The 143,745-nt window shown below is 45.5% G+C and overlaps 6 protein-coding genes, 2 long non-coding RNA genes and 3 pseudogenes across 8 annotated transcripts in view; 8 read left to right on the top strand and 3 right to left on the bottom strand.

Moving 5' to 3' along the window:
- LOC125109395 (uncharacterized) overlaps window positions 1-1,036 on the bottom strand; it is a 3,175-nt gene extending 2,139 nt beyond the window's left edge. The window contains exon 1 of the long non-coding RNA XR_007130216.1: window positions 975-1,036. This is a non-coding gene — a long non-coding RNA (uncharacterized LOC125109395). The remainder of the gene's footprint in view (window positions 1-974) is intronic.
- A 33,645-nt stretch (window positions 1,037-34,681) lies between these two features.
- Window positions 34,682-52,947, top strand: LOC125109392 (glucokinase regulatory protein-like; annotated as a pseudogene).
- Window positions 52,948-77,224: 24,277 nt separating this feature from the next.
- Window positions 77,225-78,760, top strand: LOC125109393 (uncharacterized). The gene is made up of 3 exons (XR_007130213.1): window positions 77,225-77,320; window positions 77,981-78,035; window positions 78,248-78,760. It is a non-coding gene; the product is annotated as an uncharacterized LOC125109393 (long non-coding RNA).
- A 1,152-nt stretch (window positions 78,761-79,912) lies between these two features.
- On the top strand, window positions 79,913-81,421 carry LOC125109777 (uncharacterized). Its single transcript, XM_047746931.1, is given in 4 exon segments — window positions 79,913-80,233; window positions 80,235-80,651; window positions 80,653-80,805; window positions 81,401-81,421. Coding segments are annotated over 4 exon segments (912 nt in total).
- Window positions 81,422-81,495: 74 nt separating this feature from the next.
- LOC125109776 (uncharacterized protein C2orf16-like) lies at window positions 81,496-83,388 on the top strand. Its single transcript, XM_047746930.1, is given in 5 exon segments — window positions 81,496-81,549; window positions 81,792-81,851; window positions 81,853-82,066; window positions 82,069-83,334; window positions 83,369-83,388. Coding segments are annotated over 4 exon segments (1,296 nt in total). The 3' UTR covers window positions 83,037-83,334; window positions 83,369-83,388.
- A 583-nt stretch (window positions 83,389-83,971) lies between these two features.
- LOC125109388 (uncharacterized protein C2orf16-like) lies at window positions 83,972-85,753 on the top strand. The gene is given in 2 exon segments (XM_047746302.1): window positions 83,972-84,940; window positions 84,943-85,753. Coding segments are annotated over 2 exon segments (1,005 nt in total). The 5' UTR covers window positions 83,972-84,000; the 3' UTR covers window positions 85,008-85,753.
- On the top strand, window positions 85,299-90,294 carry LOC125109775 (uncharacterized protein C2orf16-like). Its single transcript, XM_047746928.1, is given in 3 exon segments — window positions 85,299-85,412; window positions 87,071-90,148; window positions 90,150-90,294. Coding segments are annotated over 3 exon segments (3,258 nt in total). The 3' UTR covers window positions 90,216-90,294.
- A 2,274-nt stretch (window positions 90,295-92,568) lies between these two features.
- On the top strand, window positions 92,569-95,883 carry LOC125109387 (uncharacterized protein C2orf16-like). The gene is given in 5 exon segments (XM_047746301.1): window positions 92,569-93,504; window positions 93,507-93,754; window positions 93,756-94,094; window positions 94,097-94,769; window positions 94,772-95,883. Coding segments are annotated over 5 exon segments (2,391 nt in total). The 5' UTR covers window positions 92,569-92,711; the 3' UTR covers window positions 95,110-95,883.
- A 504-nt stretch (window positions 95,884-96,387) lies between these two features.
- Window positions 96,388-127,454, bottom strand: LOC125109390 (intraflagellar transport protein 172 homolog; annotated as a pseudogene).
- Window positions 127,455-130,031: 2,577 nt separating this feature from the next.
- On the bottom strand, window positions 130,032-138,654 carry LOC125109774 (fibronectin type III domain-containing protein 4-like; annotated as a pseudogene).
- A 1,583-nt stretch (window positions 138,655-140,237) lies between these two features.
- LOC125109773 (glucokinase regulatory protein-like) lies at window positions 140,238-142,791 on the top strand. Its single transcript, XM_047746927.1, is given in 8 exon segments — window positions 140,238-140,297; window positions 140,597-140,634; window positions 140,636-140,750; window positions 140,918-140,986; window positions 141,593-141,661; window positions 142,030-142,103; window positions 142,458-142,524; window positions 142,708-142,791. Coding segments are annotated over 8 exon segments (576 nt in total).
- The last annotated feature ends 954 nt before the right edge of the window (window positions 142,792-143,745 follow it).

Below are 143,745 nucleotides of genomic sequence, written 5' to 3'. Positions count from 1 at the left end.
GTAATCTCCCTTCAGAACTCAGACCCAAGGGCTAGAGGTTCTTAGGTACACCGTGATGTGTCCCTGATGAGAGTGGCACCTTGTTACACTTGACCCTTCACACTTACAAGAGCACTTGAACATCTCTTTTGCTGCTCTATACACCCTTACAAGCTGGACAAGGCAATGTCATCATCCCCACATTATAAAAGAGAAAACCGAGGTTCAAAGAGAAGGACAACTTGCCATACATCTCATAGCTGGACAGGAAAAAGTCAGGCCAGCTTCACCTTGGGATCCCTACCACTGCCAGAACAGAGCTTGAAGCCAGAACCAGTTTGGATACAGCAGTCACTATCTCAGAGCATGGCTGGGCCAGGCTGGCTGTCCCAGGTGCTTATTCCCACAGGGTTGGATCTGCTAAAGGGGCTGCCCCCCCTCCAGAGATCGTGCCTCCTGGTGTGGGCACACAGTATTGTCATGAAGCTTGGTTGCTACCCTGACCTGATAGCACATCATGCTCTGAATGTATGGTCTCTCCACTCCTCCATTCTCTTCATTCACTCATTCATTCATTTGCCACACAGTGGGCACTGATGAACTAGAAATACAAAAATCGGACTCTGTCATTGCCTTTCACAGTATGGGGGAGGGAGGCAGAACCTGAATAGACAAGGGCAACAGAATGTTGACTCTTTTCAGAGAGGGAGGATACTGCAGTGATTAGGATCACAGACTTTGGAGCTAGAATGGGAAAATAAATTATGGCGAGCGGATATACTTGAAGACATAATGACAGAGACTTTCTTAGAAATAAAGAAAATATAAAACTTCAGACTGAAATGATATAGTGTTAAACAAGATAAATGAAAAACGAGCTCATGCCTGGACATGTTGTAGTGAAATTTAAGAACATTAATGACAGAGAGAAAATTCTCAAAACATCTATAAAGAAAAAAAGTAGATCAGCTAAAAAGGAAAAAGAATTGGATTACCTGGATGGTTCAGGTGGTTGAGCATCTGACTCTTGCCTTTGGCTCAGGTTGCAATCTTGGGGTGGTGGGATCGAGCCCCAAGTGAGGCTCTCCGCTCAGTGTGGAGTCTGCTTGGGACTCTCTCTCCCTCTCCCTCTGCTCCCCCCCCACCAAAGTGAACAAATAAATCTGTAAATAATAATAATAATAATAATAATAATAATAATAATAAATAAATAAAAAGGAAAAAGAATCAGCATGACATGAAACCCCAATAACAGAACTGAACACAAGACAATGAAATAATATTTTAAAGTGTTGATGGAAAAAGATTTCAAATCTAGAATTTTATATCCAGCTAAAATACCACTTAAATGTAAGTAAAATAAAAATAGTATTAGCTACATAAACCCTTTTTATTAGTTATATAAACCCCCTTTTCAAAAATTCTTGGAGCTAATTTTTTAGTGCAGGAAGGGAGCTAGAAAAAAACTCCAGAATAAACCTGAAGAAGGAGAAGGAGAGAAGAAGTAGAGGAGGAGGAGAGGAAGAAGAACAAGAAAAAGAAGAAGATGGAGGAGGAGGAGGAGAATAGGAAGGAAGAGAGAAGGGCGAAAGAGAGGGGGGAGGGAGGGCGGGAAGAAAACATATAGGTAAGGTCAAAAATCAGAGAAATGGACTGTAGCAACAAGAAGACATTAAACCGGTTAGCTAGTGTTTTGAAAAGATTATAAAATATACAAATACATGAAAAAATTAATGAGGGAAAGAAAGAGAAAATGTAAACACGGGTGGGGCGACTGGGTGGCTCAGTGGGTTAAAGCCTCTGCCTTCGGCTCAGGTCATGATCCCAGGGTCTTGGGATCAAGTCCCACATCTGGCTCTCTGATTAGCAGGGAGCCTGCTTCCTCCTCTCTCTCTGTCTGCCTGCCTCTCTGCCTACTTGTGATCTCTGTCTGTCAAATAATAAATAAAATCTTAAAAAAAAAAAAAAGAATTGCTTTAAAAAAAAAGAAAATGTAAACACGGAATAAACACTGAAAAAAACCACAAACACAACAGAAAACTTTAGACTAACAGTATTATGAGAAATTGTAATTAGGAGACAATAAAATTGAGTAATTTTGGCAAAATGTGATTTCCAAAATTAGAAAAAGAATAAATAGCACACAGAGTTGAAAGGACTCAGTTAAGAATTACAACACAAAGACCTCCCTCTTCCTGAAAGGCCCTAGGCATAGATGGTTTTACAGAAAAGTTCCACCCACTTCTAAGGAAGAGATAATCACATGAGATATATAAATTGTTCTAGAAACTAGAAATTGGTTTCTCCTTTGTTATAAGACTGGTGTAACCTTTATTACAAAGTCAGATAAGGATTATAAAAACATGCAAAAAAACTACCAGACTATTTCATACTTGAATCTAGATATGAAAACTCTAAATAAAATATTAGTTAACTGTATCCCACAATGTATTTAAAGAGTTATGACCAATTAAGTTTTATTCAAGAATACAGGAGACTTTAATATGAGGCAAAAAACTATTAAGGTAGTTTTTATCATTAATGAACTAAAGAAGAAAAATTTCATGCATTTTATGCATTTAAAGTATTTGATGAACACCCTTGAATTAAAAAAAAAAATCTCACAGAGCTAGAGTAAATGTATATTTTCTCAACTTGACGAAGGCTCTTTATTGAGTATCTACAGCAAATACGGTATATGGAGAAAGTTTAGACGCACCCCTGCCAGACCAGGTGCCTGCTCTCACTGGTATGGACCAGCCCAGTACTGGAGGCTTAGCCACAGCCACATAATCAGAACAAAGAAGAACCAGAGGAAGGAAAGAGAATGATGACCACACTGAAAACAGAATATAATCAACAAATTATTAGTACTAATACAAAAGCTCAGTCTTTTGCTGAATAGTTTGCCGAATAAAGACAATATTATAAAGATGAATATCTTCCCTCTACATCAGCAATGGAAAGTAAGTAAAAGTAGAAAATATTTTTAAAGTGTACAATTTTGGGGCATGTGGATAAAGAAGATGTCACACACACACACACACACACACACACACACACACACACACACTGGAATATTACTCAGCCATGAGAAGGAAGGACATTCTGCCGTTTGTGACAACATGGATGGAACTTGGGCTCCTTATGCTAAGTGAAACAAGTCAGAGAGGGAAGGACAAACACTGTATGATACCACTTATATGCGAACTCTACCAAAGCTGACTCATGGAAATAGACTAATGGTGTTTACCAGGGGCTGGAGGATGGGAGGAAATGGGTAAATGCTGGTCAAAGAGTATAAACTTCCAGTTACAAGATGAGTAAGCCCTGGCGGATCTGCAGCGTGGTGATTATAGTTAGTAATACTGTATCGTACACTTAAAAGTTAAATGTTTTCCCCACAAAAAAAGAGATGGCAATTATGCGATCCGAGGGAGCTTTTAGCTAGCACTATGGTGATAATCTTTTGGCAATGTACAAGTGTATCAAATCAATACTCCTGTACCCCTTAAACTTATACAATGTTAATATGTCTATTATATCTCAATAAATCTGGGTGGGGGGGAACTTGAGTGTGCATAGAAATCACCTGGAGATCTTCTTAAAATGAAGATTTAATTCAGTAGACCTAGATGCACCTGAAATTCTGCACGTGCTTCCGACATGCTCCTGAATGATGGCGCTGCTGCTGGTCCGGGGGCCATGTCATGGGGAGAAATACTGTAGAGCTGCACTGTCCAGCTGGCAGCCACTAGCCACATATTTCAATTTTTTTTAATCTTTTTTTTTTTTTTTAGATTTTATTTATTTATTTGACAGAGAGAAAGTGAAAGATCACAAGCAGGCAGGCAGAGAGAGGGGGGAAGCAGGCTCCCTGCTGAGCAGAGAGCTCGATGCAGGGCTCGATCCCAGGACCCTGAGATCATGACCTAAGCCGAAGGCAAGGCTTAATCCACTGAGCCACCCAGGTGCCCCCACATATTTCAATTTTATTAATTAATTAAACTTAAAATTTAACTCCTCTGTCACACAGGCCACATTGCAACTTCTTAATAGCCACATGTCACTAGTGGTTACCATACTGAACAGAATATTTCCATTATTATGGAACGTTCCTTTGGGCACCACTGGTCTATCATTCAACTATCAGAATACATAAAACTTGTACAGAGGATCAAGCAAGAGTGTCAGTGATTTACTGTTAGCCTTATGAGGAGTTAACTTGGACTTTTAGGTGATGACTGAGGACTGACTTAAGTGACTGATTCTGAACATCACCGTTACTGCGTTGGACACAGGAGTTGAAAGCATGTACGGGGACGCCTGGGTGGCTCAGTGGGTTAAAGCATCTGCCTTCGGCTCAGGTCATGATCCCCAGGGTCCTGGGATCGAGCCCCGCATCGGGCTCTCTGCTCAGCAGGGAGCCTGCTTCCCTCTCTCTCTCTGCCTGTCTCTCTGCTTACTTGTGATCTCTGTCTGTCAAATAAATAAATTAAATATTTTTGAAAAAATGCGCCCAGAAACACCTCTAAGGTGTTTTTGAATTAAAGTCCAGAGTAATATAAAACATATCAGAAGCCAATAAGAATATAAAGCAAATGAAATAGGTACAAGCCGCAAGTTATATATTTCAGGATGGCTGGAGTGGGGAATGAGGAAAGCTTATAAGTCACTAGGAATATAGCAGAAGAAGCACCAGAGATTAGGGTTCATGAGTTGAAAACAACAATACCGAAAACTTTGCATCTGACTTTGCCTCTGAGGCTTTTTCAGTATGATATCATACTAACATTCGTTGAACACACATACTTGTTGAAAGCGTCACAAACACAGTCCTGGCCAGAATCGTATCTGGCTCCAGCTTCCAAATGAATGAATGAATGAATGAATGAACTAATCACCTGATCAACCAAACTGGAGGGTGCACCGAAGACGAAATGGAAAAAACTGAACCAGCCAGGGAAGGTCTTCGCACAGCTTGATGCGTCATAGGTTGAGAACGATGACCTGACGTTTCCACACCAGAAATTTAAAAAGAGATTAAGGTCAGATGGAGAGGGATGGGAGATCTCTGTCGGGGGAAACATTAGGGCGGGGTGGTGTCTTTAGGACCCCAAGACCAGATTCTGAGTTTGTTTTTAACCACCATCGGACTTTAAAAAAATCAGTTAAACTGGCAACATTTCTTCATCTTAAAAAAATGGGGTTAAAGGCAAATCTGTCCTCCCTGCCTCTCAGGGTCATCAGCTGATGAATAAAACCATGAATGGGACCTGAAGTCATGCCCCTGGGCAGAAGCAGGAAGGGCTGTTCCTGGGTTTGGAGCTACATGGCCTGGAAGGGACTCTGCCCTTGGTCCCTGGGGCAGAGGGAACTGGCTCACATCGCTGACCCTCATACTTCTCAGCTGTTGCCCAGAGAGGTTCAGGGCGTTCCTCCGAGGACAAAAGACCCCAAGGGGACAGAGAGTCCGTTAGAGGCACACCACACTGGGCCAGAGGGTCCTAAACTCAGGATGACCCCTACAAAAGACTGGGGGCAGTGGCATCCCCTTCTCCCTCTGCATATCCCCTCAAGGCCAGCTAGAGCCCCCTCCCCCAGCACAGGCGTCATAAGGTCACGTTGTCACCAGCTCACATGCTAGTGGGGACGATGTCAGGGGAGTAGTCCGTGAACTGACCCCAACTAACCTGTGTGCAACTTGTGAGTACACATTACTGTTTGCAAAGTGCTTTTACCCGATCGTTCCGACAGTCCTATGACGGGGTTGTTACGATCTTCGTTTCCTCGCTATGGGAGCAGGCAGACAGGAGAGATGACACCGGAAAGATGACAAGGCAGACAGATGGCCCAAGTTCTAGATCATTTGTATTCAAATCCTGTGCCGCTAAAGGCCTTCTGGGGACATCCTCCTACTTTCTGGGGGCAGCCACAGAGGGGAGAGTTTTTCCTTCCGTGCTCTGGCTCTGATGCACACTGCCTGAAACCGGCTTTTCTAGCGGTCCACACGGCCGTTCCTGCGTTTTCTCTGGGTTCTCTGTGAAAGGGTCTTACTCTACTTACTCCTGGGGCCAACCTGGGTTTTCAAGGATGGAAGCATCGAGAATGGAAGGCTTCTGCCGCCTCCTGGTGACTCATGAGCATTGCCCTGGCAGCGAACCCATTGTTGAATTCCACCAAATCCACTTCTTTGAGATCATTTTCTTTCTGGAAGATAAATACTCTGGGGAGCTTTTCAGTTTTTTACTGTGTCTGAACAGATTACAGATCATCATATCATACTATAAAAGCCTCAGATGCAAAGTCAGGAAACCTGGACTCAAACCACTTGTCTTTTGTGGGATATTGGGCAAATCTTTGAACCTCAGTTTTCCTTGTTTGTAAAGTGGGAGTGCTGTGTCCACGCTGGAGGGTTTGTGAGGGTTGAGCCCTGGGACACACCTGAGGGTCCTAGAGCGGGGGTTGAGGAAAGTCCCAGTACCACTGGCTCATCGTCATTGCTCTGCGGGACCGTGGCCGCCCTCACATGCGCACTGAACTCAATTCAAGTATTTCAGAGACCTGTGGAATTGGAAGGCAGTGAAAGGCAGGCCACAGCGTGGTTTTTCAGAGGATCCTATAAGGCTCGTTAGAAGTAGCCAAAACCCCAAGCATTGCCCAAATACTCCTGTTCCAAAACCTCACCTCACATCCACGGGAAAAGGTTTCTAGTGTAAAGCTCGCCTCCCACGAAGCAGCCCGTTTCCTCTCTGAGCAGCTCGGCCTGGGAGAAGGTGCGTTCTCGAAGGTGCGTTCTCGCTGCTGGGTGAGGACCCCACGTGACCACTTGCTGAGGCCCAGAAGTGAGGTCAAAGCACAATCTTGGGGCTATGTTCTGCTATATTCTGCCAAAAATTCATTTGCTTTATTCTTTGGTGGCTTAAATTGGGGGCTACCTGGTTTTGCCTTTATTAAAATGACTCATTCACGAATTTCCCCACTGGGGAATGGCTTTTGGAGTAATAGACTCCTGCCTTACGAAGCAGGAGTTCTTGAATGGGTCTCTCAGCCGTTCCTAGCTCGGTATGGAATCCAGACCTTGGGGTCTACTGCATAGGAATTGGGACCATTGCTGAGAGGTAAACTAGGGACAGGCAAGCCCAGGTGTGAGGGATGGAGAGCAGTGAGGGGACCAGTTGAGGCCATCTGGGAAGAAGAGCACCCAAAGCTAGAGGTTGGAGAAGCATCCAGAAAAGAAGAGGACAGTGGAGAAGGCGGCGGCAATCGCTCGACCATTTGGCAGAGGAGATGCTGAAAATCATCTCATACTCAGCCTTGGCCACTTACAGAAACCATAAGAAGTCACCCAGTCCGGAAAGCTACATAGTTCCTCAAGTTAATATTGAGGCTGAGTTCATACCTTCTGGGAGGAAGGGGAAGGGACAGGAATGACCATGGAGGGCCAGGTCCCCCATTCCTACCTCTCCTTTTATTGGTGCAGCACAGCACCGTTTCCCTGTTTCACGACTTGTGGGATGCCTGGATGAAGTTAATTCTGCGTGTTTTATCTCCTCTCCTGGATAGTGGATGCCTTCAGGGTGGAACCTGGGGCTGATTTCCTCACGTCTTGGGAGCCTCACAGAGTGCCTGGCATACAGCAGGTGCACAAAAATGTCTGTTGCATTTAAATGTCCGGCAAGTCGTGGGAGTCATTTAAAGTTGAAAACCTAGCATCATTCAGTCTGGTAGTATCCCCGCCCACCTCCTCGCACGTGCATTAGAATTATCTTGGCAACTTTAAAACAAAATATCATTGCCCTGGTCCCTCCTCAGACCAATTAAATCAGAATCTTGATAGCAAGATTCTCATAGTTTAAATGCCCATCAAGAGCTCATTACCTGAAGGCAGGATGCAGTGAATCTTTTTATAAAGCTGACACTCACTTTCTAATGTATGGTAAGAGTCCACTATATTACGTTTGAGTTCTCTTGTAATGCATTTTCTTAAAGTTGAGCCCGTGTACACAAAATCTACAGAACTTGAAATTTTTTTTTATATTTTATTTGTTTATTTGACAGAGAGCTAGAGAGAGCACAAGTAAGCAGAGAGGCAGGGAGAGGGAGAGAGAGAGAAGCAGGCTCTCTGTTGAGCAGGGAGCCCGATGCGGGGCTCGATCCCAGGACCCTGGAATCATGACCCGAGCCGAAGGCAGCCGCTTAACCAACTGAGCCACCCGGGAGCCCCAGAACTTGAAATTTTTAAAAAGGAACTAGGAAATAGAAAAGGGAAAAAGGTCATTTTCACAGGGTATTCAGGAACTTGCCCATTCATGGAATGGCAAAAGATTCAGTATAATATAATGCTTGAGCTGAATATTTTTTTAAAGGGGGACAAATAAGGCTAGGGATGGAATGGAGTGAGAAAAAGAAGACCCCCACCTTCCAGTAAGAGTCTCTGTGTGACCTGTTGGGGAGATCCTGGTCTGCAGACACCTTCCTTGGAAATCTGTGTGTATCTGAATGTCCTTATGTTTACGTGGGGTAGAAGTAACAAAGACCTAAGTGAGGGTTTTAGTTATATTGAAGTATCTGCTAGGAGAAGCTCGTGAGACCCGCATCTTGTCTGCATAGAGCTGGCTGCATGAAGTTGGCAGAGAGGATCTGCTGATCATGGCATTTCAGGACTAGAGCAAGGAGGGACAGGAAGCCCCTTGACACCTGTTTCTCTAAGCATGGTCCTGAACGATTAGTGTGGACCTCATCTGCTCGTCCCTAGAACTACTGATCTCAGTCTCCATCATAACGAGATTCCTGGGTGATTCACAAACATGTGAAAGGTGGGGCAACACTGCCTTGAAGGGTGCCCCCCTCCCCATCTTCTAAAGACAGCCCAGCCTCACATGGAAAGGATTGATCTTTTCTTACTCGCCCCAGTAGCCAGTATGTAACTCTTCCAATATTTGAACCACCTTTCTGAGCCCTCCTGGTTTTTTCTGTCTATAGGGAACAGAAAAAAGAAAGGAAATAGCTGTCATCATGGATCTCAGGCCCAGAGGGAGAGAGGAAGAGATCAAAAGTCAACATCTGTGATTCTGCAAATAGAAAATGAGATGTTTCCCAGGCGGGCCGGGAGGAGCTCTCAGGTGCGTGGCTGGTCCTCTGTGGTCCCATCTGAGGTGGCTGGGCTCTACCCATAACCTTTAGAGGGAACCCCAGGGCTGCCCGTGCTGGGGCAGTGGGAATGCTCAGCTAAGCTGCTGGGGAAACTTGGGGTAGACTTGCCAAGACCCAGGTCCCAGCAGGGCGGGTCCCCGGCAGCTCCCCTGCTCACTGGAGACCTTCGAGAAGGAGTAGGATGACAGAGCCCCTGGATATAGGACACTCTGTACAGGCAACAGGCTGTTTACCTCCTCCTTGCCCACAGCTATGAGCCAGTGCCTGTCCTTCCTCTGTCTGGGGACCAGGTCTATCTAGAAAGTGATGGAGAGTCCCAGGCTTCTTTCTGGTGTTCTTGTCAGACTGTTTCTCTTAGAGAAAAGCCGGAGTGTTCCAGAGTAACAGAGCAGCAGGCATGCCGAGTTGGAGTCAGACACAGGAGTTTGGAGGAGTGAGGGGATTAGCTGCTCTCCCAGAAATCCCTGAGCCGTACCTGGACAGGGTCCCCATGAGGGCTTCCCCACACTCTCCCAGTGTGCTCCCCCTTTTCCTTTGACACTCAGGGTAATTGGTTCTATAGGACGAGATGCCCATGAACCTTTGTTCTCCTTCCCCATTATACTTGGTTCCCGGCTGTGCCTGCCCTTCCTTCCCATAGCCGGGGACCCCCCACCAGACAGGCTCACCTGGGCACAGATGCGGTTTCCCCTTCCTTGTTCTGGATTCTGGCCAAGAGCGAGCCTCAGATGCATGGGCCTTGGGAACATCGATTCCCCCTGGAGGGCTCCTATGGGAAGGCAATTGGGGAGCCAGGGTTAGAACAGTGGTTGTGCTCCGCCATGAGTGGTCCTCCCCCCATCCCCGCCCCCAGCATCTCCCCTCCACAGAGGTAGAGGAGGCTTCAAGCGATTCGGTGCTGAGAGGCCCTGAGCAGGATGCTCATCACTGCCTGGGTTCGTGTCTCAATTACTTAAGAAGCAGAGCTGGGTATTACGGAGCAACTATGCGTTTCTGACCCAGTACCAGCCAAACCAGCAAAATTGGATGCATTCCTCACTTGCAGGTTCGGAGTGGAAAAGAAATACTCCCTTTCTCTGGATCTATTTTTTCTAGATGTTCAAGTCATGGTTTGTTTGGGGATAAAACTTTAAATGTCGGTGCTCTTTAACCAAGAATTCCGTCCTCCTGAGGACATGAACACTGGGCCACACAGACATCCCCGACATTGCCCCTTAAGACTGTGTAATTATCAACAAAGTAGCATAAATGTTTCATGGAAGTAGCATAAATGCTCAAAAGCAAGGACACGGTTAAATAAATTCTGATATAGCTTTATGGGGGATGATGACATCCAATGAAAGTAATGCTGTCCAAGAATTTTAATGACTGGGAATATTCAAGAATTGTGTGAACAGAAAAAAATGGGATTCAGAACCGTATAAGGAATTAACCGCAACTGTGAAACTAGATATAACATGAATGTATGTGTGTGTGTGTGTATGTGTGTGTGTAATGTACAAGGGAAAAAAGACCAAACCCTAACCATGAGTAGTACCTATCTGTGGATTAGTTCACTATGGTTTTATTTGTTTACAAATTTGTTTACAAATAGGAGCCAATGTGAGCTCCATTTTCTCTCCGAGGGTCCCCACCTGTCTTTGTGAGTCCTAGTTTGTCCTTCTCCCCCGCTCCAGATCTATCTTCCCTCCCCACCTGCCAGCCCGAGGTACTTCAGGCCCAACACTTGATGTAGGAATAACCCCTTCTTATAGACGGCTCAACCGGCATCCACAACTGCACAGGATCTAATCCCCCCAAATACCTCTATTTGACACCACTCATAAAGGTTTGGCCTCACTGATCAGACCCATGGGATAGAGTGAGGGGCCCAAAGACACACACAGACGAATCCCAGGTCCCGGTGTTGATACCTAGACATGCTACAAAGGCCGAACTTCTTCTGTAACACATTTATATGACTATAGCAGTGTGTCCCCCCTCTTTTCAGTCTCCAATACCCCGGGTAATCTGTTCTATGGGACAATCAGCCCAGCACCTGCAGCAAGTCAATAACATGGAGAAAACACAGGAGTAAAGAAAAGGGGAGAGTGGATCGCCAGGTTATAAGAGAATGAAGCATCAGAGTATCCCAGGCAAGGTGGGGAGACATCCTGATTAGAATAAACTGCCTTCAAAGAGACACCTCTTAGCTAAATGGGGCAATCTGGTTAGACCTAGATATTAGATCATCAGGGAATCACAGCTCATTCAGGCAGGTGTGACAGTGACACTGGAGTTCTGTACAAAAATTGCTCATTTTTCAGATACATTCCAAAATAACACAGTGCTGGGGATTTCTGTTAAAATATTTTAGCAATGAGGGGAAAGAAAGAAAGGAAAAAGGGATAAATGGATAAATGAAGCAGGGTAGAACATTTTGGTGGTGGAACATATCCATTGGGTGATGGATAATGGAGGGTTTTTTGTTTTTTGTTTAACCTTTCGCTCTCTTTTTCGGGTATGTTTAAATTAGCCTTTCGGGCACCTGGGTGGCTCAGCCGGTTAAGCGTCTGCCTTTGGCTCAGGTCATGATCCCAGGGTCCTGGGATCCAACCCCACATCGGGCTCCCTGCTCAGCGGGAAGTCTGCTTCTCCCTCTGCCCCCCGCCTTCTTATGCTTTCTCTCTCTCTCTCTCTCGCTCAAATAAATTAAAAAATAGTTTTTAAAAACTATATCAGTCATGTGTATTTGGGCACACAGTGGGGTTTGGGCCTCCAACCGACTTCCTGCCTAAGAACCGAGTGGGAAACCATGCTAGACTCTTGAGGCTCAGGATGGCGCTCCCCCAGTGGCACACTGTTCCATGTGTCCTTTCCCAAAGCTCCCGGGTCAGAGGCGTGCAGTTACAGTGTGTCCCTTGTCCTGCGGCCTCAATGGCTGTTGAATGGGCTGCTCCTTGCCAAGCTGGAGGGGACGAGCGTCCAGGACTTTCTGTGGTCCACAGACAGCTGCTGGCTCCCTTTTCTCCATCCAGGCTTGACATAAGAATCCGGCTTTGCTTGGGTTTATGTGGGTAAAGACCCAGGTTTGTGCAAACCAGGGGTCTACCTACCAAGTCTCTTCCTGTTGTGGTAAAGGCCAGTGCAAGCAGGCGGGCGCCCTGTACCAGGACGGGGAGGGGGCTCTTGTGGCACATCTCATGGCAATAAACGAAAGGTTCCATTCCACCCCTGGCCAGCCTCCCCGCACCTCACCAATTAACAAACATGTATTTGGTGCAAGGGCTGGAAGTGAACTTGGGAAATGGCAACTCTCCACCTTGAAGACGTAACACACGAAGGCCCAGAGAAGTGTGCTGAGTGGCCCCAAGCCACTGGGGTGGGAATTTGTCATTCTGGCCAGCCGTCATCTGAACACTTTCCTCTGGGGGCGTTTCCTGAGATAGCCAGGAGGCAGCCCCCGCCCCTACCCCACACCTTGGAGACTGGAGGCTGAGGGAAGTCAGGCTCTCCACAGTTACCACAAACACTGTGACTTCAAACAGCCTAGACTGACAATCTCACAACTCTGGAGGTCAGAAATCTGAAACAAGTCTAAGAGGGACACGCTCGGTGCTGGCCAGACCGGTTCCTTCTGGAGGCTCTGGGGAGAATCCATTTCCTGTCATTCCCAGCTGCCAAACAGGGCCTTCTCCTGCAGTCCTTGACTCATGGCCCCTTCATCTGTCTTTAAAGCCAGCAGCAGAGCACCTTCCAATCTCTTTCTGACCTCTCCAACCAAGGTCACATCTCTTCCTCTGACTCTGACCTGCTTCCCTCATCGAAGGACCCAGAATAATCTCCCCATCACAAGATCCTTGATTTAATCACATCTGCAAAGCCCATTTTTCCCTGCAAGGTGATACATTCACAGGCTGCAGGAAACAGGACCTGGCCATCTTCCAAGTACCATTATGCGGCTGACCATGACCTCCAATAAATCCTCATCCTGTTTCAGAAAACCAAGAACAGTTCCAATTACCCTTGACCCCGGAACGACATGGGGTTGGGGTACTAACTTCCTGCGCTGCTGAAAATCCACAGAGAACTTTTGATTCCCTAAAAAGTGAACTACGGAGAGCCCACTGGTGACCAGAAGCCTTACCGGGAACAGTCGATTCACACTGTTATATTACTTACTGTATGCTATATTCTTGTGTATTATATACTATACTCTTACAGTAAAGTAAGCTAGAGAAAAGAAAATGCTATTAAGAAAATCATAAGGAGGGGCACCTGGGTGGCTCAGTGGGTTAAAGACTCTGCTTTCGACTCAGGTCGTGATCCCAGGGTCCTGGAAGTGTTCCCTGCATTGGGCTCTCTGCTCAACGGGGGGCCTGCTTCCACCTCCCCCTCTGCCTGCTTCTTTGCCTACTTGTGATCGATCTCTCTCTCTGTCAAATAAATAAATAAATAAAATCTTTTTAAGAAAGAGAGAAAAAAAAAGAAGATCATAAGGAAATGAAAATACATTTGCAGTCCATACTGTATTTACCGAAAAAAATCCACGTCAGTGGACCCACGCTGTTCAAACCCATGTTGCTCAGGGGTCAGCTGTGTTGGCAACTGCACGCCCAACTAGCATTGCTACAACACTTGGAATTGTTAGAGCCCTGGCTGGGCTCTGCTTTCTTTGAAGAAAACAGATCCCCCCAGAGCTGGACCCTGAAGAGAGGCATCACCAGTACCTTGCGCACCTGCTTGACTCCCATCCCCTGCAGTCTCATGAGCTGGGAAGGGCCTTCCCTGGCCAGGTGCCTTGCCCCAGAGCAGGCACTCCACTGGGGTTTCGGGAAAGTAGGCCGGCAACATGCAAGAAAGCCTGGAACAAGGCCACACCCTCAGACTCAGTAATTCCCTTTCCAGACAGCTACCTGAGGAAGTGCGGACAGAGAATGCAGCAATGCAGTGGGCCCGGCTCCCCACGGAGGCACCAGGGCCCGCAGGCTGAGGAGGGCAGGTGCTCTCCACCACCACTGCCTGCTGTAGGGGAGTGCTTGCCCTGTGTGCTACAGGCCTCTGCTGGCAAAACAGAGTCACCCCAGGAGCAGAAGGCGCCAGAAACCCGTGGAGATGTGGATGAGGCCTCTGGTCTCAGCAGGGGAAGGGAAGTGGCAGAGCCAGAGGTGGGAAAACATACACACACACTTTCTCTCTTTTTCTCTCCCTCCTTCTCCCTCCCTCTTCCTCTCCCCCCTTTTCCCTCTCATCCCCCACCCTTCCCTCCTCCTTCTCCCCGCTCCCTCCTTTCCCCTTCTCTCACACTCATTCTCAGCATCACTGCCTCTCTTCAGCCATCTGTTCCCTTCTCCCCTCTGTTTATCATCCTAATAGGGCCCAACCCGGATCCCCCAGCCCTGGAGTCCACACGACCTTCTAGCTTCGGGCCTACTCCAACTAGCAAGTTCCTTTTCTTTCTGGTGTTTTGCCTCAGTTACTTGCTCAGGCTTCCCCACTCAGGGGTCTGTGTGTGGGCGGCCCACCGATCGCTGGCCGTGGTCTGGGTGGGGGAGGGGGCTGCCACAGCTGCTGGTTACAAATTCAAACTCCAGGGCCCCGCCCCCCAGCCACCAAGTTGTCCCTGCTGGAGAGTGAGGTTTGGAGAAGCAGATGACAAAGAATCTTCCTAAAAGTTTCCTCTGCACTCTAGAGTTTGAGAAACCCACGGAGGAGAGCGGGTCTTCCTTTCCCCCACGGTATGTGTTCAAACCTGGGCTGTCTCCGACATCCACACTCCTTGGAGGAGGTGTTCATCTCTTGCTGTTTGCCCAGTGTCATGGCCCGGGCTGCTCCCCGTTGAATGACATCTGAAGGCTGGACCTCCGAGCTAACTGCCCTCGAGCTCTCAGACCCCTCAGTGTCTGGCCAGGTGGCTGCCCGTTGGCCTCCTGGGGGCAAAGGGCATCTGAATCAGGCTGCGGAGAAAGATCAAGTGAGAGCCCATGCACTGAGAGTAGGAGGCTCTCAGTGCATGGGGGAGCTCGCACGGGGCCCCCATGTCAGGACAGCAGTGGCCTCCATGGGACACACAGCCAGAAGAGGTCACTTCTGGGTTGAGCCAGGATTCCATAGTGATAGCCTCAGTCCACTGGGAACAGGAGGAAGAACTGGGAGAGGCACGATGGATGTGAAAGCCCGAAGCTGCATGGGGCTACACAGATGTAGAGATCCCCTGCAGGAGTGTGAACGGGCTAAGAAATCGGGTGTTTTGCAGACTCCCACACCCAATTCCATCCACGGGGATCAGATGCCAGCAACGTGCTGGGCACAGATGAGAGGGACTCCAGGCCCCATCCTCTGAGGAGTGACCCCCACATGTGTAACCACAGACTCGCTGACTTGTTCTGCCCCCATTATACAGAGGAAACTGAGGCCCAACAGAGGAATTGGAAGTACAAGCTCAAAAGCCAGAGGCAGTGGGCCAGGAAGGGGCAACCAGTGAGCACTATTGTGGGCCCAGCCCAGAGGGGGCATCTAAATGGCGCTCTGAAGAGACAGGAGGTGGCAAAGGAGGACAGTGGGAGGGGCATCCAGGAGGCAGGGAAAGAATGACAGGCCACCTGGGGACCCTGGTGTTCACTGAAGGACAGTAAGAGAGAAGCCGGCAGAAGGGCCTGCTAAGTCATTTGTGGGCTCCACGCCAAATAAAGTTGCAGGGCCCCTGTTGGGTCACAGAAGTCATGCTCCCCTTCCCATGGTCTGCTGGCTCTCACCTCCTACCAGGGACCCTGTGACCCCCAGGGATTTCGGGCTCTGCACCAGAATGCACTTGTCCCTCCAGCAAGAGTGGGCAGAACATTCTGGCCTAGGTGCCAATGCCAGCCCTGAAGGGGGCAGCTGCTGACCCCACCCCGAGATGTCATGAGATGGGGCCCCCATCCTGACCCTCCCCATGCCTGTATCTAGGCCCTTGAGTCTGTTTCAAGTGACCTAGGAGCCACCCTGGGCAGAGGACAGCAGTGGCTGCAGGACAGGGGTGGGAAGGGTCAGGCCACGTAGGGACTAGAGCCCCAGGGCTCAAAGAAGAGGGTGAGATGAAGCTCCACTGTCCTGTCAGACCTCACTCACAAAAGACAAAACAGCTAAGAATTTCAGGCAGAAACTGCAAGAGCATCGAATCCCAGAGCAGGGCCCTTGGGAGCCATGGAGGCCTGTAGTGCTGGCAGGGCTCACACGTGCACGAAGCTGGCCCTGCCCAGGGGGCCTCACCTGCAGCCGTCTGCTCCATCCTATGGACCTTCATCCACAGCTTCTGGAAGGTACAATTGAACAGCATCAACGTCCCCTGGAGAGGGAACTGAAGAAAGGGAAACCAGACACCATTGCAGACGTGCACAGAAGAGGCAGAGTAGTGGGGGGCAGGGGGTGCGCAGGACAGAGAACACAGGCCACAGGTGACCGCCGCCAGAACAAGAAAAGTGTTCCTTGTATTTTTTATTCAATACCTTCCACGCGGGCGAAATGATGTCCTGTTGCTCTTGTTGTTGTTTTTCCAACAAAACTCTATTTTGATTTTCTGCAGACTGTCCTTTGATATTCAAAATGGCACCAGTCACATAAAAAACAAATTTGAGGATGCTTATAAGTAAATGATTTTGGGGAGCTGCACCAATGCTTTTGTTGGTGAATTTTTTTTTAATCATCCTAGTCTAAACAAGACTACACACGAGAATATAAAACTTGAGATGCTTTCTTACTTCTAAACATCAACTTAAAAAATAAAGGCACTTTTTTTTTTTTTTAAGCTGCCTGCATTGACAAAGTCCTGTTTTCATTTTGTTGTTTAGAAATGCCTGGTCATTGGTTCTTACAGCAGCCCTGTGAGCTTTGGGGCAGGGAACCAAGGGTATGAGAGCCTGTGATACTGTGGTCATTAATCCTAAAAGTGCACCCTCAGGCCTCATTCTGGGACCAACCTCTCTGATCCTCAGTTTCCTTGTCTGTGAAATGGGAAAACTGAGTATCTCATATGTCGTTGGGCGTCTCATTCCATGAGATGATGTGAGCTCTAGTATAATGGCTGGCACAGAGCAGACGTTCAGATAGTGGGTCTTTGTTTCTTAGTTTCAGGGGTAGAATTTAATACTTAATCAGTCGCATGTAACACCCAGTGCTCATTCCATCAGGTGCCCTCCTGAATGCCCATCCCCCAATGACCTCTTCCCCTGCCCCACCTGCAACCCCTCCAGCACCCCTGTTTGTTTCCTAGAGTTGACATTCTCTTAGGGTTTGCCTCCCTCTCTTTTTATCTTATTTTTCCTTCCCTTCCCCTTCATCTGTTTTGTTTTTTAAATTCCACATATGGGTGAAATCATATGGTATTTGTCTTTTATCTGATTGACCTATTTTGCTCAGCATAATACCCCCTATTCCATCCACGTCATTGCAAATGGGAAGATTTCATTCTTTTTGATGGCTCAGTAATATTCCATTGTAGATACTGCACCACATCTTCCTTATCCATTCGTCTGCTGATGGGCATCTGGGCTCTTTCCATAGTTTGGCCCTTGTGGACATTGCTGCTATAAAAACTGGGGGGCAGGTCACCATGTTTGTATCCTTGAGAAATACCTACTAGTGCAATTGCTGGGCCATAGGGAGTGAGCTCTATTTTTTATTTTTTGAGGAAACTCCACACTGTTTTCCAGAGTGGCTGTACCAGTTCACATTCCCACCAACAGTGTTAAGAGAGTTCCCCTTTCTCCACAACCTCACCAATATCTGTTTTTTCCTGAGTTGTTCATTTTAGCCATTCTGACTGGTGTGAGGTGGTATCTCACTGGGCCCAAGACATGAACAGACATTTCCCATAGAAGACATCCAAGTGGCCAACAGACACAGGAAAAAAAAATGCTCAACATCACTTGGCATCAGGGAAATACAAAATGGTGGGTCTTTCAGTTCTCATTAAGTTCTTTAAATTCTCCCCTAAAGACCACACAAGTGGTATGATCATCCCTGCGCAACCACGGGGCGACGGGAGCTGGTGAGTAGAAGTGTCAGGAGTCCCAGATGGCTGCCCCACGAGGAACCAGGCTGCCTGCACTTGGCCATGCCCTCAGTCACTGGCTCCACCGGCCTCAACTTGCCTGTTTAGACCACCAGCTGCCTTAAACATTCACACCACATCGGAATACCTTAGTCCACAGTGTGGTATTTTTTTTCCTGTCACCTCTTTAACACTCTGATGGATTATGTGTCTGCTTCACCTAAACTCTGCCGACTCCACAAAAAGCCCGTGCAGTCTTCTGAGATAGAAGGTGCCATACTGAGAAATAACGTCACTCTCACCTTAAAATCTGTGGATTTGAAGGTGTCTCCCACCTATACCCAACATGGGAATCAACCAAGTACTTAAAAACTGTCACAAGACACTGAGACTCCAGGGGGGTGATCAACCAGAGGATGCGCTCACAGAGGGAACATCTGTCCCCACAGAATTACACCAAAGTAATTTTTCAGGATGAATTTCTTGATCCCTGTCCTCCTTTGGAATAAGTTACTCTTCTGCCTTCTATGGAAAATAAAATTAAAATTAAATTAAATTAAAAAGGAAGGACGGTGGTCTGGGGCAGGTGCTAATGTCCCCATTTCACACGTGGGGACAGAGAGAGGTTTAGGATCCTATGGCTCATAAGAGTGTGTTCATCTTCAGACTCTCAGTTGACGATTAAGAAACCCATGTGAAGTGTTCAGCCCAACAGCTCCATCACTGATAAGGAGGAGGGGAAGATGGGGGGAAGAACGGGACAACCCCCTCTGGCCACAGCTGCCTCCTTCCTTCCATCTGGTTTCACCGCCTTCAAGACAGGGGCCACTGGGACATATCCCCTTCCTCATCTCTGGGTCCCTCTTCGCCGTCCAGCCCACAGCCCTGACCCTCTTACCTCGGTAGGGTGTTCTGCCACCATCTGGGCACTTTCATTTCAGGATGACATTGACAAACAGATCCAAGCTCCTGTTTCTGGGGAAGTATACAGTGGTAAGTGCTTGTGCTACCGAGGGCGCCCCCTGCTGACCCCTACTCAAACAAGATTCCTGAAGTGCACCTTCCTGTTTCCAAGCTAAGGAGCTCCAGATTGTGGCCAGCATTTTTTCTTCCTTTGCTTATGGACATCTCTTTCCCTGCACCTGGCACTCAGGGTAATCCCACCCAACGGCTACTGTTCACAGGAGACAGTTTGGTGAAGAGAAGGGAGAGCTAAGAGAGGCATTCTTTGCTTTACCAAGACATGACCAAGGGCATCTCTCTTCTTTGTTTAAAATAGACTCTAAGTTTGCAGTTTTGACTTTGCAGCAAAACTGAGCCGAAAATACAGAGAGTTCCTGTATATCCGGACCTGCACTCACAAATAAATTCCCCCATATTAACACCCTCTCCAGATGGGACGTTCGTTAAAATCAGTGAGGCTACAGGAGGCATCATAATCACGCAGGTCCATAGTTGACTTTAGGGTTCACTATTGGTGGTGGATATTCTGTGGGTTTGGACAAATGTGTGATTACATATTTCCAGCCTTGTGATATCACATAGAGTATTTCCACTACCCTAAAGATCTTCTGTGCTCTGCCTACTCAGCCTCCCCTCCCCTCCAGTCCCTGACACCGCTGATCTTTTTACCGTCTCTGTAGTTTTGCCTTTTCCAGAATATCATGCAGTCAGAGTCACACAATATACTTTTCAGATTGGCTTCTTTCACTTAGTAATATGCATTTAAATTTCCTTCATGTCCTTTCATGGTTTGATAGCTCATTTCTTTTTTTAAGATTTTATTTGAGAGAGAGAGAGAGAGAGAGAGAGTGAGCACAAGTGTGGAGGGAGGGAAACACAAAGGGAGAGGGAGAAGCAGGCTTCCCACAGAGCAGGCAGCCCCATGTGGAGCTCAATCCCCAGACCCTGGGATCATGACCTGAGCTGAAGGCAGCCACTCAACCATCTAGGCCACCCAGGTGCCTCCACTAGCTCATTTCTTTTGATCAGTGAAAAATATTCCATTGTCCAGATATACCACAGTTCTCTGATCCAGTCATCCACTGAAGGGCATCATTTTGGCAATTATGGACAAAGCTGCAGCACACATCCTGTAATAGGAAAAACCCAGCTTTTCTCTCGCTTCCCTCCCCTCCCCTGCACTATCTTTATATTGTGTCTCCTTTACCTTCAAGGAGGACACTTCACTTCTGATGCTTGTCGTCATGCAGAGTAGGGAAGGTTTTCCCCACGTGAAGCCACCATGCATGACACCAGGCAGGTGTCCTACAATTTAACTCCTTTCTAATACTATCTACCTGCGATAGTGTCCGATCCCACAGGGCTCAGTCCCACAAGACTGTTTCCATCCCACTTTGAATACTGATTAAAAAGAGTAGGTCCCCAGTTACTCACAGCTTCTGTCCAGTTTGCCTACACATCTGAGATTTGCATGACTCCCTCTTCAGGTCTGAGTAATTTGCTAGTGTGGCTACAGAGCCCAAGGAAACACTTGACACTGATCAGTTTCTCAGAAGATGCGTTAAAGGGTACCAATGATCAGCCAGATGAAGAGAGGGGTAGGGCAAAATCAGGGAGCATCCCAAACACAGGAGCTCCTGCCCTGTGGAGCTGGAGTGTGTCATTCCCCCGGTGGATGTGTGTTCACTTATCTTGAAGCTCTTCAACCCTAAAACATATTGGGATTTTACGTAGGCATGATGGATCAGTAACTCCATTCTCAGCCCTCTCCCTTCTCAAGGGCTGCAAATTCCAAGCTTCTAATCATGGCTTGTGACCCACCCTCCCCAGGAGCCATCCAGGAGCCTCAAGAGAACAGAAACACTCCTATCATCCAGGGATCTATCAGGTTTTCAGAAGCCCAGTGTCAAGAACCCGGATCAAAGACCAAATGTTATATTGAACAAAAGATGTTACTCTGTGCTGTTATCAACCAGAGGAGGTCAAGGGTTTCAGGAGTTCTAGGTCAGGAATGCAGGGGGTGGGAGGCAGAGACCAAAATGCATTTCTCTATTATCTTATACATCCCTGTGCGGGTTTTTCTGTGGCCATAAGTTTTCTAGGCACCTCATTTTTAAGAAGGTATAAAACAGAGGGAGATAAGGGGTGTTTCCAATATTGTGGGTGAATTGGAGGTGATTTTATAACTTGTGATACCTCTTCTTCTTCTTTTTTTTAAAGATTTTATTTGTCAGAGAGAGAGAGAGAGCACACATAGGGGAAGTGGCAGGCAGAGAAAGAAGAAGACTTTCTGCTGAGCAAGGAGGCCGGTGCAGGCAGGGCTCCATCCTACTGGGATCGTGACACAAGCTGAAGGCAGACTTAACCGACTGAGCCATCCAGGTGTCCCTGGGATACTTGAGACCAGAATCACCTTTTACAACCAGCAACTGGGAAAGATGACATAGGATTTCCTCCTCTAAAAGGCTTTCCCTGAACTTCCCTCCTGCTACCTTCAACAGAAGCTCTAGAAACCTCCAGCTGTTTTTCAGCAGGATCACAGCTTCTGAAGCTCTCATGAGCTATGAACTTACAACATTCTGTCTTCCACGGCACATGGTGAGGGCTTGGGCACAGAGGACTGTGCCTTATTCATCTCTGTGTCCTTGGATCCTAGCGATTACTCAAAAAACATTTCACAGAAGACATAACAGGAGGGAATTCTGTCTTCCTTCTCCTCTAGAAGCTGAATGAATTCAAATTTTCATTTGTATCTATAGCTGAACCAGTTTGTTTTTTAAAATTTTTTTGAAAAGTTTTATTTATTTGACACAGAGAGAGAGATCACAAGTAGGCAGAGAGACAGGCAGAGAGAGAGAGGGGGAAGCAGGCTCCCTGCTGAGCAGAGAGCCCGATGTGCGGCTCGATCCCAGGACTCTGAGATCATGACCCGAGCCGAAGGCAGAGGCTTAACCCACGGAGCCACCCAAGCGCCCCTATTTTTTAAATTTTTAAAAATATTTTATTTAGTTATTTGAGAGAGAGAGAGAGAGAGTACAAGCAGAGGGAGAGGAAGAAGCAGCCTCCCCACTGAGCAGAGAGCCCCAGATGGGACTCGATCCCCAGACCCTGAGATCACAACTGGAGCAAAGGCAGACACTTAACCAACTGAGCCACACAGGCACCCCTGAACCAGTACGTGTTTTATTAACTCTTTTGCCCCATTATTCAAAGGGCTTGTAAAAACAAAAACAAACAAACAAAAAAACTCATTTTTATTAATGACTTGCTTCATAGAGGGTGGTATTGTTTTTCCATTGGGATGCAAATTCCAAAGTCACAGAGCACATCCCCAACTCAGGAATAGAACCGGGGTCTTGTATCTCAAACCGATCTCCTCTCTTATCAGCTTGAGCCCAGTCTTTCTTGCGCGTCACTCTTTTTAGGGAAAGAGTGAAGTTGTTACTGACGTCAGAGAGGGACAAACCTTAGCCAGCAGCAGCATCATTCTCCAACACGCCAGCCACTACTGTTGGTTCACTGCGGCTGAAAAGATGGAGGATTGGGCAGCCTCACTGCACATGACACTGTGAGGTGAAGAGGGGAGAGGTGCTTCAAGCCTGCTGCCCAGCCTGGTCCATTCCCTTTCTCAGAGTTCAGCCGAGGGATCAGAAAGCTGGGTGCCCTCCCTGAATTACCTGGTTTAATCCTCACAGCAGGTGTATCTAGTTTACAGATAAAAAAATCCAAGGATCCAGGGGCCCCAGGATGGTTCAGTGGGTTGGGCCTCTGCCTCTGGCTCAGATCACCATCCCAGGCCCCAGGCTCCTCGGACAGAGGACCGCATCCGGCTCTCTGTGCCGCATGGGGCCTGCTTCCCCCTCCTCCTCTGCCTTCTTCTCGGCCTACTTATGATCTCTCTCTCTCTCTCCCTCTCTCTCTGTCAAATAAATAAATAAAATCTTAAAAAAAAAATCCAAGGATCCAGTGTGTTGACTTGCCCAAGATCATCCAACTTGTAAGTAACAAAAAGCAGATTTTACCCCAAATTGAACAAACTCCAACCCATGTGTGTTGGGTCCTGTGGGTCTAATAACAACGTAGCACAAACGGGGAGCCTTCAAACCATAGAAATACATCCTTCTGCAGCTCTGGAAGGTGTAAGTCTGAAATTAAGCAGAGCCATCCCGCTCTGAGGCTCTGAGGAAGAATCCTTCCCTGCCTCTTCTAGCTTCTGGTGGTTGCCAGTAAACCTTGGTGCTCCTTGGTTTACTGATACATCACTCCAGTCCCTGCCTCTGTCTTCCCTTGGCCTTCTCCCCTGTGTCTGTATCTCGGTGCCCGAATGACCCTCTTCTTACAAGGACACCAGTCACGCAGGGTTTGGAGACCACCCATCCTGTATGACCTCATCTTGACTTGGTTACATCTGCCAAGACTCTGTTGCTAAATAAGGTCACATTCGCAGTTTCCAGAGGCTGAAATTTGGACCTATCTTAGGAGGGACACAAATCAACCCATAGTGCCACGTATCCTGCATTATATCAGCTGCCTCATACGGAAGATGACTAAAATGGCAAATGCTTTGCTTTCAGGTGTCATTTGTTCTCAGTTCTTCTTGAAGACTTCCTAGGACAGTGGAAACAAACAAACTGGTTCCTGAGCTGGGGGCTGGAATCCCAATTCTGCCCTACCCTGGGCCTCTGCTTCTCCAGATATAGAAGATGGAAGTTAGACTAGCTAAGGAGTAAGGTCTCATTAGAGTCTGCTGGAATGGACTGCAAAGACAATAATGACAAAATCTTATTTTTTTTAAAGATTTTATTTTTTATTTATTTGACAGACAGAAATCACAAGTAGGCAGAGAAGCAGGCAGAGAGAGAGGGGGAAGCAGACTCCCTGCTGAGCAGAGAGCCCGACGCGGGGCTCGATCCCAAGACCCTGGGATCATGACCTGAGCCGAAGGCAGAGGCTTTGACCCACTGAGTCACCCAGGTGCCCCAATAATGACAAAATCTTACATAGCACCTCTTTCTGTCCCAATTATCGCTAGTTTAACCCCATTCAATATTTTCTTACCATCTCTATGTACCCATCTCTAATTCTATGATATTTTCCATAATTAGAAATGTTCCTTTGAGCAGTGATTGTGCCTAGAACCTAGTATGAGCTCAGGAAATGCTTGTTAAATAAACAGTGCGACAGAACGGTAGGAAAGCAGGAGAGAGAGCATGAGAATGTTGGGTGACATGGACAGGCTCACCGAGAGTGTATAGGTTTATGCCTTGTTTTCCCAAAAGGAGATTAAGCCTCTGGTGCAGAGTCTTTGTCTGTTCTTTGTGGTGCTGGGCTCAGGGCTAGTGACTGCAGAGATGAGGTACATAGCTGAATTCCTGCCTCCTTATTCATTTCACATAAACACCCACACGTGATCACATCGTACTTGTTGGCGGTTTGTTGCAATTTCCTTCCTCCTCCACCCTCTTCAGTCCCCGCTACCGCTCCAAATCCTTCCGGGGGGACGATACTAACAACCTGGTATGTTTCTTTCCATACATGTAGACTCACATACAGGCACAAGGACATAAGTACTCATGTACAGAAATGGGGAAGTTGTCTATATGATAGGATTATATTTTAGATACTTGAAGAGCTGAAGCATCTTGCCCGTAGAAATCTGTCCAGGAGCACTGGCGTAACTTCAACTGGTACTTTCCATGGGATGCACCTAGTTTCGTGGTGTAGGTGTATGACAATTTATTTAGCCCTTCCACAGCAGATGGACAGTATTTGACTTCCTGATCCCTTGTTTTTCAGAAAGAGAGTTGCTGAGAATGCTCTGATCTTACTGCCAAATTATACTGTCCTCATTTACCACTTTCCTCCTCCCACCCCGCCAGGAGTCCACAGGAGCCGGCCGGGTACTCGGAGTTCTGCCTTCTCCCATTGAATCTGAATCCACATAGTTCTATTTCATCTTAATGGGATCTGAGGTTTTTAAAAATGGAATCCAGACGTTCTGGGCTGTTTCCAAAAGAGATGACTTCTTGCTTAAAGGCATCAACCCCACTAATCCTGTCTGAAATGTAATCAACACATCAGACCAGAGAAGAAAATGTTGCTTCTTGAAGGGAAATGGAATGATCTGCGTACAATCAAACACACCTCCTGTTGGTCGGGTGCCCTGAAGTAAAGGAGGGGGCAGCAGAACCGGACGGGGAGCGGCCCTTCTGAGCTGCAGCCACTCTGCCTGGGAGTCCTTCCCAGAACCTCCAATCTTCAGCTGCATCAAGAGAGTAACAACTGGGGCACGTGGGTGGCTCAGTGGGTTAAGCGTCTGCCTTGGGCTCAGGTCATGATCCCAGGGCCTGAGATCGAGCCCTACACCAGGCTCCCTGCTCAGCTGGGGGTCTGCTTCTCCCTTTCCCCTTGCCCCTGCTCTTGCTTTCTTTCTTAAATAAATAAAATCTTTAAAAAAAAAAAAAAAAGGAGAGACAATAACAACCAAGTTGCTTGATTGTTGAAAACTTTAAATTGCAAAACATAGCCATATACATAAAAGTGTGTAAAATGGGGATGTCTGAGTGGCTCAGTCGGTTAAGCCGATGCCTTCAGCTCAGGTCATGATCCCAGGGTGCTGGGATCGAGTCCTGCATCGAGCTCCTTGCTCGGCGGGGAGCCTGCTTCTCTCTCTGCCTCTGCCTGCTTATATGTGCTCTCTCTCTCTCTGACAAATAAATTAATTAATTTTTTAAAAAGTGTGTAAGACATAAATGTTATAATGAGCTTAATAAATTATTATGTGGTCACCTGTGTGACTACTTCCAGGACAAGAAACAGAATATTACCTGCATTCCAGGAGCCTCCTCCTGCCCTTCCCTGATTACAACCCCTTACCACCTCCCCAGAATCACCTCCTTGCATTAAAATAATAATAATAACCTTTTGCTCAATAATCTTTTTTTAAATTTGACCCTTTCTTACCAAGTTATAACATACATATAGTAAAATGCACAAATCTTGCTGAATTGTTGCGCATGAATAAAACTGTGTAATCACTACCTAACTCAAGAGCATTTCCAGCATCCCGGCAGACTCCTTTACGCCCATCCTCAGCCAATACTCACCAATGGCTGCCACCATTCTAGCCTCTACCACTCCACGTAAGTTTTACCTGTTCTTTAACTTTGCATAAATGGAAGCTTGTTTTAGAGTCTGTTCTCTCCCCTATAGTCAATAATACCTGAGATTTACCCATGTTGTTGCATGTAACTGTAGTTGGTTTATATTATTGTGATGTAATATTTCATTGTATAAATATGTCCCCTAATATTTCTCCATTCTACTGATAAACAGTGGGTTGTTTCCAGTTTTTAAGGGTAAGTAAACATGAGTAAATCTTCTATGCACATTCCTTTTCCCTTCCTCCCCCTCCTCTTGCTCCCCACCTCCTCCTCCTCCAGTTTAAATAACAGAATTAATATTTTCTCACAGCTCTGTAGGCTGAGTGCAAGATCAAGGTGTCATCAGGATTGATTTCTGATAAACGTTCTCTTCCTGGTTTACAGATGGCTCGTTGTCTCTTCACTAAGTCCTTACATGGCCTTTCCTCTGTGTGTGTGCCGGGTCTCTTCCCCTTCTTGTAAGAACATTAGTCCTATGGAATTAGGTTCTGCCCTTAAGACTTCATGTAACCTTAATTACCCTCCACCCACTTTTGCTTTTTCTTTTTTTTTTTCCTATGCTCATTCTTATGCATGTCTTTTTGGGACTAATGCACTTGTTTCTTTTGGGTCTGGGGTACCCAGTAATGTAACTGCTGGGTGACAGAGTTGGAATATAGCTGGCTCTTGTAGAACTTCCAGATGATGTCCAAGTAATTGTACCAACGTGTACTCCCACTGTTGATTTAGGAGAGTTCCAGTTGTTCCAAATTCTCTCCAGCACTTGGTATTTTCAGTCTTGCTAAGTTTTGCCTTTCTGGTGGGTATGTAGTGATACCTTGTTATAATATAAATTTGCCTTTATAATATATATATATTTATATATATAATATAATTAACATATATTAATATATGATATATCAATATAATATGTATATTATAATGATATATCATATATTAATATATGTATATTATAATCATATAATATGTATATCATAATCATATATTAACATATGATATATAAATATGATATGTATATTATAATATAATGTATATTATAATATATAACATATTATAACAATATATTGTGTATATTATAATATATAATATATAATAATATGTATATAATAATATAATATGTAATAATATATGTATAAACTTGCATTTTCTCTTTGTAGCATTGAATATTACCATGTATAGCTTGAAAGAACCTAAAAAACCATCTATTTCAATCCCTCCCTTTAGAAGAGAAATAAACGAAATGGACCCAAAGAGGTGTGACTTGCCTAGTATCCCATAGTTAGTTGGCACTGGAACTCAGTCTAGAAGCTTAGAAGAGCTCATCTGGCCCAGAGACGACCTCTAGGGAGTGCTACTTTACCCCTCATTGGCCGACCCCTATCTAAGAGTGCCAGCCATCTGGCTGTGTACAGTTTCCTCTCAGCATACTGTGTACGGTTTGCTCTTCTGGCCTTTGACCCTAGAGATATCTAGCATTGTGGCTTATCCATTTATTAGCTGTGAAATTTTGTCCAACTCACTGTAATGGTTAATTTTGTATCAACTTGGAGAGGCTAGGACATCCAGTTGTTTGGTCAACCCCATTCTAGACATTGTTGTGAGACATTTTTAGATGTGATTAACATTTACAATCAGCACACTTTGCATAAAGCAGATAGTCCCTCATAATGTGCACAGGCATCATCCCATCAGTTGATGGCCTTAAGAGCCAAGACTGAGGTTTCCAGAAGAAATTCTTCTCAGTGGGACACCTGGGTGGCTCAGTGGGTTAAGCATCTGCCTTCAGCTCAGGTCATGATCCCAGGATCCTGGGATCGAGTCCCACATCGGGCTCCCTGCTCGGTGGGGAGTCTGCTTTTCCCTCTGCCTCTGCCTGCCACTCTGCCTACTTGTGCTCTCTCTCTCTGTCAAATAAATAAATAAAATCTTTTCAAAAAAATTTCTTCTCAGGACTGCAGTGTAGAAACCTTGACTGAGTTTCTAGCCTACTGCCGTGCTGAATTAGACTGAAGACTGCAACATGAGCTCTTACCCCAATTTTCAACCTGCTGTCCTACCATATGGGTTTCAGATTTACTAGTTTCCACAATCACATAAGCCAATTCCTTAAAATACCTTTTCTCTCTTAAAATCTCTCTATATAGAATTTGCTTATCTATAAAATAGGATGTAATGAAACCAATCTTGAAAAGTTGTCAGAAAGATCAGATACAATGCATCAAAAATTCCCAACACAGGTGCACCTGGATGGTTCAGTCTGTTAAGTATCGGGTTCTTTATCTCAGTTTAAGTCTCTGTCTCAGTGTTTTGAGTTCAAGCCACACTTTGGGCTCCACACTGGACATGGAGCCTACTTCAAAAAAAATTCCTAACATGGATAGTTAATGGCTATTTAATAAATGGCTACTTAAAACATAAACCACCCAATTTATGTTAAATAGGTTGAAAAAGTGGTATATTCCCAGGCTGAAGAAAAATTTAGTAGAACCAAAGGATATAAAATGAAATAAATCTCTCTCTCTCTCAGCCCAGAGAAAACTACTGGCAATGGTTGCTTATATTTCTTCTAGAAATTTTCTATGCAAAAACCTGCACCAATGTAAGAATGCTATACCAACAGCCTTAGTTTTAGTTAAAAATACCTAACGTATATAAAATATGTAACACGTATAAGACTGTCTCCAGATGGTCCAGACACTAAGCAGTGGCCTCACCAAAAAATAAATAAATAAATAAAAATAAAAATCCCCAACCAAAAGTTAAAAATAAACTCAAGCTCATAATTGCATTGTTTAACCAGATGCAAGGTTTGTCTTAGAAAATCTTCCTTTTCTCTCGCATTTACTGCATGTACTGGGCTCGCAGACCTGAGCTATTCTGCATTTAAAAACTCCCTCAGCGTGAGTCCTGGTTTCTCTTCTCTCACTTGAAAAAAGCTGTATCATCTAAGTTAATTCACACGCAAACCCTACCAGATGGGTGTCCTCATTCACATTTTATAGATGAGAAAAATAAAACTTAAACAGGCTAAGAAGCTGTGCGTGTTAAGGCACTTCCAATTTAAATAGGTAGTATATTCCAGAGGCCAGGATCAGATGCTAATAGGTTTTGTTCAGTCCCCCTTCCCCTCCGTGGACTTTAGGGACCTTCTCAAGAAACAGCCAATGTCTAATGAAGTGTCCCCATTTACAGGCTAAAACTTCCCTTCCTCATATCATGATCTTCTTAGGACGATATTCAATTTCTCTATGGGAATTCTGTGGGTACTACAAGCTGGAGCCCTACTGAGTCCCTCTTACCTCCTTCTCACTTACTAGTGTTGCAGGATTTCCTTCCTCCTCCAGTGCCACAGCTCTGGGTCATGCCACTTCAGAGAATGAAGAGGTAGACCAGACGAAGCGTAGTGGGCAACAAAGCAAAGTTTACACAGCTCTAGTACAGAGCTCCCAAAAAGGGAGGGGATGTTGCTGTGGGCATTTCTAAGTTTGGGGTTTTTTATGAGATTGTTGGTGGCTATTTTAATCTGATTAGCCTTCCCTGTGCCTGTCACCCAATCAGGTTTTTATTCACATGCTCTTCTCCCTATCAGGTAGGTGCTCACATGGGAAAGGGTGGAGGGCTCCTTCCAGGTTGGTATCAAATCCTTTTTGGGGGTGGTTTCCTCTTAGGGTGGGAGCGCCCCTTGTCTCTGCCAGCCTGACTCCCAACTATCCTTCATTACCAGGCTGGGGATGGAATGGCACCATGAGAGCCAAACATTAATGACATTTTCAACCCCTACCCCTGTGCATGTCAACATCTTAGTTATGGTGAGGAAAAGGGAATGTGGGGAGAAACAGCTTTTAAATGTTTCTATTTGTCATCACCCATGTAACTGTGAGGCCTACGATAGGTTTTGTTTGGTTTTTCAAGATTCATTCATTTGAGAGAGAGAGAGAGAAAGCATGCAGAGAGGGGAAATGGAAAGAGAGAGAAAGAATCCCAAGCAGACTGTACCAAGCACAGATCCCAGTGCGGGGCCCGATCTCACAACCATGAGACCATGACCCCAGCCAAAACCGGGAGCTGGGAGGCCTAACCAACTGCACCACCCAGGTGCCCTGCCAAGGCCTATGGTAGTTTTAAAATAGGTCCACAGCAAATGGAGCCTAATCCTTCCTTTAAATATGGGTTAGTGACTTGCTTCTAATAAATGCAATATGGCGAATTCTGAAGATAGCGCATATAAAGGATACAGTGTCTGCTTGGCGCTCTCTCTCTCAGGACCCTTGTCCTTGGTACTAGCCGCCATATTGTGAGGAAGCCCAGGCCACGTGGAGAGGCCATGTGTCAGTTTTCTGGCCTTCAGCTACAGTCAGCATCAAGAGTTAGCAGCTACCCACATGAGGGGATGAGCCTCCTGGTACGAGCCATCCCCACACTACCCAGTCTGAACTTTGGAGCCACAGAAACAGTGAGAGATAATAAATTATTATTGTCTGAAGCTCCTAGTTATTGGACTAATCTGTTACTCAGCCATTGATACCTAATACAAAGGCATTGCCAATACCCTGGGTTTGGGGGGTTACCTCATTCACACGAAAACGTCAGAGGGTGATCGGCTAGAATACAACGCCCTCATTTATTGACTCTCCTGCCACATGGGAAGCAAATTAGAGACTCCTACCTGTTGCCGGATAGTCCTGGGCCTGGGAACCTGCTTGTCTACACCCAGGGGACCTGGAAAAGCAGAGATCTGTCCTCAGAGACGGAGGCCTGCCTAGACTTTTCAGATCGGAGCTCCACTCGTCAGTCCTGTGTCTGGGGCTAGCAGCTATAGTTGCATTTCTTTCTTCTCCGCCCACTGGCACTCACATCGGAGGGTACCCCAGGGAAACAGTAAGGGCCAATGCGCTCTGGTTTACTAATTTTTAGCTGCATGTTACTGCAGCAGGAACTCATTGAGAGCGTGGATGGATCCCCATGCCTTGTTCTTTGAGTGCGAGGCAGAAAGCACACTGCAATGATTTCAGGAGACATCCACATTCCCCCAGGCCCTGCTGTAAGGTTATAAATTCAACATATCCATCCCAGCTGCTCTCCGCCCTGCTCTATGCTCATTTCAGAGCACCCAGGGCAAGCTGCCCAGAAATGCCCTCCTGCCAAGTCCCCTTTGGGTGGGGCCTTGAAAAAAAGCTCACACAAGCGCATCTCCCTATGCCCCCTTGGGCTGTTTCTGCAGCCTGCTCCAAGCCCTTCCAGAACCTTTTCCCTGCCCCCCAGCACAGAGCTCGCTGCAGATCTTTCCAGGGGAAAATAGTCTGCTCTGGTGTTTCCCAGATGTTCACGCCCCAAGGCAGCACTTGGGGGGGAGGGGGGCGGCAGCAGCTGGCTGGTCCTGAACCAGCCTTGCTCTCCGAAAGGGAGTCTCAGAGACTTCCTCAATTTAGTGACTCACACGATCGCTCTCCACTCGGAACACGCAGTTCTGAACCGTGCGGTCTCCCAGAAATTGTAACTCCAGCCTCAGCCTCGTCTCTACAGCATCCTCTTGGCTTTGCCGTGGTGTTCCAGGAAACCTGCTCCGGCCGGACGTTTATCCCTCCCCAGGAGAGGTGGGTGGCCGGTACGAAAATGCATTTCGGGCTCCCATCCAGGGGCATGCTTTTAATTCCAGATGCAACTGGGCACTGCCCTCCAGTTCCAAAATCTGGCCTGGCAAGCCCCACCCCGACCTGCACCACTCGCAACCCCCCTCCCCCCACGCAGGGTGCAGGATGAGAGCCACCGACCCATTAAAGACATACAGGTATCCCCGCTAGTTGAAAGTCCGCCCTCCACCGCTTCACGTTTACGAAGGGCCTACACTGGCACCTGTTTTCGCTAACCGAAAGAAATCAGAAGTGAATTTTCACTTTTAAGGAAAAAAAGGCGAAAAGCGAGAGAGCCTCTAGGGTTGGGTGGCGCCCCCAAGCGCCATCTCTGGGAACTGCATCGCGGCCTCAAACCACTACAGCTTTGACTTACTCTGTGCATCCGTGAGCATGAGCGGGATGTGTCCTAAGGTATCAGAAGAGCCTGAAAGAGGTTATTTTGGGGAGTGTGGGAATGATCAAAAATTTTTCTATATAGATTAATGGGGATTGCTTCTTTGCTGAATGTCATTTCAGGTTTCATAGAAACACTACTTTCGGAGAGCGAGAAACAGGTCCAGTGTATTGTTCTGTTTCATTTAATTTAATGGCTGCATCATGTACCAAGGATGTACCATAATTTGTTTAACTAACCCCCTATTAAAGAACATTAAGGTAATTATTATTGTTATTAGACGAGCAGCTGAACCTTGGAAACACACTCTTAAATGCTTTCCCTCAGAGGAAAATGAAGAAGCTGTTTCTTCTCAAGCTGACTGTGCCCTTGGAGATCATTATGGCCCAGCCTGAGACTCCTGCCACCATCAGAGGCTGCTCCTGATGGGAGTGGGCCACTCAAGGGTACCGGGGTAGGCAAAGGTGGACGACCAGCATAGCCTCTGAGGAATGAATTTTTAAATCAAGGAGAGTACAGGACAAACTTCTGAAACATCCACTGATGAGAGAGGAACCAAATGTCCTTGTGTTTTCCTCTGATTATAATCCTCAGAACCCTTCCTTACCCAGCCATGGAATATGTTCTGCTGGAGGTGGGCTTGTGGCTGACATCCCCTCCTCTGCAAGGTTCAGGAGGGACTGCTTGCTATCAAGGAGGAAGCCCAGCAACTCAGGGTCTGCACAGCCACACCCTTCCTCACAGGAAGAGGTCTCCTCACCATAATGTCCCCTGCTTTGGGTCTTGCGAGAGTGCCTCATAGCCAAAGACGGCCACATTTAGGCAGACAAGAGGGAAGCCAGAGGCCCAGGAGAACTGTCCATCCAGGAGGGAAACACTGTGCCAGACAGTGACAAAGAGATGTCATCAGAGCCCAGGCTGGATGGAGAGGTCACAGAGAGATGGCACGGGAGCCGGGCAGCTGTCAGCAATGGCCGCTATGTGCCAGACACTCTCCTGAATGCTTTACATGCTCTCTTTTCATCCTGTAGCAGCCCTCTGAGAAGTACCAGTGGGCCCACTCTACAGATGATGAGAAGGAAGCACAGGAATGTGACCTAGCAGTCTGAAGTAAGCACCTGGTGGCACCGAGGTCTGAACCCTGCAGTCTGACACAGGCTGCTGGCCTGACCCTGGCTGTGTTCAGCATGGAGGGAGCAGAAACCACACGGAGCTGAGAGTTCTGTGACCCCGCCAGGAAGACTGAAACGGGAGAGCTAGTTATTGTCTCACGGAGCTGAAGACTGAATCTCCAGACCAAAGGAGAGTGAGTAAAGCAATGGAGTTTTATTAGATGAGGAGACAGAAAAAGCTCTCAGGAGTGAGAGGGGATGCCCATAGGGTTCCCACTGGGGGCTTTTCAGGTTTGGTCTTTTATTGGAAGCTCACCGGGGAACTTAATCCTTTTAACACCTCTATTGAGATCACCACTGAGCAAGGATTAGTGATAACACCTTTAATGGCTTACTTCCTTTCTGGGATCCATTCTACAGGGAGGAGGGGGGCAGGGGCAGAATAGCACTGAAAATAGATTGACGAAGTGGATACTAGAAAACAGAAAGGGTTCACACGAGGAATTTTGATTTTACTCTCACTAATTGAGACCCAGCTGCATGAATGTGGAATGACAGGGAAAGGATCCTATTCCAGAATACCTGTGTATCAGTCCATTCAACAACCAAGGTAGATGGACTAGTCCTAGGGTCAGCAAACCACACTGGCCAATCATGCCACTGCCCATTTTTGTAAATAAAGTTTTATTGAGACACAGCCATTTGTGTTTACATAAGATCTATGGCCACTTCACGCTACAACAATTGGGTCGACTATTGCACAGAGTTCATAGGGGCCCCAAAGCCTAAAATATTTACTCTCTTGCTCTTTACAGAAGAAGCTGACCCCTGGACCTGTCCTTTGCTACTTAAGCATGGTCCTTGCTTAGCAACATCAGTATCTCCTAGGATTTGCTAGTAATGTAGAATCTCGCCCCCCACCAAGACCTACTTAGTCTGAATCTGCATTTTAACAAGATTCCAAGCACTGGATTTGGTGACCCCAATTTTCTCTCACCACTGCAGTATACTGTTCACTAAGCAGAAACAGGTCTAGCAATGCTAGATGCAGAAGGAGGCACACAAGGAGGGAAGGACACGAACCTTAAGGAGCATACAATTTAGTTCAGTAGTTTTGAAACTTTACCATGCAGAGGATTTCCTTGGGGGAACTTGTTAAAAATACAGGCCTGGGGCTGTTCCCTTCCAAGGCAGATCTAGTAGATCTTACCTGGGCCTGGGACTCTGCATTTCTAACAAGCACTCGGGGATTCTGACGCTCCTGGGCCTCAGGAAACACTAGAGTAACCCCTCCCCTCTCATCATGCCCTTTTTCTCCCCCTACCATCAGGCTCCCTTTGTGGCAGGCCAGATGGACTACGGCATGGACAATCCAGCCACCTTCTTGCCCGTCCTGGTTGGTTTCAACCCCGTGAACATGGCCAGGTGAGCCCACTGTAATGAAAGGCAGTGACTGGCTAGGCTCCAGGGGAGGCTGAGAGGAAACCTGTCAAAATCTACAGTACAGGGGCGCCTGGGTGGCTCAGTTGGTTAAAGCCTCTGCCTTCGGCTCAGGTCATGATCCCAGGGTCCTGGGATCAAGCCCCGCATCGGGCTCTCTGCTCAGCAGAAAGCCTGCTTCCCCTCCTCTCTCTGCCTGCCTCTCTGCCTGCTTGTGATCTCTGTCTGTCAAATGAATGAATAAAAATCTTTAAAAACAAACAAACAAACAAACAAACAAACAAAAAGCAAAGAGGAGGGCGTGGTCCTATGGTCTTATTCACCACATCTCAGAACATTAAAGTAAATACAGACTGTCCCTGAGCTTATGAGGTTTTTGTTTTGGGTGGGTTTTTGTTTTGTTTTGTTTCTGTTTTTGTTTGGTTGTTTTGGTCCACGGGTTGATGTAGTCTCTTGTTTCGAAAGGATTGAAGGCAGCTTACAAAGGCCACATAAAATACCAGAAAGCAGACATTCAAAACAGGAAGTGAAGAGACAAGGAAAACAAGGGCCAGAAGATAGAATAGGGTCGGGACGATGCGTACCCCAAAGAGAAGCAACTTTTCAAAGGAGCCGTGGGTGCTGAGTGGCCTCTGATTCCCCTTTGCCCAGCTCCCTTATTGTAGCAACCATTCTCCTTTGTCATCCTAGGCTCCCCTTGGGTCCTCCTCTGGCTACTCAAACCCCCACCCTGTCCCCCTTTCCTGAGCACTCTGTGCCACCCAATCACCTCCGCCTTATTCTCTATGTAGATGGCCACTTTGATCCCAGAGGTCAGCATGTGAAACCGATAGTGCTCAGGTGTGGTTCCCTGGATGTTCAGCCTCAGGAGTGTTAAAGCAAGAAGAAAGTAGATTCGTAGGCCCTTGTGCGAGAGCTCGGATGTCGCTTTGGGGTGAGGCCCTGAAATACCTTTTTTTTTGAGACCATCCCTGGAGATGCTGGTGCCCAGCCAGGTTCGGGGAGCTCTGCTGACTTCACCATTGGAGTGGGCCTCTTGATGAAGCTGAAGGTTTCCTGTCGCTGGAATGTTCCAGGGAAGGCTTGTCGATTCCTCAAGAGCAGCTCTGCACATGCAGTGGTGGTCCTGGGGGGAGGGGCGGCTGGGTGCTTTCTGAGGTCCTTTTCTCAACTCCCAGATTCCAGGCTTGTAGTGTAATTCATGTGAAGATATAAATGAGTCTGAGATACTTTTAACCCTGCTCCTTTTAATGGAGGACTCTCCTTCACCAAAAATGTATGTGCTGCAGTGGATGCTAATTTCCGGCCCTGTGACTAAGTGAAATGACAGATTTCAAACCATGTGGGCGTGGAGATCTTCCAGTTGTTCCTTAAATCAGTGGCTCCCAAACTTGGCCGATCTTCAGAGTCGTCTGGGAAGCATTTTAAAAATACAGGTTTTTGGGCTCCACTCCAGAACTCCTGAAACTGACTCTCAGGGTGGGCGTGGTATCCAGAAATGGGTAGTTTAAAAAAACAAAAAACAAACAAACAAAAAAACACCAACCCAAACTCCTCAGGCGATGTTGATGACTAGCCAAGTTTGGGGATCTCAGTGTTAAACCGCATAATGAACCCTGGCTCCGGGCTCTGCTTAGGTCTCTAGGGACTTTCCGAAGTAGTTGGAGGACAAATGACAGGAAACACTTTTACAAAATGGGCGTGCAATATGTGAAATTTGCTTCCCCTCGAGGAAATACAAATGAAAAAATACAAACGTAGTTAAAGAAGGGGTAGACATTTTGCAGGGGTGGGATGATGAGGGGAGGTTAGGGAGGCCTTATACAGAGGTAACTCTCTGAGCTCCTGCCACAGTGGGTCATTGGCCGGGTATCCCCTAGCAGAGTTGACCAGTAGAGGTCAACTACAGAAGATCCCTGTTCTTTGAGATTCCATGATTGCACCTAAGCAGGTAACAAGCCTGATGTTCTCTCGTCCCCTTAGCACATTGTTTTGTTCGTGGTTAATTTATTCGAGAAATGTTTGCCAACTGTTGGATGCTACGCTTCATGCCTTGTAGCTGTGCTCCTTCAGCAGGAGCGGTTGTCCCTCCCTCAGGTGGTGAGGGGTTCACTCTTTGGGGAGATGGCCAGAATATATTTCCAGGAATGGGAGGGGCTTCTGATGGACCTTAAGACTGAAAATAAAGTGGCAGTTTTGACATTCTGATGATAGGCACTCCTTCAGGGGCCTACAGAGAGTTGTGGGTATTGTGGCCATGGCAGTGGGACACGGGCAAGGACCAGGACATAAGAAAGTTCTGGTCTTGGGCTGAAGCTTTAAACTTGAGTGTTGGCTTTGCTCTGGGATTAAATTGCTGAATATTTTACTGACCCTTTTCCTTGGGGTTCAGGGACACGGTGCCCCTATGAGCTCCAAAGCACATCTCTAGGAGAATGTTGACGTTAGACCCCAATCCCAATGTGGTCTTTGATCCCGACTCTCATCTGAGGTCCTTCCTTTAGATTCTCACCATCTCCCCACGTCTCTGTGGGCCCCAGAAATGACCCCATAGAAGACTGGAGTTCCACATTCCGACAAATAGCAGAGCGCATGCAGAAGCTACAAGGGAAACAGGAAGCTTTCGTGCTCAATCCTGCTGTTGGGGTAGGATCCTCCCCACCCTCACCTAGGGAATGCTTGCAGCCTCCTGGATGCCTCCGATCTTGTTACCTCTTGTCTGAATTCCTGGCGTAGTGTGTCAACTAAAATGTCGTAAAGCAAATCCTATTTTTCCATTTCCTCCTTCACCTTAAGATGTTGTATTTCTGGGGGCCCCTGGGTGGCTCAGTGGGTTAGGCTGCTGCCTTCGGCTCAGGTCATGATCTCAGAGTCCTGGGATCGAGCCCCACGTCGGGCTCTCTGCTCAGCGGGGAGCCTGCTTCCTCCTCTCTCTCTGCCTGCCTCTCTGCCTGCTTGTGATCTCTCTGTCAAATAAATAAATAAAATCTTTAAAAAAAAAAAAGATGTTGTATTTCTGTCCTGACCTGTCTGCTAAATCCGTCATCATTAAACAGCTAACCCATCTAGGGCAGGTTTCCCTTTTGAAGAACGTCTTTTGCATCTGTGAGTAGAGAGGATTGAATGGAAGGGTGAATTGCTTTCTGTTTCTCTTACATTTTCGTTTCAAAGGCGGGCTTTAAACAATGGGTTGCAGTTTCATTCTTCTGCCTTTCTAATCCTCTCCAAAACTGGTTGGATCTTCCAAGCCTCTGTGCTCCTCTTTCTCTCAGGTGTGGTCTACCCTCACTTTGACTTGACAAGGCCCTGAGCCAAGTCCCTGCCCCTGGGCCTCTCTGCCAGGGATGGACCCATGTGTGACATTTTCCTTGCTCTTCCTTCTGTGAGATGGGAAGGCAGCCGCCCCGTGTCAGGTCCGTATCTTTCAGCTCTCAGGCGCGCATCTCTCCTCCCGTCTGCAGTTGTCTACTTTTAATCTCCTTTCTCAGACACCAGTTTGATCATTCTCTTTGCAATAATCTCTTTATGCTTGGTGTGTCATGTTACATCCCCAGTCCATTACATTGGTCTGTCCAAAGAACCTGAAATGTGATGTTTGCATTGACGAACCGCCATTAAAAAAGTGGAGAGTTGGGTTGGAAGAAACTTCTTGAAAAAACAAAACAAAACAAAACAAAACCCTCTCCAAAAAACACTCATTTCCTGCTAACGGGACACTCAGTCACTGTGGCCTCCTCCTTAGAGTCCTGAATGTGCCATGGAAATGACCAGAGGTGGCCCTTACCCTCTTTCTGCTTGTCTCAGTGAAGCCCACAACCCAGCCCTCCTCATAGCGCACTGGGCACCCCCAGTCCTGCTGAATGCAGGCCCAGTGGCCTCGAACCAGAGCGCATGCCCAGGAATCACTAACCAGACTCTGTGCCAGGGGCCTCTAACCAGAGTGCATGCCCAGTAGCCACTAATTCATGAACAACAGGATCCTCCTTCCTCTCCCAACCTCTCCCAGGTGTCATCACCTCCTTAGCCTGAGGGCCTCAGTGGCTCCTCCCCGATGAAACGTGGAAGCTCGACCAAGATCCTGCTGGAAACCTTGCTACTGTCCGCCCATAAGACTGTGGACCGTGGCATCGCAGCCTCTCAGAGGTAGGAGAGCGCAATCAGAGTCAGGCAGGGAGGGGGTCGGTACGGGCTGGGGGATGGCAAGTGCAGATGCAGAGACAGACGGGTTAATGGCAGCAAGATGGAGGCCCAGTACCACTACCCTGACCCCACCCTGGGCCGTGGGAAAAGAGCTGGCCTGGGTTTCTTAGCACACAAAGTCTCACTTCGTTTCCAGTGGACCTGGGCTCCTCAGGTCCCACTGATCTCTGTGCCCACCTGGGACACCTAATCCCTGAGCCCACCTGGGACACGAGAGCTCACCTAGTTTCAGAGAGTCTTTGGCTTGGGGTCCAGGTCTGCAGGAAGAACTCCTTCTGCTGGGGGCCTGTGTCTCTGGCCTGGCTCCCAGAATCCCCACTTACTTCCTAGTCCACTCCGATCCCATCCTCCTCTCACCACTCTCTTCATGTCCTTCGCCCTCTGTTGGATCTTTGTGTTCTGCTCATTGAAGTCCTTTCTGTCCTGTCATGCGTTCTGCCTCCACTAGGGACCAGCAGAACTTAGTTTTCAGGGAATTGTGCCTTCCCCTGGGCAGGGGTGGGTACCCATGTTATCTAGAGGGGGCCCTGGGCCCACCCCGGGAGCTGGTGGCCTTTCTCCCAGGTGCCTTCTGGAAATCCTGCGGACATTAAGCGGGCTCATCAGGTGACGTAGAGTCAAAGCCCGAAGATCGCTGCCCTGACGAAGCAAGCCAGCACCAGGTGTGTGGAAACGTGTTAGGAGTGGGGAGGTGGCGTGGGTGGGGGACGGTCCTGAGAACAGCGGAGACTCCACAGGACTCCTTAACACGGTGAGGGGAGCAGGTCTGCATGGTGGAGGGCGCGGTAACCTTTCTGTTGGTTCGCACCTGTGCTTGGCCGTGTGCATCTTTCTCTGGTCCCTGATCTTTTCTCACTGCCGTATCTCCTCTCGTGTCCTGACCTCTGGCCCATGCTCAGCCTGGAGAAAAAAGGCCGCGTGTACCTGGTTGGCTGGCAGACCCTGGGCATCACTGCCATCATGGATGGAGTGGAGTGTATCCACACCTTTGGTGCCGGTGGGACCCCAGTCCAGACTTTCTTCCTGGCTCCTCCTGAATGCAAACCGATTTCCTCCCCTCATCCTCACCCCATGGGGGTTCCTCATTCGATGTCTAGACTGTCCTATTTGAATAGGCATTTCTTTTCGTGCCCAGAATCCCCAGTTCTCCTTCTCCCAAGAGGACTCCCTGACTTCCATCTTGCCATCCCTCACAGAAATCGACACTGTGGTCTTCATTTTCACCCTGGATGGTGAGAGGGAAGCCCGGAGCAGTGGGGTGAGCAGACGGAGGCAGGGGAGTGACTCAGGGGAGCTGTCATTTTTCTGGGTCTTAAAGCACCTGCTCCGAGGGAGGGAGAGGGGCGCGTGTCCTGACTGGACCGCAGGGAACAGGAAGAACAGCTTTCATCTCTGGCGCCCTTCCCCACTCCTAGACAACCTCACGGAGGTGCAGGCACTGGTGGAGAAGACTGCCAACATCCAGGCCCTGGCGCATAGCACCGTGGGGCAGACCCTGCCGGTGAGGGTCCAGCCTTGGGGACGGAACCTGGGGTGGCAGTTACAGCAACGGCCTTCCTGGGGATGCTGCTCTGGCTCCATTCTCTCTCTGTTTCTCCAGACCCCTCTGAAGAAGCTCTTCCCCTCCATCATCAGCATCACATGGCCACTGCTTTTCTTTGAATACGAAGGGAACTTCATCCAGGTATGAGGAATGAGAGGGTAGTATCTGTGCTGAGGGACTCAGAGGGGGAAGGGTTCCAGAAATTAGAAAACTCAAGGCTGGGATGTCTGGGTGGCTCAGTGGGTTAAAGCCTCTGCTTTTGGCTCGGGTCATGATCTCAGGGTCCTGGGATCAAGTCCCACATCCAGCTCTCTGCTCTGCAGGGAGCCTTCTTCCTCCTCTCTCTCTCTGCCTGCCTCCCTGACTACTTGTGATCTCTCTGTCAAATAAATAAATAAAATCTGTTTAAAAACAAAAACAGAAACAAAACAAAAACAAAAACCCCAAACTTCTTCCAAAAAACCACTTAGACAAATTTTGGAGAATGTCCCTCTAGGCTTTTTTATGCGTATGTAAGTATGTAAATATATTTATATAAAAATAGGACCATCTTTGCCATGCTGTTTTTAACTTGCTTCTCTTCACTGAAAATTATGAACACCTTTCTGTACAAATATATCGATATCATCATTTTTTAAAAGATTTTTATTTATGTATTTGAGAGAGAGAATGAATAGGGGGACGGGAAGAGGGGCAGAAGGAGAAGCGGACTCTCTGCTGAGGGCAGAGCCCAAGCAGGGGCTGGATCCCAGGACCTGACATCATGACCTGAGCTGAAGTCAGACACTATGGTAACTGAGCCACCCGGGTGCCCCTAATTCAAATTCCTTTGATGACTATGGAGATTGGCCGCTTAAAGATATATATTGGCTATTAATTTTTTTTCTTTATTGTGTTACTTCTTCATGCCTTCTGGGCATATGCACCCATTCTTTTGGGCATATTTAATTTTTTGTTACTAATTTATAAGAGGGAGTGTATATAGCAAGGACAGTAGCCTTTTTTTATTCCTGTTCTATGTTTTCCTCTAGTTTATGACTATTTTTTATTTTTCCATTTTTGATGGAGAGATGTTTTCTTTACATTTTTACATAGTCACATCAATCAGTCTTTTTTTTTTGGTGTGTATAGCTTCTGTCTTTTGCTTGATTCTGGTTTGTATCTTTCCAAATATATTGCGATTGTTTGAAATAAAAAGGCTTCCATTAGTAAATCTTTAGTTGCAGAAATATCGTTGATGTAAACTCCTCCCACACTTTTATTTTGAAAAATTTTCCACCCTACAGAAAAATTGCCAGAACAGTGAACACCCATACAATTTTCCCTAGATTCACCAATCTTTTTTTTTTTTAAGATTTTATTTATGTATTTTACAGAGAAAAACAGTACATAAGCAGGGGTAGTGGCAGGCAGAGGGAGAGGAAGAAGGAGAAGCAGGCTTCCCACTGAGCAGCGTACCTGACATGGGGCTTGCTCCCGGGATCCCGGGATTGAGACCTGAGCTGAAGGTAGATGCCCAAACGACTGAGCCACCCAGGCACCCCTAAATTCACCAATATTAAACATTTTGCCACATCTGCTTCATCCCTCTTTTCCTCTGAATTATTTGAAAGATACTTGGAGATAAGATGATATTTGACACAAATTACTGTGTCCCCTAAGAACAAGGACATTTGTCTATATAACCACAATATAATTCTCACACTCAGGAAAAAGGACCATGAGTACGATTATTGAATATGCAGACTGTGTTCAAATTTCCCCAATTATCTCTGCATTATTTTTATTTCCAGGTCCAGGATCCAATCAGGAGATAATGCGTTGCACTTTGTTATTAGGTCTCCTTAGTTTTCTTTAATCTAGATTAATTCTTTAGCTGTTTTCTGTGTCTTTTATGACATTGATAGTACAGGAGTCTGACCAGTTATTTTCCAGAATGTGCTTCACCTTGGATTTGCCCAATTGTTTCTTCATTATATTCAAGTGAAGTGTTTTGGCAGGAGTGCCTCAGAGATGAGGCTCATAGATGACTGTATCACATCGGGAGATGCCTGATGTCAGTTTACTCCTTTACTGGTGATGTTATGTTTTATCACTTACTCAAAGTAGTGTCAGATTTCTTTTCTTTTTCTTTTTTAAGCTTTTATTTATTTATTTGAGAGAGGCAGAGACAGAATATGAGTGGCAGGGGAGGGGCAGCGGGAGAGGGACAAGCAGACTCCCCACTGAGCAGGGAGTCCATCGCAGGAGTCCAAGATCATGACCCGAGCTGAAGGCAGAAGCTTGACCAACTGAGCCACCCAGGAGTCCTGGTTGTGTCAGATTTCTTTGCATCCTGTTCTTTAGTGATCTTTCACCCAATGGTTTTAGCATCCACAGATCATTCTTGGTCGAATCAATTTATAACTATGGTGGTTTTTAAATGGTGATTTTTCTTTCTGTCTACATTTACTAGTTGGGATTCTTCTGTAAAGAAAATCTCTCCCTTCTCTCCCCACCCCATCTACATTTATTTAGACTCAGTGTGGAGTCATGAATTTTTTGTTGTTAAATGTGTTTTAACCCATTCCTGTCATTACTGATTTTAATACTCAAAATGAGAGCTTATTCAAGCTGGCCCCTTTGTCTTTGTGACATAGTCACATTAGTGTTGGAACACTCTTTGCTGTGTTTTTTAGAAAAAGAAAAAACACCTTTTCTCTAATGCAGAAGAGTAGCATATGATAGTCTTTTGTGCCTTCCGTTTTTTCTTAACAAGATATCTTAGAAACCACTCCACTTCAGTTTTTAACTCTGTTAATTATTACTTACCTGTGTGTGTGTATATAGATGTGTGTCTGTACACTAGTGTCCCCAGACATTTATGTAGGAGAACAGAAATGTTGTCTTAGGTTCACCTTGTACTTTCTTAGTTCCAGTCCTGGCTGGAATCCATAATTTTCAAGGAGTGCTAGTGGTTGTCCTTGGGGATCGGTACAGCAGTCCTGCCTTCTCACGGTTGTGCTTTCCACAGCTTCATTTACCCTAATCTACTGGTAGTCCAGAAGCAGATGACCCCCTTACAGATTGCCAGAGGGTCGGTAGTAGTCTAACCCTATGTCACGATGCCTACGTCATTCCCGTCCCTCCATGTCATGGAGCAGCCATTTTGTCATCTTATATCGTCACCAGAAGGCGAAGGATGAATACAGTACAATAAGATATTTTGTGAGAGAGACCCCAGTCACATAACTTTTACCATAGTATGCTGTTATAATTGTTCTATTTTATTATTGGTGGTGTTCATCTCTTACTGTGCCTAATGCATAAACTAATCTTTATGGTTGGAATGTACGTATAGGAAAAAATGGTATGTGTATGGCTCCGTACTGTTTGCAGTAGCAGACATCTACAGGGGGTCTGGAACTTATCCCCTGGGGTAAGTGGGGGCTGCCGTATTTAGAAACCTAGGTGCTAGGTACGCTCACTGCTACTGCTGACTTTGCCTCTAAGCAAAATTCTTTGGTAGAAAGAACAAGGAAATACAGGGACACCTGGGTGGCACAGTCGGTTAAATGTTGGACTCTTGATTTTGGTTCAGGTTATGACCTCAGGATCATGAGATTGAGCCCCACATCTGGTTCCAAGCTCAGCATGGAGTCTGCTTGAGATCCTCTCTCTCCCTCTGTCACTCTCCCTGCTTGCATGTGCGCGCGTGCGCTCTCTCTTTCTCCTCTGTCTCAAAAAAGAAGGAAAGAAAGAAAGAAAGAAAACAAATGAACGAACAAGGAAATACAGTTGATCTTGAACAACATGGGAGTTAGAACCATTGGCAACCCACACGGTTGAAAATCCCTGTGTAACGTTTGACTCCCCCAGACTTAACTAATAGTGTACTCTAGACCAGAAGCCTTCCCAATAACATAAACACTCAATTAACACATATTTTTTTAAGTTATATGTATTATATGCTGTATCCTTACAATAAAATAAGCTAGAGAAAAGAAAACATTAAGAAAATAATACAGAGGGGTGCCTGGGTGGTTCATTTGTCAAGCGTCATGATCCCGGGGTCCTGGGATCAAGCCCTGCATTGGCTCCCTGCTCTGCGGGAAGCCTGCTTCTCCCTCTCCCACTCCCCCTGCTGTGTTCCCTCTCTGTCAAATAAATAAATAAAACCTTAAAAAAAAGAAAAGAAAAGAAAACCATACAGAAAATTCATTTATAGTACACCGCCCTGTATTTTTGAAAAAAATCTGCATATAAGTGGACCTGTGTAGTTCAAACCTTTGTTGTCCAAGGGTCAACTGTATATGTTTTTTTCACATAAGTAGATATATATATATATATATATATATATATATATATGTATATATACATACGTACATATTTACAAATTTATATATGTTCTCCTCCTGTTTTCCCTTAATGAGAACGTTGATTCCCAACATCATCAATTTATTTGTCCATTTCCTTAGTCCTATAATAAATAACCATTTTGAAATTGCTACCCTGATACCACTACCATCAACAAACTTACCAAGAAACAGTAAAGATTTCTTTGCAGTTCTTTTTGTCTTCTGACCATATTCCACAAAAGACACATAAAGTGTTCAAAAGTTGCTAGGATTAGGGTGCCTGGGTGGCTTAGTGGGTTAAAGCTTCTGCCTTCGGCTTTGGGTCATGATCCCAGGGTCCTGGGATCGAGCCCTACATCGGGCTCTCTGCTCAGCAGGGACCCTGCTACCCCTCTCTCTCTCTGCCTGCCTCTCTGCCTACTTGTGATCTCTCTGTCAAATAAATAAATAAAATCTTTTAAAAAAAAGTCACTAGGATTAAATTTTTTCCTCTCTCTGTAGTTATGTTATCAATATGATATATAGTGAGTTTCATTTCCTTTTTTTTTCTTTTTCATTTTAGAGGGTTTGGGTTTTTTTAGGATTTTATTCATTTATTTGTCAGAGAGAGAGACAGGGAGAGCACAACAGGGGGAGCGGCAGGCAGAGGGAGAAGCAGGCTCCCCGCTGAGCAAGGAACCCAATTGCAGGACTCCATCCCGGGGCCTTGGGATCATGACCTGAACCAAAGGCAGACACTTAACCAACTGAGCCACCCAGGTGTCCCTGAGTTTTTAGTTTTCGATATCACTTTATGTTTTGAATATGTAAAACATAACGTGGTTTAAAGTCAAACTGTATAATAAGATGTCCCATCCCCTTCACTCTTCCTTCCACTTGTTTCCAGTCATCCCTGCAGGTAAACAATTTCATTAGTTACTGACTTGCCTTCCTATGTTTCTTTTTGCAAAAAAAGCATATTTGTTTGTACTTTGCAATTTTTTCTTTTACAAGAGACACTGTGCTATGTATATTCTTTTGTGCTTCAATGAGACATCCTGAAAATAACTCCACTTGGGTTTATAAAACCCTTCCTCAGTATTTTTTACATTTGTGTGTGGATTGTACATGTGCAAGAATGATTGGGGCAGTCTCTGATGTAGGGCATTTGGTTGTCCCCAGTGTTTTGCTATTACCAATAATGATGCAGTGAATATGCGTGTGTTTCTGTAATGTAGAAGTGTATCTTTGGGTAAATTCCTAGAAGAATGAGGAGAGCTGGATGAAAGGACAAATACATACGTAATTCCATTAGATACGGCAACATTTCCCCTCAGAAGGATTGTCCTATTTTGTTTCTTGTACCAGCAATATAGGAGAATGCCCGTTTCCTATAGTTCCTTTTTTAAAAAAAGATTTATTTATTTATTGGAGGGAGGAGAGGGCAGAGGGAGAGAGTCTCATGAAGACTCTGCACTGAGTGTGGAGCCCAGCATGGGGCTCAATCCCATGACCCTGAGAGCAGGACCTGAGCCAAAACCAAGAGTTGGATGCTTCAGCAGCTGAGCCACTGAGGCGCCCCTTCCCCAGAGCCTCTTTAAAAGCATTCAAAAGCTTTTGAATTTTTGCCAATTTGGTAGATGAGAAATTCTATTTCTGTGTGGTTTTCATTTCTATTTTACTTATTATGTGTTTGGTTGAGCATGCTTAAAGGTCTTTAGTAAATCTTTTTCTTTGTGAACTGTGTGTTCATGTAAATACATGAAATACTCTCATTTTCTAATGGTATTGGGATCTGGATGCTCCCTTGATTTTTAGTACTTTATTTCTATTTAAAGATATATTTATTTGAGAGAGAGAGAGTGAGAGAGCACAAGCAGGGGGAGCGACATGCAGAGGGAGAGAGAGAGAAGCAGGCTCCCCGCTAAAAAATGACCTCGATGCTGGCCTTGATCATGACCTGAGCTGAAGGCAGAGGCTTAACGGACTGAGCCCCTGATTTTTAGTACTTCATAAATCAGGGGCATTAGTTCCTTCTTTCTGATATGCATTGTAAATATTTCATTTGGGCTTTAACCATGCAAATGTCTTTGTTTTAATTCTACTGGGGTAGAACTTATTAATCCATTTTTTGTTGAATCTGGACCGTGAGGCACAAAAAGCTCTCTGCTACCCCCAGGTTGTAAAGGGTTCCACCTGTGTTTTCTTCTAGTACATGTTTCCTCTAGTAAAAATGGTTTCTTTTTTCCTTTCCTTCTTTTTTTTTTAACACTTAGACCTGCAATTCATTATTTTATTCTTCTCTATGGGTTAAAGTATGAACCCAATTTAATTTTTTTCTATGTGACTATCTGATTGTCTCTCTCCATATATATATAATTTATTTTAGAGAGAGAGAGAGCGAGAGAGAAGGAGCTGGGGGAGGGGCAGAAGCAGGCTCCCTGTTGAGCAGGGAGCCCCATGGGGAGCTCCATCCCTGGACCCCGAGATCACGACCTGAGCTGAAGGCAGACGTTAACCAACTGAACCCCCCAAATGCCCCACCTCAATACATTTTTAAAATTCATCTTTTCCCGAGTGATTTGAGATGCAACCTCTATCAGATACTTAGTTCCCATGTGCACTGGTTTATTTCTGGACTTTCTGTTCTGTTCTACCAGTCTGTCTATTGATGTGATGTTGCCATTCAGTTTAAATATAGAGGCTTATTGTGGGCTTACTATTTGAAAGGTTAATGCTTCTCTCACTCTTCTTTTTAAGGATTTTTCTAGGTACAGTTGCTGCCTTTTTTCTATATGGACTTTAAAATGAATGTGTCTGGATTCAGATTATGTACACTTGAAAATATTTTTGTATTAATGATAGTTCATGGTACAAATGTTATTTGATGGTCAGTGACGTAAATGATATAACCCAGATTTGACCGATCTCTTTCCCACAGGGCAGTCTGTGTACTGCATACTAGCTAGCTTCATTCCGATGGGTCGGATTTCTGCGTGCACTTTTTTTTTTTTTTTTTTTTGCCAAATGAGCCTCAATATCTTTTTTTTTTTTTCAGTTTTTATCTAAATTCCTGTTAGTTAACATACAGTGTAAGGTTAGTTTCAGGTGTATAGTATCATGATTCAACACTTCCATACAACACCCGGTGCCCATCACACGCGCACTCCTTAATCCCCATCGCCTGCTCCACCCGCCCCGCCCCCACCTGCCTCCGCTCTGGTAACCTTTGCTCTGTAGCTAACAGTCTGTTTCCCGGTTTGCCTCTCTCTCTCCTTCTCTCTCATTTTCCCCTTTGTTTGGTTTCTTAAATTCCACACGCGAGTGAAATCCTATGGTGTTCCTCTTCCTCAGACTGACTTAGTTCACTTATCCTCATAGTCTCTAGCTCCATCCACATCCTTGCAAATGTTCCTATTCAGTACTCACGCCCTTGTCAATCGCTTGTTAAGTATTTTCAATATACCCTCTGCAAGGGGTGTGTGTGACCTGCTCCTTCTAGAATGCCAGCATAAGGAGGCAGAAGTAGTGGTAGCTTGTTCCCTAGCCTGGCAAGGACCCAGTAATGAATCCCCTCAATTCGTTTTCTGGACTCTTGTTACACGAATAGATGCAAAGTGCAGTAATAGAAGGTTATACAAGGGCAAGAGATGAGGGCCAAGGACAGGTGGGCTTTCACTCACAGTACTGTGTGTTTGCAGTGTTTTAGTATTCGTGTGCTTTCATATACGTTATCTTATTCCCCCAAGGAGATGATTGTGGCCAAGTAGGGAATGCCTTCATCACAGATCAAAAGACCTGGATTTAGGTCCTGATTCTACATGTCACTATCATATAAACTTATTCAAGTCGCTTTTTTTTTTTTTAAGATTTTATTTATTTGTTTGACAGAGAGAGACACAGTGAGAGAGGGAACACAAGCAGGGGAGTGGGAGAGGGAGAAGCAGGCTTCCCGCGGAGCAGGGAGCCGGATGCAGGGCTTGATCCCAGGACCCTGGGATCATGACCTGAGCTGAAATGAGGGCAGACGCTTAACGAATGAGCCACCCAGGTGCCCCTCAAGTTACTTCTTTTTATTTTTTAAGATTTATTTATTTATTAGAGAGAGAAAGCGAGAGTACAAGCGGTGGGAGGGGCAGAGGGAGAAGGAGAGAAAGAATCTCCAGCGGGATCCCAACGCGGGCTCCATGTCCTGACCCTGAGATCGTGCCCTGAGCCAAACTCAAGAGTCGGCTTACCCGACTGAGCCACCCAGGTGCCCCTCAAGTTACTTTACTTTTGACCTCTAGTTTCCACAGAGGTAGAAATGGGGATTAAAAAGCCTAGTTCATTGGGTTGTTTTAGGGGTTAACTTGAACTAATTTTCAACAAATGTGTATTGATCAATAACCATGTATCAGCCATTATCAATAAGATTGGGGCTCTGGAGCAGAGTAAGACACCACCTCTGCTCCAGGAACCTTTGGTTTAGTGGAATGAATCCCAGGACCTTCACTCCTCCCCTGTCGGGCTCCTGGGGAGGGCAAGAGGAATGTTCTGATAAGTGCAAAACCCTTCTGTGCAAGAACTCAGAGAAGAGATGTGTGTCCTGGGGGGTCAAAACCACAAATGTGGGGCACCAGCAGTTTTGCCGGGGACAGTCCTGGTTTACAACTACCGTCCTAACATCTAAACTTGGGGTTGGTCAAACAAATTCCATCTGTATTTAGGTCCCTGGTTTTTGATCCCTGGATTCCTGTCTGACAATAGGTCCCTATGCACCCTGTTGCTCTCCCATCCTCTCATTTCCGAAATCCCCGTGTGTGTGTGCCCTGTTTAGAAGTTCCAGCATGAGCTAAGCACCAAGTGGGTGCTGAATACCGTGAGTACAGGGACCCACGAGCTTCTTGGGGAGATCCTCCAAAACCACATTAGACCTGCGCATTCGCAACTCCAAGCTCTTCTGGAGGGCGCTGGCCGTGCTGCAGGTAGGTGATGATGGGACGTGGCTGGCTGGGGCTTGGCCTCCTGCCTGGGCTGCCACGGAGCTATGGACGTGGGTGGGGCTAAGGGCTGACTTTCCTCCTGCTGTTGTCTTATTGGGCTCATCCTCTCCTCTAGGGAACGCATGTGCGTGCTTGGGGCCTGCCTGTGAGATTATAACTATCAGACAGGTCTTTCGGTTACAAGTATGGGACAGACACCCAGTTCATTCTGCTTTAAGCTAAACAAGGCACATGACTGGTTCACGTAACTGGGGTCCCAGGATAGCCAGATCCCAGTACTCTAAACAATGTATTCCAGAGAATGTCAGCCTTGAACTTTCTTCTATATTGCTCTCCTTCTCAGGCAGCTTTTCTCCAACAGGTGGCAAACTGGGCCCCAGCAGTGCCGGCCCTGCATCCTACCAATTAGCAACCCGGATGGAAGGAGAGTTTATCTGTGCCTGTGATTCCCATGCATGCCTGGGAGGAAGGTGGCTTGTCTTGGGTCACATGCCATCTCTGAGCTGGTCACTGTTCTCCAGGGGAAAGCAGCCCTCTGCCCAGGCCTGGCTCATGTGCTCTCCCTATGGGATGGCACTGGAGGAAAGAGTGGGAAGTGAGTCTCAGTCAAACAGCCTGGCCTGAGAAAGGAGGGATGATAGTTTTCTGGAGGAAGGTCAAGGCGCTGGTACTAGGAGGAGGAGGAATGGCTGCTGAGCACATAGCACAACAGCTGGTCATGAAAGGAGGGTTGCTAGGTTTAGGAAATAGAAATACAGGACAAATTTGAATTTCAGATAAATAAAGGATTTTTTGGGTATAAGTGTATTTCATACAATATTTGAGGCATACTTATAGTATTTTTTTTCATTATTCACTTGAAATTCCTATTCCTGGGTATCCTGTATTTTTATTTGCTAAATCTGACAACCCTGTGGAAAGGGAATCAATCAAAGAGCTTTAGTGAGGACCCACCAGGTCTCTAAAACCTTCTCAAATCAATAGAACCAACCAACCAGAAAAAGAAAAGTGCATTATGCTCTTTAAGATCCTGGGGTTGGGGTGAGTAGGGGAAATCAGAAATCTGTCTGATCCAGGCCTCGCCATTGCAGAGCGGCCCATCTGAGGATTACGTGGAAGACTGAAAGCCAGACCAGAATTTGAGCTTGTCAAATCTAGCTAGACCCAAGTCATCCAAAATGGCAGCAACCACCCATATGTGGCTACTGAGCCTTTGAAATGTGGCTAGTGTGTCTGAGGAGCTGAACTTGAAGTTTTTTTTTTTTTTTAAAGATCTTATTTATTTGACAGAGAGAGATCAGAAGTAGGCAGAGCAGCAGGCAGAGAGAGAAGGGGAAGCAGACTCCCCGCTGAACAGAGAGCCTGACGTGGGGCTCGATCCCAGGCCCCTGAGATCATGACCTGAGCCAAAGGCAGAGGCCCAACCCACTGAGCCACCCAGGTGCCCCTGAACTTGAAGTTTTGCTTAAAAACCGAAGCAGGGTAATTTTCTTCGTTAAATCCAACTTTCTTGTTTTGGTAGAACTACATTTTATTTTTACATAGAAATTCAGTACCTGAACTGAGATGAGCTGGGATTATAAACTAGACACTGGATTTCAAAGACGTGATACAAAAATATTGTAGAATATCCTACTGATAATTCTTAATATTATTTACATGTTGAAATAATATTTTAGATATATTGGATGAGATAAAACATGTTTAAAATTAATTTTCTGTTTCTTTTGCATTCCACATGTTTCTTTTTGAATGGAGTACTAGGAAATCCTAAATTACACTTGTGGCTCGCATTATATTACTCTTGGGCAGTGCTGAGCTAGCGTAGGGGAGGGGAGGACAAAAGGAACAGCTTTGACAACGAGCCACCTTGGCAGGGTATAAAAGAAGGATAGGGTTAAGGAGGAAACCAGAAGAGTGAGTTCAGTTTAAGATGACCCGCCTATGGGGTTGGAGGCACACGGCTGAAAGTGTGACCAGTTTGCCATTAATCCTCCAGTTTAACCCAGCCAATCAAAGCCCACCACTAACCCTTTTTCTTCACACCTGGGGATTGTGAGTTTGGGATCACCTATGGGGACCACTTCTCTGCAGCCTCTGCCGCCAGTCTTCAGGATCCCCGGGCCTGCCTGCCACTCTCCCACTACTTTCTCCTCCTCCACTCCCCCCCCCCCATTGCCTTCTAGCCGGACACTGACCTTACTGCTTCTTCCACAGCCGTTCTCTGGACAGCCCAAGGCTCGATGCATCGAGACCCTCCTGCAGGTGATCCACTCCCCCCAACCACTGTCGGATGACATTCGGGCTGCTCCCATCTCCTTCCACATGCAGCTCGCACACGAGAAGGAGCAAGCATCTTGCCAACAGGTAGTCATTCAGCAAACATTTACTGAGTCCTCAGGACTAAGTGTATCAGGAATCTTGCTTGGTACTGAGTTTACAAAGTTAGAGACGTTCTGCCAACGAGCTCCCTGTTTCTCCGGGCATTGTGATCGTGACAAGGAGGCACAGAGGTGCGGAAAAGCTGCTGCGGGGGGGGGGGGGGGCCAGAAAAGGGGTCTTTTTAGGAGGGGAGTCAGGAAAGAGGGGGAAGGGCCTTTGAACTGGGTCTTAAAGGATGAATAGGAGTTTTCTGGGTCGGGGGAAGGCATCTTTCTGTTCTTAACCCACCACACTACAATTTCTGGTCTTGATAACTCTCTTCTGTGCTTGCATCCAACCTAGTGGCTTCTGACTCCCACACGGAATGCTCTGGCTCTTCCGGGGCTCTTCGCAGATGGCCTCACTCTCTCCGGCTTCAGTTCTCTCTGCCTCTTCCCCACAGGTGATCCCGGTAGCCCTGCTGAGCCTCCTATGTCGTTGCTCCATCCCCGAGGCGCAGCTGGCTGCCGCTCTGTCCGTCTGTGAGTCTGTCCCGAGCGCCCTCTCTGGGCCAGGTCGGAAGCGCGGCGCGGAACCCCTGGAAGCCCCAAAGCCTACCCCGCTGTGAACTGGTATTTCTGGGAGCGTGAAGCCCTTGGAGGCTTGGTGGACTCAGCACGGGAGTAGGAGGAGAGGCCCAGTTCCTGGGGCCACCCGCAGCCCAGGTGGGGGAAAAGAGGCTCTGTACTTTGGTGGTGGTGGTGGGGGGGGTGGTTCTTGCCCTTGACCCACTGGCATATTCTGATTTCAGAAATAAAACGAAATGCCTTGTTTTGGAAAGTTAAGCTTGCGATCTCAGTAGATCAGCGTCAATAAATTAAAGGTGTGACAAGATGGGTGGCATGGGTTGGTCCCAACAACCAGTTTATTTCTTTACATCCGCCCTGCCCCTCAAACCCATTTCGTTGTCCACTGATCCAGACCTTATCCCAGCACCTCTGTATCCCTCATCTCCAACATGTGGATTTGTGTGTGCGCGCACCTGCGCATACCTTTGGCTCCTGCACGAACTCACACACGCAGGGAGAAGCGGGAACCTAGGTGATTCCAGAGGAAGGGGAAAAGTTGTATCCCCAATATAGGACTCCCAGAGAAAGGATCCCAATTAGGCAGGACAGCCTAACAGGATCCCAACAGGCAGGACTAGAATTGAAAGCTACATCCACAGAGTAGACCCTGAAGTGAGAGCTGCTTCCCCTGCCCTAGTTTGTAAGGGGGACATACAGAACTCTGGGGGTGTTGAACAGCCTCGTGGTGGGGTGCGACGAACACTAGAAACCCGGTCCATCTATTTTAGACCTCAGCTTCGGCTGTTTGGACATGGGGAAGGCAAACCTTGCCCACCGCAGACCCATTCCAGCCCTTCAGTGCCTAGGGCGTAGGACTCTGATAAAAGAGCGCTGGCTCCCCCTTGTGCCCAAGAAGTACACAGGGAAAAGCTCTGGAGCTCCCTGGAAACTTCAGGCTGTAGGGTGACCGCTAAGGAACCAAACAGATTATGGTTTTATGAGAATAGAGTCACCAGCCTTGTAAAGGCAGCTGTAAGCGCCCCTAAAATGTCTGGGGGCCTCCAGCCTCTATCGGAGCGGTCTTTCCCTGTCATACATTGGCATTTACTTTGGACCTGAGATCCTTAACCAGGGCCACTTTCTTCAACCACCACTCCCCTGACTTTTCAGTTTCATCCCTTTGGTTTTCATCCTGCACAAATGCATCTTCCAAACTGTATAGCTCCAGATGGGTAAAGTGAGGAAAGGGTCCTGCAAAAGATTTCTGCTTCTCTTTACCTAGAACTCTCCTGCTTGTTTTCATTGGGTCAATTCCTCTTTCTTCTTGGCATCATGAGCAGGGTCGTCGGAAGAGGTACCCAGCTCTCTAGCACAGGAGAGGGCAGAGTACCCCGTTGATGCTGTTGATGATGCAGGCCTGCCATAGCCTCGCTCCCAAATGTGGGATGGATATGGTTCAGGGTCCGATTTCCTCAATGCTGGATGCAGGAGGACTCTAGAAGTCCAGAGGGTGTTTTGTTGTGTTCTGTTGCCAAGTACTTGGATGGTGCAGTAGTATCAAGTCAGTTCAAGTCTGGTTCAGTTGTGTGTGATGTTCAGGTATAACGAACTTGATGGAGTAGCAGCTGGAGGAGACAAAGATGGCTAAGGTCTGATCCCCACCCCCTGGAATTCACAAGCACAAAAGAACAATTCCAATACAAGACAGAGAGAGTTGAAATGGATTTAGAAAGCAGGCTTATTTGAGGAGATTACGGTGTAGGCTAAGATTCAAGGAAAATTTTGGAAGAGAGGAGGCTGGGGGGGTGCCTGGGTGGCTCAGTTGGTTAAGCAACTGCCCTCAGCTCAGGACTTGATCCTTGAGTCTCAGGATTGAGTTCCAGGATGGAGTCCCACATCGGACTCTTTGCTCAGTGGGGAGTCTGCTTCTCCCCCTGACTCTATTCCCTCTCATGCTCTCTCTCATTTTCTCTCTCAAATAAATAAATAAAATCTTTAAAAAAAAAAAAAGAAAAAAAGAAAGGAGGTTGGGGTGGGGTGAGGGAACTTCCAAAGAAAACCTGGGAATGTTTGGACACTTGTACTGATGTGTCCAATATCAGAGAGTCAGGTCATTGTCAATGGAACCTGACCTCTAGGAAGAGCTAAAGACGTTCAAAGACTTTTTAGAATTATCCAGAGACAAATGGTAGGGCGACAAGATTTACCATTATTTTGAATAAAGCAAACTTCTGAGGTTAAAAAAGCTGTAATCTATTACCAACACAAGGCAGTAATTCTGCTGAAGCGATGAAAGGATCATTCCCAGAAGATCGGGTTGGATTGTGGAAAATGAAGGAAACAATTTCCTGCTATATTCATTTGCTCAATCAAAAGTAAGAGGTGAAGGGTGGGAAGGATTTAAATATTGCATATACTTCAAACTTAATATATTAAAAACTGGAGCCCAGGATCTCTCCTCTCAATCAGTCATTCTTTTCAGAACATGGGTGGTCTTAAATATTAGGCTAGGGCCAGCCACATGGGACAGCAAGGCTGAAAGAAGACATTGGGACCAGGTAGGAGATCATGGGGCCTCGATAGGACTCCAGTGATGGGCCCTAAAGCAAAGCAAAATGTCTAAGATCCAATCCAAATTCAGCTATGGTTTGGACAGGGAGGGGGTCAAATCCCAGGCACTGAATCTAGGAGGTGTGAAATGCTTCCATCCTGGAGGAGAGAAGATTTGGGCTTACTTATAAACTAGAGGCTGGTGTGCTCTGTCATGGGAGGAAGATACAGAAAGGGGAACCAGGAGCATCTTGTAATGCCAGAAAGTAAAGAAGCGCCCACAAAAACAAAAGAATCAGGTCATATCAAAGGGACATAGGAATCAACCTGAGAGAGCTCCCAGTGGCTAATGTTGGAACAATTTGAGCAACAAACGAAATAATGTTGGACTGGACTATAACACAGAGTTCAAAATAAGTATGCATAACTTCATACTGATATAACAAAATAATTGAATAAATAAATTAGAGGAGGAAACAAATCTTCCCTACACGAGAATTCCAAATAATATAGGTAGATATACCCCACTGCAAGAGATGGAGCTTAACAACCCCTTTCTCCTTCCAACGTAGGCTATACATAGGGGCTCGCTTCCAAAGAACAGAGTATGGAAAGAGAAAAATGATAGCTTCACTGGGGAGAAACCTGGCAGGCACTCACTACCTTGGCCAAGTAATGAAGATTCAAAACACCAGCTGCTATCATGTACTACCTGAGACGATGTAACGAGAAGGTCATGTCGCCTCTGTGGTATTTTTCCCAAAGTACATAACCTCGGTCTAAGCCTCCAGAAAACAGAGAAACCCAAATGTAAGAACCTGCCTGCCAGTGCTCCTATGAACTGTCACGGTCGGAGAAACTGTCACAGACCAGAGGTGACTAAAGAAGCATGACAGCTACATCCAGTGTGGGCCCTAGGTTGGATGCTGGACAGAAAAAGGACTTTAGTGGAAAACCTGGTGAAATCTGAATGAAGTTTGGCACTCAGTTAAAAGTAAATGTGCCAGTGTTAATCACATAGATTTGACACGTGTACCAAAGTTCTATAAGATGTTAACATTGGGTGAAACTGGGTGAAGGACGTATGGGAACTCACTGGGCTCCCTTTGCAACTTTTCTGTAAATCTAAAATTATTCCAAAATAGAGTTTGTTAAGAAAATAAAATTCCTGGGCGCCTGGGTGGCTCAGTGGGTTAAAGCCTCTGCCTTCAGCTCAGGTCATGATCCCAGGGTCCTGGGATCGAGCCCCGCATCGGGCTCTCTGCTCGGCGGGGAGCCTGCTTCCTCCTCTCTCTCTGTCTGCCTCTCTGCCTACTTGCGATCTCTGTCAAATAAATAAATAAAATCTTAAAAAATAAAATAAAATAAAATAAAATTCCTGACCATAGTAACCTATATGTGGAAAGGGGTAAATATAATTAAAATATTCAGAGGGCCTTGACAGGGGTTTTAATTTAAGAATTTGATACATTAAGTGTGTATATTGCATTTTAAAGGGGTTGCGTTAAAAAAATGGGGTTGGCGGGGCGCCTGGGTGACTCAGTGGGTTAAAGCCTCTGCCTTTGACTCAGGTCATGATCCCAGGGTCCTGGGATCGAGCCCCACTTCGGGCTCTCTGCTCAGAGGGGAGCCTGCTTCCCCCTCTCTCTCTGCCTGTCTCTCTGCCTACTTGTGATCTCTGTCAAATAAATAAATAAAATCTTTTAAAAAATGGGGTTGGCTAGATAGTAAATATTTTAGTCATTGCAAACCCCCTATGGTTGGCATTGTAACTGCTTGCCATTGTAGCATGAGAGCAGAGACAATAAGTAAAATGAGTGTGGCTGGGTTCCAGTAAATCTTTATTTACAAAAACAGGCATCAGGCTAGCCTTGACCCACAGAACAGTTTGTCAACCCTTGTACCGAAAGAACAAAAACAGAACTGAACTTCCACATAGTAAAGGAAAAAATGGAGTAATTAATTAAAAATACTTTGTTATCCAACTAAAAGGCAAGAAATGAGAGAAAAAGAAATATAAAACAGGATGAAATAGAAAGTGCCTCGTAAAAGGGTAATTTTGATCCTAATGTTTTAGTAACTGCATTAAATAGAATGGGATGTGTAATGGGACTGGAAATGGAGGGCATGCTGTTTGGGGTGGGACAGTCTGTGCTGTGTGAGTGGAGGTCTTGGTTCTTGGATTCCCCACGAAAGATTTCTGTGAGGATCCGTGCTCTAATAAAGACAGTTGGGGTTGGGGTGGGGGGATGGGCATTAAGGAGGGCACATGATATAATGAGCACTGGGTGTTATATGTGACTGATGAGTCACTAAACTCTACCCTGAAACTAATAATACAGTATATGTTAACTAACTTGAAGTTAAATAAGGAGAGAAGAAAGTAGTAAGCACAAAGCAGTTTATTGAGGACGGTACATTCTCAAGGTGGGAGAAGGGGGAAGGCTCAGAGAAGGCAACCGCCCTGAGGCTATAGGAGTCTTTTCTGAGTGTGTGTGTGTGTGTGTGTGTGTGTGTGTGTGTGTGTGTGTTGGGTGGGGGGTGGAGGGGGTCTTGCGTCATACATTGGTCAGCCTCTAATGGAGGCTGTGTCCAATCCTTTGAGAGAGTCCTCCCAGAGGTTGAGAGAGGTTAGGTTTTTGTTTGTTTGTTTTTTAAGATTTTATTTATTTATTTGACAGAGAGAGCACAAGTAGGCAGAGAGGCAGGCAGAGAGAGAGGGGGAAGCAGGCTCCCTGCTGAGCAGAGAGATGTGGGGCTCCATCCCAGGACCCTGGGATCATGACCTGAGCTGAAGGCAGAGGCTTTAACCCACTGAGCCACCCAGGCGCCCCGGGAGGTTAGTTTTTGATCCTACCCAGTTTGTCCCTGAACCATCAGGGCAGGTTTCCCCCATGGGGAGTGGGGGGCTAAAACCCCATCACAAATATATTGTAATGAGTCTAGGGGTTACCCTGGGGCAGAGGTGGAAGAGGAGAGTGGCTTGTTCTGCACCTGTGGCTCTTGTCTGTCAGCCCAGGGGACTTGGAAGCCACAACGTCAGGACGTCGTGCCCCCAGGCTTCTAATGTGTAACCTCCTTATCACCATCCCTGCCTCCAGCCCCTGTCCAGCTAATTGCCTACTCTTATCAGTGCTCCATTAAAATCTATTCGTTTTAGACGTGTCTCTTGCCAATAGCATATATATAGATTTTTTTACTTATCCAATATTAAAAGGTATAGAAAGGTTGAAAGAATGGGAACAGATACACTCTACAAGTACCAATCAAAGAAATCGCGAAAGCAGTACTAGTATCCGACAAAAGAGCTAAAGGCCAAAAGTGTTAGAGATAAAGACGGTCTTCACAGTGATACGAGCCTTGATTCGCCAGGAATAAATGATGATTTTAAACAAAACTTACAAATACATAAAGCAGATATTCTCGCTATTCAAAGGAGAAATAAGCAAATCGACAATCGTGATGAGAAATTTGACATACTTGTCATAGTAATCGGTGGACAAAAGGCAGACAAAAGTTTAGGAATAATATAGATTTGAACATGGAGATGAACAGAATTGACCGAATGGTCATAGAGACATCCCCCCAACCCCAGGCAGAAGAGGAAACTCTGAAGAGACTTTTTTTTTTAAGGTTTATTTCTTTGAGAGACGAGAGAGAGAGAGAGAGAGAGAGAGAGCGCGCGCGCACACACACACACACACACACACACACACACACACACGCAGGTGCAGGGGGAGGGGCAGAAGCAAAGGGAGAGAGAGACTCCCAAGCAGACTCCCCACCCAGGACCCTGAGATCCTGACCTGAGCCCAAATCGGAGTCCAGCGCTTAACTGACTGGTCCACCCAGGTGCCCCCCGAAGAGACTATTTTCTACACCTGCAGAATTTTTAAGCAGACAGAGAATTTTTTTTAACTGACCATAAATGGGGAATAAAGTCTTAGAACAATTTAAAGGAGTGAAATTAAAGTATATATTCTGGCCACAGTCCAACTTTGTTAGATAACTGAAAAATCCCCATATGTCTAGAAACTTAAAATGAATTACTGAATAATGCATGGATCAAAGAAATCATCATAGAAATTAGAAAATAGTTGGAACAGAATGATAAAAAATTCTGTGTGTCCTAACTTACAGAACAAAACTAAAGTAGTATTTAGGAGAAAATTTATACTCTCAAATGCCTATATTAGGGAAAAAGGATTAAAAGTGAATGATCTCGGCATTAATCTCAAGAAGTTAGAAAAAAAAACCCAGCCAAATAAATCCAAAGAAAGTAGAATTGTCAATTATATCTCAATAAAACTGGGGCAAAAAAGAAAGCAGAAGTAAGGAAATAATAAAGACAAAGGGAGAAATGATTGAAATGGAAAGCAAACATACAGAAGGTTGGCTCTTTGAAATTATTAATTAAAATCGACAAAACATGGGGTGCCTGGGGGGTTCAGTTGATTAAACAGATGCCTCAGGCTCAGGTCCTGATCCTGGGGTCCAGGGGTGGAGCCCCACAGCGGGGATCTCTGCTCAGCAGGGAATCTGCTTCTTCCTCTCCCTAAGCCCCTCCCTCCCCCCTCGTACTCACTCTTTCTCTCAAATAAATGCAATCTTTAAAAAAATAAAATAAAATCAACAAATCTCTAGCAAGATCAAAGATAAGAGAAAAAAGAAGACTCAAATAACCAATATCATAAAAACAAGAAGACAGTTCTGCATTTGAAAAATTTTATGTTAATATATTTGAAAATGTAGATTAAACAGAAAAAATTACTAGGAAATATAACTCACCAAAGAAGATTCAAAAAAATTTACAAACTCTTGGGATTCCTGGGTGGCTCAGGTGATTAAGCTGCTGTCTTCCACTCAGGTCATGATCTCAGGGTCCTGGGATCGAGTCCCACATGGGCCTCCTTGCTCAGTGGGGAGCCTGCTTCTCCTTCTGACTGAGGCTCACCCTGCTTGTGATCACTCTCTCTCTGATTTAAAAATAAATAATAAAGTATTTAAAAATATTTATAAATTCTCGATAGCACTATAACCTTCAAATAAATGAAATCTTTGGTCAAAAATCTTCATTCAGGGGTGCCTGGGTGGCTCAGTGGGTTAAGGCCTCTGCCTTCAGCTGGGGTCATGGTCCCGGGGTCCTGTGATCGAGCCCCGCATTGGCTCTCTGCTGGGCAGGGAGCCTGCTTCTCCCTCTCTCTCTCTGTCTGCGCCTCTGCCTACTTGTGATCTCTGTCAAGTAAATAAATAAAATCTTTAAGAAAAAAATCTTTACTCGAAACTCCAAGCTTGTACGGCTTTGTTGACAAATTATAACAAAAGTTGAAGAATCAGATAGTTTCAATCTTTTATTTTTTAAAGATTTTATTTATTTGACAGACAGAGATCACAGGGGACAGAGAGGCAGGCAGAGAGAGAGGGGGAGGGAGGTCCCTGCCAAGCAGAGGGCCCGTTGTGGGGCTCGATCCCAGGACCTGAGATCATGACCTGAGCCGAAGGCAGAGGCTTTAACCCACTGAATCACCCAGGCGCCCCTCAAATAGTTTCAATCTTATGCAAACATTTTCAGGCATTAAAAAAAGAGGAAATAGGGGTGCCTGGGTGGCTCAGTGGGTTAAGCCGCTGCCTTCGGCTCAGGTCATGATCTCAGGGTCCTGGGATCGAGTCCCACATCGGGCTCTCTGCTCAGCAAGAAGCCTGCTTCCCTCTCTCTCTCTTTCTGCCTGCCTCTCCGTCTACTTGTGATCTCTCTCTCTGTCAAATAAATAAATAAAAAATCTTTAAAAAAAAAAAAAAAAAAAAAAAAGAGGAAATATTCCCCAACTCAGGAGTCTAGCCTGACCTTGATACCAAAAGCCTGACAAACACAGAACAAGAGAGAAAAATCACAGGATGGCCTCATTCATGAAAGTAGGGAACAAAATCCTAAACAAAATATTAGCAGCTGGAATGCAGCATTATGTTGAAAAACAAAATGCCCAATTAACTCATGAAAATGTGTTCACAAGTTAGTAATTATTAGTAACCGGAGAGATTGAAGTTAAGCAATGGAATACTGTTACCACATACACCAGATTGGCTAAACGGAAACAGCCTGCCAATACCACACGTCGGCAGGAAAATGGAGCAGGAAGAACTGCCGTTCACCACTGGGGGAGCTATTGACACGGCCACTCCGGAGAAAACAGTTTGGCGCTGTCTCCTAAAGCTTAAGTTACACATACTTTATAACCCAGCCATTCCACTCCTTGGTTGATACTGTAGAGCAGGGGTCCTTAAAGTGTGGTCCTTGGTCCAGCAACAGCTGGAAACCTCTTAGAAATGCCAAGTTCCTGAGCTTTACTCCAAACTCAATCCATCAGCAACTCTAGGGGTAGGGCCCAGCAGTCTGTGTTTTTACAAACTGTCCAGGTGATTCTGATGTATGTTAAAGCTTAAGAGCCATGGCCATAGAGAAACAAGAATATATATCCATGAAGATACAAGGACATGGATGTTTTTAACAGCATTGTTTATAACAGCCAAACATGGAAAACAAATGTCCATCAATATCGTAATAGATAAATGAGTTATGCAATGACTGATGAATCACAGAACACTACATCTGAAACTAATGACGTACTATATGTTGGCTAATTGAGTTTAAATTGAAAAAGAAAAAAGTGAGTTATGCAATGGTTATACCATGCAATGAAGTACTAAAAATGAATCCCCGAGGTACAGAGTAGCGTGGATAACTCAAACATAATGGTGAGTGAATATTCAAGACATGAAGAATACATTTTTTTTGAGATTTTGAAGAATACATTTTTTAAAAAGATTTTATTTATTTCTCTGACAGAGATCACAAGTAGGCAGAGAGGCAGGGAGAGAGGGAGGGAAGCAGGCTCCCCACTGAGCAAGGAGCCCGATGCGGGGCTTGATCCCAAGACCCTGAGATCACGACCTGAGCTGAAGGCAGAGGCTTAATCCACTGAGCCACCCAGATACCCCCAAGGAATACATTTTTAAACACATAGAGAAAAAAGTGGGGCGACTGGGTGGCTCAGTTGCTTAAGCGTCTGACTTTGGCTCAGGTCACCATCCTGGGGTCCTGGGATTAAGCCCTGTGTCTGGCTCTCTGCTCAGAGGGAAGCCTGCTTCTCCCTCTCCCTTTGCCCCTCCCCCTGCTTAGAGACTCCTCTCTCTCAAATAAATAAATAAAATCCTTTTTTAAAAGTGTTTGTCAGGGCGCCTGGGTGGCTCAGTGGGTTAAAGCCTCTGCCTTCGGCTCAGGTCATGATCCCAGGGTCCTGGGATCGAGCCCCACATCGGGCTCTCTGCTCCGCAGGGAGCCTGCTTCCTCCTCTCTCTCTCTCTGCCTGCCTCTCTGCCTGCTTGTGATCTCTGTCAAATAAATAAAATCTTAAAAAAAAAAAAAGTGTTTGTCAAATGTACACACGTGTTCTTCGAACCAAAACTGTACCTCCCCCTAACCTTAGAACTCCAGGCTGGCATATATGAGTAACCTGCCACGGAAGGTGTGCTCAGCCTATCAAGTATCATTCTTTATAATCTCTATAGTGACTGCAAAGCCTTTCATAATATGGACATATCATGTGTTTTTAACCACTTCCTTGATGATGGGCTTACTGAGAATATTACTTTGGCTGCCCCAGTGGGTTGAAAATTCTGTAAGGTGAGATACCATCATTGTCTTTTTCTTTTTCTTTTTTTTTTTTTAAAGATTTTATTTATTTATTTGACAGAGAGAGAGCACAAGTAGGTAGACAGGCAGGCAGAGAGAGGGAGGAGAAAGCAGGCTCCCTGCCAAGCAGAGAGGCTGATGTGGGACTCGATCCCAGGACCCTGAGATCATGACCTGAGCTGAAGGCAGAGGCTTAACCCACTTAGCCACCCAGGCGCCCCCAGCATTGTCTTTTTCAAAAAGAGTGCCTGCTATTCAATAGTTATTTAATTGAATTGATCTTCCAAATTAATATTCCTACAAGAAAAAAAAAATACCCTGGCCAGTTTTATTCATCTTTAGTATAGCATAAGTTGATTCTTTGTAAATTTTGTTACAGTGAATTACCCATAGAGAATCCAGTTAACTCTGGGTATAATGACATAATAAATCTTCTAGAAAATGAGACTATGGATTTTGGAGTTGAGTGATCCTCTAAGATCATTTAATCTCCCTAAGTGACATCTCTTCTCTGTTTCAATGCTATAGCAACTAAGAAATGTGTCAAATTTGGAGTTAGGAAACCATATATAATCACATTTCCTGAGAGTATCTGTATCTGTACTTAAGATAGCCTAGCTTTCCTAAATGTACTTGCCTCAGTATTCTAATTCGTGATTGGGAACATATGACAGCAGACCTGGACCTCTAGGGAGTGAATGATTCCAGAGAAGATGCTTATAGGACAAGACTAGCCCTTTGGAGGGGCTGCTCCTTTGAAATCTTGCCTCCATACGCTCTATGCCACCTTGTCCAACCCAATCCTAGTAGAATGCTAAAGGAGGTCTTCCCTGAGCATTGGCTGCCAACGCAGAGCCCATGGGCAGCTGCAGGAAGGGGCCTCTGATGGACACCTCTCAGAGAAGAGACCCAAGCAGCTCGCACATTGGCTGGGCCCTGTCAGGTTTACCTGGCTATGACCATTGTGATGTCATATGGAGTCACAACCTTGAGGGGTAATATTGTTTGGCTGAGAGGGGCAGGGGGTTGAGAAATGGCACCGATTTGGGGGCTGGCCATACTGCCTCCATCATGTGTCAGCCTTCTACTACTATTCGGTTTCCTCGTTTGGGGGTTTTGGCTGCTCTTCTCTGGGAGACAGAGCAGGGAGCAGGTGGCAGCCAAGAGAGCCTCAGAGGTATGTGATGCAACCTTCCCTGGAAATCCACTGCTCCCCGTCCCTGCCTCGGAAGCACTGGAAACTCCGACGTCTTGGGCCAGGGGAGGAACTGGGTGGGGAAGAGGGGAGTTGAGACAGTGCCTGTGGATGTCTTCCTATAAGTGTAAATCATGCTCAATCCTGTTCCTTTCAGTTTATTTCAACAAACCTAGAGCTCCTATTATATATGGTGGCGTACTAGACATTGAGGAAAAATAAAACCCCAACCCCACCCTCTAGGAGCTCTAGGCGAACCTGGGGAGACAGATGGATATATACATAATGAAAGAGAAAATGATAAGAGTTAATAGAAGTATAAATACTGCTGAAGAGGTTGGAGGCTGTCTTTTGAAGCAGGGGGATCTAGAAAATGCCTCCGGGGGAGCTCAGTTTTGAATTGTGCTTCAGAAGAAGGGAAGGGCTTGAAGATGGATAGGGTGGGTGGAAGAAAGTAGGGAAGACTTTCCAGTTGGAAGCAATGGATTGGGGAAAAGCAGGGGAAACTGAAGAGTGTTGGATGTGTTTGAAGAGAGGACACCTATGTGGTTGGAATGTAGAAGTATAGGGAGGTCAGTGAGAGGAAAATCTGGAAAATTGACAGAGGTGACATTGTAGAGGGCTTTCAATGCCAGGCTGAAGAGTTTGTGTGTATATACACACATACATATGTCTCCTCTCTCTCTCTCCTCTCTCTCTCTCTCTCTCTCTCTCTCTATATATATATATATATATATATATTCATTCTATATACAATGGAAAGATGTCAAGGGGCGCCTGGGTGGCTCAGTTGGTCTGTGTCTTGATATAGGCTCAGGTCATGATCTCAGGATTGTGAGATCAAGCCCTGCATCATGCCTTGCGCTCAGCAGGGAGTCTGGCTCTCTCCCTTCCTCCTTTCTCCCTCCCCTCCCCCTGCTCAACGCTCTCTCTCTCTCTCAAAAAAATAAGTAAATATTAAAAAAAAAAAAAGATGTCCAAGGTTTTTTTTTTTTTTAAGACTTTATTTATTTCTTTGACAGAGATCACAAGTAGGCAGAGAGGCAGGGAGAGAGGGAGGGAAGCAGGCTCCCCACTGAGCAAGGAGCCCGATGCAGGGCTTGATCCCAAGACCCTGAGATCATGACCTGAGCTGAAGGCAGAGGCTTAATCCACTGAGCCACCCAGATACCCCCAAGGAATACATTTTTAAACACATAGAGAAAAAAGTGGGGCGACTGGGTGGCTCAGTTGCTGTGTCTGGCTCTCTGCTCAGAGGGAAGCCTGCTTCTCCCTCTCCCTTTGCCCCTCCCCCTGCTTAGAGACTCCTCTCTCTCTCACTCTCTCTCAAATAAATAAATAAAATCCTTTTTTAAAAGTGTTTGTCAAATTGTACACACGTGTTCTTCGAACCAAAACTGTACCTCCACCCCTAACCTTAGAACTCCAGGCTGGCATATATGAGTAACCTGCCACGGAAGGTGTGCTCAGCCTATCAAGTATCATTCTTTATAATCTCTATAGTAACTGCAAAGCCTTTCATAATATGGATATATCATGTGTTTTTTAACCACTTCCTTGATGATGGGCTTACTGAGAATATTACTTTGGCTGCCCCAGTGGGTTGAAAATTCTGTAAGGTGAGATACCATCATTGTCTTTTTCAAAAAGAGTGCCTGCTATTCAATAGTTATTTAATTGAATTGATCTTCCAAATTAATATTCCTACAAGAAAAAAAAAATACCCTGGCCAGTTTTATTCATCTTTAGTATAGCATAAGTTGATTCTTTGTAAATTTTGTTACAGTGAATTACCCATAGAGAATCCAGTTAACTCTGGGTATAATGACATAATAAATCTTCTAGAAAATGAGACTATGGATTTTGGAGTTGAGTGATCCTCTAAGATCATTTAATCTCCCTAAGTGACATCTCTTCTCTGTTTCAATGCTATAGCAACTAAGAAATGTGTCAAATTTGGAGTTAGGAAACCATATATAATCACATTTCCTGAGAGTATCTGTATCTGTACTTAAGATAGCCTAGCTTTCCTAAATGTACTTGCCTCAGTATTCTAATTCGTGATTGGGAACATATGACAGCAGACCTGGACCTCTAGGGAGTGAATGATTCCAGAGAAGATGCTTATAGGACAAGACTAGCCCTTTGGAGGGGCTGCTCCTTTGAAATCTTGCCTCCATACGCTCTATGCCACCTTGTCCAACCCAATCCTAGTAGAATGCTAAAGGAGGTCTTCCCTGAGCATTGGCTGCCAACGCAGAGCCCATGGGCAGCTGCAGGAAGGGGCCTCTGATGGACACCTCTCAGAGAAGAGACCCAAGCAGCTCGCACATTGGCTGGGCCCTGTCAGGTTTACCTGGCTATGACCATTGTGATGTCATATGGAGTCACAACCTTGAGGGGTAATATTGTTTGGCTGAGAGGGGCAGGGGGTTGAGAAATGGCACCGATTTGGGGGCTGGCCATACTGCCTCCATCATGTGTCAGCCTTCTACTACTATTCGGTTTCCTCGTTTGGGGGTTTTGGCTGCTCTTCTCTGGGAGACAGAGCAGGGAGCAGGTGGCAGCCAAGAGAGCCTCAGAGGTATGTGATGCAACCTTCCCTGGAAATCCACTGCTCCCCGTCCCTGCCTCGGAAGCACTGGAAACTCCGACGTCTTGGGCCAGGGGAGGAACTGGGTGGGGGAAGAGGGGAGTTGAGACAGTGCCTGTGGATGTCTTCCTATAAGTGTAAATCATGCTCAATCCTGTTCCTTTCAGTTTATTTCAACAAACCTTGAGCTCCTATTATATATGGTGGCGTACTAGACATTGAGGAAAAATAAAACCCCAACCCCACCCTCTAGGAGCTCTAGGCGAACCTGGGGAGACAGATGGATATATACATAATGAAAGAGAAAATGATAAGAGTTAATAGAAGTATAAATACTGCTGAAGAGGTTGGAGGCTGTCTTTTGAAGCAGGGGGATCTAGAAAATGCCTCCGGGGGAGCTCAGTTTTGAATTGTGCTTCAGAAGAAGGGAAGGGCTTTGAAGATGGATAGGGTGGGTGGAAGAAAGTAGGGAAGACTTTCCAGTTGGAAGCAATGGATTGGGGAAAAGCAGGGGAAACTGAAGAGTGTTGGATGTGTTTGAAGAGAGGACACCTATGTGGTTGGAATGTAGAAGTATAGGGAGGTCAGTGAGAGGAAAATCTGGAAAATTGACAGAGGTGACATTGTAGAGGGCTTTCAATGCCAGGCTGAAGAGTTTGTGTGTGTGTATATATATATATATATACACACACACATATGTGTGTGTGTGTTTGTGTGTGTGTGTGTATATTCATTCTATATACAATGGAAAGATGTCAAGGGGTGCCTGGGTGGCTCAGGACCACAGTTTGAAAGTGAAACTTTAAAATAACTTCAGTAAGTGTCTATGGCAGTTGTCTGGGTAGCTAAGCCAGTTGGAGACTGTTAACGAGGTAGTGGGAAGGAGGGAAAGGTAATTAAAGCAGGATGGTAGGAGAAGCATGGATTCGTTCCTCAGATGTTGACCACCCACCACCACCACCCTGTACAAGGCACTCCTTTAGGCTCTATGGATACAGCGGTAAATGGAAGGGATAAAAATCTTTGCCCTCAGGGGGCTATTGTGACAATAGTTTGGATGTGAAAAGTAAAGCAGAGGGAAGGGACTGGGTCTGGTTTTATTCCTGATTGGACCTCAAATACAAGAGTTAATTATAAATATTATCACTGTTTTCCTACATGGTCTATATTCATCTTTGTATTCCCTATGCCTAGTATCCTGCCTGACATTTAATAAGTGTTCCTTTGGTGTTTGTGAATTGAATAAATGACTTTTCAATTTTAACTCTGACAAGATGATGGCATTTTGAACAACATAGGAAACATTAGGCAGAAGTTGTGTGGTAGGAGGCTGAAAATTAACTATGCCATTTGAAGTGCTTGTAAATTTATGTGGAGATATTCACCTTGCCGCTCAAATTAATTGTCTAGACCTGTACTATCCAGTCCGGTATCCACTGGCCACGTGGGGCCATTCAAATTTAAATTAATCAAAATTACATAAAATTTAAAATTCAGTTCCTTAATCATATTGTGGAAGTTTCAAGTATCACATGTGGCTAGAGTCTATCACATTGGACAGAGCAGATCTTGGATATTTCCATCATCATAGAAAATTCTATTGGACAGCATTAGCCGATACTCTAGATCTTGGAGGTAGATCTAGTTATCAATATATTTGGCCAGAAAGTTCCTTTCAATGTTTTTTTTTTCTCAGAAACATCTCTCAAACACAGCACTCCCACTTGAGTATTACTGTCTTCACTAGGACTTCATCTATTTATGGTATGCTAGCTGGTCTCCTACACACTTTTTCCAGCCTAGAGCATAGAACATAGCCCTGGCTTTATGGAAGAGAAACCACACACACAGAGCTTCCCATGGCTGACTGTGTCACTCCGCCAAAACTGACGGAACAAACAAATCTCTCAGCATCCGACCACCTGCAGCAGCTTTTCCCAGCCTGTTCTGACCCTCAAAACTTTCGTTGTCAAAATTTGTCACCCCTTGGGAATTTATACATGCTTTATCTCTTTTTCATAATACATGATAAGTGACATTGGGTATATAATATTTTCATTTTAAAGCAGCATTTTTTTAAAGTTGCAAAGTTCATTTTAACATCTTTAAGAGGAAAAGACAAATGCCCACTTTTCCCCATGTAACAGGTGAGGCATGAAAGTTAATTGACTTTAACAGGTGTGAATTGTTCCAGAACACTTAGGTATAAGAAAGGGCAAATACAGTTCCTTGTCTACATCGAGTATAATCTGCTTTAAGCCTCCTATCACCTAGGTTGGCAAAAAAGCCCAAGGTCTGTTTTTCCTCCCCAAACCTTTGTATTGTCTGGGAATTCTGGAGCTTTTGCAGTTTATCCCAAATGGCGGAAGGTCAGGTCCTTTTTAAAAAACAAAGATTTTATTTTTATTTATTTAGAGAGAGCGTGTGTAGAAGCAGGGGGGAGGGGCAGTGAGGGAGAGAGAGAGAGAGAAACCTCAAGTCGGTTTCCCACTGAGCATGGAGCCCAATGTGGGGCTTGATCCCATGACTCTCAGATCAGGACATGAGCCCAAATCAAGAGACACTCAACCAACTGACCCACCCAGGTGCCCGGAGGGTTAGGTCCTTAAACCATGGGAATAACTTGCTTTTCATCTTTGCCATCTGAAGGCAAAAACTGTGGCTCAGTTCCAATGTGCCAAGCTTGGTCACAGAGACCTTTGTCAAGACTCCCAGTCTACCATCTCTGAGATCCTAGGACCAGGAGGACCTAAATCCCACCAGGCTCAGGGCCTCATTATTCCAGCGTAACTGCAGCTGCAGCATTGTTTCTGTACCAGGAAGCCGGCTGCCTGTTCTTCTCCACCCTGGAAACACCAAATACTAGGCCTCTGGCACCATTCCCTTTAAAATCCTCCACAGGTTTAGTCTTATATGAGGGGTGTCTTTTAGGTTCTTGCCAATTTTTTCAGCAGGCGAGACGTAACTCCTTGCTGTGGATTGGGAAAACTAAGTCCTTAAGAACAAAGGCCTGGCTACCCTCTTTGGGGACGCAAACATTCGTTCCTTTCCCGGAAGGATTATAGTGTCAATTCCTCATTGTCACCTTGCTACATAATTAATACAATTTCTTAGTACATATATATCTAAAAAAGCTTTTTTGTCAAGTACACTTTTCATTCGGGCATAACTGTAAACAGCAAAATGCATAGATCTTAACGTCCAGTTTGATGAGTTTTGATAAATTTATATACCTATTAACTAGCACCCCCAATCAAGCTGTATAATACTGCCATAATCCTAGAGAGTTCCTTCATGATCCTTTCCAGTCTGTTCTCCTCCCACCCAGAGGCAATCTCTATTCTGATGTCTTCAGTCATGGATTAATTTTGCCTCGTTTGAACCTTATAAAAATAGAATTATACAACCATTGGGAGATGAATGGAAAGATGATGTGATATACAGATCCAATGGAATATTATTTGGCCCATAAAAAGATTGAAATCTTGCCATTTGCAACAGCACAGGTGGATCAGGAGAGTGTAATGCTAAGCAAAATAAGCCAGTCAGAGAAAGACAAATTCCATATGATTTCACTCATATGTGCCATTTGAGAAACAAACAAATGAACAAAAGAAAAAATGAGAAAGACAAACCAAAATACAGACTTAGCTATAGAAAACAAACAGATGGTTACCAGAGGGGAGGTGGGTGGGAGGATGAATGAAATAGGTGAAGGAGATTAAGAGTATACTATCTTTATTCTTTTGCAGATTTTTTTTTAAGTAATCTTTATACATAACACGGGGTCAAACCTATAGTCCCAAGATCGAGAGTGGCACACTCTACCAACCGAGCCAGCCAGGCACCATAAGAGTATCTTGAGCTCCGAGTAATCTATAGAACTGTTGAGTCACTGTATTATATACTTGAAACTGAATATAACACTGTGTGTTAACTATGCAGGAGTAAAATTTAAGAAATTTTAAAAAAATTTCCTTCTTGCATATTGCATTTCAAAAACTCAGTTATGTTTTAGTTAAAATGTATATAAAGTTGTCTATAAAAGTAAGATAAGTTTCAAGATGTTAATTGTAAATGATACATTGTTGATGTGGAACCTGTTTCCGTTGGAAATATGCCTGGCCATGTGCTATGTATGTTTAATTTTAGTAGATGATACCAAACAGTTCTCTAAAGTAATTATACTAATTCATACTTCCATTAGTAGAGTATGAGAATTCTAGCTTCTCCATATTCTTGTTAACACTTGACATTGACCATCTTTTTAAGTTTAGCTACTCTAGGTAGTGTGTTTGGCATTGCGTTGTGGTTTTTAATGTGCATTTCCATGTTTACTAATGATATTGAGAAACTTCGTATGTTTGTTGGTTATTTGAAAATCCTCTTTTGTGACCTTCCTGTTCAATTTTTGGGCCCATTTTTAATGGTTGGACTGTCAATCTTTTACTTACTAATTGTAGGAACTCTTTAAATATTATAGACATGAATTGTGTGTCAGATATAGGTACTAAAAATAAATCTTCCCACTGTGGCTTATCTTTCACTCACAGTGGTGTGCTAATGAACAGAAGTTCTTAATTTTAATGAAATCCAATGTATCAGTTTTTGCTTTATGCTCAGGGCTTTTTTGTCGTTTCCAATGTAAGAAATTTTTGCCTGCCCCAGGCTGTGAAAAATAGTCTTCTATGTTTCTTCTAGAAGCCCCACCACCACCTCTTTTTTCGTTTACATTAAGGCCTATGATCCATCTCAAATCACTTTTTTGTGTATGGTGTAAGGTAGGGATCAAAGTTCTTTTTTCCTCCCATAGAATTATCCAATCCCTCCAGGAAGGCAGGGACTGGGTGAAATTAGAGAGCCATTCACCTTGGGCACAAAATTTAAGGGGCATCAAAAAGCTTAGTAAGCAAGGTAATATTTAATACAATATTATTTTAAAATAAAAATAATGTGGAAAATTTATGAACAAAATACCAAAATTTTAAATCTGACCCTACACTTACATGACTACCTCACCATCACACTCTAAACTCCAGTCGTTTCTCCCAGCACCATTTATTGAAAAGACCATCACTTTTTCTCTTTCAATTGCGTTGATGACCCTGTCATAAATCATATAAATGTACACATGTGTGGGTCAATTTCAGGGCTTTTTATTTTGTTACATTGGTCTGTCTATCCTTGTACTTCACTGTCTTTATTAATGGGACTTTGTAGTAAGTCTTGAAGTTTGGTTGTGTCTTACAACTTTGATCTTCAAAATTGTCTCGTTATTCTAGGTCATTGGCATTTCTTTTTTTTTTTTTAAGATTTATTTTATTTATTTTAGAGATGTGCCCATGTGTGAGCTGGGGGAGGGGCAGAGGGAGAGGGAAGAGAGAATCTAAAGCAACTTCCTACTAAGTGCAATGCCCAATGCAGAATCACAACCCAAGCCAAAACCAAGAGTTGGACACTCAACTGACAGAGCCACCCAGGCATCCCAGGTCATTGGCATTTCTATATTTTTTAATTATCCTGTTAATTGTCACACAAAAATATGCAGGATTTTTATTGGAATTGCACTGAATTTATAGGTCAGTTTAAAGATAATTAATATAGTAAAAATAATGAGTCTTCTGATCCATGAATGTGTTTGTCTTTCCATTTATTTAGGTTTTTTAAATTTCTTTTAATAATATTTAGCTTTCAATAAAGAGGGATTTTTGGAGCTATAGTAAATAATTTTTGTCATTTTAAGGAAATTTTTAAACAAATCAAAAGCACATAGAAGTGCATAATAAGGGGCACCTGGGTGGCTCAGTGGGTTAAAGCCTCTGCCTTTGCTCAGATCATGATCTCAGGGGGTCCTGGGATCCAGTGGAGCCCTGAGTTGGGCTCTCTGCTCAGCGGGAGAGCCTGCTTCCTCTTCCTCCCTCTCTGCCTGCCTCTCTGCCTACTTGTGATCTCTGTCTGTCAAATAAATAAACAAATAAATAAATCTTTTTTTAAAAGTGCATAATGAATCTTCATGATTCCATAACCCAGCTTCAACTCTGACATTATTTTGAGGCAAATGTCAGGTAACATAATTTCATTCATAATTAAATATGTGTTTCTAAAAGGTAAAGGACTCTTCTAAGAGAAAATACTTAATCACAGTATCATTATATGCCTAAAAATTTAACAATAATCTTTGAGCACCATCAAATATCCATCAGTATTCAAATACCAAATGTATCATAAATGATATAAATCATTTCTTACTGTCTGTTGACTCAAGATCTAAATAAGGTTCACATATTGAGATTGGTTGGTGTGTTTAATTTCCTTATCATTTGTAGATTCCCTACCTCCATATCTTTCTTTTATTCTTTCCATTTATATGTTAAAGAAATGGATCATTTGTCCTCTAGAGTTTTGCAGGCAAGATTTTACTGATTAAATACCCATGTTGTTATTTATTTATTTATTTTTAAAGATTTTATTTATTTATTTGACAGAGAGATCACAAGCAGGCAGAGAGGCGGGCAGAGAGAGAGGAGGAAGCAGGCTCCCTGCTGAGCAGAGAGCCCGATGCGGGGCTCGATCCCAGGACTCTGAGATCATGACCTGAGCCGAAGGCAGCGGCTCAACCCACTGAGCCACCCAGGCGCCCCATCCCATGTTGTTATTTAATATGTTCCATTTTTCTTCTCTATTTCTTTAAATGGGGAAGTTGGGTCTAAGACTTATCATCAGAATTACTTCTTTGGAGGGATGGGAGACAATTTCAAAGGTCATGATGATTACTAGGAGGGACACAATGTCTGGCATTTTATTTTATTTATTTTATTTTTATTATTTTTTAAAAGATTTTATTTACTTATTTGGCAGACAGAGATCACAAGTAGGCAGAGAGGCAGACAGACAGAGAAGGGGAAGCAGGCTCACCGCTGAGCAGAGAGCCCAATGTGGGGCTCGATCCCAGGACCCTGGGATCATGACCTGAGTCGAAGGCAGAGGCTTTAACCCATGGAGCCACCCAGGTGCCCCAACGTCTGGTCTTTTAAATGCCATTTTCTGGGGGCACCTGCCTGGCTCAGTCAGTAGAGCATGTGACTCTTGATCTTGGGATAGTAAGTTTAAGCCCCACACTGGGTGTAGAGATTATTTAAAAATAAAATCTTAAAAAAAACGTCATTTTCTAAATTATGTCAATGCTTCAAAATAGGGTGCCTGGGTGGCTCAGGTCATGATCCTGGAGTTCCAGGATCGAGTCCCGAGTTGGGCTTCCAGCTCCACAGGGAGTCTGCTTCTCCCTCTGATCTTCTCCCCTCTCATGCTCTCTCTCACTGTCTCTATCTCAAATAAATAGTCTTTAAAGATTTTTTTTATTATTCATTTATTTGACAGAGATCACAAGTAGGCAGAGAGGCAGGCAGAGGGAGAGAAAGAGGAGAAGCAGGCTCCCCGCTGAGCAGAGAGCCCGATGCGGGCCTCGATTCCAGGATCTTGAGATCATGACTTGAGCCGAAGGCAGAGGCTTAACCCACTGAGCCACCCAGGCACCCATAAATAAATCTTTTAAAAAATAATAAGTACCTCAAAATAAAATGGACTTTTCAAAAAAAAAGGGTTTTCTATATTGACCTTTTATCTAAAAATCATGCTAAATTTGCTTATCAATCCTGAAAATGGATCAGTAGATGCTTTTCCAAAAGCAGATTCTGATTCCCTACACAGTCACATTGTCTGCATATGATAACTTTATTTCTTCCTTTCTAATCCTATGACTTCTATTTCTTTTCCTTGCTTTATTGCATGGAGTAGGATTCCCAGTACTGTGTTCAGTAGATTGTGGGGATTTTTATCTTCTTTCTTTATGTAGAGGAAGGTTTTCTTTAATTCACCATTTATGCGTAATGTTTGCTGTGTGGTTTTTATAAATATTGTTTAGCAGATGAAGAAAGCTCCCTTTTACTTCTGGTTTGCTAAGAATTTTAGCATGAATGGGTGTTGAATTTTATCAAGCACTTTTTCTGCCTCTCTTTAGATGTTCATATGATTTTTCTTGTTTATTCTATTAAAGTGCTGAATTACAATGAATTTTTAAAATAATAAACCAACTGTGAATTCCTGAAACAAATATAACATGCTTGTGATACTGTTCATGATCCTTTTTATTTATTGTTATATCAAGTTTGCCAATATTAAGTTTAGGAATTTTGCGTCTGTTTCCATGAAAGAGACTGACCTGTGAGTTTTCCTTTCTAATAATGTCTTGATCAGATCCTAGAATCAAGGTTAATTCAGCCTCCTAAAGTAAAGGGAGAAGTAACGTTTCTTTTCTACCTCATTAGCATAACCAAGGCATTCCTATCACTCGGGAAATTCCCAGTGTTTTTGAAGCTGTGTGTCAGGAGTCTGGGACAAACACCAGATGTGTTCTTTATTATAACACCACACAGACACACACATATATAGACTCACACACACACACACACCCACACACACATACACAGTGGGGTGAGGGGAGAGAGATATTGAAAAATTGGCTGATATTAATATATTTGTGGAGGCTGATAAATCCCAACTTCTTGAGGCAGGCTGGAAACGTAGGCAGGGTTTCTATTTTCAATCTTTTTTAAAAAATTAAATTAAATTATTATTTATTTTTAAAAGTATTTTATTTATTTATTTGACACAGACAGAGATACAGTGAAAGAGGGAACACAAGCAGGGGGAGTGGGAGAGGGAGAAGCAGGCTTCCAGCTGAGCAGGGAGTCAGATGTGGGGCTTGATCCCAAGACCCTGGGATCATGACTTGAGCAGAAGGCAGATGCTTGACGACTGAACCACCTAGGTACCCCTAAGCATCCAACTCTTGATCTCAGCTTAGGTCTTGATATTGATGTTTATCTTGATCTTAGGGTCATGAGGTCAAGCTCTCCATTAGGCCCAGTATGGAGCCAACTTAAAAAAAAAAATACAAAACTGATTTTTGTGTGTTGATACTGCATTCTGTAACTTTGCTAAATTCATTTATTAGTTCTAATTGGGTTTTGTGTGTGTGTGTGTGTGTGTGTGTATTCTTTACGATTTTCTGTAAATAAGATTATGTCGTCTATGAATAGAGATAGAGATTGTTTAACTTTTCCTTTCCAAAGGAAAGGATGGCTTTTATTTTTCTTACCTAATTGCTCTGGTTGGAGTTTCTAGCACAATGTTAAAGAAAAGTAGTGAAATTGAGCTTCCTTGTCTGTTCACTGCCCTAAAAGAAAAGCTCTCAGGCTTTCACTATTGAGAATGATATTAGCTGTGGGTTTTTCATTAATACCCCTTACTATGTTGAGGAAATTCCCTTCTATCCCTAGTTTGTTGAAGTGTTTTTATTTTTTTTTATTAAATCATGAATAGGTGTGGGATTTTGGCAATCCTTTTTCTCCACCAGTTGAGATTAACTGTCCAGCTTTTTCCCCCTTTGTGTTATTAATGTGGTGTATCACATTGATTGACTTTCTTATGTTGAACCACCATTCTTGGGAGAATTTTTGCTTTTAACACTTTTATCCAACATTGTTTAGCTAAAACATTTGGCAATACTATGAATAATATTATGTAGGCTCTTATGATACACTCTCCGAGACTGATGTCATGATTCAAAAGGGAGAAATAAAAACTGTTTTATTTGAAATGGTAACAAATGTAATTTCTGCCTTTAAAGTGACCTGGAACATGCTTGCAAAAAACTCAGGAGTTTACGTTACTGATCGGGAAATTCTGACCTAAAGGATAAAATAAAAATTCCATCATTTGGCAAAATCTGGCTTCCACTTCTATTTTCAGCTTTTGTCTTAGCAAATGTGCACCTGACACTCATGACTTTACAATCTTCTTGATGATGCTGCTTTTGACTTGCCTGGAATGCTCTTTTTTCACCTAAAAACTTTCTGCTGATTCTTCAGACTCCAGTACAAATGGCCACTTCTTGAGGAATTTTTCCCATCTCTCCCAGGCAGTTAATCCCTGTCCTTTTATTCTCTAACACTTATATTTCTGTTATATATTTATTTATTAATGAATCTATAAATTTTAATAAATTTATTTATCAATATATTTAGATGTTTCTGTTATATATTTATTTATATATTATTTATGTGTTATAGTATTTACCACACTGTATTATAACTTAGCTGTTTAGACTATCTGTTTTCCCCATTAATGTGAATTCCCAGAATACAGGGGTCATATTTATCTTTGTAGTCCTAGCACCCAACCTAATGCCTAGAACTTAGTAAGCACTCATTAAATGATCTATGAATACATGCATGGGGTGCCAGTTGTGCTGTGGTTATGGACACCAACTGTATCAATATTTGTGTCTATAAGAGGAAATGTGCTCTTTATTCTCTAACCTAGAACATTTTCTGATTTTATTCTTTTCTCTTTGTGCCTCTCTAGACTTCAAAGCAGCAAAAATTGAAAAAGCTCCAGAAACTCACAGGTCAGAAAGATCCTATCCTTTATTCTTCAGCTCAAGGCTAATGACAAATCAACTGTGGGTCTGCTTTAAGACTCCAGACTTTAATAACAGATTGAGGGAGGGAATTTGAAAAAGATTATGTAAATGAAAGAAATGTGCTTATTCTTTCTAGCATCTCCAAAGATGCTAGATTCTTTTTAGCAACTTCCAAAGAGATGTAAATGGATTGATAATTCTTCCTATGCTTCCTTTCCCCATGCTTTCTTGCCTAATTTTCATTTTGTATAGAACTCAAAGTATCAGGAAAGAAATTTGGTGAGATTAATGTTTAGTGCAGGAAGTTCCGATAACATTTTCCCCTGTCATAGGCACTGGATAGACTCCTTTGGGGGAAAAAAATATGTGTTATGAACTTTGGTTCCCCTACTCCAACTCCCTACTCGCATGATTGTTCCTGCTCTTTCCAACAGCTTCATCTACTCCATGGTGAAGGCAGCATAGTAGAGTTCAAAATATAAAAACTTGAGCCCTGGGTTAAGTCTGAGCTCTACCACTAATTAACTCAATGATCCTAGGCATGATTTCACCTTTGTTTCTTATCTGTAAAACAAGGGGGGTGGAACAAGGTAGAGGTGGTATCAACAATTAGGGTGCTAAAAGTTTCTTTACCTCTGCTCCCAGCTTCCCAGTGGGAAGAAAATCTTAGGATGAGCTGCTCTGAAGCTAATCGGACACAGTGAGTAGAGTTGACCTTCACTATCTATTCCTCCTCTCTTCAGCTTACTCTACTGATAAACTCTGTAGGAGTTAGGAGAAAGGTAACTAGTACTGTTTTACTTCCCTTGCAATGATAGCTGTTCCTTTTCTAAGTTAAGTCACTATTCTTACTGGTTTCCTTACTAGTACTTTAATATCACTTCAGTGACATTGACCTACTCTTGTGTCCAGCTTTTCAGGTCTCCCTATGGGATGGGCCCAGGAGTATGTACTCTGGTCAATGGACAGAAGTCTTCAACAGATCTTCCAACATCTGGAATGTGCAAGGTCAGGGAAGGTCGTTTCTGGGAGGAGGTTGGGTGGTGGAAGTTTTTGTTTTTGTCTTAAGTAAACTCTACTTGAATTGAATTGAATTGAATTCTTGAGATCAAGAATTGCATGCTCTACCAACTGAGCCTAGCCAGATGCTCCAAAGGTGGTAGAACTTTTAAGAGGGAGGGAGGAAGAGACCAAAGAAGGGAGGTAGTAGAGAGGGAAAGAGGGAGGGAAAAAGAGAGGGAAAAGAGTGATTGTTAGTTGGTTGCTCATTTACTTAGTTTGGGCAGTGGGGATAAATTCTGGGTCCAAAGGTTTAGTCCATGGATCATTTCTGATTGGAATGGAGACCCATACCTTCCTCTCCTCCTCGGAGAGGAATTCTTTACTTAAGTAATTGATATTGGGGAAAACAACCTCTTTTGTTGTTATTGTTCTCCTCAGGACAAAATATTTCACATTTGAAATAGCCATCACCTTTCCCTTTTCCTACTTTTTCCTGCCCCAAAGCAAATGGAAACTTTTCTTTATTTCCTAGATCAACTCTTATGGAATTCTGTTTGCCTGAATCACAGGATACGATTTCTTCCTCCACCTCCTCTGTGCTTGTGGCTCGGGAGCCTGTTCTACCCTGTTGTGGCTGTAGGAAGGCAAAACATTCTACTAAGGACAGCAGCTCCTCCGGATCATTATGCAACAACTCCAGCCTGTCCCACCTTCCCGTCTTTTCTGAAGGAACGACCCGGCAAATCCGGAGCCATAGTTTACCTATTTTACCCAAAAACCAGTCTTCATGTTCAGGAACCAAGGCACAGCCCTGCCTCCTTTTCAGCTCTCAGAGTTTGGGAAATCAAAACTTCTACAGAATTTGGCAGCTCTTTCACCCTTAAGATCCCAAAACTCTTTTATCAACTCTGTGTTCGAATCCCCAGATTTCTGCCAACAAGAAAAAACAAAGAATGGGGGAGAGAGCAAGAGTCATTTGACATTGGATCATGGGCCAGATTTTATTTTCACCAAGGCAAGACCACGATTCTCAGGGTGGGCTCCAATCCGGCTCTCTCCTTTGGCTAGGTGGGAGTTAGAGGGACATATGGCTTGGAAGGTTTATACTTTGAGGGAACAAACAGTGCCTCTGCCTGTAAGGGAATCATGGGCAATGCTGAATTATTTAATTGAGGCACAAGGAGGAGTTCCCAAACCACAGAAACCTCAAATCCAGGTCTCTATGCCCATTCATCAAAGCACTGAACAAAGTCTCTACAATAAATTCCCAAACTGTCCATCATTTCAGCTCCATGTGAATACTGGAGTGGAATCTGGATTAAATCGAACAGAAACAAAAATTTCACAGTCACTTATCCCAGGTAAGCAGTCACAACTTGGGGATGGCCCGCAAATCCTTGAATCCAGGCCCTTAGTTACATCATTGGGCACTCTGCTTCCCAAAAGTTTAGGAGCTGACGTAATTCCAGAGAAAACCACTGGACTGCAGAAGGAGCCAAAACATGTTCTAGAACTTAATATAGAACAGGGGTCATAGGTCTTCTGGAAAAAAGGATTCAGCAGCATAAGTCCCACATGACTCATGTGGAATTGACCCCAAGGCTACCATGTCAAGTTACAGACAGCATAAAGGTAACTCCTTTAGCATTACTTCAAGTCATGGCTTCAATGGGGATGATCCCAGAATCACATTCAGAAGTGATAGAATCTGTGGGTTTGTTCCCACAGCCACCAGACAAAGTTGGGAAACCAATGGAAACCACAAAAAAAGTGAGTGTAAGCACTAAACCATCATATCAAGTCACTAAACCAGTGGAGGTAACACCAAGTGCTCAGCATCAAGTTATGGAATCCAAGATGACCTCCAGACCCCTGAATCAAGTCACAGATAATGTGACAGGTAACTCCTGCAGCATTGCTTCAAGTCATGGATTCTATGGGGATGATTAATGAATCACATCCACATATCGTAAAACCAGTGGGAATAACCCCAGGAACACCATCTCGAGCCATGAAATCAGGGGAAATAACCACATCGTTGGACCATAAAGTCATACCATCAGGAAAGATGCATCCAAAGGCACAATATACAGTTGTGGAAACTGTGGAAATGACTTTTGGGCCACATCCTGAAGTTACTGAATCAGTGAATATAACCTCAAAGCCACAAAGTCAAATCACAGGACCAGTGAAGATTCCTCCAGGGCCAGTATGTCAAAATACAAGATCATTGGAAATGATCTCCAGTCCATTGCATCAAGTTACTGATTACACGAAAGTTACTCCAGTGGCACTATTACAAGCTATGGATTTCAGTGGGAATAATTCCACCAGCACCGCCACATGTTATAAAATCTGGAGATTCACAGTCTGAAATTGCAACTTTGGCCCCAGGAGCAGTTCAACCAGTTAGTTTGACATCTTCTAGCTCTCCTCCTACTATTGGTTCACCTGGAGTTGTGGAATCTGTGGGTTTACCTCCAAAGCCACCACTTAAAGTCACAGAATCAGTAGGGATGATTCCAATGCCATCACATCAATCCATACATTCTTTAAAGGTAACTCCAGTAGCACTGGGGTCATCCATGGGAATGATCATAACACCACAATCACAAGTTGCAGAAACTCAGGATTTGACCTCAAGGCCAGTATCTCAAGTCAGGAAACCTCTGGAGTTGACTCCTGGGTCATGGATTCAAGTGCAAGACTCTGTGGAGATGACTCCACAACCATATGTTCAAGGCACAAAAACTACAGCATTAACCCCAGGGCTACCTCATCAAGTCATGGAATCTCCAAGTTTGACCCCATGGCATCAGATCTTAGAATCTTCAGAGAAGAGTCCAAGGCAAAGCCATCAAATGATGGAAACTATGAGGTCGGCTTCTGACCCCATAACCAGAAATCTGACTGAGTCAAAACAGTCACATCATGAAATAATGGAAGATTTTGGGACAGTCCCAGGATCACTGGGTCAAAGAACAGCATCTAAGGAAATGAGCCAAAAGCCACTGCATCAAGTCACAGAATTTGCAGTAATGACCACCACATCTCTACTTCCAGGTGCAGAATATTTGGGGGTAAAGCCAATGCCACAACTTAAGACTGTGGATTCTATGAAGTTACCCCCAGGATTGCACAATGTAACATCTATAGACATGACTCCAGGTTCGGTCCCACAGATGGTGAAATATGGACAGCAGATCCCAACTGTGAGCCCTGTAGAATTGGCCCCAGAACTTCAACTACAGATTGTAACATCTAATGAGTTGGCTCCTATTTCACAGCTGGAAAGTGGGAATTCTGTGCAGTTAGCCCCAGGGTCTCAGCTTCCAGGTGTGAAATCTATATATTTTACCCTAGGAACACAACAACAACATGGAAAATCTGCTGAATTAGCCCAGGCACCACAGTTGCAAAATAGAAATTGCTAGATTTGACCCACAATTCACAGTTGCAAGGTCTGGAATATGTTCATTTGGCCCTACCACTGAAGTTTTCAGATTACAAAAGCTGTGGAGCTGATCCTAAGACCACCACAGGAAGAGAAGAAATCCATGGAGTTTGCCCCAAAGCCATGGTTACAAGATGAAAGATCTAAGGAGACAGCCCCAGTACTACTGCTTAAAGATGTGAAATTTCCTCAAATGGTAGAATGTAGAAATGTGATTCCTGAAACACAGGTGGAAAGTATGAAATATGAGGAGCTGATCTCAGGGCACACATTCAAGCAGTAAAATCTGCAGAGCTGAACCTCAAGCCAAATCATCAAGCCACAGAACCTGAAGGATTAACCCCATGGCATCAAGCTTTGGAATCTTCAGGAATGATCCCAGAGCCAGGATATCAAGGAGCAGAAGTAGAGTTGACTTCTGACCCTTGTCACCACAGGAAAGAATCTATGGAGTTGACACAATCATCTTTAAGAAGTACTCCAGGGCCATTGAACCAGACTTCAGAATCTATGCAGGTGAACTCAGTGCCATTCCAAGGTGCTCTTGAGACAATGCTCCAAGGCATAAAAGCCTTGGAGACTCGAATGCCTCAACACATAATACAAGAAGTTCCAGAGTTAGTACCAGGATCAGAGATGCAAGGAATGAATCCAGAAGTGTTGAACCCAGAGTCCCAAAGTATGAAGTTTGTTCATCTGAATCTAGGACCGTATTCAGAATTTATGAACTATAAGAAGTTGACCCCAGAACCTCAATTTCAAGGTGTGAAATCTGTGCCGCTGACCCCAGAACCGCAGCCCCAAAGTACAAAACCTGAGGAGTTAACTCTAGGTCCGTTAATGCATGGCAATAAAGTTGTGGATTTAACTGTACCACTGGAAGTATCTAAGAGGTCGATTCCTGAAACACACATACATGTTGAATCGAGGAAACTAAGCTTGGAACCACATTTACAAGCAACGACATCTTTGGGTCCAACTTCTAGACCACGGCATCAAGACACAGCATCCGTAAAGTTAGCTTCTGAGACCTGGCCACAAGAGGAGGAATCTGTGAAATTACTCCCAGAGCAAGTCACAGGAACTACTGGGATGATGCCCAGGCCATATTTTCAGAATTTTTCAGAGATGACTCCGGGGCCAGGCCATCAAGACAGAGAAACTGCACAGCTCTTTTCTGGGGCTTTTCTCCAAGTGGCATTAACACCAAAACCAACAGGTCAAGTTACAGAATCTACAGAATGACTCTAAAGCCACACCTTCAAGTTACTGAGCCTTCAGAGATACTCCTAAGGTCAGAATACGAAAACACAGAACCTTTTGGGTTGGCATTGTCTCAAGTTGAACATATCCAGGAGACGATGCCAGTACCACCATATTCAGTAAAAGGATCCCTGGAATTGACTTTAGGGCCACGAATGCAATATGAGAAAGCAGAGCCACTAATGCAAAATTTGAAATCTGTGAAGTTAACCCCTGAGTCATCCCCAGTAGTGGTTGGACCTAAACAATTTATCACAGGACCCAAACGACGTGTTCCGGAGTTGACCCCAGGACCCAAACGACGTGTTCCGGAGTTGACCCCAGAGCCACAGTTCCAGGGAGTGAAGTCTATGCCGCTGCATCCAGAGCCACAATTACCAGATGTGGAACATGTTAACCCAAGCCAGCAGCCGGCTACTACTGGAACGGCGGACTCTGAGAAGCTGATACAAGAGCCAACACCACAACGTACAATATCAGAGGAATTGACTAAGGGGGCACAGCTTCAGGGTGTGAAATTGATCCCAGGCCCACATTTGCAAAGTGTCCGATTTTCAAATTTACCTCCAGGACCACTTCTTCAAGGAGAAAAACCTGTAGATTTCATCTCAAGGTCCCCACATCATAGTGTGAAATCTGATGCACTGACCCCAGGTTCCCCAGTGCAAGAAATCAGATTGTCAGATTTTACCCCAGGGCCAAAGCATCAAAGTGTTACGTCCATACAACTGTCTCCAGAACCAGAAACTCAAGGTATGAAATCTGTGGAACAAAACTCAGGACCACACTTGCAAGATGTCAGATTTTCTGATTTGACCTTAGAACCAAAGCATCAAGGTTTGAAACATGTGCAATGTATACTGGGACACAGCTTCAAGATATACAATCCTTAGGATTTGTAACAGAATCACCTTTGCCATTAAGCCAAGGGCTCTTGAGTGAAAATATGAAAACTCTTCCGTCTATTGAAGGATCCCAGTTTCACAGCATGCAGTCTATGAAATTGACCTCAGAACTACAGTTTCAAGGTGTGAAGTCTCAGGAACTGAACCTAGGGCCAAGGCAGCAAGATGTCAAATTTTCTGAATTGACCTCAGGGCCAAAACTTCAAGGTGTCAAATTGGGGGAGCAAACCCCAGGATCAGTGTTTAATGGTGGAAATTCTGTAGAGATGACTCCAGAATTAGCATTTCAAGATTCTAAATTAGCAAAGACATCTCCAGGGCTTCAAGATATAAAACAGGTGGGGCTTACCCCAGGGCCATGGTTACAAGATGTCAAATTTTGTGATCTGACATCAGGAACTCAACCTCAAGGTGTGAAATCTTCAGAGTTAAACTCAGGGCCACAACTACAATATGTGAAATTTTTTGAGTTGACCCCAAACCCAAAGATGCAGGGAGTAAGATCTGTGGGGTTGTCCCCAGGACCTCAAAAGCAAGTGGTCAAGCCTGATAGGCTAGTACCAGAGACACTGTTTCAAGGTGTAAAAAATTTAGGGATGGACCAAATGTCCAACTTGGAAGGTAACATTTCTTATAGAATTGTCTCCCAGCCAGAGAAACCAGATGAAAAATCTGTGGGGTTGACTCCTGAGTCACAGTTGCCAAGTGTAAACTATTCTGAGTTGGCTAGAAGAACACAGTTACAAGGTATAAAATCTTCTGAATTGATCCAAGGGCCAGGTCTGGGGGGTATGAAACCAATGGAGCTGACCCCAGACTCAAAACTTCAAGGTGTAAAATCTGAGTTGTTGACCTCGGAGCTGGAAGATGGGAAATCTGTGGTCTTAACTACAGGACAGGGTCTAAAAGGTATGGAATCTACTTTGCTAACCCCTAGTCCACAACTGGAAGCTGAGAAATCTATGGAGACAACCACAGTGCCATGGATAGAATATGCCCAACCTGTGAAAAGCACCCAAGATACCAAGCTTCAAGGTACAACTTCTGACTTGATTCTGCATGCAAGAATTCAAGACTCCAAAGCTGTGGAGTTGGTCCAAAGAACCCAACTGCAAGATGTGCAAACTGTGGAACTGAAATTTGAGCCCCAGATGGAAGGTGAGAAAGCTGAGCCTTTTGCACCAGGGCCATTGCTCCAAGGGTCTGAACTGCAAGGTGTGAAACCCAAGGAACTGACTTTAGAGCCACAAACCCAAGATAGTAAACTTGTTGACAGTACCCCGTGTTTAAAGCATCCAAGTTTACAATCTGTAGAGGAAACTCCAGATCCAAAGCCGCAATGTGTAAAATCTGTAAAGTTGACCCCAAGGCCAAACAAACAGGAAGTAAAATCTGCGAAAGTGACCAGAAGATCAAAGTTTCAAGGAGTAAAAACTGTGGATTTAGCCCCAAGGCAACAGTTTCAAGAGACGGCACTCATGAATTTAACGTCTGGGCCAGAACAGGATGGCACGCTATCTGCAATCTCACCAAAGCAGCAATGTGTGAATTCAGAGCAGTTGAAGAGAGGGGCTAAGTCGGACGATGGGCTGTCTTTGGAGTTAACTCCAGAGCTAAAATTTAAAGGTAAAAAATTAGTAGACCTCAATTTTGAGTTACAGTTTGAAAGTATGAAATCAGACTTGACTCCAGAATCAAATATTCAAGGTTTAAAACCTAAAGAATTCAAACCTGAACCACTTCAACCACAGTTGCAAAGCATAAAGTCTCCTAAGTTGACCCCAGGGGCACCACTGCACCAGATTAAAGGCTCAGAGTTAGCTTCAGAGCCACCGCTTTGTGTAAAAACCGTTGAGCTGAAACAAGAGCCACTGCTTGAAAGTATGAGATGCATTCAGTGGATACCAGGACCTAAGTTCCAAGCTGTGAAATCTGTAGAGTTCAATCTCGGGTCACAGTCTCAAGGTGTTAAATCTGTAGGGTTGAAATCTTCCACACAGTTAAGAGATGTGAAGTCATCTGAATTGATTCTCGGGTCCAAAACTCAAGGTGCGATATATACAGAGTTCAACCTTGGGCCACGGTTGCAGAACATGAAAACCCCTGGGGTGCTCCCAGGAACACAGCTGCAAAAAGGGAAGGTTTTGGCATCAACCTCAGAGCCACAGCTTCAAGATGTCAAAACTACTGAGTTCAAAAAAGAGCCACAGCTGGAAAGAGTGAGGTGTATCCAGTGGATACCAGGACCTGATTTCCAAGGTGTGAAGTCTGTACGGTTACAGTCTCAAGGTGTCAAGTCTCTAGGGTTGAAACCTTTGATACAGTTCAAAGATAGAAAGTCATCTGCATTAACTCCAAGACCAAAGCTCCAAGATACACAATCTTCGGCATCACTCCAGGAACATAAGCTTCAAGACTGTGATTGGAAACCTTGTCTACAGGTTAGATGTGTGAAATCATGTGACACTGACTTCAAGGTCAAAGCTCTGTGATATAAAATTTATGCCACTGAAATCTAGGCTTTGCATGCATGATAGGAAATCTACTAAACTGACTGCAAACCAAAGCTTCAAGAAGTGAAACCCTTACAGTCACTCCCAGGAGCACAGCTTCAGGGTGTGAATTCTCTGATGCTTATGAAGATCTACAGCTTCCTGGTGTGAAATCTGGGGTATTAAGCCAAGTGTTCACAATTACAAAGCAATACAACTAGAGAATTGAACTCCCCACTACACTTGACAAGCACGAAAGTCATCTGAATTGACTCTTCAGACAAAGCCTCAAGGTGTGAAATCTGAGAATTTCAACTCTGGGTCACAGTGGCATGATCTAATACCTTCTAAGTTGTCACCTGAGATAAAGTCCAAGATAAGACATTTACTGAGTTAAATCCAAGTTCACAGTTGAAAGGTATAACATTTTCTACACTGATCACAGGAACAAAATTCAAGGTACCAAATGTACAGATTTCAACCTTGGGCCATTGTTACAACATGTGAATTCTTCTGAAAGGACCTCAAAGACAAAGCTTCAAAATGTAAAACATAAAGAAAGCTCTCCCAGTCCCCAGGTGCAAGTTGTGAAATCTTCTGACCTGACCCTTGGATCAAGCTTCAAAATGTGCAGTTGGTGTTCAATCCTGACCCACAGTTTCAAGGAGTGAAATGTTCTAAATTAATCTCAGAAACAAAGTTTCAAGATGTGGAATCTGTGAATGTCAAACCTGGGCCACAGCTGAGAGGTGTGAAATCTTCTGAATTGATACAGGGGACAAAGCTTCAAAAAGTGAAGTCTGTGGATTTCAAGTCAGGCCCCCAGTTGGAAGATATGACATCTTCTAGGTTGATCATGGGTATAAAGCTTCAAGATGTAAAATCTATGAATTTCAAGTCTGGACCACACTTGAAGGATGGGAAATCTTCACAAGTGATCCCAAGGGAAAAGCTTCGAGGTGTGAAATCTGCAGAATTGAAAGCTAATCCAAAGTTACAAGGTGAGAAATCTTCTGATTTGACCCTGGAGGGGAAGTTTTCAGGTATGAAAGCAGGCCCACAGTTACAAGATGTGAAATGTTCTGAGTTGATCATGGGTATAACGCTTCAAGATAAAAAATCGACAGGGTTTGGTTCTAGATCACACTTGCAAGGTATGAGATCTTCTGAAGTGATCCCAGGGTCAAAACTTCAACAAGTGAAACCCTCTGAGTTCAACCATGGTCCAAAGCTACAAGGTGGGAAATCTGATTTAATTCAGGTGAGGAAGCTTCAAGGTGTGAAGTCTGTGGAGTTCAACCCCGGACCACAGAGACAAGGTGAGAAATCTGATTTGAAGCTAGAGTGCAGGCTCCAAGATTTGAAATCTGTTGAGTTAAAACCGGTTCTGCAGTTACAAGGTGTACCATCTTCTGAATTAACACCAAAAACAAAGCTTCGAAGTGGAGAATCTGTGGAGTTCCTTACCAGACCCACGTGGCAAGACATGAAACCTCTTGAGTTGACTCTAGGTGCAAAGACCCAAGATGTGAAATCTTTGGGGTTTGAGTCAGTCCCACAGTTACAAAATAGGAAATTGCCTATGTTGACACCAGGATCACACATTCAAGGCATGAAATCTCTGAAATTCAGCCCTGGGGCAACGTTGCAAGGTGCAAAATCTCCTGAGTCTGTAAAGCTTCAAATAATGAAAACCACAGAGGTCAACCAGGACCTAGAGTTCCAGGTCGCAAAACCCTCTGAGTTAGCCTTGGAATCAAAGATTTGCAATGTGATATCTTCCGAGTTCAATGCTGGGAAGCAGCAGCAAGAAGAGAAGTCTTTTAAGTTGAAACCATGGCCAGAGCTTCAAAGTGTGAAATTTGTGGTATACAGCCCTGGACCACATTTGCAACATATAAAATCTTCAGAATTGTGCAAAGAGACAAAGCTCCAAGATGTGAAATCTAAAGACTCCAATCCTGAGCAACAGTGGCAAGATGTTAAATCCTCTGAGTTATGCCAGGGATCAAGGCTTCAAGGTATGCCATCCTTCAAGCTCAATCCTGGGCCACAGTTACAAGAGATAAAACCTGAGTTGTGCACAGACAGGAAGCTTCCATATGAGCCATTTCTGGAAACGAAGCATCAGCCTAAATTACAAGGTGGGAAATCCTCTGAATTTAATCTAGCCCCACAGCTTCAGTGTATAAATGTTAGGGCATTCAGTACTGGACCACAATTGAATGGTGTAAAATCTGAGTTGAATTCTGGATCAGAGCCTCGAGGTATAAAATCCCAGGTGTTCTGCCCTGGGCCACCTTTGCAAGATGTGAATTCTTCTGCATTTATTTCAAAACCAAAACTTCAGTGTGTAAATTCTGTTGGATGCAAATCTGAGCCACCCTTGCAAGGTATAAACCCTTCTGAATTAACTTCAGTTTCAAAACTTCAAGGTACAAAGTCTTCTGAGTTGAGTTCAGAGATCCCAAGGGAGACAACTATGGTGTTCAACCTTGATCCACATTTGCAAGATTTGAAATCTGAATTGATTCCAGGGTCAAAGTTTCTTGCTATAGCACCCATGGAATGCAACCCTGAGCCACAGATGAAGTGTGTAAATTCTTCTAAGTTGAATCCAGAGCCAAAATTACAATGTGCAAATTCTATGGGGTGCAAACCTGGGCCACTTTTGCAAGGTGTACAGTCCTTTGAATTGACTTCAGGGACAAAATGTCAAGGTCCAGGATCTCAGGTGAATCCGGGGTCCAAGAGTCAAAGTGAGACATCTATGGTGTTCAGCGCTGAACCACATTTACAAGATTTGAAATCCGAATTGATTCCAGGGTCAAAGTTTCTTGCTGTAGCACCTATGGAGTGCAACCCTGGGCCACAGGTGAAGTGTGTAAATTCTTTGGAGTTGGATCCAGAGCCAAAAGTACAATGTGCTAATTCTATGGGGTATGAACTTGGGCCACCTTTGCAAGGTATACAATCTTTTGAGTTGACTTCAGGGGTTAAATGTCAAGGTATGGGATCTTTTGATTTGAATCTGGGGTCAGAAGTTCTAGGTATAAAATCTCTTATGTTCGACCCTGTGCAACATTTACAGAATGTGAAACGTGAATTGAGTCCAGGGACAAAGTTTCAAGGTATAACATCACAAGAATTAAACTGTGGCCCACAGCTGCAAGGTGTGAATTCTTCTGATTTGAATTTTGGGTCAGAACTTCAATGCATAAATGCTATAAAGTTTAATCCAGACCCACAGATGCAAGGCATGAAACCCTCTGACTTGAATCCTACGTCACAATATCAAGGTACAAAATCTATTCTGTTCAACCCTGGACCACATTTGCAAGGTGTAAAATCTTCTGAGTTAATCCCAGGGGCAAAGTTTCCAGAAATCCAGTTTTTGGAGAATCACTGTGGGTCACAGCAACAAGCTGTGCACTCAGTGTTCACTGTAGGCTCTTCGCTGAATGGTATGAAATCTGTGTTATTTTTACCAAAGCCACTGCTTGAAGATGTAAAGTCTGTGAAGACGAACAAAGAGCCAGTGTCTTGTGGTGGAAATTCTGTGAAACTGGCTTCAGGCTCTGAGCTGCAGGACTTGAAATGTGAGATGTTTGCACTAGAGCCATGTTTTACAAAAGTGAAATCTGTGGAGTTAAATCCAGGGCCACATCCTCAAGGTATGAATTCTGGGGAGTTGCCCTCACACCTCAGGCAGCACAGTGAGAGATCTGTGGTGTTTGCACCAAAGTTGTGTTTTCAAGATGTGAAATCTCTGGCGTTGAAACCAGGGTCACAACCTCAAGATGTGAATTCTAAGGATTTGATTTCTTGCCTCAGGCAGAAATCTATGGTGTTTGAATCAGAGCCATGTTCTCAAGATGTGACATCTTTGAAGTCAAACCTACAGCTACAGCCTCCAAGTGCTAATTCTTCAGGGTTTCCATCATGCCTAAGGTCACCAAGTGTTAATTCTGAGGTCTTTGCACCGGAACTATGTTTTCAAGATGTGAAATCTGTGGAGTTGACACCAGGGTCCCCACAGCAAGGTATGAATTGCCAAGAGTTGACTTCAGGATGGCAAGGTATGAAATCAACAGTGTTGGCACCAGAGCCAACTAAGAAGTTCATACCAGGACCCATGTTGCGTAGTGTGAAATTTTCAAATTTGTCTCCAGAATCACAGCGACAAGGTGAGAAACCTTTGGAGTCTACTCCAGAAGCAAAGTTGCAAAGTATAAAACATGTGACATTGTCTTCAGCATCTCTGCAACAAGATATGAAATCTGTAGAGTTACTACCAGGGTCACTGCTTCCAAGAACAAAATCTGAGGAACTAACTCCAAAGAGGAGCTATCAAATCACAGACTCCTCTGAGATAATCCCTAGGCCAGGGCATCAATTTGTAGAAGGTGCAGAGATGATCCCAACACCAAAGCCTCAAGTCCCTAAATCTGTGAATCTGGTGATCCCAACACCAAAGCATCAAGTCTCCAAATCTGTAAATTTGATTTCAGTACCAATTTATCATACCACAGAAAGGTTGGCATATCAAGGCAATGAAACTGTAGAAAAATCTGTGGGGTTGACCCCAAAGTCAACAAGTAAAACCATGGAATCTTCAGGAGTGCCTCTAAGGCTAGATCTTCAAGTCCCAGAATCTGTTCATCTGACTCATGTGCTAAGGAATCAAGGCTCTGAATCCTTAGAATTAACCTTAAAGAAAATCCCAGAAACTCTCGAGTTGCTCTCTCAGTCATGGCCTCAAGTTAAGGACTTGGGGGAATCATATACAAGGCCAGTGCAGGAAGTTACAGGATCTGAAGAGATGACACCAGAGCCCAAGCATCACACTACAGAAACTATGGGGTTGACCCCCAAAGCAAGGCCAACAGAGAAGGAATTCCTTGGCATGACCCCAAAGCCAATAAGTAAAACCACTGCATATACAGAGAGCGCTCCAAGGCCCTATACTCAAGCACTAGCATTTGCGGAGGTGATCTCCGAGAAAGACTGCAAAGGGAAGAATCAGAAGCACTGACTACAGAGTCATTACATCATGTCCCAGAATCTTCAGAGATGACACCAAGGCTAAGATATCCAGTTCCTGAATCTGTGGGTTCAACCTCTAAACAATGGCTTCAAAGGGAGGAATCTTTAGATTTGTCCCCAAGGCAAACAGGTCAAGCTACAGGACATGCAGAATCTGTAGAGCTCACATCTGAGACACGGCAGCAAGGGGATGGACCAATGGGGCTGACACAGTCACAGAATCAAAGTATGAAATATTCACAGATAGCTCCAGGACTACAGGGTCAAATTACAGAGTTTATGAGGATTAGTCCAAAGCCGCTAGATCAAGTCACAGGATCTACAAAGACACAGCTTCAAGCTGCTCAACCAATAGGAATAACCTCAATAAGCCCCCAAAAGTTGTTGAATATGTGAAAGTGACTCCTGGGCCACCACTTCAGGTTGTAAAGTCTGTAGCATTAACACCAGGGGAACCTCTCAAATGGTAGACTATGTTGAACTGACTCCAAAAGTACAAGATGTGAGACCTTCTGAGTTTACCTCAGGGCTATGGTTGCAAAGTGTAAAATCAAAGGAATTAACCACAGAGCCAACACACCAGATTTTGGATATAATGACAGTTGACAGGCTTTCAAATTGTAAAGACTGTGTTAATCCCACGGCCACCACTTCAAATTGTAAAATCTGAGGAATTAGCACCACTACCAATTCCTCAGATTGCAGAACCAATAGGAGTCTCCTTAGGATCAGCTACTGAAGTAATGGATTGTTTGGATTTCTTCCCAAGGCCACATCTTCAAGAAATGGTAGAACCTGTAGAACTAACTCTGAGGCCAAATACCGAAGAGAAATCTTCAGAATCACTCTCACAGCCAGCATTTCCTTTGGAGGAATCTACAGTGTTCACTCATGAACAAGGGCTTCAGGCTGTGAAAGGAATGGGGATAAAATAGGGCCTCCTCAAATCATGGAATGTGAGGATTTGAATCTAGTACAGGTATATCAGAATAGGGAATCTGAGGATTTTATTTCAAGAGAGGAGTTACAAATAGGGAATTATTTCTCTAGATTTCTACAGAACACTTCAAACTCGCTCATCTCAAGCTCTGTCGAAGCATCTGAATTAGGAAGCCTTTGTGATTTGGAGATGCCAGAAGTGTCAAGGGCCCTTGGATATAAAAAACTTTGGGACAGATATTTTGCAGTCTGAAGAATACTTTATAGACCCTACTATGATACAAACTTCAACCCTTCCCTTGTCCCTTCACAATCAACCCTCTGATAAGATAGCTAACATTGTAGAAATCCCACATTTTGAGATCCCAGGAGTGGGTGTCATATCTAAGAGGACTGATAAGAAGCAGGTGGAGAAGCTAGAGAATTCACTCCAGCGCCTATCCCAACATCCACTGCAAAGCTGGAGATCACCATCTAGGACCTTCCAGTCAGGATCAGGAACTCAAAGAGGCCTTAACTGGTCTGTCTTGAGCAGACAACAGAATGTCTGGGAGAATCACTCCTGGAGACAGCGACTACCCAGAAAATATCTCTCCAAGATGCTAGGGTTGGGGAATGTCTTGGGAACCACTATGGAAAGGAATCTTTGTTCTCAAACATCTTTAACGGAAAGAGCCACTGCAGATATCTGTCAATCTATTCAGAATTTATTTGGGGTTCCTGCGGAACTGATGGAACTTTCCAAGAGTCTGCTAGAGAAGAGTCGAAGTATTATTTCTCAGACTTCAGTGTCCAAAAACTACATTCAGAGACACACTTCCTATCATGGTCACGAACAAAGAATAGCCTTAAGGATGTGGACACGTAGCTCCATGTCCTCTATAATACAGCAACACTCTGGGGCTAGCGTGAAAATAAAGAAAAGTTCGAAGCTTAGTGACATATCCCAGGAAGTCATTCAGCACATGCCTGTTTCATGTACAGATGGCCAGCCTCCTGTCCCAGTAAATTTAGAGTCTTCCTTCAATATAGTTTTCACTAGGAAAGATTCTGTTCCAATGGAAGAGAGTGAGACTCACAGAGTTCACAGACAAGGATTTTTGAGTCCCAACACTGTCTCAAGCCAAGTTATCTTCCCCAGGCCAAGACTGACTTGTCAGAACAGTTCCAGTTGCTACAAGATCTGCAGCTAAAAATGGCAGCAAAACTGTTAAGGAGTCAAATACCCCCCAATGTACCTCCACCTCTAACTTCAGGTCTGGTTTTAAAATACCCTATCTGCCTACAGTGTGGCCTATGTGTAGGACTTAATTGCCAGTCATAAATTACAGGGCACTTTGGGGTCTTACCTTCTTATCTATCCACAGCTCCACCTTGTAAGCACTCCCGAAAACCACGGAGAGATTAAGGTGAGTCTTGGCTTTAGGTTGCGAACTAGGAAAAGATCCCAAGTCCCAAAGTACCACAGAAGAGACAGATCCATCACACCAAGGAGTTCTATATCACCATCACTAAGGAAAGCTAAAGTCTATACTCGAGCTTCCAAGAGTCCTACTTCTACAATGGATTTCCAGTCTGTATCTTCCCAGTCTCCTGCTCCTGTACAAGTCCACATCAGGCAAAGACAGTATAGGAGCCCTGCCCTAGCAGGAAAGACTGACAATTAGGAGGGCCAGGGCACTATGAGTTTACTCAAGTTCACTCTCTACCAGAGAGTGACTCTGAAAGCAATCAGGATGAAAAATGGGCTAAAAGGAGAACCAAAAAGACCCGTAGTTCAAAATACCCAAAGAAAAGAATCACTACGGGAGGCAGAACACAAAACACAAAGTTCTACACAAATGGTAGAACCACAATACGGAGTTCTTCTCGGGATTTACCAGACCAGTTAAGAAGGAAGAGGAATGGAGCATCTCAGACAACTACTGCCTCTTCACAAAGACAATCTAAGAAATCCTCCCAACCCAAATTCATTCAACGGCTTTTTCAAGGTCTAAAGCAAGCATTCCAGACAGCAGGCAGAATTATGGCTTTTGCCGGAAGAGAAGAGAAACTCACACCCAAGAAGCGAAACCACCATAGCTTTGTAAGGGAGAGAACCCCGTGTAATTCCTCGGAAAGGAGCCATCGCAGTCCCTCCGAGAGGCGCCATCGAAGTCGTCCTCGGAGGAGACATCACAGTTCCTCTGAAAGGAGCCATCAGAGTCCCTGTGAGAGGAGATGTCGCAGTCTCTTTCAGAAAACTCATCACAGTCCGTTGGAGGTGAGAGGACACAGCCCTATTGAGGGAAGACAGCACAGGCCCTCTGAGAGGAGTGGTCGCAGTTCCTCAGAACTCACTGTAGTCCCTCTGAAAGAAGTGGACGCAGTCTGTGTGAGGGGAACAGACACAGTCATTCTGAGCAGAGCCAACAGAGCCACTTTGAAAGGCGCCAGTACAGTTGGTGTGGGAAAACCCATCTCAGTCCCTCTGCGAGAACCCATCACAGTCCCGCTAAGGAGAGACTCAAACACAGCTGCCCCAGGGAGAGGCTCAGATATGGTCTGTCTGAAGATTGCAAGGGCTCCTCAAACACGTCTCCTAGGGACCACACACACAATACTCCCAAACAGGCCAAGTTTAGAGGCTTGAAGCTAACAGATGAGAAGAGATTCGTCCCCATTATTCACTGACTGGCTCAAGCCTTCACCGACCTGCCCCTTGTCTGGCTGCTTTCCTGCTCAGCCACTGCCTCGGATACCTGCACCCTCAGCAATCAAAGAGCCTCTAAGCCCCTCTACCAGGGGGGAGGGAAGGGCGGGAATGGGTCTGTAATTTCTCAAGATAAATAAAGGGGCGATAATTTATCTCCACCTAGAAAGACCACTCGTCGTGCTGGAGTGGGGAACGGAGGGTGAAGGGACATTGGGTGTCGCGCAAACGGATGGAACGCGAGGAAGGGGCCCTGAAGCCACGTTTGGGGCTCCAAACCCCACCTACAGCTTCCCAGGGCGGGGTCTCAGAGGAGGGAGTCCTGTCATGTGACTCCCTCCAGCCTTAGCCCCCTCCGAAGCTGCCAGGCAGAAGTAGAAGTTCAGACCCGGGATCGGAGGCTCTGACTCCACATCCCCCTCAAACTCCTCTAATACCATATTTCTCTGAATCAAAGATGCATCATTTACTTATTTTTTGTTATTTTTTGTTTTAGATAGCATGAGCGGGGAGGGGCAGAGGGAGAAGAAGAGCGAATCTAAGGCAGATTCCGCACCCAGTGCAGAGCCCAATGCAGACCTTGATCTCACAACCCAGAGATCATGTGCTGAGCCGAAAATTAAGAGTCAGCTGCTTTACCCACCAAGTCACCCAGGTACCCCAGATACATCATTTAAAACTTCACATGCAGGGGCGCCTGAATGGCTCAGCGGGTTAACCCTCTGCCTTCAGCTTGGGTCATGATCTCAGGGTCCTGGGATCGAGCCCCACATCAGGCTCTCTGCTCAGCAGGGAGCCTGCTTCCCCCTCTCTCTCTCTGCCTGCCTCTCTGCCTACTTGTGATCTCTCTCTCTCTGTGTCAAATAAATAAATAAATAAAATCTTTAAAAAAAAACCACAAAACTTCACATGCAACCCAATTTCTAAGATAATAAAATGTGATTATATATATGTTTAGGAATTGATGAAACCTACTGACTTGGCTTAACCATCTAGATTCTTCTTTTTAGGAGTCTTCTATGTAGAGGAGGAGACTCTGCTTTCTTCCTGGCTTCCATCTGGCCCCAGCTCTGGCCTCTGGATTTGCCCTTCCAGCTCTGGTCCCAGGTCTACCCCCTCCCTCACAAAGCCTCCCTCCCTCTCAGGTCGAGACCTCACCCTCCTCTGAACTCCACTTCAAATCACATCCTTTAGTTTTCACCGAGGTACTCAATTAGTGAGCGACAGTGGTGTCCAACTTCCCCCAATTTCATGGCTGTTAGGGGTTCCGCCTCAGATCCCCTTTTATAGTTTTCATAGTTCTGGCTCTAGCATCTAGCAAGCACTCAGCAGGTACCTGAGTGAAACTGAGAGGCCCAGGAGGAAAAAGCAATGTCTGAGGAGCAATGCTGGCTGTGAGAGCGATCCGGGAAGTGGACGGCCAGGAAGGGTGGAGCCCTGCCTCACCTTCATCCAGCACTTTTCCACCAGGCTGCTGCTGCCTGAGTCCCCACCTTGAGGTAGCAGTCGACGGCACGGCTATACTCTCCAGCCTGCTCCCACTGGCGAGCTTGGTCCACGAGCCCCTCCATGCCCCTGAGATGAGAGTACACGTGACCAGAACAGGCTGGGCAGCGTGGCCTATCCTGTGCATACCTTGTGACCCACCCTCTAGCCCTGCTACACTTGCTGCCTCCTGGCGTCCTACCTGGCCCCTTTCTTGGTAGCCTCCCGCTCACTACTCTTCCTGCAGAGCCTCCAGCTGGCCCGGCACATAGTCCTTGCAGATCCACAGGGCATCACTCCATAATCCAGCCTCCTGCTCAGATTTCCAGGTATCAGGAAGGCAGAGGCCGGCATGACACCTTCCCACTGCCACACAGGTGCTCTATACTATGGGCCACGGATCCCTAGGTCCTTGCACCTCTCTTTCCTTCTTGTCTCCTTCCCCCTCTCCAATGCTAACTCTCTGGATCTTTCCCAGTAGTATTGGTTAGTGTAGTGCTCTGTGGGTTCTTACACTCTCTCCTCCTCTCCCTCATAGCCCTGAATCCAGTGCCCTACCTTATAATAATTGAGGGCCAGGCCCGGTCTCTGGGCCTGAAGCAGCAGCCCTTCTGCTTTCTGAAAGTCCTTCTCCTCCAAGGGTCCCCGGGCCTGCCCCACAAGCACCTCGGAGACACTGTCAGGATCGTGAGCCTTCGGCCACACGCTGAGCTGCCTCCCAATCCTGGTTATGGACGAACCTGCTCCCAGAAGAGGACACAGGGAGGCTCAGCACAGGACTGAGGCCTCAATAGTGGGAGACAAGCAGCCATGTCAGAGGGGGTAGAAGATTTATTGGTACTAGGTTCAGGTGAAGGTGGCAATGCCAGGTCCTGGGGCTGCGGCTGGGAGGACGGGAGTAAGGAATTGATGGGTAACTCACATGAGGACTGCTTCCTTGGGCTCACCAGCCCTGATGAATTCAGCTTCGGCCTCTTCAAATTTACCCTGCAGGGACAGAAGGGCAGCCACACACGATCAGCGGCAGATTGCCGTCATGGCAGCCGTGAGACAGGAGCAGGTCCAGGTCAAAAGCAAGGGAGAAGGAGCACATCCATACCTCATCCTCCAGGTACATAGCATATCGGAGATGAATCTCAGGGATTCTGTGCTTGAGGGCCAGCCGGGAGAGTTCAAAAGCAAATTCAAATGAGCTGAAATGGAAGGTGTAGGTAAGGTCTGCCTACTCAGTACTTTCATTTTATAAGAGGGGGAGCAGGACAAGAGAAATCAGAAGGGTAGAGACGGGGCCGGGGGAGGGAAAGGACAGACTGAGAAGACAATCCATGTGAAGTGACACAGAAGCGCACAGACACGTAAAGGAGGACGTGGGTCGGGGACACTTGGAAAAGCCTGTGCTTCCTGCGACCAGTGGGCATAAAGGAATGGGATGGGCGCGAGGCAGGGGACCGCAGTGAGCCTCACAGCACTACTCTGCCTCGGGAGCAAGGGCTCCGGGTTCTCCACCACTTCCTCCTGAGCCACATTTATACTAGCAGAAAAACTGTCTCTCTAAAACATTAAGACTACCCTCAGCCATCTGACTCGATGCAGGATTATTACTGGTCTTTGTAACATTTGCTTAAGAAAAGCTCTTTTTGCATTTAACAGAAGCCCACTTCCCTTACTCAGAAGTCAATTACTGGCTTAGTGCACCTTCGCTTTAAAAGTTCTTCTCTCTGGGGCACCCGCCTGGCTCAGTCTGTAGAATGAGGGACCCTTGATCTCGGGTTGAGTTCAAGCCCCACACTGGGTATAGTAATTACTTAAAAAGGTCTTTTTGAAAAAGAAGAAAAAAGCTGATCACTTTCCATCTTCTTAGAACAGCTAAACACTGTTCTGAGCCCCCGGGAACAGGGGCAGAGCTACTGATTCATTCCTTGCCTCTCCATCACGTTCTTCCAAGGATTTCTTTACTCCTGCCTCCGTTTTCAGAAACACTTCTCAGCTATACAGCCAGTTTTCCTTGTCTATGTAGAGGCTCTGTCTCGAAAGGGGCCAGTGGAGAGAAGCCGTGGGGCCTTACCAGTTGTCGGCGGCGTGGTCAACGGCAGCTTCCAGGAGTCCGAGCTTAGGAAGCAGTGTCACTGCGGACTCTCCTCCCAGGCTCTTTGCCCACAGATAGTCCACGTGCTTGTGGGCCTCAGCTCCTCCGTGAGCCTGGGCCACCTGTGAAGCAAAGCCATTTGGCAATCCTCCCACGCAGGGCCACAGGGCTGCTCCCTTCCCCCCTCTGACCGGACTGCAGCTTTGACAAGGGTCAGGTCTTTCTACTAGAACAGGGAGAGGGCTCAGTTTTGGGGTCTGTTAGCTGCTCAGGGTCCAAGGATGGACTTCAGGTAGTCCACAGACCCCTTCCTACCACATGTGAAATTTTGCCTGTCGGTATGGACATTTTTCAAAGAGACCCACGACCAGTTCAGAATGCGTCACTTGAGAGTGGGGAAGAGGGACAGGCGTGTCCCCAGAGTGACCTGGACTCCTTACCAGTGTAGGCCTCCTCCCAAAGCCCATGGGACCGGTCCATGTTCACTGTTGCCTTCCACTCCTGAGCCTCGAGGTAGTGATACTCGGCCTCCTGCAGTCGGCCTTCAGCCTCCAGCTCCTGGGGAAAGGAGGGTCAGGATGGGGCGAGGGGGACGTGGAGCCTGTTCGGGGAAGAGATGGCCGAGACCGGAGAAGGGCTCACCTTGCCCAGGTGTAGGTGTGTGTCATTGAGGAGATCTGGGTGGTGCTTCCCTACCAGGCGGATCGTATCATCACCCAGCTTGTGCTTTTTGAACATGGTGATGGCAAGATCAGGCTCTTCCACTGTCACGTAGAGCCTGGGGAGGGGAGAGACACCCGGGGCCGCCTCAACCCAGATTCCTAGATCACTGCCTTCTAGGCAGACAGCGCGCATCCTCAGATGCACCCCTCTCCCCGCACACCTCCTCTGGGGCCGCGGCTCACCTTTCCGCCTCCCAGTACTTGCCCTACTTCTCCATCTCCTGAGCCTGGGTGATGTACAGCACTGACACGTCTTCCGGCCTCATACACTTCATTGCCAGCTGTGCAGACACACAGAGCCCCAGTCACCTCCGGCGTGCTTCCGAGGGAAGCAGGGGGGCTGCAGAGTGGCCAGGGAAGCGCGACTCGGGGGTGACCTGTGTTCCCAGCAACTCTGAACCTTCCCAACAACCACAGGGGTTGTGTACGGATGCTTTCCTGGTCAGTCCAGGGAATTCCAAGACCATAAGGAGCAAAGTCAGGACTATATTCTGCTCAGGCAGAAAGGCCTAGAGATGCCTGTGCTGGGGCACATGTTCCCACTCCCATGCTCCCGCGGTACCCACCGGGTTCTGGGCGCAGGCAGGGAACGAAGTTGCCACTGTGACTACAGCTTGGGGAGGGGCATTTGGGGCTCCCCAGCTCCCAAACCCTTCTGCTCGCTTCAGAATTACAGGTTTGGAACAAGGGCCTCTTCATCCTTGCCTTTCCCTGTGGCTAGGTATCCAAGGGCTCCAGACTTTTCTATCTTTTGCTCTTTCTCAGCTTTCAAGGAGGCCAGTGAAGAGGGGACATCAGAGCCCAAGGAAAGTGGGGACGGCCCCAGGGAGGTGGAGCCCTCGGACGAACCACACCCCGCTCTCTACCTTGTGGGCTTGCTCCCAGAGGCCCGCCCGAGTGTACATGTCTACTGCATCTTCTGTTCGGTCTCTCTTAATGTAGAGCTCCTCCGCAATCTGTGCTCCAGACAGCAGATACAAAAGGCCGGGAGCAAGAGCATTAGAGCAAGAGTGTTAGAGCGGCCTGCAGAGGGGAGAGCAAACCTCAGCTGGGGTGACGGGGAGGGGACGGGACCGACCCTTAGTCCACAACACAGAAGAAAAGAGGGCTATCGGGTCTCACACCCTCCACTGTTTTGAAAACAAAAACAAAAACAAAAAAAACAGCCAAAACCAGAATGGGGACAATACAACAGGCAGTTTAAAAGGACCTAAAAGGACCTCGTGCTTCTGCAACACAGGGCAATTCCACATTGGAACTCCCATGGAGTTACATAGGAAGAGAGCTGGAGACTCGCTTTATAGATCTGGGAGAGGGGTCTATGTTATGTTGGAATGAAATAAGGGAAGTAAACTGCTTTCTTCTCGCTCAGGGTGGCTGGTGCTGCTGGACCCAGAAAGAAGGATTTGGTGAGGGGCCCCCACTTCCGGTTCTGGGTTCTCTTCTCATTCGGTACTGCATTGCCTCCAGCTCCAGCAAGGGACTTTCCTCACCTCATACTCCTGCAGAGACACATAGTGTTGGGCCATGCGGGGATAGTATTTGGTGTTCCGACAGTGTTCCGGTCCTGTAGATCTAATACATAAATGGCCTTCTTCCACTGGCAGGGCGCCCAGGGCAGCTTCTATTGCCTTAATGGAGCACCTGGCAGAGCTGGGAAAGGCATCCGAGCCTATGAGGCAAGAGGAAGACAGGTAGAGGTAGGGAGACACCTCAAGCCTACTCCAACCTACATGGTAGCCATCTCTCTTGGAGCCTCGGTGCCCTCACTTGCCCCATCACCTCGGACCTCACACCCAGTCACCTTTGCACCCCTCTACCTGGCTTCAATGTAGTGATTAATGGCTGCATCGAGCTGCTTCTGCTGCACCAAGTGATCCCCCAAGGCCTCTTCCAGTCTCACCACTTCCACTGGGAATGTCAACCGAGCCAGGTCCACCGCGGCCAGGGACAGAGAGGGCACTCAGCGAAGCCTTCCAGGGATGGGACTCAGGGAAATGCGGTGTGGAAAATAGGTGAGAAGTGGAGGGATGGAGAATTGAGCCGATCCACCAAAACAGATGCACAAAATTGGTGCAGGGGGACTATTCAGGCAAGACTCTAACAGGGAAGGCTGGGTTGTCCGGGGCAGCACCTTTCATGAATGTGCTGCCTTTACAGTAGCACTCCAGGGCCCGCTCTGGGTTTCGAATCTTCTCAAAGAGATCACCTGCCTGTTGACACATACCACATGACTACAACAACAGTCCTACTACACTAAGAATCAAGTATCAGCCCCCAAAGGTAGAGACTCAGCCACCAGTTCTGGGGGGCTATGCACTCCAGGACTCCCCTGGGTAGGAGGGAGGCTGAGTCCTGGAGAAGAGGGACAGGAACGGGAAGCCAGCCATACCCTTTCATACAGCTCCCCCTTGATAAGGGCTGCAGTGATGTTTTCTACCAGCTCGGTGTTAGCTAGCAGTTCCTCCCGGGCCAGCACCAGTCAGGGCAGCTTTGGCAGGGAGCCCGGCTTTGAGGTAGAGGCTGATGGCTGCTAGTCCATCCCCTGGCTCTCCTGTAGCTCACCGGCTCGCTCCTCTTGCTGTGTGTCCATCAGCCACTGGTAGTAACTCCGGTGCAGCTTCTCCAGGGCTGGTGCCCCTGGACATGCAAGAGAGGCAAGACAAGTCACCTCCACCTTCCTGTGCTGCTTCCCAAGCTTCTCCAATCCCACTGTAACAACGGAAAGCCTCCTGGTCACCAACGTGCCAACTCCCAGCCCGACCCTGTTCCAGCTCCTATAGCCTCCTTGGTAAGAAGAGGCTTCGGATATTGGTGGAACTGAGCTGCGAGCACCATGGAGAAGACAGACCTGGTAGTACCTTGGCCTGAGCCACAGCGATACACTCATCCCAACGGTGCAGCTCCTGGTACATGTCCATAGCCTCCTCAACGGCATTCTAGGGGAACCCGGGCAGAGGAGAGAGGGACACCAAGAAGTGAGAGGAGCACCAGGGATCAGCAGGCTATCCTCAGTCCGGGTATGATGCCAGCCCAGGGGGACTGAAAGCCTCACCCTTGACTTAGGCACAAGCAGTGGCGGATTTATCAGGAAAGCAGAAGGAGGTTAAACCCCAGGGCACCTTATTTGCATAGGCCCCTTCAAAGGCATTATTTCTTAAGGAGGGCTCCTCAAATTCTATCAGCTTCAGGCCCCACAAACCCTGGATTTGCCTGTGTGCACAAGCACGGCCAGGGCAGGCTCTGGGGTAGGGGGGAGGCGGCAGATGGGGAGGCAGCAGACAGCTTATAAAGACATAACTATAAGGACTAACGCAGAGCAGAGCCAGAAGGAAGGAGTGACATTTTAGCTGCATAAACCTTTCTAAAAGCTCTTCCCCAGGGCTCTCTCCTCCCCTCAGGCTGCCTCACTCCCCCTCCTGCCCAGCTCCCCTCTTCAATCTGGTCCCTCTGCTCCCATCACCTGCTCCAAGAAGATCATCTCAGCCAGCTTGTAGTTCTTCTCCAGCACGGCTAGGCGAGCTCGGACCTGGTAAAAGTCCGTTCCTTCTCCTCCCTGTGGGCGAGGAAGAAGGCTCTGGTTAGCCTGTCAGCACCGCAGGAGCCATTCTGACTATTGTGGGCTTATTAGACAGGAAGGCCACAGAGACGAGGAAGCTAAAAGACCAGAAAGCTGAAAACCTTCATGGGGCTTAAAGGATGAGGTCTGGCAAGCCATTCCAGAGCGGTCTGACTCGGAGGTGGAGGTGGGCTGGGCAGAGCAGAGCGCGCGAGCCATGGCTGGAAAGCCAGGGGTGGTGGGGCTGCGCGTGAAGAGAAATCTCAGCTTGAGAGACTGAATAATTCAGGAGGATAATACTTGCATATTCCCGAGACACTTGGTCTGCAATCTCATTGGTCTCATGCAGGAATCGAGCTTTTGCTACAGGCCCAAAGCAGAAAAGCACCTACAGGACGGAAGCAATCATAGTAACAGCAGTATCACTGCAGGATCAGCGCGGACGCACCGGCCCAGCAGCCGTACACTGAGCCTCGGTGAAGTGCCGCGCGCGGTTTCTGCCACTAGAGACACAAGGGGATACGACGGATGAGGGCCTCGCTCTCAGGGAACTTACTTTCTGGGGAAACAAGTAGTTAGTACGCAAACAAAGATATTCCAGAGAAAGAAGAGTAAAATGGAATAGCGCGACAGTACATATAAACCGTAACGGAGGGGGCTAGTTCAGCTGGTACTCAGAGAAGGCCTATCTGAGGAGATGACATTTGTGCCAAGACCTAAATACAAGAAAAAGTCAGTCACGCAAGATGGGGAAAAATTATTCCAGGCAGAGGACAACAGCTGCATGTAAGGTGCCATGGCAGGAATGAGTTTGAGATACTCAAAGGGCCCAAGGGATGCCAGTGTGGCTGGAGACTAACGGGCAAGTAGGTACCTGGAAGATGAAGGGGGCAGAGGCCAAATAGTGTAAGGAGTTAGGACACGCCAAGGGCTGTGGATCTTATACTAAGTAGAACAGTAAGCTACTGGAAGGTTCTGAGCAAAAAAAGGATACAATCTGATTTATGGTATAACACATGATTTCAGCTACTGTGGGATGAATGGATGGTAGGTGTGTAAGAACAGGATCCGTGAGACTAAGAGGCTGTTGTGACACTGCAGGAGAGGTGTGGTCTGTTCTAGGCTGGACAGTAAGAGCTTTCAGGATGTGTTCTGAAGATGCTGGGTCAGGGCCCTAGGACCAGCTGGTCGTCCAGCTGTGGGGCCGCAGGGAAGGGAAGGACCGAGAGGACTCCTGGCAAAGCAGCAGCAGCTGACTACTTACTGAGCACTGAGAATTCTCCGACTTTCTTCACTGCCCCATGATTCTTCTTCACCACCCCAGGAGGTAAATGCTATCATTCCTCCCATTTACAGAGAGGAAATTGAGAAACCAAGGTTAGGAGAGGTTCACTTAACCCACGGTTATACAAGCTGTTAAATGGAGCCAGATAACTCGAAAGAGTCTAAAACCCCAAGTCTGTCCTACTAACTACACTGCTATGCCGCATTCGGAAATACATGTCAACACCTGGACTGGACGGCATGGGTGTTAAAACTCTGAAGGGGTTCCTACATAGGGGAAGCAAAAGCAAAAAAACTCTTATAAACTGGGATGGAAGAATGTTTGGAATAACTACCTGGAAGGTGTTGCTGGTTGTAATGGCAGGGGACTGGTGCCTTAGCACTGGGAGGAGCATCTCACACCACACCCCCCGCCGAAAATGGCCTCTGGCCATCCTTCCTAGCTGCCCGCACCTCACTTCTGGTCTGCCTCACCTCTCGGCAATGTGGAGCTGCCTTGCCTCGAGTGCCAGTTTGCTCAAGGTTTTCCACATCGCCTCTGTTTCTGGGGTCATTTCCAGAGTCTCCAAGAAGGCTGTGGCCCTGAGGAGAGAAGGAAGGAAAGCAACAGTCCAGGCGCAGCAGCGTGCAGAGGAGTACTGATGATGGGGCAGAGGGTGACGGGGCCAGTTGTCTGGCCCATCCCGGGTCCTCCAGCCTCAGAACCAGCCTCTCCCACCACCTCTCGGGGATGTCAGCCCAGCCCCTCACCGGGTGTAGTTGCCGTCATCAATGGCCGTTCCAAACTCGATCAGGCCCTCATCCAGCGTGTAGGCAACAGTTGTCACACCTTCGGTCACCATCACCTCGGTCTTCCCCCCACCCCCCCGCTCCAGACCTACCACATCACCCTATAAAATTTCAATCCCCCCACCCCACCCGAATTCCAGGTTAGTGTCTCCACCGACTCCACTGCAGAACAGACCCAGCCTTACCCCACCCTAGCGCTTACACACTGAGGGAATTACAGTGGCCCTTATTTGCCCAGCATTTAGTTTCCTTCAAGCAGGTAAGAATCCCTTATCTACACTAATGCCCTCAGGTTCCTGGACACTCAGAGCTGCGCCCGCCCACACTAATGCCTGGAGGTAAACTGACAAAGTGTGCAACCACTTCTGCTTCCAGCTTGAGTCCTGTTAAAATACAACTTTAACCTGGGCCGTACTTTTGAATACATTCGTTGCTTAGGTCACCTGAAGAAATCACTAGGCATGCTTCCTAGTCTCCCACGGGGAGGAAGGGAGGGAGGAGGGAGGAAAGGAAAGGAAAAGTAGGGAGGGAAGGAAGGGAAGAAAGAAGGAAGGGAAGAAGAGAAAGAAAGAGGAAAACAGAAAAGGAAAGCAAAACATAAAAAGGAAAAAGCCGGTAAGCTAAAACCCGAGCAGGAAAAAAAAGGGGAGCAAGTGGAAAGGGTACAGTTGCCCTGATGGCAAACACAGCAGCGGATGAATAAACCAGGGGCCCTCCAGCAGGATGAGGGGGCGATTCTGAGAATCTGTTAGTCATGAAATCTGGGATCCTCTCTTCAGAAAGGGAACAAAAGTCATTAGTATGCCTGATTCCTGCAAAAGCAAACACTGATCATCTCTAGAGGAAAACATGCCCATGTTAGGCCCTTGAGATTCTAAAAATTATATTCAATGTAACGTCAGCCCCCCAATAAAAAAAGGTACCAAAATAGAAGTTAACCACCATAAAGGAGTAAACAATAACAATAACTACAGCACTTGTGGACCTCCAAGGATATCCAATATTAAAAATAACAATTATGGAAGAAACCAGTTTGGAATATGAAAGAAATGTAAAATGTTTAAAGACCTAAGAGATGGAACGAAAGATTAAGCAAGAGACAAGAGACTATAAAAAATGGCCGGGTTGTGTTCGCTTCAGCAGCAAATATACTAGAAAAAATGACCAGGCAGACTAGAGAAAGAACCAAATAAAACTGTATGAAAAATTCAATATTTGAAGTAAGAAAACTCAGTGGGTGATTTCAATAGCAGATGAGACAATGGTGAAAGCGAACCCCTGACTTGCAAGATGTTTCTTTTTTTTTTTTAATAATTTTTTAAAAATCGTATTTATTTATTTGACAGAGAGAGAGGGAAACAGGCAAGGGAATGGGAGAGTGGGACAGGGAGAAGCAGGCTTCCTGCTGAGCGGGAGCCCCATGTTCAGGGGCTCAATCCCAGGACCCCAGAATCATGACTTGAGCCAAAGGAAGACACTTAAGGGCGAAGCAACCCAGGCACCCCTTGCAAGAAGTTTCTTAAGGAATTATCCAGAATGTATTATGGAGCGAGAAGGGGGAAGGAAGAATAAGAGATTATAGAGGCACAAAGACAGGACAAGAAGTGGAACATATTAGAGTTCTGAGGGTGAGAAAGAGAGTTCGAGAGAAGCAGCAACATTTAAAGAGCTCATGGCTGGGGTGCCTGGGTGGCTCAGTGGGTTAAGCCACTGCCTTTGGCTCAGGTCATGATCTCAGGGTCCTGGGATCGAGACCCGCATCAGTCTCTCTGCTCAGCGGGGAGCCCGCTTCCTCCTCTCTCTCTGCCTGCCTCTCTGCCTACTTGTGATCTCTCTCTCTGTCAAATACATAAATAAAATCTTTGGGAAAAAAAACGGTTTAAAAAAAAAAAAGAGCTGATGGCTGAAGAACAAGGTGTCTTCCCACATGGGACACACACACACACACAAACGCACGCGTGTGTGCATACACACCAAGTACAGTTAAGTAAAAGGACATTTATATGCAGACATAATGTACTGAAGCTTCAGAATGCTGAAAAAAAAAAGACTTTAAAACCAACAAGACAGGGACGCCTGGGTACCTCAGTCAGGTAAGCCTCTGCCTTAGGCTCTGGTCACAATCCTGGAGTTATGGGATTAAGCAGCCCCCCATCCCTCCCTGTTCAGTGGAGAGTCTGCTCTCCTATCGGTTCTGCCCCTCCCCTTGCTCTCTCAAATAAATAAATAAAATCTTTTTAAAAAAGCAACAAGAAAGGGTGCCTGGGTGGCTCAGTGGGTTAAGGCTCTGACTTCGGCTCAGGTCATGATCCCAGGGTCCTGGGATGGAGCCCCGCATCAGGCTCTCTGCTCAGCAGGGAGCCTGCTTTCCTTCCTCTCTCTCTGCCTGCCTCTCTGTCTACTTGTGATCTCTGTCTGTCAAATAAATAAATAAAAATATTTTTAAAAAAGAAAGCAACAAGACAACACAAGGAGTTGTGAATAAACTTCTCAGAACTAAGAGGGTCAGTCAATGGGACGGCAGTATTTGCAAAAGACTAAGAAAAACTGTCAAACTGTTAAAAACATTTTCAGAATCATTCCATTTCGTAATTTCGGTAATTTTCAGAAACTGAGCGTTCATCTTCGAAACACTTTCTCTCAAGGAGGTAACTCCAGAGCAAAGGTCAGCAATGCAAAAAGAGTGAGCAGAGAAACTGGCACCATGACGGTAAATGTAACCAAATTCCGGCTGTGTGAAAGAACAACGTCCTCACTTGGGGATAAAAAAATACTGGGCAATAATGGCAAAGGGGAGGTAATCAAAGTTCAGGTCCTTGTATCATTTGCCAGAGGTCAGATGCTAAATAAGTTGAAACTATGCAGAATAATTTAAGGGTATGGTCAACTTCCAAGGGTGACCACTACAGGAGTCAAATGTATGACCTCCAAAGCAAAAATGCGAAAAATGTGTTTAAAAAAGGACAAAACAACCCCCAAGCGCCAAACTTAATTAGTCTAAAATGAGGAAAGAGAGGAGGGAAAGAAGAGATATAGAAAAAAGGCAAAAAGAACTATCACATGCTCGCTCTGTACCCACACCAGTCATCCTAGCCTAGCACAGGGGCCTCTCTCCTTTTCCCTCCCAGATTCTGGAAGGTCGCTGGAATGTACGTGATGCTGGCGGGACAGGAGAGTGACTGATCTTCAGTCCTGATAAGAAAAGGAGCTCTGGACAGCTTACAACAGCGAATCCTCACCCAGGAACTGACAGAACTGCCCCGCTATGGGGGCTCTTCCAGCCTAAGAGAACTCATTATGACCTGGTGAATTCCCAGGGCCACTGCAATAGAGAGGACAGGACACAATGTCAGGAATCTGAACAAGGACGGTTTCTGGGGCCTAGTGCACTGTGGGGAAGGATCTAAGCTTCACTTGCCGACTCTATCACAGAGAGGATGGGTGGTGCGCCAGAGAAAACCAAATAACCTTTGGAGCTTCCTCAGGGCCCTAACTGATAGGTGGGATACTATGTCTGAGGTCCCCTGGCACCGACGTACCCTAATAGAGGATGTGGTGACCCTCTCGGGTGCCTCAATGTTGTACCACACACACAGGCTGTTTCGGTTCTGAGCCACCAGCACGTCACTTCCTGGGACCCACTGCATGCAGGAGCAGAAGTTGAGGATCATCGTCTTAGAGCAGCTTTCAATATCGTACAGATGCAACTGCGGAAGGAAGAGGTGGACAGCGCAGTCAGAAGGGGCTATGGGGTGGCTTCTGATATCGACCATTTCTCTAACGAAATGTAGTGAGCTGACACACCAGTCAGCAGATGCTGAATTTCAAAGCTTACTAGCCTGCGATGCTCGACATTTATGCTGACTTGGTACATCCTGACTCTGGCCCATAAGAGATAACCAAGTGGGCTCAGAGCTATACCCAGACATTTAAGTTAGCTGAAGGTCAGACTTTCGTTCTTAGAGTTTAACTCTGGGCCAGAGTTGCCAGACTGGATCACAAAAGTAAGGCCACCACGCACATTAAATGGTCTGGAAATCAGCAATGTGGCTTTCACATCACAATGAACATGAAATGAAAAATCACCAGACAGTCTCTTTGCCCTCGAGGTGGAGCTCTTTGGTGATACCATATTGAGATCAGAGTCAATAAGGAGTTTGGGGGAGACCGTCGAGCCAGCCTTAACGCTGCGGGGTACGTGTAACTGACAAATGCTGCAACAGGTGTGGGTAAAGGTCAGCCAGGCATGCGGGGGTGAGGCCGTCTCACGAGGGCACAGACTTGTGAACGGTAACAAAGAAACCAGCTCCCAAATTTCCCTCTTGGCTTTGGTGCCATCACAATACCATCTTCTTAAGGTATGGGCTAGGTTAACAGATGGGCTGTGATAGCAGACACAATGTTGATTCTTCTGTGCCTTTTGCTATGTTAATGGCATAGTGCACCAAGAAATTATGCCCATCCTGTCCCCCGCAATCCCTGGCAACAGGTAGTACCACACCCTCTATAGACTACTCAATGGCTAAGGCCTTAGTAACCCTTCTTACACGAAGTTTCCGGTCCCTGAAGAGAATCTTGGCCCCGTTCCAGCCAATCCACATGGCTCTCGTGGCTGATGGTGCCAATGTAGCCACCAGTCAGATCCACTACAAAGTAAAGGAGACAGGGTTAAGAAGACAGATTCCAGGGACGCCTGGGTGGCTCAGTTGGTTAAGCAGCTGCCTTCGGCTCAGGTCATGATCCCAGCGTCCTGGGATCGAGTCCCACATCGGGCTCCTTGCTCATCAGGGAGCCTGCTTCTCCCTCTGCCTCTGCCTGCCACTCTGTCTGCCTGTGCTTGCTCTCTCTCCCTCTCTCTCTGACAAATAAATAAATAAATAATCTTTAAAAAAAAAAAAAAAAAGAAGACAGATTCCACATAATCATATACAGGACACAAGGCAGCATGCAAAAGTCTTGCCTTTGATGATCATGCTGGGCTTTAAGAATGTTATATCAGTGTAGGGTATGAGGAATATGACATAATTTTGATAAGATGCTTACAATACTAGATTTCTACTAAAATTGTAGAGATTTTGTTTAACTCTGTAGTTAACTCAAAAGGTCCAGATCCATCAAGAAATGAGATTCCTCTCTGGGATCTTGGAGTTGTCTCATAGCAGATCAGAACACATCAGAGCAACGGACATCCGTTACTCAAGAAATCCTCTGGAAGGCAGCACTGAGCACTTTAAGGAAGATCCCCAGTTCCAGCACAAACACGAAGAGAAAGCTGATGGATGAAATGACCTCCATGAACATATTTGCTGCAAGGAGATCCCTGCACTTTGAGTGTCAATGATGTAAGAGCCCCGAGGGGCAAACAGTGGAGAAGGCACACAGACAGAACAGAAGGAACCTCTGATTAAAGTCAGGCTGAGAGTGCTGAGGATAAGTGTTTTAGTTTGGTGTGAATTTTGCAGAAAATGTAAGATAGGATCACACTTACGGACTGGCTAGGATGCTTTCAGGGAGTCTCCTGAACATGGCGCATCCACAGCTCTTATTTGTATACATTACCAATGTGCAACGTCCCGCCGTGATCCATGGTGAAGCTCAAGACCAAATGCCAGCTAATGTCTACAACTGGGAAGACCAACTGAAAAATGAAATTTCCTTCAGTTAAAAGCCACCTTGATAAAGCCATGTTTCAGTGTCTCAATTTATAAGTAGAATCACAGAATACTAGAGCTGTGGGACCCTATCTCTGTGAACACCCTGAAATTATACACAAAATTGTATGTTTATATATATTCTTCTGGGAAAGGATCTATGATTTTTTTAAAAAGATTTTATTTATTTATTTGAGAGGGAGAGAGAGAGACAGAGCATGAGAGCGGGGAGGGTCAGAGGGAGAAGGAGACTCCGTGCCGGGCAGGGAGCGCAAAGCGGGACTCGAGGATCACAACCGGAGCTGAAGGCAGTCGCCTAACCAACGGAGCCACCCAGGCACCCCAGGATCTATGATTTTCATTAGATACTCAAAGGGGTCACTAATGAGAAAAGGTTAAGAGAAGAACTCTGTCATTTTTTATACTATTGAAGACGAGCCGTGTGTAGCCCAAGTGTGAGACTTGTCCAAAGTCTCACAGCTCATTACTGCCACTGGAACATGGGCCGCCACACTACACCATTTCCATTACAACTCAACAACCGGATGTGAAACATAAAACTCATGAACTATAAAAGTATCTTAAGAACAGACCCGTATCTATTTGGAAACTTGATTTATGAGAGGTGACATTACGAATCCGTGAGTACAGAACGGATTTCCAATAAACGGTTAAACATGGAAAAAGTAAAATACGAGCCACGCCCACATTATGCACAAAAATTAATTCCAGGTGACAAGCAAAATCCAAAAATATTAAAATATAGGAGGGAGTAGGAAACTTTTTCTTTTTTTAAAGTTTTATTTATTTATTTAACTCTACACTCAGCTTGGGGCTCAAACTCACCATCCTGAGATCAAGAGTCACATGTTCCTCTGGCTCAGCCAGTCAAGTGCCCCAGGGAAACTTCTTAACGAGACCTCAAAAATCACAAACTAGGGGTGCCTGGGTGGCTCAGTGGGTTAAAGCCTCTGCCTTTGGCTCAGGTCATGGTCTTACGGTCCTGGGATTAGGCCCCGCATCAGGCTCTCTGCTCAGCGGGGAGCCTGCTTCCTCCTCTCTCTCTCTCTGCCTGCCTCTCTGCCTACTGTGATCTCTGTCTGTCAAATATATAAATAATAATCTTTAAAAAAAATCACAAACTATTTCTTAAAAAGTGATTAAATGAACTACATTAAAATTAGAAATGTCTGGGGCGCCTGGGTGGCTCAGTGGGTTAAGCCGCTGCCTTCGGCTCAGGTCATGATCTCAGTGTCCTGGGATCCAGTCCCGCGTCGGGCTCTCTGCTCAGCAGGGAGCCTGCTTTCCTTCCTCTCTCTCTGCCTGCCTCTCTGCCTACTTGTGATCTCTGTCTGTCAAATAATAAGTAAAATCTTTAAAAAAAAAAATAAAAAAAAAAAAATAAAATAAAATTAGAAATGTCTGAACACTAAGAGAGGCTGAGACAAAATATCCACAACACGAATGACCCTCGAAGGCTAGATACACACATACACAGAACTCCTTCAAGTCAATACGGAAAAGACAGCCTGATTTTAAAAATAGGCGAGGGATAAGAACTGGCAAAATGCAAAAGAACAAATCCAAACACCAATAAACAAATGAACAATAACAAAAATGAATACGATGAAGTATTATTTCACATAAGTCAGATTGAGCCAAACTAAAAAGTCAGGCAATTTCAAGTATTGGAGAGGATGCAGAACACTGGGGCCTCTAACTGCTTTTGGGAATGTAAATTGGTACAATCTCTTTGGGGAACAATTTGGAAAGATTTAGCGAAATTACAGATGTACCTCTTCTTTGATTCAGCAGTTCCGCTCTAGTGTAACCTGAGAGAACCAAAACACTGGAAATGGTGAAAAGCCAACAACTTCAACGTCCCTCAGTAAGAGGAGAGATAAAGATCTGAAGTAAATATAATGAAAGGTCAGGACGTGATAGAACTAGGGATGGGGGGGGCGCCTGGGTGGTTCAGTGGGTTAAAGCCTCTGCCTTCGGCTCAGGTCATGATCTCAGGGTCCTGGGATCGAGACCCACATCAGGCTCTCTGCTCAGTGGGGAGCCTGCTTCTTCCTCTCTCTACCTGCCTTTCAGCCTACTTATGATCTCTGTCTGTCAAATAAATGAATAAAATCTTTAAAAAAAAAAGAACTAGGGATGGATACACAAGTAATAATAATATTATTAATAGCTAACATTTATTAAGTGCTTATTATGTGCCAGACATTAGTCTAAGTGCTTTTCATATAAGGTAGGTACGATTTTTATCCCCATTTTGTGGATGAGGAAATTGAGATACAGAAAGGTTAAGAAATTGACCCAAGATCACACAGGTATAATTGCAGAAGTGGGGAGGTTTGACTCTAGACCCTTGTTCTTAATGATGCTATATGGATATGCTATTCTCTATACATCATAGGGAATACTGTGCTGTTCTAAATACATTTTTCTATGATTGAAACATTTCATGATACAGTTAAATTTTTTTAAAGATTTTACTTATTTATTTGTCAGAGAGAGTGAGAGCACAAGCAGGGAGAGCAGAAAGCAGAGGGACAAGCAGGCTCCCTGCTGAGCAAGAAGCCTGATGTGGGACTTGATCCCAGGACTCTGGGATCATGACCTGAGCTGAAGGCAGGCTCTATTTTTTTTTTTTTTTTTTTTTTTATTTCAGATACTCTGCTCCTTCTTTTTTTTTTTTATTTTATTTTTTATAAACATATATTTTATCCCCAGGGGTACAGGTCTGCGAATCGCCAGGTTTACACACTTCACAGCACTCACCATAGCACATACCCTCCCCAATATCCATAACCCCACCCCCCCCTCCCCACCCCCCCCCCCCCATCAACCCTCAGTTTGTTTTGTGACATTAAGAGTCACTTATGGTTTGTCTCCCTCCCAATCCCATCTTGTTTCATTTATTCTTCTCCTACCCCCTTAACCCCCCATGTTGCATCTCCTCTCCCTCATATCAGGGAGATCATATGATAGTCGTCTTTCTCTGATTGACTTACTTCGCTAAGCATGATACCCTCTAGTTCCATCCACGTCGTCGCAAATGGCAAGATTTCATTTCTTTTGATGGCTGCATAGTATTCCATTGTGTATATATACCACCTCTTCTTTATCCATTCGTCTGTTGATGGACATCTAGGTTCTTTCCATAGTTTGGCTATTGTAGACATTGCTGCTATAAACATTCGGGTGCACGTGCCCCTTCGGATCACTACGTTTGTATCTTTAGGGTAAATACCCAGCAGTGCAATTGCAGGGTCATAGGGTAGTTCTATTTTCAACATTTTGAGGAACCTCCATGCTGTTTTCCAGAGTGGTTGCACCAGCTTGCATTCCCACCAACAGTGTAGGAGGGTTCCCCTTTCTCCGCATCCTCGCCAGCATCTTGTCATTTCCTGACTTGTTAATTTTAGCCATTCTGACTGGTGTGAGGTGATATCTCATGGGGGTTTTGATTTGTATTTCCCTGATGCCGAGTGATATGGAACACTTTTTCATGTGTCTGTTGGCCATCGGGATGTCTTCTTTGCAGAAATGTCTGTTCATGTCCTCTGCCCATTTCTTGATTGGATTATTTGTTCTTTGGGTGTTGAGTTTGCTAAGTTCTTTATAGATTTTGGACACTAGCCCTTTATCTGATATGTCATTTGCAAATATCTTCTCCCATTCTGTCAGTTGTCTTTTGGTTTTGTTAACTGTTTCCTTTGCTGTGCAAAAGCTTTTGATCTTGATAAAATCCCATAGCTCATTTTTGCCCTTGCTTCCCTTGCCTTTGGTGATGTTCCTAGGAAGATGTTGCTGCGGCTGAGGTCGAAGAGGTTGCTGCCTTTGTTCTCCTCAAGGAGTTTGATGGATTCCTTTCTCACATTGAGGTCCTTTGTCCATTTTGAGTCTATTTTCGTGTGTGGTGTAAGGAAATGATCCAATTTCATTTTTCTGCATGTGGCTGTCCAATTTTCCCAACGCCATTTATTGAAGAGGCTGTCTTTTTTCCATTGGACATTCTTTCCTGCTTTGGTCGAAGATGAGTTGACCATAGAGTTGAGGGTCCTATTTCTGGGCTCTCTATTCTGTTCCATTGATCTATGTGTCTGTTTTTGTGCCAGTACCATGCTGTCTTGATGATGACAGCTTTGTAATAGAGCTTGAAGTCCGGAATTGTGATGCCACCAACTTTGGCTTTCTTTTTCAATATTCCTTTGGCTATTCGAGGTCTTTTCTGGTTCCATATAAATTTTAGGATTATTGTTCCATTTCTTTGAAAAAAAAGGATGGTACTTTGATAGGAATTGCATTAAATGTGTAGATTGCTTTAGGTAGCATAGACATTTTCACAATATTATTCTTCCAATCCAGGAGCATGGAACATTTTTTCCATTTCTTGTGTCTTCCTCAATTTCTTTCATGAGTACTTTATAGTTTTCTGAGTATAGATTCTTAGTCTCTTTGGTTAGGTTTATTCCTAGGGTATCTTATAGTTTTGGGTGCAATTGTAAATGGGATGGACTCCTTAATTGCTCTTTCTTCTGTCTTGTTGTTGGTGTAGAGAAATGCAACTGATTTCTGTGCATTGATTTTATATCCTGACACTTTACTGAATTCCTGTACAAGTTCTAGCAGTTTTGGAGTGGAGTCTTTTGGGTTTTCCACATAGAGTATCATATCATCTGCGAAGAGTGATAGTTTGACTTCTTCTTTGCCGATTTGGATGCCTTTAATTTCCTTTTGTTGTCTGATTGCTGAGGCTAGGACTTCTAGTACTATGTTGAATAGCAGTGGTGATAACGGACATCCCTGCTGTGTTCCTGACCTGAGCGGAAAAGCTTTCAGTTTTTCTCCATTGAGAATGATATTTGCGGTGGGTTTTTCATAGATGGCATTGATAATTTTGAAGTATGTGCCGTCTATCCCTACACTTTGAAGAGTTTTGATCAGGAAGGGATGCTGTACTTTGTCAAATGGTTTTTCAGCATCTATTGAGAGTATCATATGGTTCTTGTTCTTTCTTTTATTAATGTGTTGTATCACATTGATTGATTTGCGGATGTTGAACCAACCTTGCCCTGGAATAAATCCCACTTGGTCATGGTGAATAATCCTTTTAATGTACTGTTGAATCCTATTGGCTGGTATTTTGGTGAGAATTTTTGCATCTGTGTTCATCAAGGATATTGGTCTGTAGTTCTCTTTTTTGATGGGATCCTTGTCTGGTTTTGGGATCAAGGTGATGCTGGCCTCATAAAATGAGTTGGGAAGTTTTCCTTCTATTTCTATTTTTGGAACAGTTTCAGGAGAATAGGAATTAGTTTCTTCTTTAAATGTTTGGTAGAATTCCCCCGGGAAGCCGTCTGGCCCTGGGCTTTTGTTTGTTTGGAGATTTTTGATGACTATTTCAATCTCCTTACTGGTTATGGGTCTGTTCAGGCTTTCTATTTCTTCCTGGTTCAGTTGTGGTAGTTTATATGTCTCTAGGAATGCATCCATTTCTTCCAGATTGTCAAATTTGTTGGCGTAGAGTTGCTCATAGTATGTTCTTATAATTGTCTGTATTTCTTTGGTGTTCGTTGTGATCTCTCCTCTTTCATTCATGATTTTATTTATTTGGGTCCTTTCTCTTTTCTTTTTGATAAGTCTGGCCAGGGGTTTATCAATCTTATTAATTCTTTCAAAGAACCAGCTCCTAGTTTCATTGATTTGTTCTATTGTTTTTTTTTTTGGTTTCTATTTCATTGATTTCTGCTCTGATCTTTATTATTTCTCTTCTCCTGCTGGGTTTAGGGTTTCTTTCTTGTTCTTTCTCCAGCTCCTTTAGGTGTAGGGTTAGGTTGTGTACCTGAGACCTTTCTTGTTTCTTGAGAAAGGCTTGTACCGCTATATATTTTCCTCTCAGGACTGTGAAGGCAGGCTCTTAACTGACTGAGCCAGCCAGGTGTCCCTAGAGTTAATTATTAATATGTAAAATAAGATGTATTTATTTATGTGAACAATTGTGAAATTCAAATAAATTTTGTCATCACTGTCTACCAACGTCAAACTCTACAGAAAATAAGTCCCCTTTCGGTTCAAACAGTCCATTATCCTATGTCCTAAGTCTAAACAGGAAAATTCATAAATTTACTGATAGTTCCGCTCTACAGTTCACAATTCCTAGCCCTAAGATACATGCCTAAAGAACATGAATAATTATAGGGACAAGCTTATATGCATAACAGTATATCTGTATCTCTACAGCTAGACGCAGACTTGCACACGTGGATTAGAACACTTCCCACATCCTCTGTGAGAGCAGGGCCATACATTTACCTGGTGCCTCTCAGATTCCTGCATTCTCCACTCTACACACTCCTGTGATATGGAAGCATACTATAAACATCTGTTTTGTTATCAGAATTATGAGAGAGGCTTACCTATAGCAATAGTCTTAACATCAACAAGATAAGCCAATTTCTTATTGTCTTCCATCCCTCGTTGACACCGTTCATTAATACGGACACTGAAACACGAATGGTGAGGTAAGGCAGAATGGACTTTGGTCATCGGGATGTTGAGCAAGGGCCCAAGTACCATAGGGGATGAAGTTTTTAGATTAATCTTGAGGATACAGGAGTTAGAGGTTAAAAGGGACTTCTTTTGGGTTTCAAAATTTAGAGAACCTTGTGGGGTTACCTGATGAGGTGGGGGTTCATGAATTCAGTACGTGCAGAACCCATGGTATCATGACTCCCATACTCCACCAGGGTTAGCTCTCCAGCATTGAAGATCATGCACACCTGGGGATGAAGGGAACTGTCACGTGGTGGGAAGTTTGCATGAAGAAGTCTGCACGGTCAACAGTAGTAGAAGGAGATGTCATCAGTGCAAAGTGACTCCCTTTTATTCTGTTCTTTATTCTGTTCCTCTGCCTATTTCACCCTCCTTTCTTTATCTGCTCTCTCTTAGCTAGGAGGTTTACTGAGATGGTGATGGTTGGTTAATCAAGCTCTACTCACATTTTCATTTTCAAAGAAATACTTCTCATTGCTACCAAGTCCCTGCCAAGCCACCTGTAAAAGAAGGAGAGGACATAAGAACAATGTGGGTAAGTATCCAAGACAATGCTGAGAGAAGGACGGTGTAGTAGGAGGCAGAGAGAAGGAGTTTAGGAAGGCCCTGATGTTCCACAAGTGGGGTGCTGTGTCACATTCTGCCCTAGGCTTTTAGGCTTCTGAGAGATGCTGTTAAAACAGTCCAACAGTGGGAATTCCCATTCCAGGATTGTAAATCTCCAGGGTCTCATTCCCAGGTCCACCAGGTCCCCAACGCCAGCATCTTAGAGCTTTTCCTTAGAGATCTTCCCCCTTAGGGACCGGGGTTACCCGGAAGTAGCAGCTCACGATGTTCCATTCCCCGCCCCTCCGCCTGGGGTTCCTACCTCACTAAGGCGATTAGTGTTCAGGTCCCCCAGCAGTAGCGTGTCTGACGTGTGGGCCACCAGGTCATGTTCCTTTCTGAGGATTTTCACTTCTTCCACCTCATAGCCATAGTGTGATTTGAGTACCACTCGGGTCCCCGATGACAGGTTCTTCACAATCATCTTGGTAAGGTACAAGTCTGAGCTCCCTGAGGCTTCCCTCAACCCCAAAGAGGGGTGAACCTGCCGTGCCCACCTCCACAGTGTTAAACAAAGCTAGTCTCTTGTCTCCTCACCTAGCCTAGGCTATTGTTGGTAAAAATGACACCTCCCATTCACACAGTGCTTTATGATTTACAAAATGTTTTCAGAGATTATCTCCTTCAATGCTAATAAATAATACATACGGGGTAAAAGTAATCACTCTCCTTACATTCCTGTACCTCTTGTGAAAATCTTTGTGATTACTTTAATCATGGTGTATACTGATCATACTGTCATTTCGTATACCTCTTTGCTAAAATGACCCTGATTAAGGAACAATAGAATACAGACAATTATCTTTGTACTCTCTGTCCTAACAGTGCTCATGTATAGAGAATGGACAGAAAATGAAAGAACAGGGGTGCCTGGCTGGGTCAGTCAGAGGAGCATGCAACTCTTGATCTCAGTTGTGGGTTTGAGCCCCAAGTGGGGTATAGAGTTATTTAAAAATAAAATCTTAAAAAAAAAGAAAAAGAGGGGGCGCCTGGGTAGCTCAGCTGATTAAGCATCTGCCTTCAGTTCAGGTCATGATCTTGGGGTCTTGGGATCAGGCCCCACATTCAGCCCCACGTCCGAGTGCTCCCTCTACCTCTGGCCTTCCCCGGCTCCTGTGTGGACACTCTGTCAAATAAGTGAACAAAATTTAAAAAAAAGAGAAAAAGAATGAAGGAACCAATGAATAATAAATGGAAGGAAACGAGGACAGAGGTAGCGAAAACAGAAAAGTGGGCTCAGGAACTAAGAAATTACCTTGCAATGTCATACACGGGCTCAGGAACTAAGAAATTACCTTGCAATGTCATACACGGTGAGTTCAGAGGTCCTAAAGCAATGTTATGCACCTGCGTAATCCTAAACTCCCCAGTTAACAACATATAGGTAATAAAGCTTTTTCTGTTTTGTTTTGTTTTGTTTTAGAGAGGGATGGAGACATGGGTGGAGCAGAGGGAGAGGGAAAGAGAAAATCTTCAACAGACTCCATGCCCAGCATGGAGCCCCTTGTGGTGCTTGATCTCACAAGCCTGAGATCATGACCTGAGCTGAAATCAAGAGTCTGACACTTAAGACTGAGCCATCCAGGCGCGCCAGGTAGTAAAGTTTTAAACCAGGAAGATGGAAGTGGCGATCTCTGTACCCCTTAATTTGGTGTTTAAATCTTTTCTTACAATAAGCTGGAAGTGCTACAGAAGGAAAGTTGCCAACGAGTCGCCTGATATACTCTGTTCTCCAGAGCAGCTCTGCCAGGGGTTAAATTTGGCACTGTGGCAGTGTCCAGAAGGAGATTTGGGTGCAGTAGGCTATCAGCTGCTTACCTGGCTAGGTCCCACACACGTCAACTCAAACTCATTCTTGTAAATGCTTCTCTGGAGGCAGCAAACTGTTCCACTCCACCACAGAGTGTGCCCTAGAAGGGAAAGCGACAACATAAAAGGTAACAGGCATCAGAAGGATATCTAGAGACACCCTTGAAACCCAAGTTCTAGAATCTAGGAAAGAGTTGGCAGTAAAAGGGCTGGCAGTTTTGGGAAGTACCAGATGGAAAGAGGTGGCACTCACAGGACTCAAGGATAGTGATGGGATGAAAGGGAGAAGTCAGCCCTGCCTACAGAATTCTTCTTAATGTCATATTTTTAGGTTGGAGTCAAAAGGGAAGAGGAGATTCTCTAGTTTCAGGGACAGTGCTTTAGGCTAAGGCCGGATTTTTCCTAGTTTAGAGAAAGTCACCCAGGCGGAAAGGGATTACTAGTAAAACACATCACACAGGGGGTGCCTGGGTGGGTCAGTGGGTTAAAGCCTCTGCCTTTGGCTCAGGTCATGATCCCAGGTCCTGGGATCGAGCCCCACATTGGGCTCTCTGCTCGGCGGGGAGCCTGCTTCCTCCTCTCTCTCTGCCTGCCTCTCTGCCTACTTGTGATCTCTATCTGTCAAATAAATAAATAAAATCTTTAAAAATAAATAAATAAAAAACGCACCGCACAGAGTCATGAGCCATCCCATTTCCAGGCCAAGGCAGTGACGGTATATAAGTTGGCAATCTCCTTGGACTTTGCCTCTCCCCAGATGCTTCTTTGAGGGCTCCAGTTGAGTACCCGAAGTCTGAAATTAAGGAGGTGGATTTCAGAAGAAATGGAGACTGAGCAAAAGGGTGGAAATGGGTGGGTAACTGAAGGCAATGAGTCTCGCTGTATTAGAGAAGAAAGGAAGTGAAAGAGAACATACATGCTAGGGAATCTCATAGGAGAGGACAAAAAGGTTCAAAAAAAGGAAGTTGGGAAAATCAAGCCAAAAGTAAAATGGGGTGAGAGCGATAGGAGTGGAGAAAACAAAAGGAGATCATGGCTGGTGAGAAAAGTGAGCTGTTAGCAAGGGAGAAATAAGGAAAAAGAAACAGAAAAAGGAAGGAAGAGACCCACGTGACATCAAAGGGGATAAAAGGACCGGACTAATAAAGCTGATGTGAGGGGACCGGGGCCCTTTATTTATTTTATTTACTCTTCCATCATCCATCCCTCCCTCCCTTCCTCCCTTCCTTCCTTCCTTCACCAAAGATTTAAGCATACATTATGTACTGGATGCTAATTTAGCCACTGGAGATTTCAAAAAAAATGAATAGGCCCTCTTCTCAAGGGCGTTTCAGTTTAGCCAGATAACTACAAACACCAAAGTGTAACATCATGCGACAAACACTGAGCCAGTGGTCTGAAAAGAGGCAATGGTAATACAAAGAGAGTGGAGATGAATTCCACTGTGGAGTCCCAGGCAGAGGCACAGAGACACAAAATCCTGGTGTTTTGTGGAACGGCCGGAGTCCCAACAGATAGTGGGAGCAGGAAAAGGGAAGTGAGTGAATTAAAACCTGAGGATCTCTTTCAACCTACACTTGATTTCCAACCATTCTCCCACTCTGGCTGAAAATAACTGGGCTAGAGCAAGGTGTACACAGGGAAAGTAGGCAGAAGATGCACATGGAAAGGGACTCACCTGTCATAACTTCCCAACACAACAGACTGGCCCCCCCGGGCTTGCAGCAGCGGTGGTGAACTCCCGCTCCTGAGGGTCACGGGTGTAATCAAAAGTTTGTAGCACGTGGCCTTCCTTTCCATAGGCTACAATTCTGCGATCACAGCCTGCAGCCACGATGCTGTTGGGTGCCCAAGCCAAGGCATAGGGTGGGCATGGGTGGTTAACCAACTTGCCCTAAGACAGAAGTAAAGGGTTCCAATCGCTCTGACTCTGACAGCCTCAGCCAGGGATTCTTCCTTTCTAGGAAAAATTTATACCCTGTATAAATCTTCCTCCCAACATTTTCCCACCCCAACACATCCTAATCTGGAGAACTTCACAAACTGTCTTTAGGTTTTATACTCTTACACACATATGTATGACATACACACACATGTCTGACATTGTCCGCAAGAGGAAACCTCAAAAGGCCTGAATGTTGAGTTCTTTAGTAAACACCTATAAGGCCCCCAAAGGGACATATCCTACACATTAACTAACACTGGGTAGGTCCACACGGAGCATACAACTCTTTCTTCACACAAGAAATAAATTTAATTATTACATGAGTAGTTCTTTTTTTTTTTTAAATCTCTTTTGGCTTCCAATAAAGTACGAATTTCTCTTTCCTGCCTTTAATGTCATATTTTAGGTTGGAGTCAAAAGGGAAGAAGAGATTCTCTAGTTTCAGGGGAGAGTTCTTTAGGTTAAGGCTGGATTTTTTCCTAGTTTCGAGAAACTTACCCAGGCTGAAAGGGGTTACTTTTTTTCTTTTTTAAGTTTTAGTTATTAAGTAATCTCTACACCTAATGTGGAGCTCAAACTCACAACCATGAGATCAAGAGTCACATGATCCACCAACTGAGCCACCCAGGCCCCCCTCTACAAGTAATTCTTAAGGTAAGTTATTCAAACAATAGAGAATTACATCAAATAAAACATAAACATTCCTTTTCTCCCCGAACCTTTCCCTTTTCTCTCTTGAGAATGACTTTTTTTTCTATGAATTTACACATATAAATACACTTTTTACATAGATAAGAACAATTTTCACTTTCCCTTCCTCTCAGAATCCTTTCCACTTGATTCCTCCTTGCCCACAAATATTAAGCTTGGCCTCCTGAATAAAAATTCTCTCTGTGGCTGCATCTAAATGTGCCCCCCGCCAACCACCTCAATCTTAATGTTCAACCTCCCCTAGGAGGGATCTTGGGTTTCTACCCCCATCTCACAGTATCCTTTAGTCATACCTGTGACTCTCCAGAGCCTTCATCATTGAAGAAATACCTAACAATGGTGCCATCTGCATGACCAGAGAGAATTCTTTTCCCAGAGGAACTAAAAAAGTGAGTGAATTAAAAGGAAGAGGAAGAGGAAGAAAGAGATTACTCTGTCTCACCAAGAAATCCCACTTCTGTGTCAAACACTACCTGGGCTCCCTGCTACCAGTCCTCCCCATCTTCCATATTATAGTCTCCCAGTCCCGACATCCCCATCGCTTCTTCCTACGTCTCCAAGCTTAGGATACTGCTCTTCCTTACTCACTTTGTTGTCAGTGATACCACTTAAGAATCTGTCCCATAGATGGTAGATGATTTATTAGTTTTAGTGTTTGCTAAACGAACCTGAAAATGGGAAAATGGATACAAGTCTGGTTAGGTTCCTTTCAATCCCACCCAGATCCTAAGGAAAGAAAAAGAAATAACAAAAAACTGGTCCTTCCGTTTTCTCCCCCAATATATAACTTGACCGTATTTAACCGTATTTCTCTTTCCAGAACCATTATCCCCACCCACAACCTCTCCTGTGTTTCTCTTCCTCCTTTACCTTCCCTTCAGCCAGTCCAAAAACAATGATGTGCTGCTCTGCTGGCCACTGCAGACAAGTGACAGCACTCTGGAAGGAGGAAATCATGAAAAGGATAACCCTGTCCATGTCTCCCAGTGCATTTATAACAAACTGAACTCCCCGCCACATGCCACCACCCCAGTCGCCTACAGTGGAGAAGAGGACACAGCCGGGCTCAAGGAGGAAAGCAAGGAGGATGGGCAGCCAGGCTGTACCATCCTCCATCCTCTCAGTTGGAAAGGTCAGATGGACAAGTTAAAAGTGCAACTTCCGGTTACATTTACAAGTAGCTATATTGATATATGTTTGCTCATCCAAATCTCCCAGAGACAGGTCTGAACTTTACCGTCTGGATGAATTTCTTACAGATGACTTTCTTGTCACCCCTGCCAAATAAAAGGAGGGAAAACATATTAAAAACACTTTCATAAAGAAAGTGCCACACGTGATGCTGGGGGAAGGGAAGAAAGACCAGATACGTTCCCTGCTCCCCCTAATGTTTCCTACCCTTCCATAGGAGCCTTGAAAGGAGGCATAAAATGGAGCCCGAGCAGTTTTAGAACAGGAACAAAGATGCTGTGTCACCAAGGGCTCCCATCACAGATCCTCATGCTGACCTTAGGCTGATTCCACCAGGGATGGGATCTCACAACACATGAGGCAGGCACAGATAGGGAAGAAGCAACAGACTCGGGAAGGCCTTTGCTCTCCACGTCCCAGCCTGGACCATCATCTTCTCTACTCCCCTTTCCCCAATGAGACATTTCTTCCTGCCTTCCCCTTCTTTTCCAAGTCACCTCCACCTCCCAGTCTCTATCCTCACCAATCTTCGCCAATCTTGTACACATAGATGATGTTGTCAGTCTGTCCTATGGCAATTTTAGTGGAATCAGGAGAAAAAGCCATGCCCTTCACCATATAGCTCTTCCTGCCATACTAAGAGTTAAAAAAGGAAAAGAAAAAAAAAAAAGTCAAGAGTACACATGGTAGAGAAAAGAGAAGAAAAGGTGTTTGTGTGACTGTATTGAGCGTCAGGGATTTATCCTGAGAAAAGATGGGGCAGGCCATTTCCTAGGCAGATGGCTAGGGAAATGAGTTAGGAAGTTTTCCAGATTCCTAAGACCCCATGAACAGGTTAAGGTCACACAGAGTATTCTCTTCACCTTCATGTCAGCTGGTTTGGTGGAGAATTTATCTCTCCGCTCCCCATGTTCATCATATAGCAACACCACTCGGTCCACTGTGCAGACCAAGCCATGCAGGTCACCTTTGCAGCTCCATCCTGCAGAGGCAGAGGGGGCAAAAAGAAGCCCAGCTGTTCGTCTAGAGTGACAAAAGCATTTCTAGTTCCTTTAGCTCTAGTGTGACTTTGGTCAATTCTCCACATCACTAGTCCTTAAAACAAAAGATGCATCCTGGTCTCCAAGGCTATAAAACCCTGGCCCAGGAGAACAAGGTGCTTTAGAAACCCATAATGCAAATACACTTCGAGGTGACACGCAGAATCAACTGTACTGATGTGCCCTTGCAATGGCCTTGCTCCTTCATAGCTCAACTGAAGTGGATTCAATTGGTCTGATAAGTTTTTTTTTTTAATAGGTTCTGGTCTTCAGCCATTCATTCAATAGATACTTTTTTTTTATTCAATATTATTTTTTAAAGGTTTTATTTATTTATTTGACAGAGAGCGAAAGAGGGAACACAAGCAGGGGGAGCGGGAGAAGGAGAAGCAGGCTTCCCAGTGAGCAGGGAGCCCAATGTGGGGCTCAATCCCACGACCCTGGATCATGACCTAGCTGAAGACACTTCATGACTTAGCCACCCAGGCACTCCTCATTCAATATTTTTTGAATACCTTACTGAGAAAAGCATGTAGCCAGGGGCTGAGAGGAAGACAAAGAGCAAAATACGGTCCCTGCCCCAGGCTAAAAACATGGTGCAGAACAGGAAAAATCCCATTAGAGAGGCATGTACAAAGCATGATGATAGTTTGGAGAAGCCTAAAATCGTTTTATGTTTAAATGACCAACTTTAAGGTTTGAAGAATTGGATGTAGTTAAATGGGGGAAGTTATCTGAAGTAGAAGCAATGATAGGAGCAAAGGCAAATCTCATTAAGAGACAGTAATTTAATTTAGCTGAGACTATCTTGCAAATAGAACAGACAAATAAGGCAGGAAAAACAGGGAGGCCAGCGCAAAAAAACTTTGAAATTTGGCCAAGGAGTTTGGGCTTATTTGGTAGGAAAAAGACAGTGAAAGTTCTGGAATGGGGAGTAAAACAATCAGAGTTGAGATTTAGGATGAAAATGCCACCAGCTTAGTGTTTTTTTTTTTTTTTAACCCCCCCCCCCAAACTATGCACTGCTCAGAAGTCCAATTTTGAAGTGATCATCTCCCAGTCGATTATTCTCTTCCACATCTGTCCACCACCTGGTCCTCAATGGTTCTGCACTAAGGACTTCCCTCCTTAAAATAAAACATTTAGCTTCTGCTCCAATTGTGTGATTAATTACTTGGGCTCCAGAGCTCTGGTTTGAAACTTTGTTACTTGTCACTCCTAACCCACCTACCTCCAAAGTCCCAGATTTAAAAGGTCTTTTTTTTTTTTCTCCCCTCCATCAAAATCCTCAGAGTCAGAAAATAGCCACACCACCACCTTTACCCACCTCCACCACTTGATTAAATTAGGTTTGAAGGGCTGAGGGTTCCTCATTTTCCTTGCTCATCATCTGCCTTCATCATTTTGCCAATCCTGGACATTTGCCCTACCCTGCATCATGACATCTTATTTTGAAAGACTGAAGGGGATTTTCACTTCCAATTATTCCATTAGGGTAAAGGAATTTTTAAATTACAATTTTGGGGGCAGTTTCCTGAGCAATGAGCACTTCTGTCTTTTGTTCTAATTTCCCTCTATTCTCCTAATACCACATTGGCTGTGAAGCCTTCCTCATTCCTCACAGCACTGTCGTGAGGATTCAATGGGGGCAGGGACTAGAATAATAAAAACTAACCTTTAACAAGATCTTACCATAGACTAGGCATTTTGATAAATGCTCAATATGCATTGTCCTTTTACTTCATAACGCTGAGACAGATATGATTATGCATATTTTACAGATGGGGAACCTGAGGTTCAGAAAAGTTAAGTAATTTGCTCAAATTTACATACACAGTTCATAAGGGGGTGGAACCAAGATTTAAATCCTCGTATGTCTGACTCCAGAAACCACAATCTTAACTCCTGAAATTATGCTGTCTTGCTACATAGGAAACGTTCACTTATGGCAGATACTATCATTAGCTTTGTATGAGTCTTTGAATTTTGAATGTTCTCTCTCGTCTATCGGTTTCTACAGGGCTTTTTAGTTCGCGAAGGCTTTTGCGCACGTGACTTTCTTTAACTCTTCCTCCAAACCCCCTCAGGTTGCTATTATTGTTACTCCCATCTTCCAAATGAAGCAGTTGGGTGGGCGCTCAGAGACTGTGTGCCCAGGGCTTCAAGTCAGCGGGACTGGACCATTTATTGAAAGTGGAGCTGGCACTAGGACTTGAGTGCTGGTCTCCTAGCTCCAAAACCCAGCCTTTCTTCAGCATGGTTCCTCCCCCGGTGCCCAGCCTTTTCCGAGTCTGAGATCTTCATCATCAGAAGGAACGTGAGGTCTTCCGCACTCCGTCTTTGGGTTTTTTTTTTTTTTTACCTAAAGCGCTTGTTTATCTGGGCGCAGACTTAGGTTCGCTGTTTCCCTGTGCGCCCAGCACGGGGCCTCCTATACAACTGCTGTCAAATGAAACGGAATGAAAGCTACCGAGGTTAGCGGTCCGTCTTGACTACCGCACACTACCGGCCGAGCAGAGATTCCGCATGCAGTAGGCGCTCAACATCGTGAGATTTCAGTTCCCCCACTTCTCTGGGAACGTTAAGGCTGGCGAGGGAGGGAAGAGGCACGCAACTCCTCACCTGAGGGCTCAGCAGGGTCCTCAGGTGCTTCAACTGCATGACGAACACCTGTCTCTCGGATGCCACCAGTCAGCGACAACTCCCGTCGTTACCTGGACAACCCGCCACGCAGCCACACCAACTGCCGCTGACGCAGACGCAACTACAGCGCGACACACTTCGCAAGGTCACCACGTAGCTTCGCTGTGAAGCAAACAGAACGTGCGCAGGCGCAGTGAGGTCTAGGGCGGGACCCTGAGAGGACTCGAATCCTCTCTTCAACCAATCCCGTCGTTGCTTGCAAACTCAAGCTCAAGCCACGCCCACAAGCCCCTCTGCAAACTCGAGTTCCTACGTAATCACAGTCTTTCTCCCGCCAGGATTGTGAGTAAAGTGTGGCTGAACACTTCTTTTAATCCTTACAACCCTGGAGGAAGGCAGGGCAGTTGCTTTCATACGTTTTGCTGCGTCCCGGATTGAACCCAAATAGGCTCTATGATTTGCACGGGGTATCACAAGGCTAATAATGATAGCTAACTGAATACTCAGGATGCGTCTGCCAGGTACTGTGCAAAGTAAAGGGTTGTAGATGCATTATCTCATTTAATCTCAAAGACAGCTTTTGAAGGGGATGGCATTATTAGTTCCATTTCACATGCCAGGAGACTCGGGATTAGAGGGGTCCCTTAACAAGCGAACAGTAAATGATGTAACTGGGATTCAACCCAGAGCTGATGCATTTAAACAGCCTTTATATTCTGAACTTCTAGCTCCCTATATCTTTGCCATGCTTCTATACCCCGTGCCACTTCCATCCCAAGAGATGAGGTGTGCACAGTCCGAGATGTGAATGTTTCCGCGCCAGTGGCCAGTGAGAGGTACTACTTCAGAACTGGGTAGCAGTGGATCAAAGACTGCTGCCCAGTCTGGATGCTTTTGTGGCTCAAGGCAGATGGCAAATGAGAACTGGGCTTATCTGATAGGATGAAGTTAAGTCTTGTGATACCTGGGGTTGGAGCTTGGTGAAGTAGAAAGGATAATGACTTCTTGATCTGTTTGGATTGGGGTCCCTTTCAGAATTACTGGTCTAAATTCTTGGAACATGCCAGAGAGACTGAGATGCAGAAAAGGAGCATTCATACACCTCCTCTGGAAAGATCCGAAGTTGAGAAGACCTATAATTCTCCAGAGAGTATAGCATATGATGTCCAGATTCTGGGTTCTGCAGCTTTTCCCCCACAGTGGTTGCAAATGTCAACAGGTATTTCTCTCACTGGCACCATCCCCCACCCTTGGAATTTAGGAAACAGTAGAGGAAAGCCTCTGTTTTCACAGGAAGGAAGTAGCCCTAGAGCCCAAAGTATAAGTCTTTTGACAGGGGAGTTCCAACCCCTCAGTTTTATTTCCATAATCCTCCTCTGGATATAGTGGCAGAGAGTGAATATAAACTCATTTACACTTTATAGTTATTATTGACTTTGACCAAATCAGGAGAGACAGAGGCAGACAGAAACAAAAGGAAAAGTGAGGGTGGGGAAGACTAGAAGTACAGGAGTGCACAGGATAGGAGCACGTGGCATTGAAGGATCCATTAGTGGAGCTGCTCTTTGATTTGTCCCCAAACACCATTCAGTCCTTTTCTGGAAATTAACTCGAGGTTGATGGAGGAGTCAGAGGACTAAATGGTGAAAAGCTTGGGTGTCAATGTGGGCAGTGAACTTAAAAAGGTTACCAGCCCCTCTCATGTGGTATAACCTTCGTTTCCACGGATGCAGGAGAATTTATATTCCCCCCCTTCTTTTCCTTCTCCCCCCTTCTCACTGAACAAAACAAAAGGAACTAGGGCTCTAGTTTTCTACACCCATTTCTGTCCTCTCCCCACCCATTCCAGGCTATAGAATCAAAACAAACACCTTAAAACAATGAGAGTGCTCCTGTCGAGTTGGTGGTGGCATGAGAGGCCCTTGTGGTCAGGGGAGAGACAGTGGGGAAGTGTCTTCAGCATACTATACAGTATCCCATACAGTCATCTCCAGTTTGTCCAAGAACGTTTATTGCAAAAATGTCCAAGGGGTGAGGTCACCAGCAGCTGGGGGGGCTACCAGGTGAGGGGGAGCACCTGAGGCTCCGTGGAAGACATTGGAGTAGTGCGGTGCAGCATCTGCCCCCAGACCCAGACAATTCCTTTGAGTTGCTGGGGGAGGGGGAGTACCCAAAGAAACGCCCCTCTCTGAGACCCAGAGGCAAGATGTGGGGGCAGCTGGGGATGCCGAGAGTCCTGATGCAGGTGCAATGGGGGCCCCATCGGGGACCTAGTGGGATACAGTTGAACAAGTGTCTCCCCTGGACCTGGGGGATGGAAGGACATATCCCATCTGATAGCCATTCCCCAGGTCCAGGGGCACAGACCCTAAGAGACCTACCTTCTGGTCCTGTTCACAGTGGAAAGAGGATGGGTACCAGGCCTGAGATTGTGGGAGTGTCATTACCCTCTAGGAGATTATGGGATCCTTCAGTCTTGGGCAGATCACCAACTGAGGCTCTCCCTGACCCTATCCCCATCCCCAGGTTGTTAGTGCATCTGTTTTCGAGTTCGGTTTCTTCACTCATACATCAATGGTGTTCATGGATGGTGACTTTTTCTGTTAAAAAAAAAAATGGCTCAAGTCTCATCTCAGGAAGGTAAGAGCCTCCTCCATCCCAAATATCCATTTCCCCTCTCTTCCTGCCCCTCTTTGGCCTTCTCCCTTTCCCTGACTGCTTCTAGAAGCAAAATCAACATTCCCTCCCTCACCGGCCCCGCATCACATCACCTGTCTTCCCTGACATTCCCCCAATCCTTGGTCCCCCATGCAGCTGCTCACTCACCGGCCCACATGAGCAACACCACCACAGTGATAACCACTTCCCTGTCTGCAATGGTCGCTCTCCCTTCAGACCCTCTACTGTGATGTCACCTGAGAAGAAAGAGATACACTCCAGGTTATAGGGAGCGGCCACAGAGCTCTTCTATGCATACCCATAAGGATGGAGAACCTGGGGCCAGGGTTACCCCTGAAAGCCCCTCTCTAGGAAGCTGTTGGTGGACAGGTAGTTAGAGACCAAAAAAGCAGGACCGTTGCGGGCAAGTATTCATGCAGACTGTGGCGGCTGGGAACAGAGGGTGGGGAAAAGGAAGCTTAAAAGCCCTTCTCCCGGAGGGAGGAGTCAAGATGGCGGAGAAGCAGCAGGCTGAGACTACTTCAGGTAGCGGGAGATCAGCTAGCTAGCTTATCTAAAGATTGCAAACACCTACAAATCCAACGGGACATCGAAAAGAAGATGAACAGTAATTCTAGAAACAGAAAATCAACCACTTTCTGAAAGGGAGGACTGGCGGAGAAGTGAATCCAAAGCGACGGGAAGATAGACCGCGGGGGGAGGGGCCGGCTCCCGGTGAGCGGCGGAGCAACGGAGCACAAAATCAGGACTTTTAAAAGTCTGTTCCGCTGAGGGACATCGCTCCAGAGGCTAAACCGGGGTGAAGCCCATGCGGGGTCAGCGTGGCCTCAGGTCCCGCAGGGTCACAGAAGGATCAGGGATGTCTGAGTGTCGCAGAGCTTACAGGTATAGAACGGGGAAGCCGGCTACAGAGACAGAGCCGAGGAGTGACTCTCGGCTCGGGGTTACCTTGAACCGGTCACAGGCTCGGTCAGCTCGGAGCGTGGCCCGAGGCCAGGGTAACGGGAGTAATTGGGTGCTGTTCTCTGAGGGCGCACTGAGGAGTGGGGCCCCGGGCTCTCGGCTCCTCCGGGCTGGAGACCGGGAGGCCGCCATCTTCATTCCCGCCCTCCGGAACTCTACGGAAAGCCCTCAGGGAACAAAAGCTCCCGAAAGCAAACCCAGCAAACCCGAGCTGATTACTCAGCCCGGCCCCGGGTAAGGGCGGTGCAACTCCGCCTGGGGCAAAGACGCTTAAGAATCACTACAACAGGCCCCTCCCCCAGAAGATCAGCAAGAAACCCAGCCAGGACCAAGTTCACCTACGAAGGAGTGCAGGTTCAATACCAAGGAGAGCGGCGGAATTCCAGAGGAGGAGAAAGCAAAGCATGGAACTCATGGCTTTCTCCCCATGATTCTTTACTCTTGCAGTTAATTTAATTTTTTTTCTTTTTTTTCTTCTTCTGCTAAATTTTTTTAACTTTTACCCTTTTTTTATGTTTTTTAAACTAGTTTATCTAATATATATATATATATATATTTCTTTTTTATATTTTTTTCTTTATTCGTTTTCTTTTTTTAATTGTTTCTTTTTTCTTTTTCTGAACCTCTTTTTATCCCCTTTCTCCCCCCCCCCCCATGATTTAGGATCTCTTCTGATTTGGTTAAAGCATATTTTCCTGGAGTCTTTGCCACCCTTTTAGTATTTTACTTGCTCCTTCATATACTCTTATCTGGACAAAATGACAAGGTGGAAAAATTCACCACAAAAAAAAGAACAAGAGGCAGCACAGAAGGCTAGGGACCTAAACAATACAGACATAGGTAATATGTCAGATCTTGAGTTCAGAATGACGATTCTCAAGGTTCTAGCCGGGCTCAAAAAAGGCATGGAAGATATTAGAGAAACCCTCTGGGGAGATATAAAAGCCCTTTCTGGAGAAATAAAAGAACTAAAATCTAACCAAGTTGAAATCAAAAAAGCTATTAATGAGGTGCAATCAAAAATGGAGGCTCTCACTGCTAGGATAAATGAGGCAGAAGAAAGAATTAGCGATATAGAAGACCAAATGACAGAGAATAAAGAAGCTGAGCAAAAGAGGGACAAACAGCTACTGGACCACGAGGGGAGAATTCGAGAGATAAGTGACACCATAAGACGAAACAACATTAGAATAATTGAGATTCCAGAAGAAGAGGAAACAGAGAGGGGAGCAGAAGGTATGTTGGAGAGAATTATTGGAGAGAATTTCCCCAATATGGCAAAGGGAACAAGCATCAAAATCCAGGAGGTGCAGAGAACCCCCTCAAAATCAATAAGAATAGGTCCACACCCCGTCACCTAATAGTAAAATTTACAAGTCTTAGTGACAAAGAGAAAATCCTGAAAGCAGCCCGGGAAAAGAAGTCTGTAAATACAATGGTAAAAATATTAGATTGGCAGCAGACTTATCCACAGAGACCTGGCAGACCAGAAAGAGCTGGCATGATATATTCAGAGTACTAAATGAGAAAAACATGCAGCCAAGAATACTATATCCAGCTAGGCTAGCATTGAAAATAGAAGGAGAGATTAAAAGCTTCCAGGACAAACAAAAACTGAAAGAATTTGCAAACACCAAACCAGCTCTACAGGAAATATTGAAAGGGGTCCTCTAAGCAAAGAGAGAGCCTAAAAGTAGTAGATCAGAAAGGAACAGAGACAATATACAGTAACAAGTCACATTACAGGCAATACAATGGCACTAAATTCATATCTCTCAATAGTTACCCTGAATGTTAATGAGCTAAATGCCCCAACCAAAAGACACAGGGCATCAGAATGGATAAAAAAACAAAACCCATCTATATCTTGCCTACAAGAAACTCATTTTAGACCCAAAGACATCTCCAGATTTAAAGTGAGGGGGTGGAAAACAATTTAACATGCTAATGGACATCAGAAGAAAGCAGGGGTGGCAATCCTTATATCAGATCAAATAGATTTTAAGCCAAAGACTATTATAAGAGATGAGGAAGGACACTATGTCATACTCAAAGGATCTGTCCAACAAGAAGATCTAACAATTTTAAATATCTATGCCCTAACGTGGGAGCAGCCAACTATATAAACAAATTAAAAACAAAATCAAAGAAACATATCAACAATAATATAATAATAGTAGGGGACTTTAACACTCCCCTCACTGAAATGGACAGATCATCCAAGCAAAAGATCAACAAGGAAATAAAGGCCTTAAATGACACACTGGACCAGATGGGCATCACAGATATATTCAGAACATTTCATCCCAAAGCAACAGAATACACATTCTTCTCTAGTGCACATGGAACATTCTCCAGAATAGATCACATCCTCGGTCCTAAATCAGGTCTCAACCGGTATCAAAAGATTGGGATCATACCCTGCATATTTTCAGACCACAATGCTCTGAAGCTAGAACTCAATCACAAGAGGAAATTTGGAAAGAACCCAAATACATGGAGACTAAACAGCATCCTTCTAAAGAATGAATGGGTCAACCAGGAAATTAAAGAAGAATTGAAAAAATTCATGGACACAAATGACAGTGAAAACACAACGGTTCAGAATCTGTGGGACACAACAAAGGCAGTCCTGAGAGGAAAATATATAGCTGTACAAGCCTTACTCAAGAAACAAGAAAGGTCTCAGGTACACAACCTAACCCTACACCTAAAGGAGCTGGAGAGATAACAAGAAAGAAACCCTAAACCCAGCAGGAGAAGAGAAATCATAAAGATCAGAGCAGAAATCAATGAAATAGAAACCAAAAAAACAATAGAACAAATCAACAAAACTAGGAGCTGGTTCTTTGAAAGAATTAATAAGGTTGATAAACCCCTGGCCAGACTTATCAAAAAGAAAAGAGAGAGGACCCAAATAAATAAAATCATGAATGAAAGAGGAGAGATCACAACGAACACCAAAGAAATACAGACAATTATAAGAACATACTATGAGCAACTCTACGCCAACAAATTTGACAATCTGGAAGAAATGGATGCATTCCTAGAGACATATAAACTACCACAACTGAACCAGGAAGAAATAGAAAGCCTGAACAGACCCATAACCAGTAAGGAGATTGAAATAGTCATCAAAAATCTCCAAACAAACAAAAGCCCAGGGCCAGACGGCTTCCCGGGGGAATTCTACCAAACATTTAAAGAAGAACTAATTCCTATTCTCCTGAAACTGTTCCAAAAAATAGAAATAGAAGGAAAACTTCCCAACTCATTTTATGAGGCCAGCATCACCTTGATCCCAAAACCAGACAAGGATCCCATCAAAAAAGAGAACTACAGACCAATATCCTTGATGAACACAGATGCAAAAATTCTCGCCAAAATACTAGCCAGTAGGATTCAACAGTACATTAAAAGGACTATTCACCACGACCAAGTGGGATTTATTCCAGGGCTGCAAGGCTGGTTCAACATCCACAAGTCAATCAATGTGATACAATACATTAATAAAAGAAAGAACAAGAACTATATGATACTCTCAATAGATGCTGAAAAAGCATTTGACAAAGCATCCCTTCCTGATCAAAACTCTTCAAAGTGTAGGGATAGAGGGCACATACCTCAATATTATCAAAGCCATCTATGAAAAACCCACCACAAATATCATTCTAAAAGGAAAAAACTGAAAGCTTTTCTGCTAAGGTCAGGAACACGTCAGGGATGTCCGTTATCACCACTGCTATTCAACATAGTACTAGAAGTCCTAGCCTCAGCAATCAGACAACAAAAGGAAATTAAAGGCATCCAAATCGGCAAAGAAGAAGTCAAACTATCAAAATTATCACTCTTCGCAGATGATATGATACTATATGTGGAAAACCCAAAAGACTCCACTCCAAAACTGCTAGAACTTGTACAGGAATTCAGTAAAGTGTCAGGATATAAAATCAATGCACAGAAATCAGTTGCATTTCTCTACACCAACAACAAGACAGAAGAAAGAGAAATTAAGGAGTCCATCCCATTTACAATTGCACCCAACACTATAAGATACCTAGGAATAAACCTAACCAAAGAGGCTAAGAATCTATACACAGAAAACTATAAAGTACTCATGAAAGAAATTGAGGAAGACACAAAGAAATGGAAAAATGTTCCATGCTCCTGGATTGGAAGAACAAATATTGTGAAAATGTCTATGCTACCTAAAGCAATCTACACATTTAATGCAATTCCTATCAAAGTACCATCCATTTTTTTCAAAGAAATGGAACAAATAATCCTAAAATTTATATGGAACCAGAAAAGACCTCGAATAGCCAAAGGAATATTGAAAAAGAAAGTCAAAGTTGGTGGCATCACAATTCCGGACTTCAAGCTCTATTACAAAGCTGTCATCATCAAGACAGCATGGTACTGGCACAAAAACAGACACATATATCAATGGAACAGAATAGAGAGCCCAGAAATAGACCCTCAACTCTATCGTCAACTAATCTTCAACAAAGCAGGAAAGAATGTCCAATGGAAAAAAGACAGCCTCTTCAATAAATGGTGTTGGGAAAATTGGACAGCCACATGCAGAAAAATGATATTGGACCATTTCCTTACACCACACACGAAAATAGACTCAAAATGGATGAAGGATCTCAATGTGAGAAAGGAATCCATCAAAATCCTTGAGGAGAACACAGGCAGCAACCTCTTCGACCTCAGCCGCAGCATCTTCCTAGGAACATCAACAAAGGCAACAGAAGCAAGGGCAAAAATGAACTATTGGGATTTCATCAAGATCAAAAGCTTTTGCACAGCAAAGGAAACAGTTAACAAAACCAAAAGACAACTGACAAAATGGGAGAAGATATTTGCAAATGACATACCAGATAAAGGGCTAGTGTCCAAAATCTATAAAGAACTTAGCAAACTCAACACCCAAAGAACAAATAATCCAATCAAGAAATGGGCAGAGGACATGAACAGACATTTCTGCAAAGGAGACATCCAGATGGCCAACAGACACATGAAAAAGTGCTCCATATCACTCGGCATCAGGGAAATACAAATCAAAACCACCATGAGATATCACCTCACACCAGTCAGAATGGCTAAAATTAACAAGTCAGGAAATGACAGATGCTGGCAAGGATGCGGAGAAAGGGGAACCCTCCTACACTGTTGGTGGGAATGCAAGCTGGTGCAACCACCCTGGAAAACAGCATGGAGGCTCCTCAAAATGTTGAAAATAGAACTACCCTATGACCCAGCAATTGTACTACTGGGTATTTACCCTAAAGATACAAACGTAGTGATCCGAAGGGGCACGTGCACCCGAATGTTTATAGCAGCAATGTCTACAATAGCCAAACTATGGAAAGAACCTAGATGTCCATCAACAGACGAATGGATAAAGAAGAGGTGGTATATATACACAATGGAATACTATGCAGCCATCAAAAGAAATGAAATCTTGACATTTGCGATGATGTGGATGGAACTAGAGGGTATCATGCTTAGCCAAATAAGTCAATCAGAGAAAGACAACTATCATATGATCTCCCTGATATGAGGAAGTGGAGATGCAACATGGGGGGTTAAGCGGGTAGGAGAAGAATAAATGAAACAAGATGGGATTGGGAGGGAGACAAACCATAATTTACTCGTAATCTCACAAAACAAACTGAGGGTTGCTGGGGGGAGGGGGTTTAGGAGAGGGGGGTGGGGTTATGGACATTGGGGAGGGTATGTGCTAAGGTGAGTGCTGTGAAGTGTGTAAACCTGGCGATTCACAGACCTGTACCCCTGGGGATAAAAATATATGTTTATAAAAAATAAAAATTTAAAAAAAAAAAGGACCTAAATTCTAATGGGGCCTGGCTATGCCCATATGTAAGTTATTACCTACAGCTACTTTACACCCATAAAAACCAAGCCCCAAGATAAGAATTGTACAATGATGACTGGAATAAGTAGAAATTACAGCAACATTCCTTGCTTCCAAGAGTATCTGGGTGAATGTTTTCTGAAGTAGGGCTCAAATATCAACTTGCCTATGTATATTTCACTCATTCAAGCCAAAGGTGGTAGCAGTTACATATTTACTTAGGAGTTTACACACAGTTGAGAGAATTCAAAATTGTTTCATGGAAAAAATAAACATTGTCTAAAGCACTGTGTTTTAAAAAAAAAAAAAAAAAAAAAGCCCTTCTCCCAAATGATTCATTATCAGCCTGTTTATACCCAGTCCCCTGCCAACCTTTTTCCTTCGTTTCTTGGCGGTATGATGAATTAAGTCATCCTTTTATTCATCTAAGCTAGACTGTGGCTTGTTTGGGGGGAAGTAAACAAGAGGCTAAAGGGCAGGTAAAAAGCCAGAGAATCCAAAGCTTTCGGGAGTGGAGGATAGCTGAGCCTCTCACCTGGGCTTGAGCTGTTGGAGGGTAGCCGGTCAGAACCCTTGAGAGTTCGGAAGTGCACCCGAGGCCCTGGGGCGGGGGGCTCTCTCCCTGAAGGCCGATGCTCCAGACCTGCATCTTACAGTCGCTGTCTTCAGCCAGTCCCCAGAGGGCACAGGCCCGCATGGTGGTGTTCACCTCCCGGATCACATGCTGCCCAGGCCATTCTGTCGCTGCGGGGAGATGATGGGACAGGGGGGCGGTCTCACACCAGTCCCAGGACTCAAACATCCAAGCACTCCACGGAGTAGGATGACAAGGGCAGCTTGAGTCAGGGGACACCAGCTCCCAGATTCCCCCACCACGGGGAGGGGAATTTGCTCCCCGGTGGGGGTAACGGAAGGAAGGCTCAGAGTTCCAAGGACACAGGCTGAGGGAGCAGAAGGGTGATTAGTACTTGCTGGGAAATGGAGTATCCAATGACGATGTTGCCTTCTGGGACGTCCCAGGACACAGTGGCCGAGTTGGCTCTGAGGTGAGTGACTGTCACATTCACAGGAGAGGGAGGCCGGTCTCTTGGGTGCCAGAGTGAATAGGTTAACAGGTCCCATGTACGGACTAGCTCTGCTCGACCCCACTACCCCTTTACTCACCTGCTCGCACAAAGCCCAGGTCACAACTGACCAGCAGGAGGACCGTAGGGCTTAAGTATGGGGAGAGGGGCATCAGCGAAGCCATGGTCCCCACCGAGTCCGCTGGGAGGCAGGCACTGGGGCATCCGCTTGACATCCAGGCGGGGCTCCTGGAGGTGGCAGGAGTTGTTGGGGGCGGGTGTCCAGGACTGCCCAGAACGCACGGGTGGCAGCAGCTCTCCCGGGCTCCCCACCGCCCACAGCAGCCCCGGATCCCCCCGTTCTCCCCACGCCTTCCCCGCCCCCGCATCACCCGGGCGTCCCCAGTGCGCCGCTCTGCCCGGCCCACACCCACCTCCGCCGGTCCTCGTGGTCGGTCAGACCTCGGGGGGCTGCTCGGTGCCCAGAGGGCGGCCCATCGCCCGGCTCCGCGGCGCTGCCCCTACCCCATCCCGGCGCGGGCTCGGCGCGGCGGGCAGCGCGGGACCGAGCTGCGGGCAGAGGGCAGGAGGAGGCGTAGCGAGCCGCGGGGCTGCGGGGGGCCCCCAGAGCTCGGACGGGCCGCGTAGTCTGTCCCTGAGCGGGGGGCGGTGCCGGCGCGGCCTGGCCACTGGCCGGAGTCCCGGTGCGGGAGGCAGTGCGGCTGCTCCGCCGGCGCCTGCAGCGGGATGTGACCGTCCCGGCTAGCTAGCCGCCGCCTTCTGCAGAGCTGGCCCCGCTCGCTCCGCCGCAGCCCGACCGGGACGTGCCGGCCCGCCCCGCCCCGCCGGGGTTCTCGCCGCCGTCATCCCCCGCCCCCCCCGACCCGGTTCTCCCGGGGCTCCTCCCACTACCCTCCCATTGGCGGCCTCCGGGTCCCCTTGCCTCTGATCCCGGCTCCGTCCGAGGATCCTGCGGGGGCGTAGGGAGAGGCGCAGGTGCGAGGGTGTCGGGCACCCGGGAGGGCCCCTCCCTTCCCCGGTGGAATTAGCCAAGTTGGGAGGAGGAATCCCACTTCCCCTGCGGGAGGGGACAGAGTGGGGAGATAATTGTTCTAAAATCTCCTACTTGTAGACTGCGTCAGCTTTTAAATCTCTTCCCCATTCATAATCTGATTTTCGTTCTCTTCGCTCTCATTCATTCTTTAATTTATTAAACAAATATTTATTGAGCGTCACCTAGGTGTTTGGGCATGGGAAGAGCTGGAGTCCAGCAGTTAAGACAGCAGCCTGGGTTTATAGCGGCGGAAGTCTAAAGAGTAGCAAGCCATGGTTTTTAGCTCTTCTTCCTGCCTGGAGTGGAGAAATTGGTCGTCTAAGTGTCAGGTTTCCTAAAATCAGAGCGTCCAGTACCTCATAGGGCTATTGGCAGGATCCAGTGAGATTGGATGGGGAATGTCTTTATAAATCTTATGACACTGTGTGAGCGAGGGATTATCATTAATTTGCACCAGTCTGTTAGTTACTTCATTCGTTTAACAAACATAAATCCTTAATTTCATGAGATCTGGAGTAACAACCTGGGTGTGAGTCCCCTTTCTGTCCACTGTGTGATCTTCAGCAATGACCTAACTTCTCCGAGCCTCTGCTTTACCATCTGCAAAACGAGGGTGTCAGTATGGTCTCCTTAGTGTGAATGTACCCAGTGAGATACTGCATGTGAAAAGTGCATTGTTCAGTGTAAATAAATGTTGGCTCATGTTGTATTTAGGGCAGATACTTTGGTTTCTAATTCTCATTGCAGCATTTCTATTTCCGTGGCACTTTATCCCTGTAATATTCAGTTCAGCGTGTGTCTCCCTGGGGCTCCAAAGCTTCTGTTACCTTCCTTCTGAGATGAAAGAGTGAAATGGAGCAAGAGGGGCCCGGAGGACTGTGTGTTCTGGACATGTGATCAAGCCATGGCTCAGGTCCTCTGACCTTTGCTGTCCCTGAGGACCCTGATCTCTGGCCTCCTGTTGCATCCTGGTCCCAGAGCACTCTGCTCAGGGATTCTCATCGTCCTGGGACTGGGTATTACCCTGCACTTCTGAGCTCCAGGTCCTCCAGAGAAGAGGTCATTGTGTCCAAAGGTTAAGAGTAATGAACCTCAGGTTTCCCCCTTCATGGGGCAAAGCAGAGGCTGGGCAGTCTGCATGCATGCAAAGAGGGACCCCTGGAGCTTCCCTGGGGTGCCCAGAGGGCTGGGGGCCAACTGATCAGGAAAGGGTGTGGGGAGAGATACTCAGAGGGGGCGGTGCTCAGAGAGGCCAGGGTACCTGGGTTAATCATCACTGTGGCTCAGATAAGGCCCCACCCGCTGGAAGCAGAGTTAGCATGACAGAAGGGTTTGTGTGGCTGAAAACGCAGGCACGACAAGGGTCCACAGTGTGCGACCATGCCAGGCACAAAACGGTTTCAACATGTGATTGAGACCCCAGAGCCTGGCAAGTGGGAGGTGAGACCCCCCCCTTCTCCATGTTGGTCTTCTGCACTGATTCCTAGAATCATTTCTCATCTGGACTTCCCTCCACCCTGGGTTTCTGTTTTCCCACTCCTCCTCCCCATCTTCCTTCCTGACCTTCCCCTATTAGGGCCAGAGTACCAAGTTCAGGCTAAATCCTTGGGTGGTGTGTGTGTGTGTGTGTGTGCGCATGTCCCCAAACCTTGTGCCAGCTGCTACTCCCACCTCCAGATCAAGAGGCATGAGTGAGGCCTGGGCACCCTGTCTGTATCCTTGTGCCCCCTTCCCTCTAGTTGTCTGGGTATGAGGCAGCCCTGCCAATCACAGAGAAGCCAATCACTGTCCCAGGACCTCAATAAAGCAGATGCCGAGCAAATTGTTCGATTGCTGGGACAGTGCGATGCTGAGATCTTCCAGGAGGAGGGGCGAGTCATGCCCACAGACCAGGTAACCCAGACCCATCCCCTGGACACTGAAAATAAAGATGCCAACTCCATGCCAATGGTCCTTAGTGTTTGAGACCTGAGAGCCCCTCCACTACACCATCCATTCCTCCCCCTCCCCCACATCCACCGTCCTTTTCTTGGCTTCTGATTCCCACCAGTTCCCCACAGACACCGTATAGTGAATCAATTTTGACCACCATGATCCAAGTGGCTGGCAAAGTTCAGGAAGTGCTGAAGGTACAGTCTCTCTGTCTTCTCCCCTCCTAACTTCTCTCTCTCCCGGCTTTCTCTTTTCTTGGCTTCCACTTCTCATTTTACTCCATCTCCATTCTCCTTTCTCCCAGTTCTCCCTCTGGCCTCTTTATTGTCATCTTATTAATCAACAGTAATTATAATAACTATTATCTACATCACACTCTGTAATTGACATTGTGCTTTCACACTCATTACCTTTGCAAAAACCTGTGAAATTAGTGTGATTGTCTCCTTTTTTTTTTTTTTTTCAGATAGGAAAACAAAGGATAATCACAGTAGCTTGCCCAAATATATCCAGCTAATAATTGCTGGGTAGCACTTTTTTATTGAGTGATTGGTGGATGACAAAGCTGCTCTCAGTCCTTTCTGGAATGAGTAAGGGTTTGAGTAAGTAGCTAAGCCAGAGTTGGGAGTCAGACTGAAGTTTCCTTCTCTAATCCAGGCATCTTTCTGTTCCCTTTTGTGGTAAAAGGAGGGTTAAGGAGTCTCCCCAGGAATTCTTCTGCTGCTGACAAAGAAGGAATGTGCTTCCCCCAACCTGAGCTAGGAGCTAGGCCCTGGCGACACAGGAAATGTTTTCTTTCTCAGGAACCTGAGGGGGGGCTGGTGGTGCTGAGTGGAGGGGGCAACTCTGGCAGGATGGCATTTCTCATGTCGGTGAGTACCCTGGTCCCCGATTTTCCTTTCTCTGCCTTCTCGGGGTAACCCTCAGGACCATAAAGCTCATCATAGCTAAGCTCCTAGGTGGCCCTCTTGAGGCCTGGCTCCCACTCTTCTCAAAGACAGATCTCACCATGGAACCCCCGTATCTTCGGAACCCACCTGGGCCCCATTCAGTCTATTACACATGTCTCTACATCCCACGCACCCCAAGCTGTCATCTGCAAATAGCATTCGAAGTGCCAAATTCCAAGCAGGACTGGCTTAAGCACTGGCCTGAGGGAATCCTCATACTAGTTGTCAAAATCCAAGGTAACCGCTCCCTTCACTTTCATCACTACCTCATGTCCTTCCCCCACTGACAGGTCTCCTTCAACCAGCTGATGAAAGGTCTAGGACAGAAACCTCTTTACACCTACCTCATTGCAGGCGGTGATAGGTAAGCCAAGTTGGCCCGTGAATATTTTCTTTGGCCTGGATAATGTTTTCTAGAAATAGAATTTTAAGGCTTTCAGGTGGAGATTGTGCCCAGTTTGCTTTGGTCCCCATCATTTCTCATTGCCTTATCCTTGGCCCACTTCACATACTCATGTCATGTGACTGGCACTTGTAGGAATTGGAGTTTTTTAGCCCTAGAAAACGTCTATCATGGTGTTTAAGCAAATAGTAGGTGTTCAGTCAATGATATCTTTCCCATCATTCCCTTTTCTTAAAGCATTCCCTTTTCTTCCCTAGTATACCATAATCTTCTGCTTTCAAACCAGTGCCACTGACTTTGAGTCTGTCCTCTTAGGTCTGTGGTGGCATCTAGGGAGGGGACAGAAGACAGTGCCCTGCACAGGATTGAAGAACTGAAGAAGTTCTGTGTTTTCCCCTGATAGTCAACCAGACATCTCTGTCTGTTCCTTCTCACGAGGACACAAAAGTCCCCATCCAGCCAAAGCCCGTTCTCTTCCCCAGTCCTGACCCTCACATCTCCATGCAATAGGTTTATATCCTAGAATCCTCCTGGTGGCACTGTCTCACCCACCCTCCTCTTGTAGGTGGCCGCTGGGAAGAAGAGGGTGATTGTCATTGGCATTTCTGTGGGACTCTCTGTGAGTGTGAAGACAGCCTGTCCACAATAGCCAAGGGTCAGGTAATTTTTTGTTGGTCTCAAGTAGCTGTCACAGCAAGACCCCACCTCGGACACCTGAGACAGGATGGTCTTATTTGTTTCCTTATCTCTGGCTTCCTTCCACCTCTGCATTTTTGGAATTTTGTGAGCCTGATCCCGTGGCCCCCTGTCTCTCCTTACCAAGCCCCGCCTGTCCCTTACTCAAGGCTATCATGGGGGAACTCTAGGGGCACCCACTTGCGGGGGTGTGGATAAGAACCCCAGGTCACCAGGATAGCATTGGTCCCGAAAGTACAAGGAGCCCTTGTTCCCTGCTCCAGGGGTGGGTGGGGCATAACATTGATGGTTTTCGGAGCTCAGTCCTGCTTGCAGTACTGGGCCTCAAGTAATAACCCCCAGTCTTTGTTTCCCTGGGACCCTGAAAGAGCCTTGCTGACTTGCTTTATTATGTTAATTGTTCAGATAATCATTGTGAGCTAAATGGTCCGAGAGAAGAAAAAAGATTAGGGTAAATAAACGCAGAGCTCCAGGGCCCAACTGAAGAGCAGATCGAAGACAGAGGAATGGCCAGCAGCCTCGGGACCTTTAAATCAGACAAAGCCACCTCTGTAACTGCCTGGGGCCTCCACACTACTGCCGACTGAATTTCCACTGTTTCCATTTCAGTAGTTTTTCATGTCCTCTATTTATTTGTCACATCAACCCTATGAGGCCTGCCAGGTAAGTATTACTATCTGCATCATTTCAGAGGAAGAAGCTGAGGCCGGAGCGGGGAGTTGGGGAGGGGGGTAGGGTTTGCCTGGGGTCGGGCAGCTGGAGGGCAGCTGGGCCAAAACTGTTACAGGATTTCCTTCTTCCTTCAGTGCCCATGGCTCTCGGTGGCACCGCTTCAATGAAGGAAGAGGTAGACCAGAGGAGGAGTGGCGGCGGCCAAGCAAACTTTCAGGAGCAATAGTACAAAGCT

Source organism: Lutra lutra, chromosome 9 (assembly GCF_902655055.1).
Source record: "Lutra lutra chromosome 9, mLutLut1.2, whole genome shotgun sequence".
Taxonomy (NCBI): Eukaryota; Metazoa; Chordata; class Mammalia; order Carnivora; family Mustelidae; genus Lutra; species Lutra lutra.
The sequence above is the reverse complement of the archived record's forward strand: the minus strand, read 5'-3'. Positions and strand labels throughout refer to the sequence as shown.